At 42.0% G+C, this 144179-nt stretch overlaps 1 protein-coding gene across 4 annotated transcripts; it reads left to right on the forward strand.

Annotated features, from left to right (window-relative positions):
* The first annotated feature begins 238 nt into the window (after positions 1-238).
* Positions 239-59876, forward strand: uacab (uveal autoantigen with coiled-coil domains and ankyrin repeats b). 4 transcript variants are annotated; one of them, XM_054770995.1, is made up of 19 exons: positions 239-430; positions 25639-25769; positions 32648-32736; positions 34650-34714; positions 38458-38515; positions 39648-39718; positions 39995-40101; positions 42828-43009; positions 43289-43326; positions 43841-43897; positions 46196-46303; positions 46999-47031; positions 48324-48413; positions 49264-49294; positions 50353-50402; positions 51610-54300; positions 54376-54528; positions 55108-55173; positions 56345-59876. In XM_054770995.1, the coding sequence occupies exons 1-19, from the start codon at positions 383-385 to the stop codon at positions 56414-56416; spliced, it is 4140 nt and encodes a 1379-aa protein (XP_054626970.1). In that variant the 5' UTR covers positions 239-382; the 3' UTR covers positions 56417-59876. The 4 variants fall into 4 exon arrangements, with proteins under 4 accessions (XP_054626970.1, XP_054626971.1, XP_054626974.1 ...); XM_054770996.1 differs by having other exon boundaries at positions 43844-43897; XM_054770998.1 differs by lacking the exon at positions 239-430 and adding an exon at positions 23412-24182.
* Positions 59877-144179: the final 84303 nt, after the last annotated feature.

Genomic DNA, 144179 nt, shown 5'->3' on the forward strand with positions numbered 1-144179 from the left:
CAAACACCTCTTGCTGACACATGAAAGCTGAAGTTTTTGGGTGGTTTTCCAGGTGTTTCGGTTTTCAGGTAAGCCTGACGTCACCCCGCCTTGTCCCAGGATGTCCCCAACTTCTCCCTCCATACTAAAACAAGGAAGTGCCGCCCTGTTATGCGACCGATTGGGTGAAAACTAAAGCAGCCTGAGGCATTCTCGACACCGATTGGCTGAGCGGGTTGCTCGTCTAACGCGATCAGGCTTTGCTTTTGAGCGTCAGGTGGAACTCGCCCCGTGGGAGAAGGGGGTCAAAACTTGGTTTCATTCTCATGGGAAGTTCTTTTTGGACTCTTGGCGAATTTGTCAAAGAAAAGAGGAACTTGGCGTCACAAACCAACACTTGAAAATGAAGAGTCTCAAGTACCGGCTGAAAAAGCACGAAGTTAACATCACTGTAAGTAGAATGTTGTTGTTTGTGACGTGGACGGTGGCTCCGTTTGTTATTGTTGGATTAGCTTTAGCTTTGAGTAGGACGTGAACGATGTTACACGTTTTGGGATAGAGTATCCTCCTCCACATCGACCTCCACGTCTCCTTCCCGGGGAGGCCCCGGTGTCATGTTAGCAAGCCCGGGAGCACCTGCAGTAGCTTCTAGGCACTTGTTGTATATTATGTGGTGTCCAAAGTGCGGCCCGGGGGGGCATTTCCGGTCAGCTGCTCGGTTTTTGTTGGCCCTCGGCATATTCTTGAATTAAATAAATGAAGCGATTACTTCGTTTTTAACTAAATCGTTTTTTTCCATAAGAAATAATGTAAATCCAATGAATGCCTTCCAGAAAGCCAAAAATGTTAACACCAAACACGTTTTATGTTTTTACTATGGCAGTTTGACATGCAGAAAACAATGTGAAATGCATATAAATACATGTAAATGATGAATAAACGGGATAAATGAACATTTATGGTTACTTTTACCTTCATTGAAGACGTGATTGTTGATGTGAGTGAAAACAGAAAGGTGGTGGTGGTTGATCTCGCTGCCACATCGTGGCTTTGGGAACAGTCACATCTTCAGTGAAGGTCAAATTAACCTTAAATGTACATTTATTCCATTCATTCATTGTTAGTATGCATTTACAATTGTTTTATGCATTTAGAACTATAAAAAGGTGTTTTGTGTTAACATTTTTGAGAGTCCACTGCTAACGACGTCATAGACGGGCGACGTAACTTGCGATTCCGGTTGCCATTTTGTTTAGCTAGCTAATAGGATGCTAACAAGGAAGGACATTTTGTGATAAAAACACATTATGAACACAGTTGGACTCACGCAGTGTATTAATAACACGACATATTATATGCTAACCAGAGAATACACGCAAACTGAGGCTAAATTGTGGCGTAAATGTTTAAAATTAACCAAAAAACACGCGAGCCGGGGTGGGGGTGGTGGGGCGCTTTACTGAGGTTCCACTGTAAATTCATAAACTTTATTTAATACTGGTTTTACCTTCATTGAAGACGTGATTGTTGATGTGAGCGAAAACAGGAAGGTGGTGCTGATTGATCTCGCTGCTACATCGTGCCTTTGGGAAAAGTCACGTCTTCAGTGAAGTTCAAAGTAACCTTAAATGTTCATTCCTTCCTTTCATTCCTCCTTTCTGTGCATTTACAATTGTTTTATGCATGTAAATCTGTAAAAACGTGTTTTGTGTGAATGTTTTTGAGAGTCAACTGCTTATGACATCATAGACGGGCAACGTAACTATTAACAATGTCTTTTCCCGGCCTTAAATGTCTGCTATGACTGGACGCCATGCTAGGTTGGAAGCCCCGACTTGGGTGTCCTATGTGTCCCATGTCCTATGTGGTGTGCAGGAAAAGGGTGCAACCCATATTCCATGTCCAGGCCAGGGGTCAGCAACCTGCGGCTCTTCAGCCTCCTTGTTGCGGCTTCCACGCTGAGCTCTGAGGAAATGTGCATTTTTGAAAAGAGTTTGAAATATCCAACGCACTGAAAGTCATCTACACTGCGTTCTGACTGCTGATAGGATGCGCAAGGGAAGCGGGAGAGGAGCCAGTGTGTGTGGTGAGACATGAAAGAGATGTCTTGCGAGTAGTGATGTGCGATCCCACTGATTTTGTTTCCGATCCAATACTGAGTGAAATTCAGGCTGGTATCAGCAATACCAATCTAATACCGATGTTTAAAAAAAATTCACCTGGTTAAATGTTAAAAACTAGTGTATTTCATATCATAGCATAAGGCTATTTTTCTTGACTGGAAGTGGAGGCAAAACTGCTCTTTTGATGGTCGAGGCTGCCGACTTCAATTCCAGACAGACGGCAGCGTGCATCATCTGATACCACCTTTCTGCTGTACGTGACTGTCATGACCTTTAACGTTGGCACCAGTATAAAATTTACTTTTTACATTTTTTACACTTAATACACACAAGGGGTCATGTCAACAACGTTTTTAAATGACAAAATGTAATCAAATGAAATAATGTGAATATGTGAAATATATGCTGGGAATGAGATATGGAGAAAGGGGTAGGCTTAAATAAGATGTGCTTAGTGGCAACAAAACTTGATGACATCATTCAAATATTTGATCAAAGTACAACCGTTATTATATACCTGTAGCGTCATGAGGGCTTGCGTTCAAAGACGCCACGTAATTTAAGTTGACTTCACATGTATTGAGTGTATTTTCTGAGATTTCTGAGCATTCTTAAATGCAGCACATTGTACTTCCGCATTAAGAGTTACGCAGTGCGCTTTAACACCTCATCTTGTGAACCAGTGTTGTTTTTGGTAGCCGTTTTATTTTCAGTCTTTTGGATGAAAATGCTTCTTGTTTTAGTCACATTTTAGTCATTTCTGTATGTGATCGTTTTAGACCATATTTAATCGATGAAAACGAACATTCTAGTGTAGTTTTAGTACAATAAATAAATAAATACAATTTATGTAAATAAGTATTGGAATTTTGATGAGGAAAAAAACAAAGAGGGGATACAATGACGCTCTCTGTACAGAGAGTACACCTGTAAAAGTCTACAGGGGAATACAAAAATCAAATGTACGTATACAGTGGTGTGAAAAAGTGTTTGTCCCTTTCCTGATTTTTTTTTGCATGTTTGTCACACTTAAATGTTTCAGATCATTAAACAAATTTAAATATTAATCAATGACAACGTAACTGAACAACAATGCAGTTTTTAAATGAAACCTTTTATTATTAAGGCAGTCAAAAATCCAAACCTACTTGGCCCTGTGTGAAAAAGTGATTGCCCCCTAAAACTAATAACTGGTTGGGCCACCCTTAGCAGCAACAACTGCAATCAAGCGTTTGCAATAACTTGCAATGAGTCTCTTACAGCGCTGTGGAGGAATTTTGCAGAATTGTTGTCGTTCAGGCACATTGGAGGGTTTTCCAGCGTGAAGCGCCTTTTTAAGGTCATGCCACAGCATCTCAATAGGATTCAGGTCAGGACTTTGACTAGGCCACTCCAAAGTCTTCATTTTGTTTTTCTTCAGCCATTCAGAGGTGGACTTGCTGGTGTGTTTTGGATCATTGTCCTGCTGCAGAACCCAACTTGGTTTCAGCTTGAGGTCACCAACAGATGAGCGGACATTCTCCTTCAGCAGAATTCATGGTTCCATTTATCACAGCAAGTCTTCCAGGTCCTAAAGCAGCAAAACAGCCCCAGACCATCACACTACCACCACCACATTTTACTGTTGGTACGATGTTCGTTTTATGAAATGCTGCGTTACTTTTACGCCAGATGTTTAATGGGACATACACCTTCCAAAAAGTTCAACTTCTGTATTTTCCCAAAGGTCTTGGGGATCATCAATATGTTTTCTGGCAAAATTGACATGAGCCTTAATGTTCTTTTTGTTCAGCACTGGTTTTCGTCTTGGAACTCTGCCATGCAGGCCGTTTTTGTCCAGTGTCTTTCTTATGTTGGAGTCATGAACACTGACCTTAAAAGAGGCAAGTGAGGCCTGCAGCTCTTTGGATGTTGTTGTGGGGTCTTTTGTGACCTCTTGGATGAGGCGTCACTTGGTCTACACCCGATTGCGCGGTTTGGGTCATTTTGGTTGGCCGGCCACTCCTGGGAAGGTTCACAACTGTCCATGTTCTCGCCATTTGTGGATAATGGCTCTGACTGTGATTCGCTGTACTGCCAAAGCTTTAGAAATGGCTTTAGAACCTTTTCCACTTGAACTCAGGTGTGATAAACCAGAGTTAAGTTATTTTTTAACAGGGCCATGTTGGTTTGGATTTTTTTCTCCCTTAGTAATAAAAGTTTCATTTAAAAACTGCATTTTGAAAAAAGGTAAATAAGATGATGAGCCACTGCTTCAAATACTGTATTATAGCAGTCTTGTGGGAAGCACTGCTTATAGATGAACAGCGTGGGATAATTGATTATTTCTCCTCCAGTGTGGATTTTTGCATTGGTCCTGATTAAAAGGCAGTCTATGCCAGCGTTGTCCCAGTTCAAGCTTGCCCTGTATTGCTTGCTTGCTGTTGAAGATGGAGTGGGTTTTTGGCACTGCACGTGGTTTTCAGCTCCCAGCAATTACCATGACAAAAGGCACAAAGCCAAGCGATCTGTGTCTGCTAAACTATCTGGCCTTTATTTGAGGACTAAAAAAAGCCTTTCAGGATGGAAGCGCTGTTGTATTCACACTGGAACATTCCCAGCCATGATTCAAGCACAATCAGGTTGTTTTTGTTTTTGTTTTTTTTAATTGCCCTCTGGCGTTGGAGACTGTAAAATGATTCATTCCAGATATTAACACGTCTAATCAGTGGTAACTAGGATGAGGTAAAGAGACGACTTTCATTCATTATGTCCTGTAGACCAGGGGTGTCCAAAGTATAGTTTGTCTTTTATTGGCACATTGCAGAAATAAAATCAAACAGCAGCAAAAATGGGGGGAAAAGTACTCGTCTGGAAGATGTCACAAAGTTCAGCGCTGGACTGCAATCCATCAAGGAAGAAGGAAAAAGTCTCCAATCAGGAAGTGCCTATTCTGTTATGCTATTCTTGACTCCCACCCATGCAGGGGCGGTACCCTGTCCCTCAGTGGATCAGTGGTGTGTGGCTTTGTGTCTGCATCTAACTAGCCCCAGCTTGTGTCAGTCGAGGGTATGCATGCGGGCTTTCTACTTGTGCAAGCTGTAGCAGGCTTGATCATTTTGTAATTTTTTTGATTTTCTAATGTGGCAAGCATGCTCTAACGCACTGACAAAAACAAAGTCAACAGAATAACATGTCAAATGTATTTTGTTTTTTTGTTTACACACAGACCCAAAAACCTTCCTTGTTAGAAGCAAAGGATATTTTGTGATTACAAAAAAAAACAAACTATAAATAGAGTTGGACTCACGCAGTGTATTGATAGCATGACTATGCACGCAAACACGTAAACCGAAAAACACGCTAACCGAAGTCCCACTTCCTCAGTACATGTATACATTTTGGTACTTGTCCTTATTGCTGCTGGTGATCACACACACTGTGGTGACATTTTTGGAGTTTGATTGAAAAGCATAAATTGATATCAGGAGGTTGTGCACATATACACTGCACAGTCTGCTACTTCTGCTATCTGATAGCTTTGCTTTTGCTTGCTGGAATGTTTTCAGATACGTTTGTTTGGTTTTTTTTTTTGGATGGATTATAGCCTTAACATAGTTAAATCTCTGGACCGTATTTTAATACTTCCTCAAAACCACTAAATATGGTCAAATAACTAATGTCAGTCAGTTGTGTAAATAGTTGAAATGCAATATTGATTGATATCTCGATGGCTTTGTGCACAGGGGCATTGATTTAAAATAATATGTATTTGCTGTAGTGAGAAACATGGGGAAACATGGATTGAAAAAGGGTGATGATGGCTTGTCATGGTTACAAGCCGCTAATGGTTTTACACTTGAGTGTATCACATTCCCTCAGGCAAAGACGCATGTTGGCAAAGAGTTGAAATCAAGGATAAAGCTGACGGTACCAGTTCAAAAGAAAAATTTTGCCCATCATCCACAATCTTTATGTGAGACATGAACACACACATCTGTTTTCTGTTTGTTCTAAAGATATAAAAACAGCTAAAAAGAGACAGCTAATTAATGCACGTAATGGGACACACCTATGCCACCTAAAAAGCCTGCTATTCAAACACCTCCAACAAGGTTTTATGGTTTCAGGAGGATGTAGTAACAGGCACATTCATGATAACATGTAATACTTACAGTATTTTGGTCATTTTAAGCATTAGTGGAACTTCCTTCCTGGGTGCATTGATTGCACATAGAACATACAGTAGAAAGGAACGCGACACCTAGTGTTAACTTTTACAAACTCAAAAACACAGCAGCAGTGGCGGCAGCTCCAATATGTAGCGTTACCTTCCAGTAGTGGCCTGAGGAGTTGTGAGCCAGTGTGTGGTGAAACTAGTCGCTGGCTAGTAGCTAGCCAGTGTGGTGTGGCGAGGTGTCACTACGCCAGTAACGTAGTTCTAAGGCGTAACAATGTTAATAACAATAATAATAACAATGTCGCTGTAGCTTGGTTAATATGTGAGGCCACATTATGTAACTGGAACATAGTTGGCACTTTTTGGATTTTTTTTTTTGTTGGCGGAATAGGTGTGTCCCATTACATGCATTCTTAGCTGCCTCTTTAGTTGTTTTTATATCTTTAGAACGCACAGAAAAGAGAAAGATGTGTGTTCATGTCTCAAATAAGGATTGTGGTTGATGGGCAAAATTTAAAAAAAGTGCACTTTTCCTGTAAGCCATTCATTGAACACATGACGATGGCAGTTTACTGGCCCATTGGAAAATACAAACACATTTTAGCTACTGAGCTCACTTTTCACTCACTTGTACCTGCATATTTGTCTGCCTTATGTGTGGTGAGGAGGTGTTATGGTAGAACAAGGTGAGTTGGGCTGGGATCAGTTGGTGACGGCATGACAGAAGAAAGTTTATGTTGGCAAGCTGAAACAGCTTTGTTGTTTTTAACAAAAGGCTGGGTGGAGTTAGGGCTGGGGGAAGGGAGAGTGATGGCTCTCAGCTTTTTGCAGCAATCCCTCTCAGTTTAAGTCGTTTCCTAAATACAAACAAAGCTAGAAAATATTCATAGCCTTGTCTAATAGTGCGCAGTTTGGATAATATAATGGACAGTCTGATAGAATACCGTTAGTCTGGAAAAATATAGTAACTAGGGGTGCATGATAATTATCTGGCCGATATGAGGGAATTATGATGTCATACTAATAAATCTGATTAAAATGAAGATTCAAATTAAACATTCAAAATAGCTCCGATAACCGGTAATATTAAAAAAACGCTCTGATGAGGCGAGATCCCCCATACTGTGCGTGTGAACAAAACCAGTGCTCTTTTTTTTTCTCCTGCCTGTGACGGCAACGGCCTGTCGTAACTTCCCTTGAGCTCACTTGTAAACAAACATTCACTTTTCGATGAAGACATAGTTGTACCATATGTGCCGTAATGAGGGGGGAAAAAAATCCTAGCGAACGCGCAAAACCTCTTATCAGCCACGTTTGAAAAGTGCAAAAGGTTTGCCAGAGACCTCCGTGGTATCACACCGGCTGCTCGGAGCGTGTGCTCGAATACAGTGCACCTTGCTGGGCCACAGCAGGTGGCTCCCTCCGCGCTACACTCTGGTTCTCCTGATAGTAGTGATGTGGTAGTAGTAATGTCATCACATTTGATTAGGACAAATCAACAGGTACAGTTGGTCAAATCCTTCTTACCTCCAGGTGTGCACAAACTACAGATCAATGTAAATAAAAAAAGTAAATATAAAAACATTATCGGTTATTGGTCTTGAGAAGCACCATGATATCGGTATTGGTTTGACAAAAAAGATCTCTCTAAAAAAAAAAATCCTAAAAGTTTGTTTAACATCAATCTAAGCTGGTCCAAATAAATATCAGTGTGGGACTGTATGTTTCATTAGAAGCAATTGGCATTTTTTTCTCAAAGTGTGACCATTTGGTTATGTATCAGGACAGGAACTGTAATTCTGTAACCATTTTTTTCTTGACTTTGACCCTCCAATTAGCCCCCACGTGTACATTTTGATATAGCGCTCCAGCAGCATCAGGGCAGAGGTCTGTTTAGGGCTGAATGTATGGTATATAGTATAGGCTATAGAATGTGTGCTAGCGTGACAGTCTGTGTTTTTAGGATTAATGTCTGGCTCCAAGGGGGCAGCCATGAGGTCATCGTCTGTGTTCACATGCTGTGCAGCCTGGAAGGTATCACCCTTTTGCTATGTAGTATGTGTGTGTTCATATACCACATGTATCTTGCTTTTGTTGTGATTCATAAATGCGCATAGATGATAATGGCGATTGTTTAGGGAGGTTATTGACCCACTTTGGGTGGGATGCAGCTAATATCAACTCTCCCACATCTCTCCCACACACACACACACACACACACACACACACCCCCTGATACCCACATATGTAGACATGCTGAGCAGAAGGAAGACAAAGATTGTGCTGATGAGCGTCATTCTAGTGTGACCTGGCTCTGACTAAGCCTCATCAAGCTGTGCGCTGGGCGTTGTTTCTGTCTCTGCAGATTAGGCAGCGTTTTATCTTTCACCCATGTCTGGAATACTTGTAGCCCATTCTCATACTATGCTTGGGGGAAAAATGGCATTTCTCAGTCGGGTTTATAATATGATTTACACATCATATCACTCCCATGAAACCATTTCCCCTTCGATACCAGTTGAACTTTGTATTCCTTGTGGAGATTTTATTGCTTTATTGTACGGCGCAGCTTTTTATAAGGCTGCATCTAATAACTTGCAGGTGTGGGTGTGTATTACCCAACGTTTTGTAATACTGGGTGGAGACTTGTGTCACTCAACTGTGCCTTGTTGTGAATTGGGACAGGTTTTTACACGCTTGTTCGTACCTGATCTTTATCTGGCGTCAAAGGAATGTAGTAACATAGGAATGGAAAGCCTTTCATATCTCTACAGGAGTTCAAATGACAATCTGCAGTGTTGAACCTCTTTGATATTGATACTTTTTTTGCCAAAATATGTTATATATGTCAATATGTTAAAGGCAAATGGAAAATATTAGGCTAAAATGCAATATTAGTAAGTTCTAGGCTGCCGCTAATTATAATTTTTAAAATGATTTTACGTAATGAAAATCCGCCGGGACTGAGCGGTCTGCCGGGGAAATACTTCCCCACATAAATGTTCGTTCTCTTTACGATGACAGCTTTCATTCACGTTATGTCAGTTCGTGTGAGATTCCGCGTTTAACAGTCAATTCTGGTTATATTGGCCAATTCTGCGATTCTGCGTGGAAATCATAATTTTTACCACCGATTAATGAATACAGAATCCTGCTGGTCTTAGGTAAGTGCACACTATTCGTCAACAAGATTTTAAGGCCTGCAACACATTAGCTGTATAATCCTCTAAATCCATTTGGATAAAGTCAGCATTAGATAAGTAGTAGGCTTAGTGCAGACTTAACAATAGTCATCTGTTTCTATCTAACGAACTAATCAGGATCATGGTTTTTGTCTGTTTTGACCGAACAGTTTTCTCCACCTTTGCCCAACACAACTATTATGGCCTTATTGTGTCTGAAGTGTCTTCATGGGTACACTGGCAGGGCCAAAGTTCACACACGGCTTGGCCAAGTGGAAATGTAATATTCCGACCTGGTAGTGTGAGAGACAAGGATAAGAGACGGTCAGAAAAGCCTGGTCACAAATCTTCATATGCTTATATACCGTCGTACCCTCGTTTATAGCGGCTAATTGGTTCCAGACCCGACCATGCTAAATGAATTTCTGCTATATAGGATTCAATGTTAATAAATGGAATATTTATGTAGATAGAGCATAGAAAACCTGTTTGACTTTCTAAATACAGATTTTAAGATTATTACAGCCCTTTAGACCTGAACGAACAAGCCTATAGTCACCTTTACACTCATATTATTAATTGTTTTCAACACAGGGCACAACTCTTATGCTGCAGAGACTCGTGACAGCTGCTAGACAGCGAGCTAACAAGTTAGCCTTGAATTTATTTCTTCTAAACTTATAAACCCAAAACTTACCACTTCCACACGGGATGAGAGGATAACTTTTTTTCCACTCTATCATGTCGGACATGCCATGGCTGACTTCATGACTTCATGCAGTGTTAAAGTAATGTAATGTAAGCTAATGTCTCAATGTTTTGTGTCCTTACTGCCGCCTAGTGGCCAGATACTACATACAGTATAACTTGTACAGTGGTGTCTTGGTTAACATCATTAATTCGTTCCAGAAGGTCCAACTCAAACCAAAATGGACTCTAACCAAAGCAAATTTTTTCATAGAAAATTATGTAAAGCCCATTAATCCGTTCCAGACACTGAAAAACACATTTTATAGACAATAATTATAGTTTTACATGGAGAAAATGATGCAAAAAGAATTACAAATGACAAATGAATGAAAATGTGAACATTTAACATCACTTTTACCTAATTTTGTTCGAAAACGCCCACAAAACCATCAATTAACAAAATGACACACAATAAACACATTATTCTGCTCCAACCACAGTTTGCAAAAATTTAAAAAGTATATCAAACAAAATATCAACATTCTAGAGGCAATAAACGTGTACCTTGCCGTTTAATATAGAAAATGAAAAAACAGCTGCTGGTGGCAGTGACGTCGTGGAATTGACTCCGGATGCCGTGAACATGCTACGGTAAGTTTGAATGCTTATGTGTTGCTGGAAGCAGAAATGAGTGTTATGGATGTAAAATGAGACAGACAGAAACACAGAGTGTCACCCTCGATGTGCTGCTGGGTTGATAGACTGTTAACGGGAACCGGAGTAGATGTGTATGCGTGGATGTGTGTGCACCGCAGCATTTCAGGGGTATGTAAATGTGACCCACGCCGTCACATTTTCGACGGTCTACTCTTTTAAGCCATAAAATTTGGAGGGCTTGACCCTTGTCTCGGTACGGTCCATCGCCTTTCTCTTTTGTGTGGTCCATGTGTTTGTTATGTCGTGTATCTCTCTCTCTCTAGCACAGCAACTCGGATATAAACAAACGCTGCATTGCACAATCACTAGGCCTGTCAGGATAATCGATATATCGATTAATCAAACGATAAAAAAAGGTTGATTATTATAAGGCCTTCGATAAATTGACATGTGCATGTACAGTATGTGTGTTTCATCTGCTTGTCTCTCTGTGCCATACAGGCTGGATGACAAGAGGGTTCACTCTGCACCTGTCTGTGTGCATTTGTTCTATAGTGGAATGAACGGAGAGAGTGGGCCATCATCTCATTCAGCCTCTTTGTGGAGGTGGGGCTACTAGTGAGTGGATCCAGATGGTTTAGCAGTTTGCATCGCGAGGCAGCAAACGCTAACATGAATGAAGACGCAGAAGCGGTGGTTTCTGAGGCGAATGCCGTAGCCGACAGCCCCAGTGTGGGAATATTTCGGTTTTAAACAGAACACTGTGAGAGCACAAACACAGACGACCGACACGGACAGTTTTCTCCACTGGGAAAAAAAAAACTACGACGGAGGTGCCTCGAGCAGCAGAGCCTTCGTCCCGATAGTCAACGCTTACTGAGGTGTATGGTCGGCAAATTTAAACAAAACAGTGCAAAATGAAAAACACACTAACCGGGGCGGACATTAACCGAGGTGCCACTTTTATTTCAATATGTTTTGACTAATAATAGGCCATAGTCTACCACGAACCAACCATCATTTAATCGTTAATTAATTTCTGAAAAAACTCTACATAGTGGGGAAGCGATAATCAAAGCGTGACATTGTGAGGGACAACGGTATGTTCAAGCAAGGGTGTCCAAACTTTTTCTACCAAGGGCCGCATACTGAAAGTCAAAGGAGGCGGGGGCGCCACTTTCATATTTTTATGTATTTTTAAATTTTGGAAAAAGGCTAAAAAATAAACTATATGTTTAAAGAAAGGCTTTGTTTTTTTGTAGAAGTTATATTAGTTATTAGTATCAACATTTCAGCTTCTTCTCTTTACAGTTTGCCTTTTTGCTCTATTTTTCTATTTTTGCTGCTGGGTTTGTTGTAGGTTGTAGGTTGTAGGGTTTGTTCATTTTATTTCTACAATGTGCCACGGGCCAATCAACAGCAAACTGCGGGCCGTAAATGGCACCCAGGCCACACATTGGACACACGAGTCTTAAAAAAATCAGAAAATTCACAGTAAAAAAAATCCTCATCATCAGGGGATATTTTGCAACCGTATGAGTATGATTAGATGCAAAAGCTTGCTTCACAGAGCACCAACAACAAGCTTGTACTTGAGTTAAAACAGTAGCAGTGATGGTGGCGTTGTCATCCCCGAAGTGCTCACATTTCAGCCACATAAGATTAATTTGTCTTCAAAAAGGAACACGGATAGTTTTATTTTTAAGGCAGTAGTAATTTTACACCGCACCACTAGAGGGTATATTAGTCTGGCAGTCTATCCTGCAGTACTATTCTGAATAGCAAGTAATCCTGTGAGTGAGTGCTTTATGTCCGCCTCAAAACGACTGACCTGAACAAGCTGAAATGTTCACATTATCTCCTCCTTGTCTTCACTGGCACTTCATGGCATTAGATCACCTTTGCAAAGATGATAATGTTCAAGTTTTGAATTGATATCCAAAATATACTATACTAAACACTAAATATACTAAATATACCATTGCACTTTAAATCATTCAAGACCTGTTATTAAATGACATGTACTGTGGTGTGAAAAAGTGTTTGCCTCTTCCTAATTTCTTAGTTTTTTATTAAAAATAAAGATTCACACAAATTTTTCAAATTATGAAAGAAATTTATATTTAGTCAGTGACAAATCCAAACCTACATGGCCCTGTGTGGAAAAAGTGATTTCCCCCTCTGTTGAAACATAACTTAACTGAGATTAATTGAGATCTATCAGTGTGGAAAAGGTTATAAGCCATTTCTAAGGCTTTGGGACTCCAGCGAACCACAGTGAGAGCCATTATCCACAAATGGCCAAAACATGGAACAGTGGTGAACCTTACCAGGAGTGGCCGGCCAACCAAAATGACCCCAAGAGAGCAGCGACGACTCATCCAAGAGGTCACAAATCACCCTGCAACAACATCAAAAAAACTGCAGGCCTCACTTACCTCAGTTAAAGTCAATGGTCATGACTCCACCAAAGAAACTGGACAAAAACGGCCTGCATGGCAGAGTTTCAAGACGAAAACCACTACTGAACAAAACAAACATTAAGGCTCGTCTCAATTTGGTCAGAAAACATCTTGAATCCCCAAGACCTTTGGGAAAATACTCTGTGGTCTGACGAGACAGAAGTTGAACTTTTTGGAAAGTGTATCTCCCTGGCATCATCAGGCGTAAAAGTAACTCCACATTTCAGAAAAACAACATCATACCAAAAGTAAAATATGGTGGTGGTAGTGTGATGGTCTGGCGCTGTTTTGCGGCTTCAGGACCTGGAAAACTTGCTGTGATAAATGGAAGCATGAATTCTGCTGAAGGAGAATGTCCGGCCATCTGTGGGTGACCTCAAGCTGAAACCAAGTTGGGTTCTGCAGCAGGACAATGATCCAAAACACACCAGCAAGTCCACCTCTGAATGACTGAAGAAAAACAAAATGAAGACTTTGGAGTGGCCTAGTCAAAGTCCTGACCTGAATCCTATTGAGATGCTGTGGCATGACCTTAAAAAGGCGCTTCATGCTGGAAAATGCTCCAATGTGGCTGAATGACAACAATTCTGCAAAATTCCTCCACAGCGCTGTAAGAGACTCATTGCAAGTTATCACAAAGGCTTGATTGCAGTTGTTGCTGCTAAGGGTGGCCCGGCCAGTTTTTGGTTTAGGAGATTCAGATCACTTTTTCACACAGGGCCATGTAGGCTTGGATTTTTTTCTCTCTTAATAAAAAGTTTAATTTCAAAACTGCATTTTGTGTTCAGTTATGTTGTCATTGACTACCGGTAATGTTTTAATTTTTTGATGATCTCAAACATTTAAGTGGGACAAACATGCAAAAACATAAGAAATCAGGAAGGGGGCAAACACTTTTCACGCCACTGTATTTTCAAAATGGACAAACTTTTAATTAGGCCTGTTACGATAACAAATTTTGCTGGATGATAATTATCCTACATATTATTGCCAGTAAACGATATTATTATTATCAACATTATCTTGAGACCATTTTTTCGATAATATATGGCATAATAATGCGAGTACACCGTACACATGGACCGCAAAAAAGAGAAAATAGATGGACCGTACCGAGACAAGGGTGCAAGACATCCCAATTTTACGGCTTAAAGAGAAGACCGTCGTCATTTCAGAGGTATGTAAATGTGATGGTGTGGCTCCGTCATTGGCTGCGGTGCACATACATCCATGCATACACATTTACTCCCGTTCCCACAGCGCATCTAGGGTGACACTCTGTTTGTGCCTGTCTCATTTTACATCCATAACACTCATTTCTGCTTCCAACAAGAAAACATAAGCATTCAAACTTACCGTAGCATGTTTGCGGCATCCAGAGTCAAACATAGCACACGTCACCAGACACCTTATAAGGCATCCTCGCCGGCTCACTTCTGCTGTGACGTCACTGCCGCCAGCGGTTATTGTTGTTTTTTTTTTTTCATTTTCTATATTAAATGGCAAGGTACATGATTATTGGTCCCAGAATGTTGATATTTAGTTTGATATATTTTTTACATTTTTGCAAATTGTGGTTGCAGCAGAATAATGTGTTTATTTTGTGTTATTTTGTTAATTCATGTTTTTATGGGTTTTTTTTTTTCCAACAAAACTAGGTAAAAGTAATGTTGAATGTTCCGTCGTCCATTCATTTGTCATTTGTTTTTTTTTCTGCATGTAAAACTATAATTATTGTCTTTAAAATGTTAACATTTTTGAGTGTGTGGAATGGATTAATTGGATTTACATTATTTTCTATGGGAAAATTTGCTTTGGTTAGAGTCCGTTTTGGTTTGAGTCAGACCTTCTGGAACGGATTAATGAAGTTAATCATTAATTACCCTAATTGTTAATGATGAATAGATCATCCTAGCAGGAAAATGCATGAACAGAATCTGGTGTCAGACTAGATGAAGATGTTCCGTGTAAGCAGAAGCCTGGAACTGTGCAGGTGGTATGTCCCGGTGGCGCCTGCATTGAGCTGTGAAAACATAAGTGGTGTGAAACCTAACCTCTGCCTAGTCCTGGTGGAGAAGCTTATTACCGAAGTTATTCTGGGGTACACTCTTTGTCAGTCTTTTCTCACATTTCTGAGATGATTCCATTTTTTCATGGCCTGGTGACAATTAGAAGTGCAGTTAAGACAGATGTTAGCTCGCTGTTGCTCACCCAAAATAACTGAGACATGAATAAAATACATGATTAGTGAAGTATTTGACTGCATAAACACTTGGCTAACAATGAGGACCCACATAGTTTTGAGCTATTCCAGTGACACAGTTACAGTGATGTAATCTTTATTTTATGACTGATATACTGTAGCCCTGGTTTAAGCTTCTCACAGCCAAGGTATATTGCACCAATAAATCAGTGTGTCACAGTGCATGCAGCTATTTTAATGACATACAGTATATCATTGGTGTCAGTGATGATAGAATATACCAACTGGTGATTAGGGTTATTTGGGGTCTTGTCACAGACAAAATGTCATGATATTGTGTTTAGTGGTGTCAGGCAGTGGTCCCCAACCTTTTTTGACCCACGGACCGGCTTGTGTTCCCACAAATGTCCCGCGGACCGGAGGGTGGGGGGTCGGTTGGTTCATACATTATAGCGATCTAATTTATCTTATTTATTATGTATTGTATGAAACTAAGACATGAATAACATCAAATTAAAAGCACAAAATGAATACCGACCTGCCATCCGCCAGTTCAAGTTCCAGCCAAGATTGTCCAGAAAGATTATTACATCGCTGTTTGACGTGTGTGGTAAAAGGCAGTGCGCTAGCATGAATTCAATTGAGGAAAATGTGCACATTAGCACTCAATAAGTCATCAAAACTTACCTTTATGCATTCCCACATAGTATCAGCATTTGAGACCAAATATGAGGTGAAAGGAAAATATAATAATATACATAATATTATAAATACAGTAGTAGTCTATCTGTGCGGCATGAGATAAAGTTAGCACACGCACAATGGACATGCGTCAAGTGAGACATATGTAACAGAGGGAATCCGGCCACTTTTCAAAATAAAGCTAATAAACTAATAAAAAAAAAAAATTTAATAATTGATATTATTTTTTCTTTCTGTGCGGCCCGGTACCAAATGACCCATGGGCCAGTACCGGGCCGCGGGCCGGGAGTTGGGGACCACTGGTGTAAGGTGATGGCAGGTGTGATTACAGTACCACCCTCCCCATCTCATCCCTATAGAGTCGACCTTCGATATGTGAATTTCCGCAAAGTAGGATTCAATATTAATAAACTGAATAATTTCATCGAGCATAGAAAACATGTTTGTGACTTTCTAAATACGGGTTTTAACATTTTCAGAGCCTTGTAGACATGAAATAACACCCCAATTGTCACTTTCACACTCCTATTATTCTTTGTTTACATCACATTGCGCAGGCTACGGGATCACTGCAGGAACATAACAGACGGCTGGCGCTTACATAGCAAGCCAGCGAGCTAACTGTTAGCCTCTCCAATTTATTCTACACTTAAGAAAGGTTTTCAAACAGAGAGGGGAAGAAGGACAAAGAAGCCAAACACTTACCACTACCACACAGAATGAGAGGAGAACCTTTTGTTTCACTCGATCTCAGCCATGGCATGTCCATCTCAGCCATGGCATGTCTGCTCAGCTCTGCTGGCTCAGTAGCCAGTCTCATGCGGCGTGAAAGGTAATGTAATCTAACATGTCTCATAACATTAATGATGCCTAGTGACCACAATACATATAACTTGTCTTTCAGTATTTTTTGACCAATAATAGGTAGGGGTGTCACAAGGCACCCAACGCTCGAGACGAGACGATGCATGAGATTGGATCCACAAGATTTTAGCATAAATTTTAAGAAAAGTACAATGAAAACATATGACTGGATAAACAAACTGTTGTATTTGACCGAAAATAACAGAACAATGCTGGTGCGTTTTGAAGTGTTTATTGCCCCACAAATTAATTTTAGACCCAATAAAAACACTGTTATAATAATAAATAATAATGCAATATTTTCTTTAATATGTCATCTTTCACTCTGTAATGTTGTGGAATTGGTGTTTGTGACATGTATTTTCCCACAAACAATTCGTACTGTCTGTCAAACGTTTGCAGCATTTCTGGAAATGCTGGCTTTTCAACTGTATGAAAGAGCAGCATTTCTTTTGCGATGACTTTCTGTGAACGCACACCAACGCACACGCTTTTCTGTTTGTATTGACTTTGCCGACCAAACGTCTCAATGAGTATTGACCGTCAGGACGAAGGCTCTGCATCTCCATGTTTAATTATTTTTTCCAAATGGGAAAACTGGGTTGGAAGGATATGTTTGAGCTGGGGTAGTTTGTTGTGTTGTCTTGTATGTTGCTACCAATTTCAAACAAATTCGGCATACTGGCATGTTCGTGTTGATGGGATCGCATTGATCATGAATATTCCCATACAGGGGCTGTGGCATTTGGCTTTGCAAGCATCTTTTTCCCTCCCAACTTCTGCAACGTTACCTTGCATTGTTCTGACGAGGCCCCACTCTTCTGCTGTGTGTGTGCTAGGGACCCCTTCTCCCCTACTGAGACAATGTAATTGTATGACTGACCAGAGGTCTCACGCCGTTCTCCATTGTTCTATGAAGCGTCTAGGTGCTGAACCAATGCACAGAGTGAACTCTCTTTCTGCCTGTTTGGAGGCGAGAGACGAAGAAAACAGATGCGCATGGCAATATATGGAGACCGGCAAAATTTATCGAGTTCATTTATTGTTAATTTAATATTTTATCTTTTAATTTATTTATTAGCGCCCTGACAGTTTTCTGAACGACAAAATCTTGTCACATTTTAATCTCACGAGATCTTATGACACGAGATCTTGTGACACCCCTAATAATATGCCATAGTCAACCACGAAACAGCCATCATTTATTAATTATTTTTTGAAACGCTATCGTGAGGAAGCAATATTTGAACCGCAATATAGCCAGGGACGACTGGATTGTCAATTTTTAATTAAGTCTGACACACGGGGTCAGAAATGTGCTTTTGTCAAAATTTTGTAAAAAAAAAAAAAAAAAAAAAGAAATACTTGTAAATGTAAATTTTCTGTTTTACACCTAAATATCTTTATTAGACAAAATTCCTTGTCAGAACATGGTGCTCCTTTACAGCAGACTAGCTGAGACTGAGGCCATGTCCACAATGAACTCCATCATTTTCCTGGAAGTTTTTTTTAGCCTTTCCAGCCTTAGCTTCATTGCTAGCTGTCAGTCTGGCAGAGCAAAAGGGGACAGTGGCTGATTTTCAGACCTCTGCGGAAGCCGGTAAGATCGGTGGAGAAGATCGATTTCATAAACAAGGTTCGACCAATTTCCATTCCCTCAAATTTTAGGAAATCTGAGCTGATCGTCCGGCTGATCAATCGGTGCAACCAGCAATAAAAATTGTGGTAAAAACCCATTTTTGACTTTGAAATGGTTTCAAATATAGTTCATACTGTTTGCAAGCAATAAATGCCAAGTAGCTGTCTCACGTCTCCCGTCAAACTTTGACATTTCATACCATAATGTCATCGTTCAAAGGGAGATGGATGTCATCGTCTACTATGATCGTTTTCACCGCTGTCGTCATCGGTAACATCAGTAGTTTGGCAGGGGACGCCATCAGTGTCACTTTACATATTGGCATACAGCTTTATGTTTATGTCCTGGCTGCAGGCTGTTATCAGATGACTGGCTTTCTATTTGCTGCCAGTGATTTCATTTGTCAGGACATTAGACACGCATTCGTCCAGCCAGGAGGGAGAGGCAGGAAACCAAGGTGTTGGGAAGAGTTACAGCCTGTACGGAGGGGTTGAAAGCCTGAGCTGAGGATGACAGAAGCCTCACACTGAAATATTTCCAGGCAACACAAATATGTGTGAATACTTCAACACCTTACACATGTCAGGTGATGTTATGCTGCCGAGGCCACCGTGTTTAAATAGCAACTTGAAGAGACATGCTGGCTTTAGATCCATGCAAACAGGGTAAGTATAAAGCTGTCATATAAACATAGACATGTGCCACAGTATCCTTACATGTCCCGTCACTAGGGATAAACCCAAAGGGTAACTGTGTCCGATGTTTGCACATGATGACGCTATGTTAGAAAACAGTTTCACAAAATAGTAAGGCATCAAGGTTTAATGTCAGAAATGTTGGTTTAGAAAAAACATCAACTTAAAGCGTCCCTGACATGATTGACTTTGCTTGAATTCGCGGGGGCATGCCGCAGCCTATCCCAGCTAACTCTGGGCGACAGGCGGAGTACACCCTGGACTGGTCGCCAGCCAATCGCAGGGCACATGACAAACAACCATTCACACTTAAATTCATACCTATTCACCAATTAACCTAACATGCATGTTTTTGGAATGTGGGAGGAAACTGGAGTACCCGGAGAGTACCCACGCACACACGGGAAGAACATGCAAACTCCACACAGAAATGCCCGAGATTCGAACCCAGGTCTTCCCGATCTCCTGACTGTGTGGCCAACATGCTAACCACTAGACCACCGTGCAGCTAAATATGTTATATATTGTTTGTAATAATGATAGGCATTGTTCCATTTTTTAAATTGAATGGTAAATTCGCAAAAATTACATTTCTAGTTGATGGCCGGCCCCAGCCATGACTAGCTAGCTCTCACAGTTCAGCCTCATTTTCGGATGCAACGTCATCGGATCGACACCTCTCAGCTAAAGCAGAGTAAACAAATGCTTCTCGAGGTAGATCGTCGACTTGGTTCAGTATATTTTTCATCAAAATGCCAAATGTGTCGCTGCTGGATGTTCATAGTATCACTGTAAGCTTGTTTTTCTTTTCCAAAAGAGGAAGACAAAAATGGACAAAGCAAGTGCAGAGAACGAGCAACAGATGGATGCCCACCTTGAGTTCTGTTCTTTGCAGTGATCATTTCACTGATGACTGCAATGAAGGAACACCTTCACAAGAAGCATTTGGCTTGAAAGTCCGGTACAAACACATTTTGAATTCCGGCCGGGCACAGGAAAATAAAGACAAGAAGAACGATGTCAAAGTTGCCGGTAAATATAAATAAATCAGGCTATAAAGATGCCTTTCCGCTCATTAAAAAGCTGATATAAAACAATAATTGAATGATAAGCAACTTGAGTAATTTACTTACCATTCTGTGTTTTGAAGGCAACCAGTCATCACCTCCATGTCTTCAGGCTTAAATCCATGTTTTGCAAGTTCTCCATTTCATTTCGAAATGTTTCTTCCACCTCAAACTATTGACACGTTACTCAAATCCTCGCTGTAATCACTGTAAACATCTTCTGTCTCGTACGCCGCCATGTCTGTTTGAATCATTTCAGGGATCCTGTAAAGAGCATGCAGTAAGTGAGACTACGGCTGAAGCCTTGTACACTGCCATGTTTGTATAGTAGTGATAGTACTCGGATTACGTCACTTCCGGAAATGAGGCTGAACAGCGAGAGCTAGCTATAAATGTAATTTGTGCTAATTTACCGTTCACTTCACAATGGAACAGTGTAGAACATAATTCCAAACAATATATGACATATTTAAGCAAAGTTGGTAAATCATGTCAGGGACCCTTTAAGAACCCTATGTACATTTTTAAACTAAGTTTTTATTCAGCCTCTTCTTAGTAGTTGAGGAGGTGCCATCCATTCATCATGTAATGGGATGGTGGACCAACATTGCAACACGGCCACATATATGCTCAGTATCTTTGTATAATGCAGTTTAAATTATTTGCTCCAATCGTGTGAGTGTGCATGGTGTGTTGCATTAAGCTCATCATATAAATAGACGTAATGAATGAAGCAGATGAAAATAGCACTTCTAATAGGGATGATTCGATCAGGGTTTTATGCTGCTGATTCCGATCATCCAATGAGATTGGCTGATACCGATCACATGGATTAACTGTCACTTTTTCAATTTACCGGGTATATGTGAGTGCTATTGGCCAGGGCCACCGTTAGACAATTCCCACGGACCCTGGCAAATAGGTTATTCAGAAATAAACCTTTTGTGTGGATAGTTTTTGGGTTTTTTTGTTGCCTTTTGTTTTTGTGAAACTCTTTTTGTACTATTTAACAGAAACCTGAATTTAATTTGATGCATGTTTTGGAGTAATACGCATACATGGGAAATAAATACTTCAATAATTTATTTTGAAATTCAAGATAACAAAATGAAAAGATTGAAATAATAGAAATAAATATTCTTATTAAATAGAAAATGTGTCCTGCTGAACTTAAAAGAGAATAAATTGAGTGTCCGGGGTTCAGGGGGGTCCAACTTTCATCACTATTAGAGCTGTCAACTAGTTATGACTGGCAACATTTCAATTGTACACTACTTTATTTACCAAGCACATCTCCACTCAAACAGTGGAGCCATCATCTTTATGCTACGAGTATTCTGTGCTCATTTGTCATTATATAACGGCATAATGTCTAAATTCAACATATGAAACTAGCGAGCTAACTAGTTAGCCTCTCCAATTTACTTATTTTAAACTTAAGTGTTTCAAACGGAGTGGAGAAGAAGGACAAAAAAAGCCAAAAACTTACCACTTCCACACAGAGTGAGAGGAGAACCTTGATTTTTTTTCACTCAGTCTCAGCCATGGCATGTCCGTCTCAGCCATGGCATGTCGGCTGGGCTCTGCCGGCTCAGTAGCCGGTCTCCATGCAGTGTGAAAGGTCATGTAATCTAACGTCATGTCTCATAACATTACTGATGCCTAGTGACCACAATACAAAGTATGGTAGATAGATACTTTATTGATCTCCAAGAGAAATTTAGTTTAGTTTAGTTTAGTTTATTTGAACATGAAGGTTACAATGGAATACATCTCATGTATCATTTTCACAGTTCCACATGTCCAAAAGGAGTAGGAAGAAGCAGAGCTTATTTAATCCTACCCCCCCATCTATTCTACATCTAGTACAGTACATATTGTTCACTTCCTGCATTCCATATCATGTTTTCTGTGATAGTCAGAATAATACATAATCCATATCGGTAAATTCACATATAACATAACATATAACACATATAACTTACAACTGTCTTTCAATATTTTTTGACTAATAATAGGCCATAGTCAACCACGAAACAGCCATCATTTATTATTGAATTATTTTTGGAAAAAACGCAATATAATGAGGGATGACTGTATGCGGCCCTTGATGGAAAAAGTTTGGACAGCCCTGGTATATTGTGTTTTTGTGTCTTCTTGAAAGTGACAACTCCAGTGGTTGTTTTTTATGCATGCTAAGTGCCCTATTATTAACTAGTACATAAACAGACTGCCTACCAAATACACACAAGCCCATGTGAGATATTTCTGTGACATGCTGTGCAGCTAGGTGCCATTTTGGCACCTTTGTCTCCATGCTGGGGTGAGCAGCTTTGGTAAATTGACACCTGCTCCTTCATACGCCATGTCATGTGGAGGAGGATTGTACGCGTTTGTGGATATCAGCGCTGCTCTGTTGACACCACTCCAGCAGGGGCCGGTAACACTAGTCCTCTCTGACCTCAGAATTGTGTCAAGTTAAATACCGCCCCCCCCCTCGCCAAAGCTCTCTTTCGCTCGTATTTTACGCGTGACTTTTCACCCAATCAAAGTCACCTCTGAACTCTCGGACCGTGTTGGTATTGGTATGTGACTGAGCTGCGGTCTCAGACAGCTGCTTGTAAAAAGGATGACTTTTAACCTCGCTACTGTGCAATTTGGATCACGCGGCTTTTGCAGCAGCACCATTCCCTCTAGATATTAAGTCATCAGCGTCGATATCCAATGCCAATGCCAAGATCACCTCAAATGTGCAAACCTTAATCTCCCTCTGGCATGTATATTTTCACTTGGAGACAAGCAGCGGGCACGGTGGTGGGGGAGGTGGGGGGATATGCAACCATGTAACGTAAGCAGTGTCTTTTGGATGGCCTTCTTTCATGCTGGGAGTGGAGCATCTACAGCCATTACTCATGGTACAGTAATGTGCAGAATGTATTCTTAGCTGCTGTCTTCCAATCAGTCACTACAGAAAGGTTTACAGGTCAAAAAAAGAGGTAGCATGTCTGCAGGCTGTCTGCACCGCTGCTATTTACCAGGGAGGGGGGTGATATTTTAAACCGGAGAGCCCACATATGTACCCCACTGAGTTGCCCTGACCTTGCCATTTGGTGCGGGTTAAGACGCATGAGACCACTGGCGGAGAAAAGTAGCTGGGAAAGAGACAGGCTTGCTTCCAGTGTCTGCAGGCAGTCCAGGGAAGAAGGGGGAAGACATCAGATATCAGATATATCATAAAGAAGACTGACTAAGGCAACTTGTTTGAGGATTTAGAGGAGCAGAAGACATCTGGTGGGGTTGAGAAGCAGCCAGGCTGAGCTGACTTTACCCCCTGAGGAGGAGTTGCAGTTGCCGGCCAGGGCAGGTCCCAAGGCTGGCAGGGGCTGGCCCTACTGCTTCTCCACCTCCGTTCCTTCCTCCTCTTCCATTTTTCCTTATCCTCCCTTGAAGAACTGCTGTGCAGTATTGCTGAACCTACAGGTTGAGCCTGTAAGCAACGCAGGAATGCTCAAATATTCCTCAAATGTCCCAACACACCAGAGGAGAAGCCTTCTTTAAGGGGACCTCGTTGCTGTCCTTTTTTTTCCTTTTCACACTCACTGGTTGAGTGCATTGAGGAGCTTTGTATACTTCCCCCAAACCTGTGTTGTTTTTCTTTTTTTAAACCGGAACGCTGGCGACCTTTTCGGTAGCACGGTGCAAGGACCAGCTCCACTCACCCAAGATGAGCCGCTGGCTGAAATGCACCTCCATGCACTTTGTATGTACTCCTTTAGTAAAGTCTGCCTTTTTACATGTTCAAATCAATGCCTTGACTGCGCTCATTAGTTGCTGCATGACAATGTTGGAAAATCTACGGGCAATATGTTTTCTTTCAGTTGCTTGTTTGCTTTGAAAGCTCCGTACTGACTTAAGAATAGCTTGTTCCCGTGCACCATTTCTGTCTTCAGTAGCCAATTTATATTAACCAAACATGTGCTTTATGAGTAGGGGTGTCACGAGATACTCGGTCCACAAGACGAGACCATGCACGAGACTGGGTGGATGGGAACGAGACGAGACGCGATTTTCACATTACTTTTAAGAAAAGTACAATGAAAAAACTATATGACAATATATATATCTACCAATATAATTTCTACTACATTACAAAACGCAGCAAGGTTCTGAACCCAATGCACAGAGTGAACTCTGTGTGTTCACTCTGTGCGCCTGTGTGGAGGCGAGAGACATTGTAAACGGACACGCATGCACATGGTAACATACGGAAGCTGGCAAAATGATCAAGTTAATTTCCATTTACTAAAATGTGACAAGATTTCTTGTTCAGAGAACAAATTGTCTTGTGGGCACTAGGGCCGGGACGTTTTAAAATACATGAATGAATCACACAATCAATGAAAATGACCTGGATAATTACCATGTCCATGCATGTCTGTTTTCCTGGTCTTTCCCCTCCAAACAGGCAGGAAGAGGATTCACTCTTTGCATTGGTTTCAGCATCCTGGCGCGTTTGTTCCAAAAAACAACGGCATGAACAGAGTGAGCCCTTTTGTCAGTCATACATTGTTTTTGTTTTGATGGGTGGAGGCGGGGCCGCTAGCATACATACAGAGTGCAGAAGAGTGTAGTAGAAATTAAATGAGTAGATTACAATATATTGTCATATATTTTAAATATTTTTTTCACTGTACTTTTCTTAAAAGTAATGTTAAAATCTCATCTCGTCTCGTTCCTGTGTATGGTCTCGTCTCGTGTCACCCCAATATCTACGAATATAATTTCTACTACGATACACTCTTCTGCACTCTGTGTGTGTGCTACTGGCCCCGCCTCCACCCACCGAGACGAAGAGACTGTGTGACTGACAAAAGGGCTCTCTCCGTTCATGCCGTTGTTTTATGGAACAAAACACGGTAAGGTGCTGAAACCAGTGCACAGAGTGAACCTCTTCGTGCCTGTTTGGAGGCAAGAGACGAGGAAAACAAACACGAATGTATGAGAATGTATTGAGGCCGGCAAAATTATTGAGCTCATTTGCATTTATGGTGTGATTAATTAATTTGATTTATCATCGTCCCAGGCCTCGTGTTTTTTTTTTCTCCGTGAAACGTTTTAATCTTGCAAGATCTTGTGACACGAGATCTTGCAGTGTTTCAGCGGTAGTTACTATTGTCCAGGACTGTGAATGTGATTGTTGTGTTTGTGTTTGGCAGAACACAGACTGGAACAAGTATGACGATCGGCTGATGAAAGCCGTGGAACGCGGGGAGTTGGACAAGGTGGCTGCCGTCCTTAGCAAGAAGGGTATAATCCCCACCAAGCTGGATGTGGAGGGACGATCTGCGTAAGTAAACAGACACGCACATTTGCATACACAAGACAAGCACACGCCCAGTCGCTGCGTGTTGACGAGTCTTTGACATACAAAAATAGACCCTATGCAAAAACAGGTTTGACGCTCATTACCAATACAGTGGATAGAAGATGTTTGTAGCTCCCTTTCTCACGTAGATGGGAATTCTTTTTCTCTTAGCTCATGCTCACTCAAAAATAGTTTGATACCTCCCTTTATGACCTCAAGGCTCCATCTCCCGTCTGACACTCCAGAAAATTCCAATAAAGTCTTGACAGTTATGTAGGACGTGCTTCACATTTCAACCTTAAACTGCGTTCCAGCTGCCTCTCATTTTAGGGGCATCATCGTTGAATATGAGTACAGAGATTTATATATCCAACATGTCCCTTTAAATGGCCATCTGCCTGTGGAGGTCAGTGTGGGAGTTGGTCTAAAAAATGTTTGTGGCCTCTGGAGGCTTGACCACGCTGGCTGAGGGTTGTTTGGATAGTTTTCACAGGAAATGACTGCCTGAAAACTCAGCTCAGACACGCTGTGGTGTGCACAGCATCGAATCAGACATTTTGGCTCTGATAGAGACTATTATTGGGATCTTAAATGATCATATTTAACATGGTTAAGAGTTTCCTCAGGGAGCCTCCCAGTTTTTCTGCACAGAAAGCCTACAAGCACAAGAAGCGGCGAGTATTTTCAACCTGTATTAAGGGAAAAGTGCACTTTTTCTTTGTTGTCCATCATCAACAATCCTTATGTGAAACATGAACACACGTCTTTGCGTTATAAATATATAAAGAGAGGCAGCTAAATACCGTCATTTCCGGACTATAGAACGCACCAGTATTTAAGACGCACCCACAAAACAGAAAAACAGAATCGTCCATAGATTAGCCGCACCGGTCTGCAAGCCGCATGTTTCCACGTCATGACATAGGATACTGTATGTAGTATACACAAAGGTTAAACATAAACAGTAGCCCACCACAAAAGTCATGCTGTCGTTGCCGTCTTGATCCTTCTCTTTAAAAGACCAGGCGTCTTGTTAAATGAGCTTGAGATGGAAGATGGAACCTGGCCCAGCAAGGTGCACCGAGTGCCCCGGTGTGCTTCCCCGGAGGTCAGTAGAATCAGGATATAGAGCGGGTGGATCCACCTGATGTGGCCCAGAAAAGTGCACCCAGAAAGGTGCACTGTGGTCGGACACACTGTCTGGGCTCCCCGGTGTACTGCCTTGGAGGTCAGTAGAACAAAGATATAGAGCAGGTGGAAGTCAACTGGCGTGGCCCCGAACACACACTTCGAGCAGCCCGCGTGTGCCACTGTGTTCTCATGCCAGAATAACGGACGCAATTGTCTCTTCTTCAGACATTTGTTCAACATTACAGAGGATATAACTACATCTACTGGTCACATTTGGTTTTACAGTTTACTGCATGGACCTCCCACACGTTCTCCATGATGGGGGCGCTGATCGGAAGTACATGAGATGTCGCAAGACCAGAATGTGACCACATATTAGCCGCATCACTGTAACACCTCCAAAAACATCCAACACGGTTTTATGGTTTTATATCCATCCTGTGAGTATGTCGTACCATTCAAGATAACATGTAATACTTACAGTATTTTGGCCATTTTGAGCATTAGTGTAACTTTCATCCTGGGTGCATTGATTTCACATAGCAACATAGAAAGGAACGCTACACCTAGCGTTAACTCTTCCAAACTCAAAAACAAAAACACAGAAGCCGTGGCGGCAGCTCCAATATGTAGCGTTACCTTTCGCTAGTGGCCTGAGGCGTTGTGAGCGAGTGTGCAGTGAAGCTAGTCACTAGCCGGCTAGTAGCTAGTCTGTGTGGTGTGGCGAGATGTCACTAAACCAGTAATGTAGTTCTTAGGTGTAAGAATGTTAATAACTATAATAATAATAATGCCACTGTAGCTTGGTTAATATGCGGGTCACATTATGTAAATGGAGCATTGTTGCCGCTTTTTGGAGGTTTTTTCAGACGGCTTTATAGACGGAATAGGTGTGTCCCATAACGTGCATTTTTTGCCTCTTTTTAGCTGTTTTCTAACTTTTAGAATGCAGAGAAAAGAGGGACACGTGTGTTCATGTCTTACATCAGGATTGTGGATGATGGGGAAAATTGCCCCCAAAAAAGTGCAGTTTGCCTTGAAATGTTTTTGTGGAAGCAGTCCCAGAAGGTGACCAAGGGATTGAAATACACCAACTGTGCTGCAATTTTCAGGGTGCCCTGGATGCTGGATTAACAAATAGGAAAAGAGCTCAAGCAGTTGCTTGGTCGGCCCAAAACAAACGTGAACCACAACTGCAGCAGTCAGCAAGTCTACATTTAGTTCAGTGTGCCACACACAGACTAACACGTGTCTATGGTATTTTGCTTGCTGCAAAAGCCGGGAATGGAATGTTGAATGGTGGGTGACCTCTGGTTATTACAGACCTCTAGGGGCGACACTAATTACAAACCGCTAACCCATCAATTTTAATTTTCTGCATACTGGATTAGCATCATTGTGTAGAGCTAATGAAATTATCTCTTAACTGTCAAAAGCTTCCAGCTGAGTAAACAGTTTTTAGTTTGTCTGCTTATTCTCCACGCCTGCTTAATATGTGCAGATTGTTAGCAAACTCACATTTGATAGCAACTGCGTTGTATAGATGTTTTACCTCACACTTATTACATATTCTGAATAAGAATTAGAAGTCACTGACCTTTGCTAAGATTAATTTGTCTTCCCAAAGTGTGGCCCGCATATTCTAAAAATATTATTTAACAAGAATTTTTTTTCCTGTCTCTTTTTTTTTTATTGGTGGTATTGTGAAAAACAAACAAAACAACGAACAAAGTTGTAATTTTTTCAAAAATTAGGTTGGAGAAAAAGTTGTAATGTTACGAGAATAAAGTCAAAATATTACGGCAATTAAGTCTTAATTTCAAGAACAAAATTACAAGAAGAAACAACAGCAGAAATGAAAAAAAACAGCCTTCTCGGGGCATTGAATGGATGGCAACTGGAATGTTCAGGTTGTCTTAGAAGACGTTTGGCCTCTCATCCGAGCAGGCTTCAACAGTTAATGTGCAAAGATGGTGGGAGACTCGCCAGTCAGACTAGGTAGGACAGCTCTAGTCTGTCTGTCTATGACAATGAATGACCTGGGTGAATGAGAATATTCACAGGAAAAAAAACCCTGTAATTTCACGAGAATAAAGTCAAAATACTAACACAAAAGAGTTGTTTTTGTCACAAAAAGACAAAACTAGAATAAACTTGTAATGTTATGAGGAAAAATAAGTCATTTTAATAGTATAGAGTTGAAATATTGAAGACAAAGTATGTTTTTTTGTGTTGATATTAAAAGAAACAAAAACAAAATAAAGTTGTCATTTTTGTAAAATTGGGTTGGGGAAAAAGTTATATCATGGAAATAAAGTCAAAATATTATGAGAAGAAATTTATTTGATAAGAAAGTTGAAATACTGGGGAAAAAACTGCAAAAATGGGAAAATAACGAGACCAAAGTTGATCTCAATAATCGGCTTTTCACCTACATCACAACGATGAGATGCGTTTTTTTCTTGAAATATACAGTGTATAACTTCTTAGCATAGCTACATCAAAGTGTGCCGTGCAGCCTTTTGCGTCTCTCAGCACACAGACATGGTGCGTTCAAGGACTGCCAAACACTGTGCAAAATCTCAGCGCTAAACAAAAAAGAACAAGATGTATCTATCATCTAACAATTGTGGACTTTCTGACAGCAGTACATGTAGTCCTGTCACGATAACAAATTTTGCTGGTCATAATTGTGCTACAAATTATCAACGAAAATTGATAATTTCGACGTTTTTTTAGACCATATTATCATTAAGTTTATCATTCACATTTGAGCCACTAGATGGTACTCAAGTGTACTTTATCTGTGTGAGGCACAGAAGATGCCCACTATGGCACTTACGAATCGTGTCACCACTTCACATACCCTGGGTATCGTGAGCTTGTGCCACCCGGCACTATACATTCACTTCGCCGTTCAAACGCCCCAGCAAGTGCCAACCGCCGGGACGAATGCCCCACTGCACATCCACACTGGAACTGTGGCATTCGGCTTTTGTGCTTTCATTCATATTAGCGTTGGCTTGCTAACTGCTAGCTAGCACTCAGTGTATTCAGTCACTGCATAGCTAGCCCCCTGCTCTACGTACTGTGACAAAGACGCTGAATAGCTGACAGGAGGTTCACTCTTGCCCTTAATTGAACAATACAACCAATGCGCTCAGACACAAGCAGAGTGAACCCTTTTGTCATCCAGCAAGATGAGGAAATGGAATGTACATTTATTGAGGCGTCAAAATTATCAACCTTGTTTTTTTCTATTGTTTGATTAATCGTTTTATCGTTTATCTTGACAGGCCTAAGTACATGTATGCTGCACATTTTACCAGTATTATCACGTATTTATAAATTATTGCCCACTTACTGTGAATGACATCTTTTGTGCCTATTTTCGGAGCATAATTATTTGACTGAAAATCTGTGACTGCGACGTTGTGAATGCTGAAACGCAAATGTGTGAGGATCCACTGCATATGACAACCACCACCTGTCATTATAGACTCCAAAGTAATCCACAAAGTCAAAACCCGCAGCACACTCGCTAACTTGCAAGCAATAGAATAAAGACGTAAATGATGAGATCACTCTCCCGTGTGCCATACCGAGAGCGCAGAGGAGAATTTTAAATGCACAACCGTCAGAGAAATAGTAGGGGTGCGCCATCATTTCTACATATGATGGAAGTATGACATCATACCGATGAATCCGTTAACATTAAAAATAGCTCAGATAATGATAATTTAAAAAAAAAATGCGCCAATGAATCCAGATTACCTGTACTGTGCTGGTAAGCAAATCAAGCACTCCTTTTTTCTCCTGACCGTGACGTGAATGACCTGCCGTAACCTCCCCTGACCTCACTTTTAAACAAGCATTCACTTTAAATGTTCCACCATAGGGGGGAAAAAAACCCATCGAGCACACAAAAAAACCTTGTCAGCCACCTGAAACGCCAGCGCCGCGGCGTTTTGAAAAGTGCAAAAGGTTTGCCAGACACCTCCGTGGTATCAACACTGGCTGAAAAATCATCATGCTGTAAATGCTTTGCCTGATTAATTTTATTACCTTGTATTTTTATTGTTTTATTTTTTATTATGTGTGTATGAATGTCTAATGTAACTTGCAAATTGTGCTGCCTCTTGGCCTCTTGAAAAAGAGATTTTTAATCTCAGTGAGGTTCTCCTTGTTAAATAAAGGACAAATAAAAATAAATAAACTGGCTGCTCAGAACGTGTGCCCGAATACAGTGCACCTTGGTTCTCCTGATAGTAGTGATGTGGTAGTAGTAATGTCATGATATTTGATTAGGACAAATCAACAGGTACAGTTGGTCAAATCCTAATTTGTTCCAGTCCTTCTTACCTCCAGGTGTGCACAAACTACACTTAAATATAAATTTAAAAAGTAGATATGAAAAAGTTATTGGTATTTAATCGGTCTTGAGAAGCAGAAAGTTATCGGTATTGGTTTTGGGAAAAAAGACGTTGTGCATCTCTAGTCAACAGGATTAAGAACATCAAGTTATTTTAGGTTTCTTAATAAAGGACAAAGTATATACTTGTTTTGTAGGAATTGTACCCTGTACCCGCTGTATAGAAAATAAAAGCAAATGAAATGAACTGAATGAAGGCAGTAATGGTAGAGGAAACACTGTTCGCATCATTCTATTTTATTATTTTATTTTTTGTCATGCTGCATTTTTTTTTTTTTATGCCATTGCTTTCTTTGCACAGGGGAGCAACATCACAGCCCTTTTGATTACTCGACACATTTCACATTTCTCACGCTAGTTCTGCTTTGGTCTTTTCCTGAGAGGGGAAAAAAAGGTTTTCAACTCATTCAATCACAGCTATTTTTCAAAAGACAACCCCTTCAGTGCCATTTTAGACAATCTTTAGAAGATCTTTCAAGGCACTCGGAATATTGTGTTCTATGGCTATATAATACATGAAACCTACCAAAAGAAAGATTCTTTCAAAAGAAAGACTCCTGTCTTTCATCAGAAAAGAAAGTTTATTTGTTTTCACAAATATAACACCTTGTGGCCGTTTTTATGCCTGAAAATTGCTCTGAAGCGAAGTGCATTAGTGGGGAGTCGTATCATCACCTCTTTTTGGCTCTCGGGCAAAAAAACATAAAAGATGTGTAAATATGTTGTTGGGATTGGGCGTTCGGTTTTATAAGAACGTATAAATACGTCTTTGGCATTGAATGAGTTAAAGTAGCCACCATATCCTGTAGACTGCCAATCGAAAAGATATCCAAATGACATTTACTGTATGTGATGCAATGATGACTAAATATGCCGTCTACAGCCACATCTATTTACATCACATCACATGACTTGTTTCTGTTTCCTGTGAGCTGTTTACCCCTGTGAGGTGAGGTCAGGTTTGTCCAGTGCTCCCTTAAGAACTAGTCTCTCTGGGCCATCAACACTGCTTTTAATACCCACGTTGGTGTTGAGGTGACAGCCACGCTGTCGCCTTGGCAGATACCTTGGGGGTAGTGTATAAACAGTTCATGTAACTTGATGTGTTACGGACTGAGCTCAGTTACTCACAAGCGTTTGGCAGACTGGCAGCCAGTCGCAAATGTTTAAAGTCCAACGTTGTGATGAAAAACATGTAAGACTGTTGATCATTTCAAAAGAAATGTAGTAACCGCACTTGAGTGGCCTTCCTTGTTGCCGTTGTTTCATACCAGATCATTCTTCCTGTCTCTCAAAGGTTCCATTTGGCTGCAACACGAGGACACTTAGACTGTCTCAATCTCATACTCTCACACAGTGCTGACGTCACAGCGACAGATGCCACAGGTAAGCGCCTGCTTGGTGACACCTTGTTGCCTCAAGTCAAGCATTAATACACTCCGGATCAGAATTTTAGAACCAGTTGGAAAATGTCAAGAATGTACATTTTGGAGGAGGTTCTCAGTAGGGCTTCAAAATGCAAAACGAAGAAATGGGAGTGAGACGAAAACATTTTTGAGGAAGCAAACAAGCATTAAAGTGAAATAGGCTGTTCATCAGCTGATTAAAAGTTTAAGACCATAGCTCAAAACCCCCCAAAAATAGAAATAAAATGTTGAAAAAAAGAGTGAGTAATGAATAGCTGCGCCATTCTTGTTAATCAGCTTAAAAATGGGTTTGGGCATGCTTGATGTCGGTGTTTCCAGGAGGCTAGTGGGAATGTTGCTCCAGGTGGTGAGGATGGCTTCACGGAGGCCATCCACTGGAACTGATGTCCATTTTTGTAGTGGTTCCTTCGCCATTCATCCCTAATGTTGTCCATTGGATTAGTGGATCAGGGGAACACGCAGGATGGTCCAAAAGAATGAGCTTATCCCTCTGGAAGAAGTCCTTTGTCAGGCGAGCATTGTGAAATGAAAAAGCCAATCATTGCCACACAGACGAGGGCCTTCAGCCATGAGGGATGCCCCCTGCAACATCTCCACTCAGCCAGCTGCTGTTTGACGCCCCTGCACAACTTGAAGCTCCATTGTTCCATTGAAGCATCACAATGGCGCGCCCTCCACTGTGGCGTGTGGAAAACATCTCAGGTGGGATCTCCTCGTCGTGCCAGTAATGTTGAAAGCCATCAGGACTGTCAAGTTTACATTTTTCCCATCAGAGAATAAAACTTTCTTCCACCTTTCAATGTCCCATGTTTGGTGCTCTCCTGCAAATTCCAAATGGCCAGTTTTGTGACGTTGAAGGATACGAGGCCTGTGAAGACATTTTGTCTTCTTAAAAGCCTTCTCTGGCTGATGGTTATTGGACTGCACTCGGTACCAGTAACTTGTGTCTTGACAGACAGCCAATGGGATCCCTCAGCTCAGGGCCGGTGACATTTTTTTGAGCCTACCACTTGACTTTTTTGTTCCATAACCCTCCGGATGTTTGAAGAAGTTTCAAAGGACTGTCTTACTGCGTCCAACCTCAGCAACAATGGTGCGCCGCGAGAGGCCTTGCTTATACAGCTCAACAATCTCACTGCATACAAAGAGAGAAAGCATTCAATCCACATTTTTGATTTTTTGAGGCATTTTGCCTTTTAAAGGCCGTGGTCTTAAACTTTTGAACTGATAAAAAGCCTATTTCACTTTAATGCTTCTTTGCTTTAAATTTACATAAACGTTAAAACATAGAGATAACACATTCACAAGACCTTTCATGTGGAACAAAAGGCACCCTGTTCTTTGTAATTAATCTCTCCCGCACACACACACACACACACACACCTGATCATTGGGACCGCCTCCACAGCAGGCTTATGAGGAAGAGGAACTCAGTTCCACTTTAGAGATCACGTAGGCCTGGCTAGATCTTGGCTGGTGGGCTGATTGTTCTCTCCAGGGCTAGCATTGCAATTGCTCGTATGGACTCCTTCTAATATGAAATTGTAAACATCACTTGAGACTTTGCATTTATTCACAGCTGGTAGAACAAAAGAATGAGTGCGAGCTTTTCCCTGCTAAAAGGGCCACTACGAACTCACCCCCATAGAAAATATGATTTTATTTTTATCATTGTATTGCCGGCTGGTAAAGGCAAAATATATCATAGCATTTTATTCTTTGCAATGACTTCAATTATCTATGCATTACGAATCAAGATGTGCTGACAGAAGGAATGTTTGGACAAATATTTCCGCCATTTCTTTTTCCAACGATTCCCGACTGCGGTCTGACTTTCTCTTCCTGATCTAATATCTAATCTAATACTTGTAGGTAAAAATGCTCTCCATCTGGCTGCAAGAAATGGGCATTCGCTGTGTGTGCAAAAACTCCTCCAGGTAAAGTCGATTTGTCCTGCCTGTTTTCCCTTATGGACCTACAGTGCAGTCATTTGGTGGAATGTATTACACTGTGTGGCAAATCTTTTATTTTAGTCCTTTCTTTGATTGATTGTCCTTTGCTAGCCGTACAGACACCAGAAGCATATTACAATAAAACAATCCAATAGGAAGCCAATGAAATGATTATGCTCAGTCAGAGAGCTACTTACTAGTTAATCAATACTGGGGCTGCAACTCATGATTATTTTCTTACTCCATTAATCTGAAACTTGTTGCTTTGATTAACAGTTAGACCCTAGACCCTAGACCAGGGGTGTCCAAACGTTGGTCATTTTCCCCGCATTTTTGTGCTTTTTATTTTTTTTATAGTTTTCCAAATATTTCAACTTTCTTTTTAAATTTAAATTTTTCTTTTGTGAATTATGACTTTAATCCCATAATAATATCACTTTTTCTCCAACCTAGTTTTTCAAAAATTACAATCTTATTTTGTTTATCATATTACAACTTTAAAAAGTAACACATTTATTCTTTAATATTTCAACTTTATGCTACGAAAATTACATTATTTTTCCTCATAATATTACAGCATTATTCTCGTAAAATTTAACTTTTACGCATAAGATTACAACTTTTTTTTCTTAATATTTTGACTTTATTCTTGTATAATTACTGCTGATTTTTCCATTTCTGCTTTTAAAAAAAAAGTTATTTTCAACTTTCTTCTTGTAAATTTTAATATAATATTATTTATTATTTTTATTCCCACATTTTGACTTATTCCATATTTTAACTTTTCCCCAAACTAAATTTTCCAATAATGACTTTAACTTTATTTTGTTTTTTGTTTCTACAAAAATACTGTATATATTTTTTCTTTAATATTTGAACTCAATGCTACGAAATTGACGAAAATTATATTTCCTCATTATGCTGTGTTTGTGTGTCACTTTTTTTCTCGTTCGAATGACTTTTTTTCTCTTAATATTTAGTCTTTATTCTCGTAAAATTACAGCTGTTTATTTCCATTTGTGCTGTTTTTTTTATTATATTTTCCAACTATTTCAACTTTCTTCTTCTACATTATTTTTTCGTAATGTTACGACTTTATTCCCATAATATTTTGACTGTATTCTCCTAATATTGTAGCTTTTTCTGCAAACTAATGCAACCCAATTCCCCATGTTTTATTTGCATAATTTATCTCTGATTGACTGTGAAATATCCCTTGCACTGCAGCTGTGGCCGGTGCCTCCTCTTGGCTGGCTGCACTGAAGCATTAGTGTGTTTACAAGGAGGCAGCAGTATTGTTCCCTTGTACAACTGTAGCCCCATACCCCCTTAACCCCCATTTCTAATGTGGCAGTGATCTAATGGAGCTCAGGGCTGTGGCGGTGGATTTTCAACAGTGTTGACAAGCCTTACACCCCTGCAAACCTTCCCTCCATTCTGGGTGCAGTCATCACTCCAGACATAGCAGCCCCAAGCACCAACAGTCTAACCTCATCTGTACCAACCCTTGTCGTGTAGGATATCCCCCCTCCCCCAGATGCTCTTAATGATCCCCCTCCTCACACAGTCATTTGAGCACGATGCTCATTTTTGGCCCTTGTTGCTACAGAGAAGTGTGTTTTTATAGTATGTGTGGGGCACTCTCTGTCATACTTACCCAGCAAAATTAGATCTACAGACCTGCAGGCCCTCATCACCACGGTGGAACAGTATGTCCACTGAGATGCATCAGGCATACGGTCATAACCCCACTTGGCCTTATTTCACACGCTTGCTTCCTCATTTTCACTGTCAACCAACAAAAAATACCTTCTGGTGCCTCATTTTGTGCTGCAACTACAAAACTAGAACACGCTTAATAATTACAAGGCTTGTAAAGTATGTCATATCGTATCCGTTTGTTAATGCAACTCCAACTTTATTTCTAACGTAGAATGCACTGTATTTCCCCTTTTGGGTTATTACTCGGGCTGTTAAATGATTCAATTTTTTTATGGGTACCCGGACTGACCTGGACCTGAACTGATAAAATGACTAAAATGACATTATTAGTCCTCTTAATATTACAGCGTTATTCTTGTAAAATTACAACTTTTACGCATTAGATTACAACTTTTTTCGGTCTCTGTCGTAACGTCCCCTAAGCTCACTTGTAAACAATCATTTACTTTACGAGGAAGACATTTCACGTGCTAGTTGTAACAAATGCTCCGCCATGAGGGGGGAAAAAAACATCGACCACACAAAAAAGCTTATCAGCCACCTGAAACGTCAGCGCCGCAGCATTTGAAATATGCAAAAGGTTTGCCAGAGACCTCCATGGGGTCACACCGGCTGCTCGGAGCGTGTGCCCGAATACAGTGCACCTTGCTGGGCCACAGCAGGTGGCTCCCTCCGCTCTATACTCTGGTTCTCCTGATAGTAGTGATATGGTAGTAGTAATGTCATGATATTTGATTAGGACAAATCAACAGGTACAGTTGGTCAAATCCTAATTTGTTCCAGTCCTTCTTACCTCCAGGTGTTCACAAACTACAGTTCAATCTAAATTTTAAAAAGTAGATATAAAAACGTTATCAGTTATCGGTACCAAATGGGTCTTGAGAAGCAGAAAGGTATCGGTTTGAAAAAAATATATATATCGTGCATCTCTAAAATATTTAATCACTGTTTTCAAATTAATTAATCATGATTACTCACCTTTTGCGACTATGTCTAAAATATGCCCATTTTTACCGTGTTTTACCGAAAGAAAGATAAATTACAAATCAAGGTAAGACCGCACACGTCTGAAAATCTATTTACATAACCCTAGTTTTTTAGCTGAATAGTAGCAGAGCTATTGAATCACACTTTAACTGTGTTATTATGAGCCATGAGGCCACGTCATTTAAGGTGAATTCGCACGTTTTGAGTCTATATTTTGCTAATTCTACTCTACTTAACGTTACCTGAGTAATAAGAATGTCCACCTATTGTTTTTCTTTGTCTTTTTGTTTATTTAATAGAGACATTATTGTCGTTTTCGGAGTGTCCATGAATGCATCTCACGGTCATCTAGTGACAATGTGGAAGTGTCATTCCCAGGATGTTGGAATTGGAATTGCATGGCTGTTGATGTGTTCAGGTCAGAATAAAGTTCCAAAAAGAGCGTCAGACTCTGTGTGACTTTGTGAGGACGCTACCTTGTGCCTCTGTCTGTCGTCGTAACGGCTTGCCATGATGCGTATGGTTTAAATGACGCTAAATAACGTAGGCAAATTTGTTCCCGGTGTTAACGTGCTATTTTTGACAGTCCAAGTTATGACACATTTATCACATTTGGAGAATACAGTCAGCAAAGTGAGGTTTCTAATAACATGCAAAACCTTATTTGGGTGGATGAAGGTTTCAAAAACTGTTTACTAAATAAACTATTTTAGTCCATCACTCACTCACTGTCCAGCAAAATCCATCATCCTCACTAATGATTTAGATATTTAAAAAAAAAGTTTTATGTGTTCTTACAATGTTCCTGTTAGCTTTTCTTGATGCATTACTGCCACCTGCTGATCTTGTTGGGACTCTTGTGACAGTACACCATCCGAATCAATCAAAAACACTGCTCAGTGGGAATGGTTGCCATGCTATTTGCCACCCTTTTGGCAAGATATAGAAAAATACATAATAATATTGGTGCAGTTTTATCTGTTATCACCGCGAGTGAGCTTGTGTTTCACTTTCAACAGCACAACTGTCCGGTTGGCAACGTGGACCTCCAAGGAAGGACAGCTCTCCATGATGCTGGTAAGTGTTTGCAGGATCATATCCGATTCTCCTCCAGATGACTGCTAATTAGGGGTGAATTATCGGGCCGATATAAGGAAATTATGTTACCCATAAATCTGACAACATTAAAAATAGTTCTGATAACTGGTAATTAAAAAAAAAGGCTCCAATGAGGTGATATTACCCATACTGTGTAGGTGAGCAAATCAAGTGCTCCTTTTTTCTCTTGACTGTGACTTTAACGGCCTGTCGTAACTTCCCCTGAGCTCACTTGTAAACAAACAACAAAGAGACTGTATGACTGACAAAAGGGTCACTCTGTTCTTGCCGTTGTTCTATGGAACAAACGCACCAAGGTGCTGAAACCAATGCACAGGGTGAAACCACTTCCTGCCTGTTTGGAGGCGAGAGACTAGGAAAACAGACACACATGCACATGGCAATATTCTGAGGCCAGCAAAATTATCCTGTTCATTTTCATTTATTGTGTGATTCATTTATTTATTATCATGCCAGACCTCGTACCCACTAATTGTTTTGAATGAGAGCTTGCCATATTTTAACCTCGCGAGATCTTGTGACACGAGATCTTGCGACACCCCCAAGACTTAATTGTCTTTGCCACAAACCTTTTCATGTCACAAAAAGACGACCCTGAAATTGACATCAGATTGTGTTTTATACACAACAGGCACAAAGAAAGCATTCGATCGTGTAGCACACGATACACACAGCTAGCAAGTCGTGCACACTCGCCGGCGCATAGCGTGGCTCTCCTCACTGGGACAAAGAGACCGAATGACTGACAGGAAGATTCACTCGCTTTGTCCATTCAGCTATAGAACAACGCACCCAGGTGTTGGGACAGATGCAAAGAGTGAACCCTTTTGTCATCCAGCCTGTTTGGAAGAGAGAGAGGAGGAAAACAAACACACATGCACATGTCAATATATCAAGGCCGGCAAAATTATTGAGTTCATTTTTATTTTTCGCGCGGTTTATTCATTATTGTGGCAGGCCTAGTCATGGCGACCTCGAAGATTGGATTTATGTTGAACTCTTTGGTTGATGCAAACGGAATTCCATGTCAATTGTTTTTGTTGTTGTGGTAAATGGAGTCGAATGATCTGACTTTTTGTTCTCTCCACAGTCATGGCAGGCTGCTCATCCAGCGTGAAACTTCTCTGCGACAGCGGCGCTGCAGTCAATGCCAGTGATTTTGTAAGCGCTAACTTCCACTTCATTTGGCACAGTGTGTCTTCAGTGTGTTTGGCCATTTGCCACTTGCAGAGTTGTTGGACGTTGGAAGGAAAATGGTTTGTCTAGCAGTCAAAAGCAGTTTTTTGTCTGACGAGCAAAAAGACTTGCTAAATTGTACATCTGAAGGTAGCATTCACAAAAGAGTAGCCTGTATTGTTGTGGACACTTATTGAACAGAAAACTGTTACATCACAGTTGTTGACTGCACATGGGTGACCCTTGTCTTTTGCTCTTTAGGATGGCAGGACTCCATTGGTGCTGGCAACCCAAATGTGCCATCCACGCATCTGTCAGCTTCTTGTTGAGCGAGGGGCTGATATCTCTGTCCGGGACAAACAAAAAAAGTAGGAGTTGCCCACATGGATGTACCGTACAGATGATATACATCATGTCTATCGCGACATAACGAACGGTCAAGGGCTTTTAATTTAGCACTCAAATGAAGAGATGAGTAATAACTTCAACAGGGTCCTATCCCACATTTGCAACTGCTTAGCCTGATGTGCAGTAAAATGTTCACATTACAACTTTGCCCAGCGACGACCGCTAGTCACTTTTTCTTGAATTTGGCAGCTTGAGAGTGTTTTTTGGATGATAAGAATTGTGGATCTAAACCAGTAAGGCAGGAATGGGACTATTTTTGGTTTTGAGGGAGCTAAAGACCTACCTCGCCTTACGACCAGCTGTTTCGCAACCAAATCACAGTTTGATTATATTCAATATCAAATTCTTCTTTACAGTTTGCTAGGGTTGCCACAAGATCTCACGAGGTTAAAATGTGACAAGATGTCTTGTTCAGGAAAAAAAAAAAAGCCTCGTGGGCACTAGACCTGGGACATAATAAATATATAAATTAATGACACAATCAATGAAAATGAACTGGATAATTTTGGCAGCCTCAATATATTGCCATGAGCATGAGTGTCTGTTTTCCTCGTTTCTTGCCTCCAAACAGGTTGGAAGACAGTTCACTCTGTGCCGTGGTTTCAGCACCTTGGCACTTTTTGTTCAATAGAACAACAGCATGACCGGAGTGAGCCCTTTTGTCAGTCATACAACCTCTTTGACTTGGTGGGCGGAGGCGGGGCCGCTAGCATACACACAGTGCAGGCCAGTGTGCAGTCGTCCCTCTAAAAATCATGGTTCGGTTATCGCTCCCTCTCTTTATTGCATTTTTTCAAAAACTAATTTGGAATTGAATCTGGCCTGTTATTTTTGTCGTAAAAAAATGCATATTTAAACAAATTGTACTTATTCTTGGCCTAAATTAAGCATTTACAAGCATAAAAATGGCTAAATGAACTAAAATACAAGTACAAGACAGAAGAAGCATTGTGATTGTGAATCGAGTATCGTATTCTACATTGGCCGCTAGGTGTTGGGTGAGACCAGCACTAGACTCGTCACTAAGGTTCCCTAGGGAAGACATTTACTGTGACACTGCTCGAGCAGGAGTTTTATTTACATCTTAAATGACTTGTTTACTCTACTATATTGGGTAATATGAGTGTAAAGCCATTTAAAGCCACCACTGGCGGAAGTACGCTGGAAGTACGTTGTCCAGAAAAAAACAACAAGGAACCGCTAACATGTGAGTCTATGTACTATATTGGGTAATCCAAATGTAAAGGTGACTATAGGGGTCTTATTTCATGGCTTGAGGGCTATAATGTTAGAAAAACGTATTTAGAAGATCATAAACAGGTTTTCTATGCCATGACTACGAAAATATTCCATATATTAATATTGAACCCTACTTTGCGGAAATTCACTTATTGCGGTCGGGTCTGGAACTAATTAACGGCCATTAACAGGGACGTCTGAAACATAGTAGAAATTAAATGAAGAGATTGCAGTACATTGGCATATTTTTTCATTGTACTTCTCTTAAAAGTAATTTTGAAATATCGTCTCGTCTTGTTCTTGTAAACCCAATCTTGTGTATCATCTCGTCCTGTGAACTGAGTGTCTCGTGACACCGCTGCCGTTTGCTGATAACCATTAGTAGGTAGCCGGTTGAAGGGGGCGTGTCTCTATGCAGCTCTGACCAGTGGCGAGGGGGCAGGGAGTTGGAGCTGATTTATGTCTACGACATACAATACGTCTGTAGTAGCATACTTTCACACACACACTTCCAAATAATTTTACAACACAGTACACACATACGCAGACGTGCACATGCACGCGCACACAGAACATGCATACACCTCATTGTTTCTCATACTTGCATTTATTCTTGGTGGTCTACTATATTAGGGAATAATCAGAGAACTATACTCTTTTTTTTATTTTATTTTATTTTTTTTTTATAAAAGCAACTACTGACAATGCTAGGCTAGTCATTAAGCCCCGCCCCCGAGCGGAGTCCGGTAGGAAACACCGATCACCGACAATGTGCAAATTGCCCATTCTTATTCTAAACCGTAAATCTGACAAATTGGCCTAATTTTAAACAAAATAAAACCCTGAAATGAGAAAATGCATGTTTATATTGTCTAATTCCGATAGGGTGAAAAACGGTGCTTATAATGGAAGTCACTGGGGGTTTTTCTAGTACTATCACAAACAATGTGAAAATTGCCCAATCTCATTCTAAACAGTAAATATGACAAATTGGACTATTTTTCAACAAAATTAAACCTTGAAATTAGAAAATGCATGTTTATATTGTCTGATTACAATGCATTGCTTATAAAGATGTCCCCTAGGGACCTGAAAGGGTGGGAAATTTGGAATCTGACCCTGCAAAAAAAATAAAAATCAATTTTTACTACTAATCTTATTTATAGTTCAGGCTCAGTTTTGGCTACGAGGAGAAGAATGCAGAATTACCTTGTTCACAATTTGAGATTTATGGAGCATTTTATTAAAAGAAACTTACAACAGCGCCCCCTGGGATCCAATGTTATTTGAAAAGCCCCTGAAATGAGCAGGATTGGTCGACTTTCAGTGGAGGTTGTTTTTAATGCAGACAGTATGGAGGGCATGAAGGCCCTCATGTCTCTGTGTGCTAAGTATTTTGTAAAGTAGTTGTTAACATTGCGTCACTCTCTTTTCTTCCCAACCTTAGAACAGCACTCATCCTGGGTTGCGAGTACGGTTGCAAGGACGCAGTGGAAGTGCTGTTAAAGAATGGCGCCGACGTGAAGGAAGTGGACAGCTTGGGCCACGATGCCTACCACTACGCTCGCCTCAGCAAGAACCAGGAGCTTGTGGCGTTGATGAAAATCTGCCTGGACAAAGCCAGCAGAGGTGAGAATGCCATTTCTGTCAGAGACTACCGTACGTGTGTGACTTGTCTGATGTTGTTAGTATGTCAACGTTACGATACATGAATTTAACAGCTTTGAAAAAGAACAGTAGTGCTGATTTCATTGTCATGCAGAGTTGGATTGTCTTTTTTATGGACATATTGTGCTTTATGTTATGTTCTTGTCTGCTCATAATAGCAATCACACACGTTTACTGTGGGTGGCATTTTTTGATTCATTTTAAAAATAATTGATACTGAACTGAGGTTTCTTTTCACAGATAAAGAGGCAGCAAAAATAGAACAGTGGAAGCGACAGGTAACAATGCGAAATTCAAGTATATTTCCATCATATTTTGGCTACCAGTGTAATAAGACATCTATTTTCTTTTTACTTTCATCCCATGCATTGTTACATCCTTTTATATTACGACCCATTACTTCTACATCAAACACTGCAACACTGCAGACCTTTTTGCACAGCATTATTCATCCGTAATGCCTATGTGAGACCACTCATGTCTTTCTCTTTTCTGTGCGTTCTAAAGATATAAACACAGCTAAAAATAGGCAGCTAAGAATACACGTAATGGGACGCAACTATTCCGCCAATAAAGCCTTCTGAAAAATACATTTTTAGCTGCTGCTTTTCATCTGTTTTTATATCTTCAGAACGCACAGAAAAGAGAAAGACGTGTGTTCATGTCTCACATAAGGATTGTAAATGATAGGCAAAATAAAAAAGTGCATTTTTCCTTGAACTTGTCTGTGAGAATGGAGAGTTCATTTTTGCTGCATTTAGTAGCTTTTACAGGTGATTGTTTTGTCCTCAGCAGTCGGTGGAGCGCTCAGACTCCGTGGAGTCTAACAGAAGGGATCACATCATACATGTAAGCATAAGCTCTTCTCAGAAGACACGCGTTCACGTAGTTGTGTTAGCGCAGGGGCGTCCAAACGTTTTCCAGCGAGCTCCACAGAATGAAAGGATGCGACTTGGCCACGTTGATATTTTGTAAAGCTATGCTAAGAAGTTATATATTTCAAGAAAAAACTGCATCTCAGCGTTGTGATATAGGTGGAAAAGCCTATTATTAGTATTAGCTTCAGTCTGTTGTCTTTTTTTCCCCCATGTTTGCTCTTTTTTCCCTTTTTTTCCTCTTTCTTTTCTTCTAAAATAATCTGTGTACATTTTTTTCCCTAAGACTATGGCTTTATTCTCACAATCGTTTGACTTAATTCCCATATTATTATAACTTTTTTCCCAACCTAATTTTCCAAAAATTAAAACTTTATTTTGTTTTGTTTCTGCTATTATTATGATCTTATAAGACCTGATTTTAGGACTTTAAAATAATTGTCTTTTTTCTTTTATATATTAACTTTATGCTCCTAAAATGATGCTATTTTTCGTAATAATATTACAACTAGGGATGCTCCGATCAGGGCTTTATGCTGCTGATTCCGATACCGATCATCCATGAGTGAGATCGGCCGATACCGATCACATGGATTAATTGTATATTGTTCAGTTTATTCATGTTGAGTGCTATTGGCCAGGGGGTGCCGTTAGACAATTCCAAAGGCCTCTGGCAAATAAGTAATTATTAAAAACTAAACTTTTGGGCTGATAGTTGTTTTTTTTTTTTGCCTTTATTTGTGTGAAATGATTTTTGACACAAACCTGAATTTAATTTGATGCGTGTTTTGGACTAATATGAATACACTGGAAATAAATTGTTCAATAAGGATTTTTTTAGTTCAAGATAACAAAATGAACAGAATAAAATAATATAAATAAATGTCTTCATTAAATAGAAATGTGTCCTGCTGAACTTAAAAGAGAATGAATTGAGTGTCCAGGTTGCAGGGGTGTCCAACTTTCGTCACTATTAGAGCTGTCAACTATTGTTGTTTTATTTATGACTGGCAACATTTCAATTGTACGCTACTTTATTTACCAAGCACATCTCCACTCAAACAGTGGAGCCATTGTTTTTATGCTGTTTTGTGCTCATTTGTCATTATATAAAGGCATAAAGTATGAATTCAACAGTTATAATAAAAAAACTACTGGGAGTTGAAGCAAATATTCTGTGAGCCTTTGGTGAGCTACTTAAAATCAGCTGGCAAGATAGGAGACCCCTGTGATAGTATCACCATCATAAGGCTGGACACACTATGTGTTTATGTTCATTCAACAACCACACACAAATAGTGTTTGGAGCACAAGACATTGTTAGTATCATGACGACAAGAGAGCAAAATTGTTCAGTGACACGTGAATGTGATATCCACTCGAGCACGTGCTCCCAACTAACCGCATTGCTTGCTTGTTTTAAAAACAAAATGTGACTGTGGTAAAAAGTCACCTTTGGAGTCCGAAGACCAGAAGTTAGGTGGATAACTCTAGCTAGCTGGCTAGCTAGCTGCCGCCAGTGACAGCTAAGCAAAGCGTGTAAACAAACATGCAAGAAAAGTGGCACAGCAGTAGGTTTGATGAATGAGTGATCAAACACACTGGCATGGATTGGCGTAGCCTGTGTCAAGCTGTCAAACTGAAGCCATTGTGGTTTTACAGACCAGTGTTGATTCTCGCGGCAATACGGGACAAGTGCATCCCTTGTCGGCAATACGGGTGTTGGCAACCCTACGTGACACAGCACACGTGCGTATTCGTGTCATGTTTGTTGTCGTGACATGAATTGTCATGTCTGCACAGAACGGCGATCGTTTTTTGTGAACAGCTCTGAAAGGCACTTATCGGCAGATGCCGATCACGTTTTTAACGGAAATCAGTCACGTTTTTAACGGAAATCAGTCGGTGCTAATTGGTGGCCGATTGATCGGACCATGCCTTATTAGGAGGTTATTTTTGTAAAATAAAATGTTCTTGTTAGATTACAACTTTTCTCTCTCAACATTTTGACTTTATTCTTGTAAAATTAGTGCTGTTTTTTTTGCATTTTTGCTGGGTTTTGTTTGTTTTCTTAAACTTAAATTGTATTTTTAGAATGTGCTATGGGCCAGTGAAAAAAACAGCCGCGGGCAGCAAATGGCCCCTGGGCCGCAATTTGAACACCTCTGTATTAATCGATTGAGTGGTGAATGAGTGAATTGTTATCTTGAAGTTGTAGTCATTTGTCTATAACCCTCTGGTATGAGATATTTGATTTGGTTTTGTGTTTTAGGACTTGGAGAGGCAGAACGAGTCCCTGCAGGAAAGTCTCAGGAAATACCACCTAGAGCAGAGGGCACTGCTAGATAAGGTCAACGTGCTACAACAACAGCTTACACAGGTAACTTGTAGACAGCATTTTTATTTACTGTAATTGTTGAATGCATGTGAGGCACTCTAATTTACCTACAGATACTAATACAGAAACCTGAATAGCATATACAGGAGGTCCTCGGATTACGAACGAGTTCTGTCCGCTCCTCTTCTCTTCCTAGAGCTCCTTGTAACAGCGCACAGAATACATGACCCCTCTAGCATTCATTAGCATTCAATAATCTTTGTCCTTAAAAATGGTCACGACAGTCAAGCGGCTGGGGCCAAAAGAGTGGCCAGTATTGGTGGCCGTGACTCCTCATGCTCAGCTTTTTACGATGTTCATGTTTGCTTTCCTTTTCTTTGGCACACTGCTGCTTGGGAGACATCATGACGTCCAAAAGGGGAACTCATAAGCGATGTTGTTCTTTTTCAGCGTGGCTGTGCAGGCCCAGCCCCAGTTGTACACTGCATTCTTGCGCTGCGCGTGGCTTGTATTCTTACGCCAGCGCACGCTGTAACTAGCTCTCGAGTAGGTCTCGTGTTTACAGACGAAAATTATATTTTTTTATTCATTTATGGAAGCACATTCGTCACGACGAAAACGCTGTAAGCCGAGGACCACCTGTACACGGTGGTTGCGTAGGACGGAACTGAGATACAAATGTTCCAGGTTCTGCTGAAATGTCCCTCACTTGCAAAATTCTTTTTTTCTATTTGCAGGAAAAGAAAACCATAGAAGACACTCACAAGGAGGTATGAAACACAAATGACCTGCAGGTTATTGAAAGTATTTGATGTGTTGACAATGTCATGCCAGAAAGACATTTAAATAGATTAGGTTTGTGAAACTAAAGAACATCGTATTGGTACCCTTTCAAGCAGGTAGGTTCATGTGTGATATTGTCCTAAATTTCAGGTGGGAAAGCCATTAAGTAGTTAGAAAGGCATAGATTGGGGTTGTAAGTTCCTTAATTATGCTTTTTTATATACAGTATAGTGCAGGCACTGTTCAGGATGTTTGATATTGTACACAACACTGAAGGCTCGACTTTAAAGCTGCTTTCCCTCTTTATGGTTTGCTGCTATTGGTAAGGATCTGAGATAATTTACTCATCTATTAGCGATCAGAAGAACCTGTTGATTTTTAATATAACTGGAATAACCTAAAAGACACTTTCTTGAACAATACTGCGCACTCTTTTATATCACAGAAGATGCTGGCTGACACTCTTTTATACTTCGTTTTTTGCACCAGGCACCTTGCAGGGCAGCTAAGGGTCCTTCTTTGGACCAATGGCACATTCGAGCCATCCGGGCTACTGCTGGTGAATAAAAGATAGCAGACATGATATCAATGTCACAGCCAGCTGGATGAAAACCTGACATGTGCATTACAGTAACAAACCCCATCAAACGTTCCCTTCGAGCAGCTGTGTCGATGAGCCAATTTGCTTAAATCAGATACAGTACATACACCGAGCTCTCGGCTACAATCGTGAAAATATTTAAAAAAATAAATACATTATCACATCAGCATTTTGACCGCTGAACATGCCTGCATGCCTTGCCGCTCTCAGGCACGCTCCCAACCCAGAGCTCCGTCCCCAAAGGTGCCAGCGCACGCCAAGAGAGCAAAAGGCACAATGAGAAAAAGCTGTAATGTTGACACTGACAATCAATAATAACACAAAGCATTGTCTTCAAATATCTAGCACTTTTAATAAATAAATAAATATATCAGAGAAGCACCACGCTCTCTGTGGACGCCATTGTTTGTAAACTTGTACCACATCCACATTCTTTTAGCTGCTCATTCCTTAAATTCCCCAAAGGTCACTGATTGGCCTGTACTGTACATCACTGCACTGTGTCATTACGGAGCATGTTCCGGTGGTTTGTGAGACTGAAAAGACGGAATGTCACTCGGTATGAGGTCCGATTTCTAGGCTAATTCGTTTGCCTTAACCCAAGCAATGCTAATTTGGAAATGCTTTTATGTTTAAACTGATTTTTTGTTGTTTTTGTTGTTCTTTTCGTTGCATCAGAAGGAGCAATTAAAGGTGTTACTTAGTGCCAAAGAGCGAGAAGGGTCACGAGGCTCGGAGACTGTCAAGGTCCAGCTCAAAAGCACCATGGTCTGTGGCTGTATACAGATCATTTCATGTCTCATTATAGGAAACCATTAGAAACTCTAGATTTTCATCTCAGATGTGTGACTGAGTCTTAGGGCCACACCGGGAAAAAAAAAGTCAGAGACTTTGAGAATGAAGTCGTACAATTACGAGAATAAAGTCGTACATTTACAAGAAAAAAACTCATATTTATTTATCATACGTGTCAGAGGGAACATAGAGTAGAGCATAGCTCATCAGGAAGGAAGGAAACTTTCTTCTTGCTTCACGCAAGCTTTTATTTATAATGTGGCAGGAAAACAGAGCAATTGAGCATTTAGCATTTAGATTAGCATTCCCTTCTCACTTCCGCCTTCCTTGCCCCACCCCCTCCACATGCCCAAGGCCAACGGTTACATAAGCAGTCTCAGGCAGCGCTTGTAACATAAAGTTACGAGTATTGTATTGTATAAGTCCTACATTTACGAGTATTGTCTCGTAAATGTAGGACTTTATTCTCCTAATATTGTAAGTTTTTGTCGTTCATTTACAACTTTATTCTTGTGAATGTACGACTTTATTCTCGAAATCTCAGATTATTTTAATACTCCGTCGTAACGGGCGTTGCCTGAAACAGCTATGAAAAGGGGGGGACTTACATGACATTTGGCCTTGGGCAAAGGTAATATTACCACTTTTTTTTCTCAAATTTACGACTTTATTCTTGTAAATTTATGACTTTATTCTCAAAATCTCAGTTTTTTACATTTTCAATGTGGCCCTAATACTTCAATGTTCTGTAAACATTTTTTGATCATAATTATGATGTACATGTTGTATTAAAATAGTATTGTTTTTTGTTTTCCATTTTCAGGGGGAATACACTGGCCAGTCAGTGATCAAAGGTTGTCTAACTTTCCTTTTCTTTAAATACAAAAAATGCATCAATGATGTAATTACGATGTCTGATGAAAACGATGTATCTCTAAATCAGGGGTGCCCATTATGTTGATCGCGAGCTACCGGTCGATCGCGAAGGTAATTTGGGTTGATCGCATAAACGTCACTTTGTAGATGTCGTATGACATCAGCCTGCTGATATTCAGCTCCCCTCCTGATACGCTCTTGCTCCCCCACGGCAAACATTAAGTGGTGAACAGACGTCTCAAACTACACACGGAGATACAGCTTTCATCTTTATTATTCTGATTACAGATAAACCAAGTCATCGGTAAGATGCCTTGATCTATAACAAAACTTGTAGCGGCTCGTTATGTAGAACAAAAGTGAATTGTTGGATGGTTTTTCTTCGCGTCATGAACTCCACTATAAAAATGCATGTTTTATACACTTCCGTTTGTTATAATTGTTGTACAGTATAACTATATGCCCATTGCTGAAACTTTTTAATATGTCGCTTTTAATTCAGCTGCATTGTCTTTTGCATAATCATTTTCATTTCTTGTATATCGATAATGTTTGATAGCAAATGCTAATTGGGGGTAATACAAGAACTGTGTGTAGAATGAACGTTATGTAGCTATTTTGACTGACATACTGCTCAGGTTATGTAACTATTGAGGAGTTATGTGTAATTATCTTTATTGCCATATTGAATTGAATTGTGAATTATTTGTGAATGATATCAACTACTTTGATTAATTGTCAATTAATTGTCATGTGAAATTCTAATCATTAGTATTTAGTATAGTCGTTTCAAACTTTACCGGTTAGGTTTTATATATGTTATATGTTTTATAGTAAAAGACAGATCACGTCAACTTATAACCGTCATGCTGAAAAAGTGTGAGCACCCCTGATCTAAATGTTTTTGCTTTACTATTTTGACACATTTTTCCAAGAAAAGTGGAGATTTTCATGTGGCATCAACAATTTTCTGCAAAGTGAGATTGATTTGCAAAATGCCTGAGCTGAAATGGTATTTGTACTTGTTGTTTTACAGGGAAGGAGAACTATTTGGTCAAACAAGCTTATAGCTTGGATTCGGATCAGGTAGGCTTTATTTGTTAAGTTAGCATGTATGCCTTCACAATTTGTTTTCTTTGAGGCTTTTTTTCCCTAAGTAAAAAAATCATTTTCTATCTTGTGTTCAACTCTAAATCTGACAATACACGCGTTGAACCATTCAAAATATAATATAGTAATGACTAGGGGTGCCACGAGGTCAACATGTGATGATATTTCTCCTTCAGAGAAAAGTTATCTTGCGGGAAGATCAGACTGAGAACTATGACACTATGACATCGCTACTGTGAATTATAATACACATACGTAGTATGGAAGTGGCAGTGCACCAGGCAAGATTGGAAGCGGACATTAAGTGCTTTACACATGCTATAATCCCTGCAGTACTACCTGCACTCTTTTCGCAGCGTCACTCGCTCGCAACGTGTGACTGCTTTTTTTCGTCAGAGCTCAACAGCTGCCGCTGTGTTGTTGTAGTAATTCTACATTTTAGGTGTTACACGTTAGCATAGTAGCATTTTAAAAATGTTTTTGTAAGGAGAACTCATAGTTAGCAATGGTAGCTTTGGTAACATGCTACGGTTAACATAGTAACATTTTAGCCATTTTTATGAGTAAAAACTTGGGTAAACATTTAGTGCTATGTTAGGTGTTAGCATGTTAGCAATAGCATGCTAACATTAGCATAGTCGCATTTTGTTTTTTATATTTTCATAAGTATTAATATACGCCGACACTTAGCTCTACCATGCTAAGTGTTGCATACTACTCTTAACATAGTACCATTTTAGCCATTTTTGTGTTAGCATATTAGCATTGCTGGCATTCTAATATTAGCATAGTAGCATTTTTAACCATTTACATTAGTGTTAACATTGGTGAAAAGGTTTGTGACAAAGAGATTTGTTCCATAGAACAACAGCGTGACTTTTGTCAGTCATACAGTTTCTTTGTCTCAGTGGGTGGAGGCGGGGCTGCTAGCATACACACAGAGTGCATAAGAGTGTAACGTAGTATAAATTATATTAGAAAACTGCAATATATTGTCATATACTTTTTATATTTTTTTCATTGTGCATTTCTTAAAAGGAAAGTTAAACTCTCACCTCAGACCCAATCTTGTGTATCGTCTTGTCTCGTGAACTGAGTGTCTCGTGACACCCCTACTCGATTCCATAACACACAACACATACGTTTTAATCATATTCTGAGTAATTTATGTTTGTCTCTGCAGAAACTCCACAATCCTGCCATGTCACGTTCACTCGCCAGACCGTCGGAGAAGAGTCTGTCTGGTGAGCCTGATGTTCTTCGACACGAGCTTGAGATTCTCAGGAGAAAACAGCAAGCGACTGAGGAGGACAGGGCACGACTTCATTCTGCTCTGAGTCGAAAAACCAGAGAATGCCAAGAACTGGTTCAGAGTAGAGACCTCATCCAGAAACAGGCCGACCAGCAAGTTCAAGAACTTGAGGATGCCTTGGGCGACGTGCAGAAGAGGATGCTTGATTCGGAATGCAAGGTTAAACAGCTGCAGGCTCATGTGGTTGCAGTGAAGGAGCACTTAGGAGGCCAAGCCACAGAAGAGCTGCGTGCCCAGCTTCAAGATATCAAGGCCAAGTACGAAGGAGCTTCTGCTGAGGTGGGCCGGGTTCGTAATCGCCTCAAACAGAGCGAGAAGGCTTTGGAGGAGTATAAGAACAGTGAAAGCCAGCTGGCAACTGAGGCTGAAAGGTTAAATGAAGAGCTTGGGGCTGTGACTGCACAGAGAGATGAACTTGCAGACACTGTTCTTCAAATGGAGACCCACTTGAAGGAAGCCAAGTCTAAGCACGACAGCGTGGTGCCGGCTGAAAAGTTCGACAACATGAAAAACCTGCTGACCAACGCGGTTGATGAAAAGGAACGACAGCTCGCCGAGCTGAGAGACGACTACGATCGTGTCTTAGAGGAGGTGGCCGAGCTCCATCGCAAGCTCGATAACCCGGCCCAGGGTGGAACAGGGGTAATGTTCTCGGAGGAACAACAAAAGATACAAGCTGCCCTGGAAGAGCAGAATGTCTCGCTGAAAAGGAAGCTCCATGACGTCACGGCAAAAAGCCAAGTGCTCATTCATGAGATGGAGGACAGCGAGGAGGAGAGAGAGATACTGCAAGAGAAGCTGGAGGAGCTGAACAGCAGACTCCAGACTGAATTCGTACCCATCAAGCAACACGAGGAAGCTCGGATGAACATGGTATCCGCAGTGGAGGAACTGGAGGACAAACTGGTGGAGGCCAGCGAACGTTACGGAAAAGCCGAGGGACAGGTTCAGCAGCTTCAAACAGAGAGGGTGACACTCCAGGAGAACATTCACACTCTAAAAGGTGCCACAGAGAAACAGCAGAGTGAAATGGAATCCCTGAAGACGCACAATGCCGAGCTGATGAGGAAGCTTGAACTTTTACAGACAACGTGCGAAGACCAAGACAAAGAGCGTGTGCAGCTTACAGAGCAGAGTCATACTCTGAAACAGAGCCTCGAGGGAGAATACGTGCCCAGACACCTGCACGAGAAACTGAGGATGGAGTTAACTGCCGCTCTGGAGAGAGTCAGAGCTGAGGCGGCAGATTTGGACTGCAGAGATAAGGAAAGTCGAGAGGAACTAAAGCATGTGACAGAAGGAAATGCCAAGTTACAAGAAAAGTTGGAAAAGGTGTTGTTAGAGAGGGAAAACCACTATATAAGCATGAAGGATCACAAGAGTGTCACGGAAAAGTTGGGTGCTGCTGTGGCGGAGGCCGAGGACAGAGCAAACCGACTGTCACAGATGCACGTGACCGCCCAGGAGGAAAACGTGACGCTGACCCAAGAGCTGGAAGCTCAGAAGAAAGAACTTGATACCATACAGGAGGCCATTCAGTCCAAGTTCATCCCTCTGACAGCTGCTGAGGAGAAAGAAAACTCCTACAGTTGCCAAGTCAAGGAGATGAAGGTCAAACTATTAGAGATGGAGGAGAAGTATAACCACGAGAAGTCTGACAGAGAGAACAACAAACTGGAGAAAGAGAAACTGAAAGTTGAGATTGAAACTGTTCAGCAAAGACTTGACACCGCTCTTGTCGTTGTTGAGAAGCACAAGGAGCGCGAGGAAGCGTTTAAGGGCCGCTACGAGGAGGTATCCCTGAAGCTGGCCAGTCTGGAGGAGAAGCACGACAAGGTGCAGCTTGAGAAAGTTGAGCTGGAAGACCAGAACGCTCTGCACAACACACAAATCCAGAATCTCCAGGACCGTCTGAAATCGGAGTTGACTCGGATTGCAACGTATGACTCTGAACTCAAGGCCCTCCATGATGCCATGCGGCAAGCCCAGGCGGATTGCAAGAAAGCACGGGAAGCTCAGCAGGTAGAGGCCCAAAAAGTTGGTGCCCTGCAGAAGGAAGTTCAGGAACTCCGCAGAGAGCAGGCGTCTCTGCTGCAGGAACACACCAAGGCCAAGGAAGCCCTGGAGGCTGAAGTCGCTGAGCTTCGCGTGGCGCTCCGTGAAGAGGAGGAGAACAGTGGCCAGAGGGCAGAGGATGTTTCAGCGCTGCAGTCCGAGCTTCTCCAAGCCACTCAAGCTCTCGAGGAGCGTCGCTACAAGGACGTCCAAATGACCCAGTTGAAGAAGGAGAAGCAGCATCTCGAGGAGGACGCTGCCAACCTAAGCAACAAGCTGTTGAGCTTAACAGAAGAATGTAAGGAAGTCCATCGGGAGGCAACTCAGGCAAGGGAGGGTGAGAGCCAAGCCAGGAGGGAAATGGAGGCCGTCCTCGAGAAGGGGCGGGCCATTGAAAGAGAAATTAGGGAGCTGAAAGAGCGCTACGATGAGTCACTCAGCACCATCGGTGATCTTCAGAGGAGAATTCAGACATCATCTCAGCTGACTGAAGCCAAAGACAAGAAGGTAGACATGCCACTTCACTTCTCGTGTGCTTGCGTGAGTTGAATGATGTTCTCTTCGTGGTTCTACACGGATCAGATCACCGAGTTGCTGACAGACGTGGAGCGACTGAAGCAAGCACTGAACGGTTTGTCCCAGTTGGCGTACACCAGCAATAGTCCCAATAAACGGCAGATGCAGCATATTGACGCCCTCCACGTCCAGATCAAGGACCTACAACAACAGCTGGCCGTGAGTGGACACACAGCACACATGCAACTACTGTACATACAGTACCACACACCACACACCACACACACGCTCAACAAGCCACTCTTTCACACTACCGCAGGATCTTCTAGGCCAGGGCTGGCCACACATAGTGAAAAATAAAAGGATGCAACTTTTAAAAAATTACAACTTCAATTGTTGTTTTGTTTTTTTCTCATAATATTACCACTTTAAAATATTTGTTCTTTTTTCTTCAATATTTCAACTTTATGCTACTAAAATTGTTATTTTTTGTCATGACATTACGACATTATTCTTGTAAAATTTTGTCTTTCTTGTTAGATTACAATTTTTGCTGTTTTTTTAGTTATCTTGTTAAATGATATTTTTACAATTTGCTGTTGGCCAATAAAAAAAAAACAGCTGCGGGCCGCAAAAAGCCCCTGGGCTGCACATTGGACACCCGGGTTCTATACTCTCAACCAGTCCGTGGTTACTGAACCCATACTGGTTGATTTTGAAATTGGAGTGTGTGTGCGAAGTAAAGCTGGATGATACGATGTTGAATATCACCTTTCTGTTGGTGTTTTGTCTGTAAAGGATGCTGAGAGACAACACAGGGAGGTGGTTTCCATCTATCGAACTCATCTCCTCAGTGCAGCGCAGGTTAGTTCTCATTATACACTATAAGTGCCTACCTATGAAAATGGCTAAAAATGCCAGAATGGTAATGTTAGCATGCTAACAAGTAGCATAATAGTGCTAAGTGTATATATAATGTCTGCTTATGAAAATGGCTGAAAATGCTACTATGCAAATGTTAGGATGCTAGCAATGCTAACATGCTAATGTTAGCATTCTAAGACTTAGCATGAGAGTTCTACTCATAAAAAGGGCAAAAAATGCTACTATGTTAACGTTAGTATGCTAACATGCTAATGTTAGCATGCTAACGCCGAGCATAATAGTGCTAAGTGTTTATATAAGTGTCTACTTATACTACTTATATATTATATACTTTCAGGCCGGATTGTAAGAACGTTGACCGTAGAAGGTCGTGCTGCGGTAGGAACATTACGCTGGACAAATGCTGTTAAAAACCCCAAAACATTTTATGATGTACTTATAAATTGTTTCAGACTTGAGGTGAATGACAAATGATAAAATGAAAAATATCTGATATGATGAATGATAATGGTGAATGATTAAAAAAAAAACAACTAACTAACTTAAAAAAATGTGTGGGGTCACGTCTATGTGGAGATATGATATGATATGACAAATTAAACATTTTTCTTATTTTAAAACTTAAGGTGAATGAGAAAAAAAGTCAAAATAAAGTTTTAAAAAATTCTCGTTCTGAAAAAAAAATGCCTCGTGGGGACTGGGCCTGGGGCAATAATAAATAAATTAATTAATCACACAAATAAATGAAAATAAACTGGATAATTTTGCCAAATATGTTGCCATGTGCATGTGTGTCTGTTGTCCTCGTTTATTTGAATTGATTTTAATTTTCCGTTTATTTGGGGCTGTTAAGACATACACACATATATGTACAGTATATACTGTAATTGTGTCCTGTCATTTATCTTTCTGTTGATAAAATACAGCAAAAATAGGCATATTTGACTTATAGTGGTAAATGCTGATTGATCGTGGTTAATTCATTTGAAAACGGTGAATAATTTAATTAAAATTTGTAATCATTGAATCAAAATAGCTTCATTTTCACTTGAAAAGTGGCTTGCGGGTTGAAAAAGAGTGAGCCCCCGTGCGGTGGACTGTAAGTGCACAGTGGAGCGTGATTGCAAGTGAAGGTGCTTTGTGTTTGCAGGGCCACATGGACGAGGACGTCCAAGCCGCTTTGCTGCAGATCATCCGCATGCGACAAGAGTTTGTGTGTTAAAAGCTTTCTTCGGCATCATGCGATGCCACTCGCAGACTCATTCACCGTTCTCACATCCCCCCGCTCGCAACGCTTCACCCCCACAGTCATTCTTCAAACACACTCTTGTGAGATCATTTGTAGCCCTTCTCCAACGCCTGCAAGCCAACATGGGGGCTGAGCAAGTACAGCGTGTAGACACACTGAGATGTACACACAATTCAAGCTACGTCAGCGCTAGAACGGGTCAACACGACAGCCATGACATTGCATAAAATAACTCCTCCTATGACAGACTGACCACTTCTCACATTCCGACTTGATTCACAGTCAAACTGCAGATATCCTCTCATGTTTGCTCGCTTTCAAACTTATCTCAGCCAGCTCGTGTCTCCTAGTGACAAAAAAAGGTTAGTGTGCCTTTGGAAGTGCCAAATTGCTCATCTCCCCATGCACTGTTTGGAGAAAGAGGTCAAAGGTAACACGTTCTCACCTTATATGGTAAAACTACCCTCAAAAAGTTGGTATGCATGTTGGGCTTTTGGGTGAAATGTAACCTGAGCTTTTCAATGCGCTTTTTGCACAGCTTGTTTTCCGACAAGGTGTGTGATGCAGGAATGCAGCAGTAAATGTCCTGCTTGAATCACAGTTCCAATGTTTAGACAGCCCTCACCATCATGCCGTTCACAAGACCACGTCCGACGCCTCGTCCACGGCACCCCGCCCCATCAAACGGGTGCTCTCAGCGACCACTGAGCTTGGAGCAGGGGTGTCCGAAGTGCGGCCCGCGCCTGTTTTTTTTTTTTTTTTGGCCTGCGACACAAATTCTAAAAATATCATTGAACAAGGGAACTAAAGAAAAAATATCAACAGCAAAAATTGACAAATCTGCAGCTTTTTTTTTCTTTTTTTTTCTTTTTTTCCTTTTTTTTCTCTGATCTGCAGCAATTTTACAAGCTTTAGCTCAAAATAGTACAAGAAAAAAAGTTGTAATCTAACAACAAAAGGGCATCATTTTACAAGAATAATGTAATATGAAGAAAAATAATGCCATTTTAATAACCTAAAACTGAAATATTAAAAGAAAAACTATTTTTTTAAATGTTGTAACATGAGAAGCAAACAAAACAATGAATAAATTTGGAATTTTAATAATTGGAAAATTAGGTTGCAATTGTACAAGAATAAACTCGTCATATTATGAGGAAAATGATGTCATTTTAGTAGCAAAAGGTTGAAATATGTTTTTGTTATTTTTTTAAGTCGCAGCATTTGGAAAATTAGGTTGGGGATAAAGTCAAAATATTATGACAATAAATTCATAATTACGAGAAGAACATTTAGAAAAACAAAGTTGAATTAAAAAAAATTCAAATTAAAAAAATTTAAAAAAGTAAAACTAAAAAATTGAGCCAAAATATTAAGAGAAAAAAGTCAGAATTTTACAAGACTAAACTCGTAATATTATGAGGAAAAATAATCAAATTTTAGTCGCATAAAGTTGAAATAATAAAGAAGAAATACATGATTTCTTTGAAAGTCAAACACAAAAAAATAAAGTTGTAATTTTTGTAAAATTAGGTTGCAGAAAAAGTTGGAATATTACGGGAATAAAGTCCTAATTATGAAAAGAAAATGAGCGATGATTATTTAGGAAGAAAGATGAAATATTTGGAAATAAACGACAGCAAAAATGGGGTGCAAAGAGCAAAGTGCGAGCAATGATATGTTTTTTCATGTGCACTACATCACAAAGTACACTACAGTATGTGATAAAATACCGTATATGACAAAGTGGCAAAGTCGCATCTTTCCTTTTTCCCGATGTGGTGCGTCGCTGGACTGTCGCAAAGCTCCAAAGAGGCTGGAAGTGAAAATTTCAAAAACGTGACCTCTTGTGAATTTCGCTGTTCCGCTTCTTGTTGGAGAAGAGAAAGTTGTGCAAAAAGGACAAGAATGTTTATTCCAAAGTTTAGAGAAGGTGAGATGAAGTTCACCTGTTAAGGTTTTCGTGCGTTTGACCTTCACCCGAAAGCCTTTCATTCATATCCCAAACTTCAAGTTGGACGCCCACCGAAGACGACATCCGCACTTCAAGTTACGCATGTGGCAGATGCTCAATCCAACAAATGGAAACGCCATTTTACGAGAATAAACTTGGAATATTATGAGGAATAATAATGACATTTTTCAGAATGTTAAAGAAAAAATCAATTCCTAATGTTATGAGAAACAAACCAAATATTTGGAAAAAGTTATTAGTATGACGGGATAAAGTCATAATATTAGGACAAGAAAATGTATGAAGATTATTCAAGAAGAAATTTAATGAAAGCTGAAATATTTGGGGGAAAAAACAACAGCAAAAATGAACAAATCTGCAGTAATTTTACAAGAATCAAGTCCAAATATGAACAGAAAAAAGTTGTAATCTCACGAGAAAAAGTCTTCATTTTCCAAGATGAATGTTGTAATATTATGAGGAAAAACCTCAACAAAGTTGAAGTATGAACGAAAAAAGAGGCAGTGGCGATATTTTGAGAAACAGACAAAACAAGGAACAACGCTGCCGTTCTGGGAAAATGAGCTTGCCGTAAAAGTTGGCATGTTACAAGAATAAAGTCCAAACATGATGGGAATGAAGCCAGAATTACAAGAACAACCACCCAATGGCAGTCGTCACGGTGGGTGGATGGTGTTTTTCATGTCATGCTTCCAGGGCTCGCGCGTGTGCGGTTATGCTGGATTTGAGCGGTGAAGGTTGGAGAAAGATCTCTCTTGCTGTGTGTCCTTCCGTTTGCGGTGGCTGCCGGTCTCTTTGTTGAAACACGAGTGTCCTCTAGCGGTCAGACTTGGCAGGCCAAGTTGGTAGAGTTAGTGGAGTTAGTGAGGTCCGGTATGGAAGCGGGGGTGGGAAGCTGCGTACTTTTGAACTTGACAAATGGGAGGAATCCAAGACAAAAACTAGACTTTGAGGCCAAAGTGTTGAGAATAGCTTGGATGTGGTCGCAGCTCCCCATGACTGCACACCCGTCAGCCATCCGTGTGTGTGTGTGTGTGTGTGTGGGTGGGTGTGTTGTGATTGTTGAGCGAGTCTCTTGTGCCTTTTCACCCACGTTTTTTCATGGCTTTGTACTTGTTTGATGACTGGACTAAATAAAGTGTGACAGTGCGACATTCAGCAGGTCTGGAAGTAGAAGTAGAAAGGCACGGAATGTTCTGTTAGATGATATTCTATCGTGAGAACTGAGCACATCTCCAAGTTACGTCATAAAACAAATAAAGCACTCCTGTCTTTTCCTTGGAGCTAACACACTCTACAAGCCACTTTTGATACTTTGCCCACGTATTTGGGATTAACGTTGACGTTTCTGTAAAAAGGAAAATGATATTTTTACGCCTCAACTCATCAATGTAGACTAAAATATGAAATATGTATTTGTCTGTCACTCCTAAATCAATAAAAGTGCCTAACATAGAAACCGTGTTTTTGTTTTGTCCTTTTTTGTGTGTTTTTTGACACACTCACGACGTCTCCCTGAATGTTCTGAACTCCTGTTGCCACATGGGCCTATGGAGCACAGTAACGCTGCTGGCACAAGTTGTGTCCTAGCAGACTTTTTCATGGATGGAGCTCAACTTCCCGTAGCTCATTTCCTTTTTAGGACTGCAAACTGGATGAGTCTGAATCAACAGCGCCCCTGCTGGTTGCAGCTAAGTACTGCACCCCATTCTGCCTCAATTGCTTCAGTCAGGGGTGTCTAAAATGCAGCCGGGGGTCACTTGCAGCATGCCTTAGTTTTTTTTATTGGCCCACATCACATTCTAAAAATATAATTTAATGAGAAAAAAATTACAGCGGCAAAAATGGGCGGAAAAAAGTAATTTTACAAGGATAAAGGCAAAACATGAACAGAAAAAAGTTGTAATCTAACAAGAAAAAGTGGTAATTTTGCGAGAATCATGTCGTAGTTATTAGCATAAAGTTGGCATATAGAAAAAGGCATTATGGGAATAAAGTCATAATAGTACGAGAAGGAAGTTGAAGCTTATTTAAGAAACTTGATGAAAGTTGAAATACTGAGAAAATTAACAAACAGCAAAAATGGAAAAATCAGCAGTCATTTTACAAGACGTGTTATTTCAAGTAAAAATTTTACTTTAATACTATGAGCAAAAATAATGTCACTTTTAATACGATTAAAGAAAAAAGACATCGTTTTTGAGAAGTCATAATAATATGAGAAACAAACAAAACAAAATAAAGTTGTCCTTTTTGGAAAACGACCTTACAGTAAACGTTGTAATATTACAAGAATAGAGTCAAAATATGGGAATAAAACTATTATGAGAGCACATTTTACGGGAAAAAAGTTGAAATTGTTGGAAAAAAAACAGCAGAAATGGAAATTGTCATCTTAGGACAATAAAAAATGTCACTTTTAATCATATTTAAGAAAAAATGTAACGTTTTTTTTTAATCATATGAGAAACAAAACAAAATAAAGTTGTAATTTTTGGAAAACTGTTGTGGAAAAAGTTATAATATTACGAGAACAAAGTCAAAATATTCAGAGGAAAAAAAGACGTATTCTAACAAGTAAAAAGGTTTCAATTTTATAAGAATACATTTGTGATATTATGAGGAAAAATAATGTCATTTTTAACAATATTAAAGAAAAAATACATCGTTTTTTACAAGTCATAATATTATGAGACATAAACAAAACACCAAATATATTTGTCATTTATTTGTCAAATTAGAAAAGTTATAAATAGTCCAGGGTGTACCCCGCCTGTCGCCCGACGTCAGCTGGGATAGGCTCCAGCATGCCCCGTGACACTAATGAGGAGAAACTGCATAGAAAATGGGTGGATAATAGTATGTGAGTAAAGTCATGATATCACAAAAAGAAAATGTACAAAGCTCATGTAAGACGTTATTTCAAACGTTCCGACACCGTTCCAGACAGTCAAGCGGTGCGTTAGTCGCCATTGTTCACCGCACAAGTAGCTAACTACACTACTGTATGTACTGTAGCTGGTCAATGAGAGTAGTGGTTGCTCACTCCCATGAAAACACTGCCCTCTGGCGTTGTCGGTAGGGAATTGCAAGTCGTGAAACATCTGTCTAGTGCACACGCCGATACGCTAAATCCAATTCATTTATTACATGTTGGAAGGTTTTTCAAAAATGTGCTAACTAGTTACATTTATGATGGAGTAATTCTGTTACTAATTACATTTTTTTTGCCGGCAAAGTAACTATAACTTTTTAAAGTCATTTTCCCAACACTGACTATTATGCCTAACTTAAACTATCTCACTTTTACTATCAGGCACGCCTCCAGACTCAAATATAATAAATATATGTATATATGCATAAATTAATCTATATAATATATAAAATTGTTAAAAAAAAGTTAAAAAGCCAAGCTAATGTAAAACAGGACCGAATCACGTAAACTATGTGAAAAAGATGAAAATGATGAATTATTAAGAGCTACTATAAGCATGAAAACTTTATTCACAATTCACACGTGGCTTCGTTTACAATCAATCCATCATTGTTTCAACGTTTCAAACTCAAATGACTTAAGTATCAAAAGTATCGATATTTTGATTTGAGAATCAATTTTACAGCATCGATATTGATCAATGTCAGTATTGATCCGCACGTCACTGCTGTCAACACTTGCATTTGAAATTAAAGGATTTTTGTCAGAAAATATTACATTAAAATTATTATATTAAAATGTTTTTTTATGTAAAAAAAAAGGTGGAAATTCCAGTCTTTCCACCACAATTTCCACCTTTTTAAAAAAAAAATACCATTTAAAATACAGAAAACTATTAAAACATGAGCGCGCCAGGAAAGAAAGGCAAAATACATAACTTTCCTGGGGGAAAAATGAGGGTAAGGATGACTCCTCCAGTTCCGCTCCCACAGTGAACGCTACAGGACTTCATTCACTCCACACACCATCCAGCTCTACAAGACCTCACCTGCCTGTAAGAGATAATTCACATTATTGCCCTCCCTTGGATAAGTGTACATTTACTTGTATTTACTTATATTTCTACACACTATTTGTAAATATACAAATCTTGTTTATTTGATATTCTTTTTATTTTATTCATTTTGCACTGCATTTTACTTTCGAGTGTTTTTGTTTTTCTTCTGAAATTGAGCTACTGTAAGCAAGCGTGTGTTGTTTTATTGTATTTATTCATGTATATTAGAATTAACCGGGTATGTCATTAATGTCTGCGTTTTTACGTGTATCAGTCTTGGTGAATAACGACAATGACGATGAAAAGCTAGCAAAGTCTTTTAATAAGAGTCACTAATAAAATAACCCACAATCTATTACATATATGAAGTATGGTCACTGACCAATTATGTTCATGTATGTAACGGGGTGGTTTATTTCACTGTCTAAATTGGAAGTGCAAAAGTCCCACATTCGGCGCTCCCTTGAACGCATCGCTATAACGGCCATGGTGCAAGGCTGCACTAATTAGGTTGCTTTAAAGGCGTAGGAGTCCGGTGTTCAATCTCTGGCGTGTCACCGGCACCTGGGATGTGCAGGTCGCTTCTGGTGCCCCGTTTGAAGCTTGAAGGGAAGCAATGAAGGTAACTTTAGTGGCTTTTCTGCTTATTGCTTTCTTTATACGTGTAGTAGGCTAACTGTTTACCTCTTGTTTTGCGGTGTGCTGCTGCTGACTTGTGTCTTGTTATAAGCCTGGTTGCTCTCGAGCAGGTTAACCATTGTCACTGCAATCCATCCCGGAAATGTAATCGTTTCTACGCATGCGCGAGCCCTACGTCACTTTCCTCCTTTAGCAAAGGTGTACAACAGCCTCTGGGACGTCAGGTGGTGTGGTAGTTATTTTTTAAATGTATGAACATAAATGGTCAATAACCATACTTCATATATGTAATATATCGAGGGGTTGTTTTAGTAGTGATTATTATTAAGAGTTCGTTAGCATGCGGATGTTTCTATCATTTTATAACCTCCACCAAGACGGAGCTTCGTAAAAAGTCACACAGTGCACGTAGCGCGGACGTAAACGTCATATCCGGTTGAGTCAAACAACCGTAAATAAAAAGAATAAAACGCAGTTATATTTGATTGCAAACAACCACAAGCAGAGTGAACCGATTGTGTTTCCGGGACGGATTGTGCAGCGACACCCCCATTTTTGCTGTTTTAGTAATTTTGCCTCTCATGTTATTCTCCGAATGCTCATTTTAGAGCGTGACTAAATGGGTGTGTGTCTTGCGTAGACAGTTTTTAGGAAGTTTGGCACTGCTCTAAAAGTTTGTTTAGTGTGTGCTCTCGAGATCTGTTGCTGTTAGTGTAACAGATGCGGGAAAAAAACTTGTATTATCATGTCTGAAATGTTTTTGTTTATGGGTTAATTTCTCCAAAATGCCTACTTTGGGATTTGTTTTGGTTTCTTCTTAAGCTAAAATTTAACATTTGTAACTTTATTTTTGTATTTGCTTTGGCATGGTGTCAGCTTTTATTTTGAAGGTTCAGGGGATGTCGTCCTGTTGGTCAGGTTGTGAGTCGGTCCATTTTTGTGCTGGCAGACAGGCCTGTTATTGAGGAGCTCACGCGCATGTCCTCTTCATATACTCCACCACCCTGCAGGAATAAACTTCTGTTCCAAAGCCATCTGTGTCCCTCCGTCGTGCACCAGAACGCAACGCAGTGTAGTTGGGACTTGCGGAGAGACTGGCAGCCCAGCTACATTAGCTTAGGCTTTGAAGTCTGCACAGCACTTATGCGCTTTAGCTTGATCTAATTGGGAGTTTAGTGCCTGAATTATTTAGCTTTTTGTTCTTTTTTTTTTTTTGTATGTGGGTTTGCTGTTACTGCCAGACTTCAGTGTGTGTTTCAGTACTTTTGACGCATTTTCAGCAACAATACTGTGATCATAATTTTGCTCACAATAATCGTGATATGAAATGTTCTTCTAGTCATGTCCTCAGGTGAGTGTTAGCAGTGATGCAGGGAGTGTGACTGCAATGCTGATAAACGCCTGGTGCTTTCACACACACACTCATGGCAGCCTGTGGTTTCATATGGTTTCACTTGAAATGTCATCAGCCCAGGAATGAGAGCAAGTAGATCTTTGGCAAACTTTTTCCTCCTGGAGCTTTTATTGATTTTTCCTCCTGCGCTTTTTCTTATCTCAAACTTGACTTTTCTTTCAAGCTCTTTCATACAGGATGCTCTGATGTTCCAAATGTCTTTTTACTATTTCACCTAAATCTTGTCACACATTTCCAGCAAGCCTGGCTTGAGAAACTCAGTGTAGTTCAGGGGTGTCCAAAGTGCTGCCCGGGTGACAGTCACAGCCCGTGGTTGTTTTTTTTTTTTTATTGGCCCACTGCACATGACAAATCGGCAGTACTTTTGCAAAACTAAAGTCAAAATATTTACGAGGAAAAAGTTGTAAAAGTTCATTAATGTAATGGAAAAGTCATCATTTTACAACAATAACGTTCTACTACGATGAGGAAATATAATCTATTAACTCCTTCAACGCCAAAGACGTGTTTCTAATCCCAAACACCCGATCCTACAACATATTTTTTTTTTTTTTTTTTTGCGCAACAGACAAAGAGGTGATGATGCAATTCTCCACTAATCCATTAACACTTCAGAGCACTTTTAAGCCATAAAAGCCGCCACAAGGTGGCAGAAATGCATTTGATAAGAGCTCTGCAGGGATCTTTTGCATGTAAAAACACACTCGACAGCAAGGAGGAAGTGCGAGAGCGTGGAGGAGTGTAGCGTGCAGAAGGTTGTGCATTGTAGGGCAATTTTAATGCATTGACGTGCACACATTCAGTCCTAAATGTGGGTGTATTTGTAAATGTTTTTTAATGTAAAACATTAGAACTATACAAACAACTATACCAAAATATGTTGGTATAGTTGTTTAGATATTTGGCTGTCACAAAAGCAAAAAATATTTGTGTCAAAGTGAAAGTTATGCTTGAAATGTATCTTTGGACAAAAAGCTGTTTTTCTCCCTTTTTTAGTCAGGAACTGATATTTTCCTGAAACTTACCTATGTTCTACTGCTGATTACTAAAGAACAAAAAAAGGCAGAAACAAAATAAATTTTTGCGATGAAGGACAGGAGTCTAATCTTTCTTTTGGTAGGTTCCATGTTTATAAAGCCGTACAACACAATATTCTGTGTGCCTTGAAAGATGAGTCCAAATCGCCTAAAATGGCCGCCACTTTTGAAAAACGGCAGGGTTTGAATACGTTCATAAATATATTTTAGAAAACTTTGCTAGAGGGAAAAGAGCAAGTGTGATGTGGCGAGGGCCGACTGTGTTGGTGTTGTGAAGTGTGTGTTGACATATTTCATGTGTGCTTTTAATAACGTCGCATCAGAGAGTCTTGCCCTTGCTGAGAGCAAAGGGAAATATTTATAAATCATCTGCACAGCAAATACTGAAGTTGACCCACAAGGTGAAAGCGATTCCATGGACGGCCTTGCTTGAAATGTGAAAATAATATCCCACAAGTGTCTCTGCTGACCCACTGGATCATTCCCCTATTTTACCCGTGGGACTTGGATGGGTGGATGGGTGGACTTGTACGTGCTAAAGATCAAAGGTAAACATCTGGAATTCAGCTAAAAAGACTTGATTCTTACAATCTTAACTTTTTTTTTTTTTTTTTTTTAAGTCATTTTCATGTTTGGAGTTTATGCTCTGCTGCCAGATACTCTTATTTTATACCGAGCCCTTTATAGCGCAAGCAACCACAACCTCAATGCATCGTAATGTTCTTCATGAAATAATGACGTTGCATTTCAAATACAAGTACACTAAGTCCCCAACTAACGAACACAATTGGTTCCAGATGACGTTCTTAATTCCAATTGTTCTTAAGTAGGGGAAAAGGTAATATTACCAATGATATAGGTACTACATGTACGTGTATACATATACAGTATATGTGTATGTATGTAAATGAGTTTGGATGCAGTAGTAATATTAAACGAGGATAATTCATGAAAAAAAACAATAATAAAAATGATATAATAATACGTAATGATAAATGTTATTTACCTTTGAAGAGGAGTGGTCAAGCATATGTCGTTGTGGTGGAGGAGGAGGAGATATTGGAAAAAAAGGACAAATCGTCGTCGTTAGACTCTTCTAAAAGAGGTAGTGTTCTGTGGGTGGTGTAGAATTAAGCAGGCCTATTAACTCTTCATAAACGTTAATCACACGCTCTGTCATAAAACTCTTAGCCTTCCTCTCTCCCTCGTCTTCCTGTATCTGTTGGTCCCATTAGCAGTGTCACAGTGCCCTCTGCTGGTCAAGCATGTAGCAGTATAAATATGGACTTAAAAGGCAAAACGCATGAAAAAATAGACCAGTCGGCTTGTGTTCGTATCTCCGAATGTTCGCACGTTGGATGTTCGTTAGTAGGGGACTTGGTGTATATGTAATAGAAACGCCTATGAAGCTATGATATGAATGGCCTGCAGTGCAGATGCCAAGGGTTTGATTCCCGGCCAGGCAACACCCTGCCACTGGAAATGACAAAAAACACAACAAAAATGGAAAATTCTGCAGTCATTTTACAGTAAAGTTATAAATTAAGAGAAAAAAAGTTGCAATCTAACAAGAAAAATTCTATTATAAGGGGAAAATGTCATTTTAGTCGCAAAGTTGTAAAATGATGGGAAACATACGACGGAGTATTGAGGCCACGTTGGGGAATGAAGAGGTCCGGTTCTGGTCGTATTGCCGTGATGAGGAACGTAGTTCTGCTTAGTTGCTCATTTAAGTAAAGAGTTTGGCTTCTCAAAACAATATGCGTTCAAAAGAGTAAGACATGTGGATCCTAAAAATGCATCATTGAAAAAAATCAGACCTCACACATCGCTGGGCGTTATATTTGTGTCCCGCCCGGGAAGAGGATCGCATGTTCTTCCGTGACGGAGGGCCGTGGCCATCTTACACTTGTGTTCCACAGCAGAAGAGGTTGCGATCGTCTTCATCACATAAACAAGAATGCAAGGGTGACAGTGCGCAGGGATATGGCGGGAAACAAATATAACGCTGAGGGATTTGTGAGGTCGTTCTTTTCTGTTTTTGTTTTTGGGACATGTATAGAATGAAAATATATTCTTTTCTTTCTTTTTTCTTTTTACAAATCGTGTTCTTTTTTTGTTTTTGTTTTTATATAAATGGATGAATCTTCTTCTGAAAATTTCCACATTAAATTTGAATTCTTGAGTATTTTCTGTTGTTTTACAACACATTAATTGCATCGTAGTTATTGTCCACCAGAGGGCAGCATAGGCTCATTCAATATGTTTGCACTTGACATGCCTGCTACAGTATAGTAACACTTTACTCTGGTAGGAACATTGAACACGTTGGCATGGGTGGTAAATGATACAATCTGATTTATCGGCACACCCGGAATTTATGCATAAATTGTGGAGGAAGAAAACGTCAGCTCAGAAAAAGAACAAAGGGAACAAGAGCGGAAGTGCTTGGACATGCGTTGAAAAAGACGTGATTCTAAGAAAGTGAAGGCTTTCTTCCGGTCTGTCAGGCGGTGAGACCAAGTGAGACATCCTAAAACCCAAAGAGTGACCTCATTTCCTGACAACCCATGAGCGCCCCAGTCCAGTCCAGTCCAGTCCAGTCCTGTCCTGAGCATGTGGGGGACGTGCGGATGGATAAACCAGCCTGCTGCTCCACTGCACTTTCACGCTCATAAACACAGTCAAGGCTCAGCGAAGGCACAATCATCTCTCAACTCCTCCAATCCCTCTCAGTTAGTCTTCCCAATTGCTACACGCACACGCGCACACGCGCACACCCCGTGCTTCATCTTACAGCTGGTAAGCCGCTTGTTGTAATGAAATAATTTATTTGCCATTTGCTTCTAGTGCTCAAGGCTAATTGAGTGTTGAAGATCTTTAATTAGATGAGTTTTCGCTCCTCACCTCCATTGTTTCTCAGCCTCTTTAATGCTTTTATCTCATCAGCGTTGGCCTTTTCATGTTCTTAGTGCAAGGTTGCAAACCTGCCAGCTGTGTGATCCGCCAGCTACGGAATTCATTAAGCTCCTCCAAACCGTAGGAAATTCACAGGTAGAGAAGCGAGTAAATAAACTGGGGCTGTCCGAAGTGCGGCTGGGGGGCCGTTTGCTGCCCATGGCTGTTTCGCATTCTAAAATTACAATTTAAAAACAGAAATTGGGAAAAAAATAGTGGTAATTTTATGTGAATGAAGTGAAAATATTAAGGTGGGGGGGCCGGGGGGGGGAACATCAAGAGGAGAGGGGAGGAGAAAAAACAATCCAAACTACGCTCCTATGGGGGTTTACCATGTGGGACTGGCAAAAAAACCTCAGCACAAATAAGCACATTTTACAACATAAGAACTCGAAGACTTGCACCAGAGGAGGAGGTGATTTCAGCGCAGGCCAGCAGCCAGCCACAGCAAATGCAGCCATATTTTGGTGCGTGTTGTGAACCCCGCCTGCCAGCACCGGGGGTGGGTGGGGGGTGGTGGTGGTGGATGAGGCAGAACACTAAATCAAACGTCGGTGTATCGTATCTTTAAAAACATAATACCTGCACAATAGGCAGAAATGTCATGCACTTTAAACGTCTGGAAGACCAGGGGTCCCCAACCGGGGGGGCCGCGGGTAACTTTCAGGAGCGCTAATGTGCACATTTGTTCTGTGCATAACCTCAAGTTAAATCATGCTAGCACGCTGACTTTTACCACACACATCAAACAGCGACGTGATAATCTTCTCTCTGAAAAACAAACTCCAGGCTTGTACTGGTGGATTTTGGCTCTGTATTCATTGTGTGCTTTTAATTTGATGTTACCATCTTAATTTTACACAATACATAAGATGCATTTGATGGCTAAAATGTAGGGACCCTCCCGTTCCGCCAAAGATTTGTGGGAACGAGAGCCGGTCCGTGGGACAAAAGAGGTTGGGGACCACAAATATTTTCATCTGGTCAGTGAAAACTCACACGACTTGTCACGTTTTAGTCATCAAAGAGCCATGTTTTGCTCGTCACCGTCTCATTTTCGGCATGACAAAAAAGGTTTGTCAACGGAATAATTTTGTCCTCACTGACGAAAACAAAACAGTAAGTTATAATCTTATGAAGGGAAAAAAATCATACTTTTACAAGAATAAAGTTGTAATACAGTTTTTGCTAAAACACAATTTCATAAACTGGGCTTGCTTGATCAAAACACTTAATTCACAAAAGCGCACATCCAAGCTGCAAAATACTTCATAAATACTATCCAAAAGTACGTATAGCGTGATCGAAGCCAAACCTTTGCGCCCCTCACATTTAAACATAGAAAGATGTTTATATAACACGTATCATGCTTTACTGCCTTGTCGCTATCATGGAATAGTGTTTACAAGACATTATGTTAACAAGTAAATGATTTACTCTGTTCTGTGGCATTACTATTACTTTTTTTTTTTTTTTTGTGTGTGTACCGGTGGAATAGCATCCTTTCTCAAAATGTACTTTCAAGCCAAATGCTTTTTGTAAAGGTGTTCCTTCATAGCAGTCATCAGTGAAATGATCACTGCAAAGAACAGAACTGGAGGTGGTCGTCCATCTGTCTCTCGTTCTCTGCACTTTGTCCATTGTTGTCTTAAACCTTCCTCTTTTGGAAAAGAAAACTTACAGTATCACTCGGATTCTGTGAACATCCAGCAGCAACACAACATTTTGGAATGACTACTATTTTGATGAAAAATATACTGAAGCAAGTTGACAATCTACCTCGAAGTGTTTGCTTACTCTGCTTTAGCTGAGACTGAACAGCGACAGCTAGTTTGTTAGGGCTGGCGCCATCAACTATAAATGTAACTTCTGCAAATTTACTGTTTGCAGTCAAAAATCCAACAATGTAGAAGATAATTACAACCAATGTATAACATATTTCAGCAAAGTTGATGAATCATGTCAGGGACCCTTTAAGAACAAGCAACAAATGTGTGGACTACATTTGTGTGCACTGACTAAATCCTGAATTATGCCACAACATTTCCACCCTATGACTTTGGACGTGACTCGAACTGTCTTGTGTTGACCTGAGACTTCTTTACTCGAGAACTGACTCGAGACTTGCGAAACACTGACTTGCGGCCACCTCTGCTAATAAGTGAGATTGTAGTTTTACAGTATGTGGTCCTGAAAGTATCAAGCGTCCAGATTGCCTTCTTTTGTGAGGAGATTTGACAGAAGACGACGCAGTGGTGACTGGAGACGAGACAGAGGACGAAACTATCAAAAGTGCAATTATTGAACACAAATGATTGGTATGTTTGTGACTAACAGGTAAAAGGATCGGTCACACGTTACTGAATGTAATGATCCAATTCTATCTGTAACACGGACCTCCCCTCTCAAACAGTTATACACTTAGATTGATGCTCACGGTGTCTGTTCACTCATCTATTCGTCCATCTGTCAGTGTACGTCCGTCTGTCTATCTAGCGATCGATCGGCTTCTGCCGGTGCCACCGTATCACTTTCGTGTCAAACAGGATATCCGGTCGCATCGGTTTGTCTTTGACAACCCTACAAGATTCACAGGGTCCATCCGCTACTGCCCAGCTTCTTGTTTTTGCAGTTAAAAACACTGGACATTTACTGTGGACACCTTCCAAGACCACCAACCCCCACTCTGCTTTGTCTTGTGGTTCAACAAGCAGCTGAACATAAACTGACCTGTAAGACTGCTCGAAAACAATCGCTCGATCTATCTCCTGTCGCTATCTGTGTGTCCATCTGTTTATACGTTCATCCATCCATGCATCCATCCCTAATGTTCAAGTTTGTGAAACCACAAATCGCTGCCCAGATGGTGGCTGATGGAGGACTTCAGATGTTCCCTCGTGTTGGTACGAATTCACGATCGCTGTCATGTAAACACTTTTGTGTTTCAGAGACCAACAAATCCCAGGCAACTTGTTTTGCAACAATTTGGGTGAGGCTGCAGACGCATAAAAGCTATAAATTATTTATCCATCCTGTGGTTGTTAGTGGAGATACTGTGCGTCCTAATAAACTCAACAATGTTTGATCTTCTGTATAGCTTTGTGCTGAAAATAGTAGCGTGGGTGCTGTATTTCACAAGGATGCCTTTTATTTGCTGTTTGTTTGTTGTTGTTGTCTGACTGCTATCCGCCATATTGTCTTTTTGGAACGTCAGGTTAGCAAAAACTTGTGTAATTAGGCATGAAACTTTGGGGCTTGTGTGTGCTTCACGCAGCATGAATTGCATGGGGACTGCACGAGTCTCGATTTGTGTTGAAATGTGAGACTAATGGGCTCCGCACAACGACTGCCATCGGTGAAACGTGTCGCCAGCGCACGGCAAACCCTGCACACGGGAGACCACCAGCGGCTGTGGCTAGCTACACCGGTGGGCGACGAACTCGCACCCAGAGCGAATTACGAGTCTTCCACGGTTTTGATTGGCTGTCAGATTTGGTTGATCGTGTTGCTCGTACCAAATCGTGCCATAAAAATGAATGAATGAATGAATGAATGAATGAATGTACTAGAGGCGATATCACCTCCCGGGTGTGGCGCCCAGAAGAATACCTCGCCCCAGCTTACCTTCCTATTACTCCTTTTGTCTTTCCAAGTTGGGACTGTTTTACTACAATGCAACATGCATGTCACAAAATTCAGTAGAAATAAAAAACATTTTAAAAAAGAGCATTGTTTTTGGACAAAATTAGCATTTTTCCTTTTGTAAAGTACCAGTTCGGTTACAGTTCACGCACCCGAACCATTTGAAAGTACTGATTTGGCACTGGCATCGGATAACGCAGTACGTAAACGATACTCGGTCCCATCAGTGGCAACATAATAGTGGTTTATCCTCCCAGTGCAACTACTTGGTCTTTGTACGTACAGTACAAGTATTCTTACAGGTTCGCTTTTGTTCAGCTGCTTGTTAACAAACTACAAGATAAAACTGACTGGGGGGGGGGTTTCATGGTCTTGGAAGGTCTCAAAAGTTTTTTTTACTGCAAAAAGAAGCTGGGCAGTAGCAGATGGACCCTATGAAGGGTTGTGAAAGAAACCGATGTGACCGGATATCCGGTTTGACAAGCAAGCTGATATGGTTGCCTCCTGTATCGATAAAAGTCAGCCATAATTACTTCATTCAGGGACATGCACCGGGTATCGCAAGACTAGCAACCGGTTGACAGTCAGTCTCTTGAACAACACGAGAGCCTCGGCTTCCGGCGAAAGGAACGTTGCTAATTCACCGCAGCTTACCGTGACTAATACGAGAATGGATGTAATTCGTACATTCATAGCGATCTAATTTATCATGCATTGTATAAAACAAAAACATTAAATTAAAAGCACTCAATGAATACAGACCCACAATCCACCAGTACGAGCCTGGAGTTTGTTTTTCACAAATAAGATTAAACAGTACGTACGTCCCTGTTTGCTAGCATGAATGAACTTGTTAGATTTGTGCACAACCTAAAACAAATATACACATTAGCACCCAATGAGGTCATCAAATCTTACCTTCATGCATTCCTGCATAGTATCAGCATTTGGGACCAAATATGAGGTGAAAGAAAAAGGGGAAAACTACAGTATAGTAGTCTGTGTACCGATGCTTTCAAGGACTGTTAAGAAACGTATGCAAAACTGTGGGGTTTCTAACTATGTTATTTTTGGAATAGAATAACGGCCTAATAAAATAATGAGCTTTTTGTTTGACTATAGGGGTGTTATTTCATGTCTACAGGGCTCTAATAATGGTAAAGATTGTATTTAGAAAGTCATAAAGAGCTTTTCTATGCTCTAACTAAGAAAATGTTCCATTATTCACATTATTTACTGTAGGCGTCCTTTGTGCTGATGGCCCACCTTGTCTCTATGGTCCAAGCTGTAATACGTATCGGATCTTTAATGGACCACAACCTCTCTGGAGGAGAAATGATGTCATGAGTGGAGCCCCAGACAGAAAACAGCACTCTGGAGAAACACTGGCATCTCAAAATATTCACAGCGCGAGAGGTTTATAGAGTTTGTCGTTAAGGATTTATGACGGGCCGCAGAAGCGGTCATGAAAGGGGGTGTTTAGATCTTATTGATGGGGGGGCGGAGATCTTGGCTCCTCAGATGTCCTTGGCTCACGTGGAGTAGTTTTAATAGTAACAGATGCATTACACACGTCCGATGCGGAAGTCACTATGTTGGATGCCATTCGGGGGGGTTTATATTCTTGTGGCGTGCATGGAGGCCAATGCCTTCGTGATTCTGTGGAATGTAAATTCTTTTAGGCTGCGGAGGCCACCATCACCCCTTCATGACCAGCCGCAACCCAAATTGCGGACATTTTTCAATTCAAATATTCATGTGCACAGTAGTGGTGTGTGAGTGTTGGGGAGTGCAAGGTAACGCTGTGTCAGCACAAAACAGTATTTATTTATCCACCAATACAAACTCATTTAAACAGAAAGTGTAACATTTTCCAGTCGCCCATAAACAGTATGCACCAGTGATGTGCGATACCACTGATTTACTTGCCGATCCGAGTAAAATTCAGGCTGATCTTGGCGATACCCATGTGATACCAATACTTTGTGCCAATTCACCCATACTGTATGTCATAGCATAAAGAACACACGACATTTAATTCATTAAATCCATCCATCCATCCATCTTCTATGCCGCTTATCCTCACTAGGGTCGCGGGTATGCTGGAGCCTATCTCAGCTGACTGGTCGGCAGCCAATCGCAGGGCACATGTAGACAATCATTCACTCACACTCACATTCATACCTATGGACAATTTAGAGTCTCCAGTTAAGCTAACATGCATGTTTTTGGAATGTGGGAGGAAACCGGAGTACCCGGAGAAAACCCACGCATGCAAACGCCACAGAGATCCCCAACGGAGATTCGAACCCCGATCTCCCTAGACTGTGTGGCTAACATGCTAACCACTAGGCTGCCGTGCGGCCTTTATTCATGAAGTAAATTATTAAATAAAATATATGATTTATGTAATAAATTATTAAATAATAAATAAATAAAAACATTTAATAATAATTATGTGCATGTGTGTCTGTTTTCCTCAGCTCTCGCCTCAAAACAGGCAGGAAGAGGGTTCACTCTGTGCATTGGTTTCAGAAGTCTCTCCGTCTCGGTGGGTGGAGGCGGGGCTGCTAGCACACACGCAGAGTGCAGAGGAGTGTAACGTAGTAGAAGTGAAGATATCAGATTGCAACATATTGTCACGCATTTGATGTCGTGTATTGTCTCGTGACACCCCTATTGAATAATAATTCAAGAGCAGTATTTTTGGGGGTGTTCCCAGTGTCCCTTGTATTCCCAAAGAGAGTCAGGACAGTGTTGCTGTGCTGACATACTCAGAAGGATTTCCTGAGGCTTTGTGTCTGCATGTCAGATGCTTCCTGGCGATTGTGGCTGCCTGGTGACATCTTCTGACTTATTGGTTGTGACCGTGGAGAGCCGGCTGATGTTTGTCACTGCGAGCTGTTGTAGGTGACTCGGTGTTGACGGGGTCTGGTTCTCCTTTAGTTGGGAGCACAACACTGGTCCAGACACGTGCACGTCCAAGTTGTGTAGCTGTGTTGAAACCTGGATTTCCTTTTACGATCTCCACACGGGCTTGGCGGCTTTTGATGTTAAACAAAGTTAAAAAAAAAAAAAAAAAAGTGAGGTGAGAAGCCGCATATGAGTGACTTGTCTTGTTAGTGTTGCATGTGCACAATAACGCCCTATTAGGATCAAAATGCTTCACAGTGGAGCAGCGAGATGACTGGACTCAAATTTAATTGGCTTCATGCTAGCAGACGCAGAACCATTAGACAAATGCTCCCATTTTTACTTTTTCTTTGAGAGTACTGCTCGGCCCAGAACATCTTTTTATGTGAATAAAAATACAACATTGTGCAAAAGGCTGGTCGCATCCTGTCGTGTAATGGAAGTAAAACAGTAAATATCAGGACAGATACACCAGGACCGTGCAAAAATACCAAATCAGTGTCATCTTCCGCATGACAAATTGGACCTCTGGCTTGGTTTGTCTCTGTTTCGGCCATTATGTCTGCTTCTGTGCTTTTATTTTGTGATGTGTGGTTTCCTGTTTCGACTGAATGCTTCACCTTCACTCTGGTTAGAGGAAGCTGGGGAGCGCACCTGTAATTAGGGTTCTGTGTACTTCAGCTGGGGCTCCAGTTAGTGCCCTGCGATTGGCTGGCGACCAGTCCAGGGTGTACCCCGCCTCTCGCCCGAAGTCAGCTGGGATAGGCTCCAGCATACCCGCGGCCCGAGTGAGGATAGAAGATGGATGGATATATCTTTAGAACGCACAGAAAAGAGAAAGACGTGTGTTCCTGTCTCACATAGGGATGGTGGATGATGGGCGACATTCCTAAAATGTGCACTTTTCTTTTAAGGAAAATCGCTTTCCAGGGATGAAACCAGGAACACGACCCTGGTGCTGTGGTGCATCCATCTGTCTTGACCGGTTGGGTTGCGATAGAGAGACGGGTTGGATGGAGAGAAACCAGAATAGAGGGGTTGAGCGACACGAGCACGATGGACACAACAGCATCCGCGTCAGCAGCAGTGCTCGTCCCATGATGACGGTAGTGGTCGGCTGCCCGCACCAGAGCCAGCGGCCTCACGCCACCACCAATAACAAGAAAACAAATGAGAAGGTGCGATGCTGCACCTCTGGAAGCAGGCAGCACCAACCACGGGGGGAGAGAGAAAGACAAAGAGACAACATAACTTAATGAAGGAAAAGCTGTGCCTGCTGTCTCGTGGTACTTTTATCTCAACATCAATTCAACAAGCGAGCTCGCTGGAAACATGCAGTTTCAAAATGAAAGTAAGAATTCACTTGACAGAATTATTAATCAGCATAAAGACTATCCAGACCTTTGCTCTCAGCTGTCTCGCTCGTCTAGTTACGACTATTACGCAGCAAGTAAAGGTCAGGAGGTCTGCCATTAATTGGTCCTACAGGGCTTTGAATAACAATGAGCACGGGGCCAATTATGAAGTCATGTGAGACACCACACGGGCGCGCGGCGTGGAAAGCCGTGAGAGACGGTGGCGAGGGACCTGCAGGACCAGCGATGGGGAAGAGGGACCGAGGCAGGGAAAGACATGAGTGAAGACGTTTCATCACTTTTGCTTCCCTTCCTCAGCGGCGTCTTATTAATACCATAAATCAGCGGCGGCATCAATTTTAATCCAGCGCTGTGAAAAAACAGCCAAGGTCTCCTCCTCATTTGAAATTCCATTTGCATAAAAGATTCACACAACACCTCAGATGTGAAAGGATCCCCCCCCCCCCTTTATATCCTATGTTCATTTATTAGTCATAAAATCCTTTTTACATGCAGCAGCACTTTGGAATATAAATCAGCGTCTTTTAAGAACAAGTGTCTTCCCCCATTTGTGGCGTGAGCGTGTGTTCATGCGTGCGTGTGCAGCAAACGCGCACCCGCTACCTGTCATTGTAAAAGCACCAGTGTGTGTGTGTGTGTGTGTGTGTGTGTGTGTGCATGTTTGCCAAGATGCTCTAATGCGCTGCGATGTTGTGTTTTGGGGTGACATGACATCAGTGGACAGGCTCGGCAGCCACCTGGAGGCTGCCCTCCTCTGAGAAACAAAGGAACAACAGCTCCCAAATTAGTGCCTTGTCAGGTGGGTGGAGAAGCCTTGTCAGGCGGAACAGAAGCTTTCCCTGCACCACCACCTCGCTCACAACCGCTTTATTAGGCTGCAAGCTTTCCCGGATGACTTTATGACTGAAACTGTGCTGTCTTGGCCACAGAGGTCATAGGTGTGTGAGGCTGGAAGTGCACGTTGTTTTGGGCAAATGGATGGCATACGGGTACAACGAAACACATTTATCTTATTATATGAATGACTTTTTGCAGCGCTTCAATTCATGTATCCGAGCACATCCTGCATTGCGTTTAACTTTATTGGCATCTCTGTGGCGTGGGTGTGACGAACATTGCGACGACAGTGTGACAAATAGGCATTTTTAAGGCTTTTTGTTTGTGTGCGTCCATAATTCACGGCCGTTTGCCATTCACTTGGCGTCTCGGATCTGCTATAATAATGAAAAGAAGATTTCAACTTTTGCTGCAGTCGTTAGAACGACACACGAACAGATACAGTAAATACACCACTTCCTCCTTGCATGAAATAAAAGATGCTCTCTTTGGGCAGGAAAATGTCACGTTCCACATGACAAATTGGACTTTTGGTTTGTCTCTGTTTCTGCCGTTATTTCCTATGGTCTGCTTTTATTTTGTTACATCCGTTTCCTGTTTGGCACTTTATGCACTTCCTTTACTCCTATTGGAGAGAGCTGTGGAGCACACCTGTTGCTGATTAGTAATTATGGTTCTTCTGAGCTCAGCTGGAGCTACAGTTAGCTGCTGGTTTGTTGTTGTTGTTGTTGTTGTTGTTGTTGTTCACAAACATGACTTTCCACACCTGTGACTTTCTTTCCTGTGATTTCCGTGTTCTCCGCTGCACCTGCTGTTGCTGTTACCCTGCGGCCAATCCTTCAAGCTCATTTTTGTGATTGCAGGCCTCGACTTTCCTTGTTTTTATCGCCGTGTGTGAGCTGATATTTTGTTTATTAAAGACTTTTTTTAATCAGACGCTGCGCCATAGTCCTTCCGGGGTAACACTAAGCCAAATAATTGCGAAACATAACAAAAAGACACAAGACACCCGACTTGCGAGACGAGTTGATGCACGACATTGGGTCCACGAAAATGAGATGAGATAAGATTTTAATTTTAAGAACAGTGCAATGAAAAAATATGACTGGACAAACCATCTTTTTTGTATTTAACTAAGTCACAAAACAATGCAGGTGTGTTTTGTTCTTATGTTTATTGTCCCACAAATTGACACTAAACAATATTATTGTCAACATTTTTTTAGACCAAATAACCCACTGTAGTAATAATAATAATAATAATAATAATAATAATACAAATTATTATTATTATTATTATAAATTGTAATAAATTGGCGTTTGTGACCTGTATTTTCTCACAGGGAATTCATATTGTCTGCCAAACATTTGCAGCATTTTTTGAACTACTGGCTTTTCAACCGTATCAAAGAGCAGTATTTCTTTTTGTGACGACTTCCTGTGAACGCACACCGTTTTGCGCCGTTTTGTTTGCATTTACTTTGACGACCAAAAATGAGTTTTGACTGTCGGGACGAAGGCTTTTTCTCCCCAAATGGGAAAACGGGGTGGGGTGGATGTGTGTGAGGTGGGCTACTTTGTTTTGTTGCCTTTTTATGTTGCTACCGCTTTCCAATAAATTCGGACTACTGGCTCGTTTGTGTTGATGGGCTCACTTTGCTCATTAATATTCCCACACGAGGGCTGTGGCAGGTGGCTTTGCAAGTATCTTTTTCCCTTTTCATTTGTACGTTACCTCAACAATGCACAGAGTGAACCCTCTTCTTGCCTGTTTGGAAGCAAGAGATGAGGAAAACAGACACGCGTGCACATGGCGATATATGGAGGCCGGCAAAATGATCGATTCATTTCCATTTATCATGTGATTAATTTCTGCATTATTGCGAGGCAGTTTTTTTCTGAACAAGAAATCAGGTTTTAATCTTGTGACACCTCTAATAATTATTTGACTAATGCAATATTTGCTTTTAATATGTCATCTTTCTCTCGGTAAAGTTGCAGAAGTGGCGTTTGTGACATGTATTTTGTCACAGGCAGTTTGCAATATTGCAGGCCGCAGGTGATCGGCTTTTGTGAACAGATTTGAAAGGCATCGATTGCACACGTTTCCACTGAAATCGGCTGATACCGATCGGAGCATCCCTGGGTGATACAAAGTGTGGCATTGATTTGCTAGTCGGGCATCCACAGTGTAGTTCATATACCTTGCACAGCACACTTTGCATAATATGCAGCTGCCACAACCTCCCTTGTCTGCCTCCGTTTATTTTGTCTCTCAATTAAGCAATTAATGAAGTTTTAATTGTTTGCTGTTTGCCTTAGTGCTTCTCCAATAGAGCTGTATTTGCCTGTTTGCAGGAGGAGGCCATTGTGCTGAATAATGCATGGACCATCACACAGCTTTGCTGTCTGAATTATAGACACGCCGGGCTGAGACACTAACTTGCTCTGACGAGCCTGAGGTGAGAATAGAGAATGAGGCGGGGAAACACGCGTGCCGTCTCGTCTTGATTGGATGAGATGGATGAGAAGCGTGTGTTGCAGAAGGCAAACTGATTTGGACCTAAATTACCCATATAGTGAAACCTTGGTTAGCGTCCGCCTCGGTTAGCGTGTTTTTTTGGTTAATGTAAAAAAATGTGCGCCACAGTTTTGCCTCGGTTTGCGTGCATTCTTCGGTTAGCGTACAATATGGCGCGCGTCTTGTCGTGTTATTAATACACTGCATGAGTCCAACTGTGTTCTTAAGGTATTTTTATCACAAAACACCCTTCATTGTTAGCATCCTGTTAGCTAACAAAATGGCAACCGGAAGTCACATTGCCCGTCTATGATGTCATCAGTGGTTGAGTCAGATTTGTAGTTTTACAATTTTATAGTTATAATTTTACATGCAGAAAACAATGTGAAATGAATATAAATGATGAATGAAAGGGTTAAACAAACATTTAAGGTTACTTTTACCTTCATTGACGAGGCGAGTGTTCCCAAAGACACCATGTGGCAGCGAGATCAACCACCACTTTTTTGTTTACTATTTAACCACACCATTTATTATCGTCCAGGGCTAGTGCCCACTACACATTTTCTTTTTTTTTACCTGACAAATCTTGGCACGTATTAATCTCTCAAGATCTTGTGACACCCCCACTAATTACTTTTTCAAAGTAATTCGCCCAACACTGATGATTACACTGCACATGTTATGCTTTATTATTTATACATTCCCGACTTTGAGTGAAAATAAGAAAAAAAGCATTTTCAGAGAGTAAACACAGATTTCCCTTAAAAAAAAAAAAAATTAGGGGTGCACGATAACGTCGGGAATTATGATGCCATACCGATAAATCAGATAACATTCAAATGAGCTCAGATAAAAAAAGTGCTCCAATTAGTAGAGATTACCCGTACTGTGCGGGTGAGCAAATCAAGCGCTCCCTTTTCCTGCCTGTGACGCTAACGGCCTGAGCTCACTTGTAAACAAACATCCACTTTAAAAGGAAGGACGTTGTACCAAATGTTCCGCGATGAAGGGGGGGGGGGGAACCCATAGAGCACACAAAAAATCTTATCAGCCACCTGAAACGCCAGCACTGCGGGGTTTGAAAAGTGCAAAAGGTTTGCCAGAGACCTCCGTGGCGTCACACCAGCTGCTCGGAGCGTGTGCCCAAATACAGTGCACCTTGCTGGGCCACAGCAGGTGGCTCCCTCCGCTCTATACTCTGGTTCTCCTGATAGTAGTGATGTGGTAGTAGTAATGTCATCATATTTCATTAGGACTAATCAACATTATAAAAAAAGCAGCTTTAAAAACAAAAAGTTATCAGTTTTGAGAAGCAGAAAGTTATTATCGGTTTGACAAAAAGATTTTGTGCATCCCTTAAAAAAAAATAATAATAAAATAAAAAACAAGAAAGAAATTGTCAACACACTGCACATGAAATTAAGCTCGTCGTCGCCCCCAAGGCTCCAGTCTGAGCAGTATAAATTGCACATGCAAGCTTACATAACAATAGCCCAGAGCTTGTCAATGCGTCTCCCTTTCAGTTGTTCCTTGCCGTTGTTTGATCAACTATTTCGGAATGAGGTGGCGTGTGTGATGTGAGGAAGATGGCTGCTTTCTGCTGAAAGCCGAGTGACTGTGACAGCGCGGCGTGCTTTCGGGGGCAAAGGGGAGTGAAGCAGAGCGTCACCTTGAAGATGTGCAGGGAGCACATCTATCAGGAGAGAAGCTGGGGCATCTCTCCCATGGGAGGGCAGGATACGTGGGGCGGGGGCTTGTCAAAGGAGGACTAGAAAAACAAAAAATTATCATATTCCTAGAAAAAGGAGTAACGGCACAACAACACAAAATGAAAGAGAAGCTCCCGGAGCTTTTAAGGACATTTTGGCCCATTTCCACTACATTCTCACTTATGCTAATCACACCGTGTTTGCCTTGCTTGAAAAAGCAACTCTATTATTATTATTAACAGCATAAAAGAAAAGTCTGACTGGGGGTTATTTTACCTCTCCCAGCGGGGAGTGTGCAAATTAACAAAAGAGAAAATTGAATGCAACATTCCCTGCTTCTTTATTTTCCGTCTCCTTCCCCCGCATGAGCAAATTAATTAGCTCTGAATATGTCTTAATGATATTTATACTTTTGAGTGTGATTGTCTAATTGTGCTTTCCTGAAGAAATATATTCTGTTTTTAGACAACGTGCTTGTAAGGGAATGTTATTCCTCACATCATTCTCATTATGATGGCGCCTACGCAGCCTGCTTCTGTCTCCAGCTGCAGCGTCTCTGGAGGTGTGGGTTGTGCACCAGGCTCTTGGTCAATTAGCATTTGCATGTCATTCAAAAAAAGAACTGTTATTTTTCTCTGTACAAATTGGCATCAGTTGGTTGTGATGGAGATTAAAGTAAAAATAAATAAATAAAAAAAATACAACATCAGTCAGTCCGATGCACCACCACCACCACCAAGGCTGAATAATAATGATGGTGGTGGATTTCCCCCCCCCCCGGCTTTGCAGCCAAGTGAATAATAATAATAATAATGTATATAAAGCAACAGGATGTACTATTTTTTTTTTGGCCGTGCGATTTTTGGTTTGCTTGTTTGTTTGTAGAGAACTTAGTTGTGGCGACCATGAAGGAGTAAGCTCTCAGCACGCACGGAGGACGTACAAAATATGTAGGGCTGCAACGAACCATTATTTCAATAACCAATTTATATATTAAAAAAACACTTTTAATTTCCGCCTCTTTGTTCAGAAATAGAAGATTTGAACTTCCAGAGCAAATAAGTGCACACACACTAAAAATAATGCTAAGACATCTAAATGTTTGTCAAATAGTTTCATAAAACAAGAAATGTACGCAAAACTACAATCATGGCCATTTTCTAGCCTATTAATCCAATCTACGACTCGAAAATCTAAATGTCATACTTAAAAGAAAAACTGCACTTTTAAAAAAAATGTTGTCCGTCATTCACAATCCTTATACGAGACATGAACACACGTCTTTCTCTTTCCTGTGCGTTCTAAAGATATGAAAAAAAGCTGAAAAGAGGCAGCTGAGAAAGCACGTAATGGAATGCACCTATTCCTAAACCTCCAAAAAGCACCAACAACGCTCCATTTACGTACATAATGTTCCCTGCTTATTAACCAAACTACACCGACATTGTTGTTATTATTATTGTTATTAACGTTATGCCCAAGAACTACGTTACGGGTGTAGTGACACCTCGCTACACCACACCGGCTAGCTACTAGCCGGCTAGCGACTCGCTTCACCACACACTTCTACATATTGGAGCTGCCGCCACTGCTGCTGTGTTTTTGTTTTTGAGCTTGGAAAAGTGAATGCTAGCTGTAGCGTTCCTTTCTATGTTGCTATGTGAAATCAATGCACCCAGGAAGGAAGTTCCACTAATGCTTAAAATGACCAAAATACTGTAAGTATTACATGTTATCATGATTGAATGTACTTGTTACTACATGCTCACAGCATGGATAGAAAACCATAAAACCTTGTTGGAGGTTTTTAATAGCAGGCTTTCTAGGTGGAATGGGTGTGTCCCATTATCTGCATTAATTAGCTGCCTCTTTTTAGCCGTTTTAAAATATTTTGGAATGTACAGAAAAGAGAAAGACGTGTTCATGTCTCAGTAAAAGATTGAAGATGGGCAAAATACCCAAAAACTGCACATTTTCCTTTTTAAGAGAGACACAGCAGGAAACAACCAAGTTGTAAGCAAAGGTTTAAAGCAAAGACAAACCTGACTGTATGTTAACCTCCTATGCACTGTTTTTTGACACCTGCCAATCTTCTTGTTCAAATTTGATACAGTTAAACAATACAAGTACACTAAGTACTAAGTAACGAACACAATTGGTTCCAGACGACCGTTCGCTAGTCGAATTGTTCTTAAGTAGGGGAAAAGGTAATATTACCAATGATATAGGTACTACATGTACGTGTATACATATACAGTATATGTGTATGTATGTAAATATGAGTTTGGATGCAGTAGTAATATTAAACGAGGATAATTCATGAAAAAAACAATAATAAAAATTATATAATACGTAATGATAAATGTTATTTACCTTTAAAGAGGAGTGGTCAAGCATACGTCGTTGTGGTGAAGGAGGAGGAGATATTGGAAAAAAAAGCACAAATGGTTGTTGTCGTTAGACTCTTCTAAAAGAGGTAGTGTTCTGTGGGTGGTGTAGAATAAAGCAGGCCTATTAACTCTTCATAAACGTTAATCACACGCTCTGTCTGGGTTTCATCGTACAGCTACAATTTAGCTTTCTATTTGTTCTTTACACGCTCTCCCCACCTTCTTCCTCTACCTGTTGGTCCCATTAGCAGTGTCACAGTGCCCTCTACTGGTGAAGCACGTAGCAGTCTAAATATGGAGTTACTGCAAGGCAAAATACATGAAAGTATAGACCAGTCAGCTTGCGTTCCAATCTCCGAATGTTGGCAAGTCGGATGTTCGTAAGTTGGGGACCTAGTGTACTGTAGAATTAAACAACGCATGCACTGTTACTTGAGTTTTGCACAGACAGGTTGCCAAGCCTGCTACAGCTTGCACACATAGAAAGCACACACACATAGCCTGGATTGACACAAGCTGGAGCCAGTTAGAGCCAGCAGACACACAGCCTCACACCACTGATCCACTTAGGGAAAGGGTGCCCATCATCCATTATCCTTATGTGAGACATGAACGCGTGTCTTTGTCATTTCTAAAGATATAAAAGGAGCTAAAAAGATGTGGCTAGTTACCCAATAGTAAACCACAAGGCGGTGGAACTTGTATCTCTGAATAGGGGCCCTAACCGGGTACTGGCAACCAGAGACAGCTGAGCTGTAGACGGGGTCAATACTTACCTGCCACAGATCACTACTGTGACACCTGTAAACCTTACACACAACATGGCTTGTGCAGGTGTTGTATACAAAAACACTCGGGATGTCCGATAATATCGGCGTTGGCATAAAAATGTAATATAGGTTGGTATCGGGTTTTTCCCTAGAATAATACGTGGAAATACTTCATGTCCTGTGTTATTCCTCGACGTCGGAACTGGGCTTGATATGTTGAAACCACGGGCGTGGGTGTGCCGCAGGTTGGTTGGTTGGTAATCTCCAAGAGAAATGTCTAAAACAATATTGTGGGTCACCACAATGTGTTGTTACTTCCATGACATGGATGTGATGATAGGTTGATTTTGGACATCCCTAAAAAGCACAGTATAGTTTGACATTGCAAAAATTTTATTGACATTTGAGGAAAAAAAAAATAAAAAAAAATAGATATATAGATACATAGATATATATCGATATATCGTGCATCTCCATCATGACCCGATGTCCGCGAATGCACCTCGCATCGGTGCAATTCCAGCCCGTGCCATCTTTATGGGCGACTATGGGGAAGGACAAAGAGTAGCGTCTCACGACTGCGGACGGAATTGCAGTATTGGCCAATAAAAATGTAATCTACTGTAAAACGCGGAATCTGGCGGAAATTGACAGAATGTGAATGAATTGCTGTCATTGTGAGAACAAACATTTGTGTGGGGAAGTATTCACCTGGGGGACCGCTCAATCGTGGCGGGAATCTCATCATAAACACTTGCAACACCTTCAAAAGTTAGCGCTGAACAGTCTTTTTGAATTGAAAATTGTAATAAATAAATGTGATTTATTTAATGAGTACGGTATTTGAGAAGCTTTCGTTAAAAATTTTCCACAATTTGGGTCGGCGATGGTCACTGAAGGGTGATGTTGGGTCCCACAGTCAAACCAGTTGAGAACCACCGCAGCAAACTGCAACGGCACTGTTAATTCAACAGCCATCACATATTGAAATAGTGTTATTTCAGCAATACGCTCATCATTGTCAGCTCTTGTCATGTAATACGTTGGCCTCGCAATTCTCCAAATGTTCCAGTTAATTTTATTTCGGGGGGTTTTGGTCCACCTTGCTGCTTTGTTGGTGTTCCTACGCCAGCAGAAGAAGAAGAGCGTGTGTTAATTAAAGCGCATCAGAGTGTTCTGTTGGATTGACTTCCTCAATGAAGCGCACTGAGTTTAATTAAGCCTCTTAATTAACCCGGTGAAGTTTTTTTCACCCCCATGACAGGCTTATCACCTTGTTCTGATTATGACTGTTACACAAGATGATTCTCAGTACAGCAGCAAGAGCTACAGTACATCAAATATTTATTAGTCCAAATATGGCGCTTCAGTAATTTTCCTTCATAAAGTAAAGGAAATGGTTTGATTGATTAATACTGCACAGCCTTTATTCACTCGGGGTGAGTATACATTTAACACTTGTGATGAATAAGTGTGTGAGGCGTATTACAGGGCTTACAGTAGAGCAGGGGTGTCCAAACTTTATCCTTTTGAGGGCCGCATACTGAAATTTGAAAGGATGGATGGGCCAGTTTGATCACCAACCAGCAAAAGTTATATACAATAGTGTAACAGACGAAAGTTGGACTTTTTGGAAGGTGTGTGTCCCAGTACATCTGGTGTAAAAGTAACACCGCATTTCAGAAAAAGAACATCATAGCAACAGTAAAAAATGGTGGTGGTAGTGTGATGGTCTGGGGCTGTTTTGCTGCTTCAGGACCTGAAAGACTTGCTGTGATAAATGGAACCATGAATTGTGTTTTCTAACAAAAAATCCTGAAGGAGAATGTCCGGCCATCTGTTGGTGACCTCAAGCTGAAACCAAGTTGGGTTCTGCAGCAGGACAATGATCCAAAACACACCAGCAAGTCCACCTCTGAATGGCTGAAGAAAAACAAAATGAAGACTTTGGAGTGGCCTAGTCAAAGTCCTGACCTGAATCCTATTGAGATGCTGTGGTATGACCTTAAAAAGGCGCTTCATGCTGGAAAACCCTCCAATGTGGCTGAATGACAACAATTCTGCAAAATTCCTCCACAGCGCTGTAAGAGACTCATTGCAAGTTATCGCAAACGCTTGATTGCAGTTGTTGCTGCTAAGGGTGGCCCAACCACTTATTAGGTTTAGGAGACAATCACTTTTTCCACACACCTTTTCTTCTCCCTTTTAATAATAAAAAGTTTCAAACTTTTGAAAACTGCATTTTGTGTTCAGTTGTGTTGTCATTGACAAACCTGCAAAAACATAAGAAATCAGGAAGGGGGCAAACACTTTTTGTGCCCTGTATGTGCCCTCTGATTTAGTGGCGACCAGTCCAGGGTGTACCCCGCCTCTCGCCGGAAGTCAGCTGGGATAGGCTCCAGCATACCCCCGCAACCCTAGTGAGGATAAGCGACATAGAAAATGACTGATATAATGAATTCTTTGTTTTGTCTCTCATAATATTTATGACTTTATAAAATAACATCTTTTTTTTTATATTTCAACTTCATGCTTGTAAAAATTACATGGTTTTTGCTCCCAAATTTTTTTCTCTAATATTATGCCTTTATTCTTCTAATGTTATAACTTTTTCCCAACCTAACTTCCCAAAATTTGCAGCTTAGGTACCGATAACACTGCTTCTCAAGACCGATGTGGTATCATGACATTACTACCACCACATCCCTACTATCAGGAGAACCAGACTATAGAGCGGGACGAGCCACCTGGCGTAGCTCAGCAAGGTGCGCTGTGTTCGGATACATGCTCCGAGCAGCCAGTGTGAGGCCACGGAAGTCTCTGGCAAACCTTTCACCCTTTTCAAGCACCGTGGGGGGCTGGCGTTTCAGGAGTGTTTTTTTTTTTAATTATTGGTTATTGGAGCCATTTTTAATGTTATCAGATTACGGCCTAATTCCCTCGTCTAATAATTATCGTGCACCCCTAGTTCATACAGAACTGTTCCCAGGCTTCAGTAGTCGGTAATGGGCAGTGTGTGAAAGGGGCTCCTTCTCAACGTTTTCATCATCTCCGTCTTTTCTGCCTGAATCAGGAATGCAGCATCTTTTATGAATACATCACAGTGATCATGGACAGTCCACAGAGGCAAGAAGGTGAGATGATGGCGTACGGAACAGACAGAAAGGGAGAAAATGAGAGTGAGCAGGAAGTGCAGACGAGGAGGGTGCCGCTGCACTGCTGAATTTTAATGAGTACCAGAGGGAATTTCACATTTTTTCCTGATGCTCCTTTTGCATTTTCCTTCTGCCTGTGTCTGCCACATGACACCAAACCACTGCCATCCACATGATTTTTGAGCTTGGATCGCAGTGACACTGGGCAAAGGATGACGAAAAAAAAAAAAGACTGACCTGAAAGTCCAAGCTGAAGCCCTGTGAGGGTTATCGAGCAGCAAATTCCCCCCATAGAAACTAGCATGGAATGACTTTTCCCTCCATGACTGATGTGCTGCTTATTTGTGAATTATTCATTCCTTTCATCATCGGCAACCAAAGCGTCTGTGTTGTCTGTTTCTCCTCAACTTTAATATTCTTCCCACACTGAGCCCTATTGGCCCGCCTGTGGCTTTTCCACACTGCATGTACCTCATCTCTCTCTCGCTCGCGCTCTCTAGAGATGACTTTATTATGATTTGCTCCGACAGCAAAGTACACAGATAAAAGATAATTGCCTGGCTTGACTCCTCCATTGATATGAAAATAGGATTTAAATTATTCACCATGGTTTAAAGGTTAGTTGAAGGTTATTACTGGCAGACAGAAGTGGAAAGAAATAGGCTGAGATGAAGGAAGCAAAAAAAAAACAAAAAACACATGCTCTTTGCAAGATGTGTCCGGAAGGTGAGTTGCCTTTCTGAATGGCTCATTTGCAGTCCCTGCAAGCAGAGACATCTTGTGAATAAACCACAAAAACCTCTCAGGGGGCTCTGGGACATGCTAGTGGAAGTCCATTATTAAGCAGCAAATTAAAGGTAGCTTCTCCACAGAAAATTCACTTGTAAATAATACCCATTCCTCGCCCACACTCAAATCCTTCGTCATCTCCTGTCTAGCCCGGCACAGCATTTCCTGCTTCATGCAGAGTCGCCAGCGTTCTTTACAATAAAGCGTGTCTTCCTGTGGAGGACGGGCCAGGCTGGAGCGTGGGGTTTGAATCAAGGTCAGGTCTATGGGGACGCCGCCTGCTTTGAATTACCTGCTCTGCTGTTGCCAGTGCAGTGTCCCCGAGGATACGCTCAGCGATCACAGCAGGGGATTGTGGGATAAACAGCAGAGGGGAGAGGTTATGAGCAGTCCTTTTTCTGCTTCAGTCACATTACTTGTATGACTGAGAGCTTTCGTTACGCCGGCAGACAGGATTCAGATATACAGTCGGCCCTCGCTATATTGCCTTTTTTGTGTTTTGTGACTATGGCCCATTATTAGTCCAAAAATATTGAAAGACAAATTATGTGTAGTATTGTGGTCACTAGACATCAGTTATGCTAATGTTATGAGACATGATGTTGGGTTACATTACCTTTCACACTGCATGGAGACTGGCTACTGAGCCAGCAGAGCCCAGCCGACATGCCATGGCTGAGATGGAGTAGGGGGGAAAAAAAGGTTCTCCTCTCGTTCCGTGTGGAAGTGGTAAGTTTTTGGCTTTGTTGTCCTTCTCCCCCACTCCGTCTGAAACACTTTAAGTTTAGAATAAGTAAATTGGAGAGGCTAACTAGTTAGCTTGCTGCTGCAGTGGTCTTGTAGCCTGTGCAATGTGACGTAAAAAAAGAATAATAGGAGTGTAAAAGGTGACTATTGGGGTGTTATTTCATGTCTACAGGGCTGTAATAATGTTAAAACCTGTAAAACAGATTTTCTATGATCTTATTATGAAAATATTCCGTTTATTAATATTAAATCCTACTGTCGCGGTTGGATCTGGAACTAATTAACCACGATAAACGAGGGACAACTGTATTCTGAATATTGATGTCGTGACTCTATGGACAAAACACACACACCTTCTTCCTCTGAGCTTCCATATCGTCTGTGTTGGAGCCTTAGCTTGCTGTAAACAGCAAGGCCTTTGGCCTTTTATTGTGGCCAGCTTGTGCAATAACCATGCTGTCTAAACAGCATCTTGATCTGCCACACTGTTGAGGTGGATGGATTATTGCAGCAGAGTAGAAGATTGCACTAACAAAGCCTTTTGTGTGCATTTGGAGACCAGCCCATAGTGTACTCCGCCTCTAATGGACAGACGCCTTTTGTGTACAGTTGTCCCTCGCCACATCACGCCACACCAAGAATAAAAATGGCTTCCATCCATCCATTTTCTAAAAATGGCTTAATGAACTAAAATATAAATATATGGCATTTAGAAGATGTATTCAAAGATGTGATATGTAGTATTCTACACTGGTCACTAGGTGTCAGTAGTGTTACTGGAATGTTGGGTGAGATGCACAAGCACCAGACTTGATTGTTGGAACAACATGCTTTTATTGCAGGTTTAAATGTCGCAACAGGCACAGTAATCCATAATAAAAATCTCTAATAAAAGCACGACCGCAACCCATCCCTCTATCCATTTTCTATGCCACTTATCCTCACTGGAGCCTATCCCAGCTGACTTTGGGCGAGAAGCAGGGTACACCTTGGTCAACCGTAACCCACGCCAGGCTAAAACGCGACTCCAAAACCCTGACGTCACTTCCTGTTCTCCCGCTACTCGGAACACATTTAAAGCAACACGCATGAGCACGAGTCTTATTTATGGTTTACTGTCTCTTATTGTGTCGACTATGTTGGGTAGTAGGAGTGTAAAAGTGACTGTAGGGGTGTTATTTCATGTCTAGAGGGCTCTAATAATGTTAAAAATATTTAGAAGGTTGTAAACAGGTTTTCTGTGCTCTACCAAAATATTCCATTAATAAACTAGATGATTGCAATGTCTGAAGACATTGCATGTGAATGCCCAAGCCTAATGAGGTGGGGGGAAAAAACAAAAATGGGCAAAAAAAGGAATACAAATGATTGTTTATGTGATGTATAAGAGTATTGAAGACTATGAATTATGTTAAATGTATGTTGAATGTTATAAGTAGCCTTAATGTCTGGATTGTGCTGAACGATTTGATGTTGGAATTGTTAGAAAATGGTTGAAAAATGTTGAAGTACTTGAGTAATTAAGATCAAAGGAATATTCTTAAGTTAGTTTTCTGAAAAATGGGAATTTTGGGAAAAATTGGAAATGTTTAAATGTGAAAAATAGATATCCTTAATTGTGCTGAATGATTTGATGTTGGAATTGTTGGAATTGATTGAAATATGTTGAAGTGGTAGAGTATTTCAGATCAAAGGAAATTGCAGTAATTAAGAGCAAAGGAAAAGTGGGAATGTTGGGAAAAGTTGCAATTTTTGGAATGTTAGCTTGAAGCCCTGGATGTGTGGAATGTTTTCATGGTGTAATGATTTGAATCGGTTGAGAAATGAGCGAATGGTGGAAGTTTGAAAAATGGCCCATTCATTTTCAATGGGAAAAATTCTGTGGAATTTTTGGAAAATATGGGAATTTTTGGAAAAAACTGAAATAGTTGTATAGGATTCCTGAACGAGCTGAACGATTTGATGTTTGAATGGTTTACATTGGTTGAAAAATGAAGGAGGAGTTAGCGGACAAAAAACGTCGGAATAAATTAAAAAAATTGTGGAGAAACTGGTGTGTGAATGCCCTGAGGGCCAATGAGGCGAGATTACTCGTACTGCGCGGGTGAGCACTCCTTTTTTCTCCTGCCTGTGATGTTAATGGTCTGTCGTAACTTCCCCTGAGCTCACTTGTAAACAAACGTTCACTGTTTCAGATATATTTTACATGCTAGCTGTACCAAATGCTCGGCGATGAGGGGAAAAGACCCCATTGAGGACACAGAAAACCTTTTCAGCCACCTAAAACGCCACATCGCGACCACGCCTGGGGCTTGTTGCTAATTGCAAAAGGTTTGCCAGAGACCTCCGTGGGATCACACTGGCTGCTCGGAGTGTGTGCCTGAATACAGTGCACCTTACTGGGCCACACCTGGTGGCGCTATACTCTGGTTCTCCTGATAGTAGTGATGTGGTAGTAGTAATGTCATGATATTTCATTAGGACTAATCAACAGGTACAGTTGGTCAAATCCTAATTAGTTTGAGTCCATCTTACCTCCTGGTGTGCACAAACTATAGTTAAATCAAAATAAATTAAAAAAAAGTAGATATGAAAAGGTTATTGGTATCATATCGGTCTTGAGAAGCAGAAAGTTATTTGTACCTGCAAGAAAAGATATCGTGCAACTAATTATGATTATGTGTCCTGTAATTGACTGGCACCTCTTGCCCCAAAGTCAGCTGGGATAGGCTCCAGCTCACCCAAAAAAAGACAAGCTATACAGAAAATGAATAAAGGATCTCAGTGCGTAAATTCTGTGTATAAGTGACCTCCCTGCAGGCTTAAAAAAAAAAGCTAAACTATTTATCATGAGTACTTGCCTGTTCGTATGCCTGTGACACGCAGAAGACTGCGTTTAATTGTGTTGCGTCTTAAAGCTCATTAATTTGCTTCTGGAAAAACTGAAGCTTGAGGGTAAACCAAGCCACATATGTTGTCAGGACCATCTTTATCTCACACTAATCTGTTTCCAGTGAGTAGTCACGCGCGCGCGCGCGCGCACACACATACACACACACACACACACACACACACACACACACACACACACACATACCCTGAGGTACGATTAGTTTCTCATATAATTTCATGCAAAACTGTCATTTGGGCCCATTTCCACCAAATTAAAACCCACTAATTTAAAGGTAAGACCTCTTTTGCAGACCAAGATCCCTGGTCTCGGCCGTGAACCTGCACAAGATCTACCACACCCCAAAACAAGTGTTTTATATATATATACACTCAACAAAGATATAAACGCAACTCTTTTGTTTTTGCTCCCAAAGATCTAAAACTTTTCCCACATACATGTTCACCATTTCTCTCAAATATTGTTGACAAATCTGTCGAAATCTGTGATAGTGAGCACGTCTCCTTTGCTGAGATAATCCATCCCACCTCACAGGTGTGCCATATCAAGATGCTGATTAGACACCATGATTAGTGCACAGGTGTGCCTTAGACTGCCCACAATAAAAGGCCACTGAAATGTTCTCTCTGGGATTTAAATGAGGGGAGCATGCAGGATGGCCCAAAAGAGTGATTTTATTCTCCCTGAAGAAGTCCTTGGTCAAGCGAGCATTGTGAACTGCAGCGTTGTCCTGTTGAAAAGCCCAGCTGTTACCACACAGACGGGGGCCCTCAGTCATTGTTGCTGCGTCGTGCGGGTTGCTGCCTTGATGAGGCGTCCGGGCGTATTCAGTGGGCAGAATGCGTGCCTGTTGGTCGCTGTCTGGGAGGTGAGGGCACTGATTTGATAATACATTTTTTCAAGATCGACTAGTAGCTCACGATCAACAGGTTGGCGACCCCTGGTTTACAGGTAATCAAAGTAGTTGTAATTATTCCTAAATAGTTGTGTACATAACCTGAGTACTGGTAATATGTCAGTCAAAATAGCTACGTAACGTTCATTAGGGCACACAGTTCATGTATTACGTCCAGTTAGCATTTGCTAGCAAACATGACCCATATACAAGAATTGAAAATGATTATGCAAAAGACAACGCAGCCCAAGTCAAGGCAACATAGTAAAAAGGTTTCAGCAATGGGCACATTTTCCATTCCAAGAAGCGGACGTGTAGAAAACACTGATTTCTGTAGTGGAGTTCATGACGCCAAGCAAAGCCTTCAAACAATACTTTTTTTTTTTCTACATAACTACCTGCTACAAGTGAACAGATAACTTTTGTTATAGATTTAACCGTCTTACCACTGAGTTAGTAATCAGAATAATAAAGAGGAAAGTTGCATCTCCATATGTAGCTTGAAATGCCGCGGGGGGATAAGAGCGAATCTTGAGCGGAGCGTAATGTCGGCCTGACTGATGTCATATGGCATCTACAAAGGGGCGTTTACGCGATCGACCCAAACTCCCTTGGTGATCTACCGGTAGCTCGCGATCGACGTAATGGGAACCCCTGGGTTGGACCCCAGACGGACTAAATCAATATGAAGCAAACAAAAACAGTTTGTGGTTTGGTCCGCAACATAGCAGAAAAGAGGCAAACATGTCCATCACTGTTTTCCAAAGTCAAAGCTGATGTGTGTGAATATCTTCTTTTGCCTAAAACACAAACATAGTAGCTCTGTTTTTGTGGAGAGGAAAATAAATTGACCAAAAATCGGCGAATAGGCTGTGCCCTGAATGTTGAATGTGTGTGGATCCACTGTACTTCCGTCTGGAACCCCACCGTGTTCTTATGACAACAGACCCTTGATAAACACGAGCATTATTTTTCTGATCTGCACGTGGAAAAGGAAATGTGCTGGAAGTCGTGTTTGCATGCATGTGTGTGTGTGTGTGTGTGTGTGTGCACGGTGGGTGTAGTGAGGCCAGGCCAGTGTGAGATACGAGGAAGCCTGCGGGAATGTTCCCTGCCTTTGAAGAGTCTGCTGTCTGCGCTCAACAAATATCAGGTGCAGAATGAAGGGAATGTGGCTTCACAAGGCTTCATCCTAGTCCTGTTTTATTAAGGGATCCCCTTCTCCTTTTCATCCCGCTGCCTCTGTTGTTGTTGGGGATGAGGAGGGCACATCCATACTGATGAGGAGAGTTGGACTCCTGGTTGGAGCTCAAAGAGATCTTCCCCTTCAGTCACAAAACACAAAGTAGGCTTGCTGAATGCAGGATGAACGTGTGGCTGGTAGCTGGAGTGTTATTTGTTGTTATATATATTTTTAAAGAAATGAAACCAGGCCTACAGCACCCATGGACTCTTTCAAGGGTCCCTGACATAAGTGATCAACTTTGCTTATGTTATATGTTGTTTGTGAATATGTTGTTTGATTTGCGGAAAGCAAATGTTAAATTTGAAAAATTACATTTATAGTCAGGCCGCACGGTGGTCTAGTGTACTGGTTAGCATGTTGGCCAAACAGTAACAGTCTGGAGATCGGGTAGACCTGGGTTCCATTCTCCCTTGGGCATTTCTGTGTGGGTTTTCTCCGGGTACTCCCACATTCCAAAAACATGCTTGTTAGGTTAATTGCCGACTCTAAATTGTCCATAGGTATGAATGTGAGTGTGAATGGTTGTTTGTCCATATGTGCCCTGCGACCCTGCGACCAGTCCAGTACAGGTATGTACCCCGCCTGTCGCCCGAAGTCAGCTGGGATAGGCTCCAGCATAATCCCGCAACCCTAATGAGGAGAAGCTGCATAGAAAATGGATGGATGGATGGATACATTTATAGTTCATGGCACCAGCTGTGACGAACTACCTCGCAGCTCAGCCTCACATATGTAATATTGTTTATTACAATAGAGATATAACAAATAGAGGGAAAAACAACATTGATAAATACAAATACAGGTGCAATAAAGCATGTGACAAAGTTTTTACGTGATTGATACACTCTTGCCGTACGGGCAACGCACGACCGACTTACTCGACACGCGTGGAGCACGTAAGAAATATCTGGACATGCTTTGGCTGCACTAATTGCGTATGTGGGGTGCACGTGTGGCATGCGACACACGTACGGAGTCTGCAAGTGCAACATTTTGCCCAGAGCTGACACCAGCAAAACATACCAAAGACATACACGTTGTACGGCGTAAGTTTGTCTTGCAACCTGAAAGAAACTTACGCGTCCGTGGAGTTTGTTTGGCGTGACAAAGAACCTCTGCAGCCAGTTTACGGCTCGAAAATCAGCATCTTGCATTTTTTTGTGCACACAGACCGACCGTGGGAGCCCGTACGACCGGTTGTGACCTAGGCTTCAGTACAAAATGTCTGACCCTGATGTAGCTCGACTAAAGTGGCCCCCGCACCGTTACGTTTTCTGTATGAAAAGGTTTGGACACCCCTGTCTTCGTGTCTTTTCTGCACCCCTCTTCATTACTCTGTACTCTTGACTCAGCGTCTTACCCGGCAGACATCAATATTGAGTGCTTTTTATCGGAGCCCCACTTTTTCCTTGTTTGAAACAATATAGCCTCGCTGTTGCTATTGATTTTAGTGGATTGTGCTCGGCTAAGCACTCTTTCAAGCCTCCGCTGCTATATTAAGCAATCGTTTCCCACAATGGATGACACACTTTCCAGGCCTTCCGCTGCAATTTGGTTGGCTCTAATGGGCCTGGCATTACTCAAACGCCCCATTGATTGCGCAGTAGTGGATTTTCAAAGAAGCGGCCGACGGTGGTTGTCACAAAAGAGCCTGGTTTTTGATTCCCAGGGAATTTTCATCTGGATTGATTCAGCTTGATAGCTGAAGGTACTTCTGCCACTGAATGAGATTCAACCCTGCTGCGATGGAGACGTGAAGATTTTGCCGAATGAAACTCAATAGCGCACTTCCAAATTTCTTGGACTCCGGCTGGAACCTTGAAACAGTGATTGATTCCTCTGCCCTCGCAATCATTTGCATGCCTTTGGTTTTAACGTGATGTGACTACATTGCATCGCCAGGATCCGAAGCACCCTGAAGTATGTCCCTTGAAATCACCACCTCCTTGGGAGTGCAACTGCAAAAGATTTCAGACGCTGGGCTGCTTTTCACATCAGTTGTGGTGCAGCGGATTCCCGCTACGCTATCTGCTATCGCCTTCCCATGTCAGCCAGCGTCAATAAATCAGTACACGCTGCAGGCAGACCACAGAACATGTGGGGAGAATTACATGCCCTGTGGACATACATATTTAAATATACAAGGAGTCTGTGTTGCTGCTGATTTGGATGCACACCACCGGCTGCTGCACACTTGTAGAAAGCTCTGCTGTTTAAGCAACACTTAAATGATGTAGACAGTTAGCATGTGTCTCACTGATGTCATCTAATTGGCAGCACATGAAATGTCAAAAGGGTGATTTTGCATGTGTTTTTCTTTAGAATGAAAAACCCTTACAGAGTGGATGTGTGCAACGTCAGAGTCTGACCTCCGCGCGCCTCACGGGACCACAGTTTAGTGAGTAGCAATTACCTCTGCTTTTACCATTTGCTTTTTGGTTTGTGTCACGAAATGTGTGACATTATCTCATGTTTTTAAAGGGTCCCTGATAGGGTTCATCAATTTTGCTTAAATATGTTATATATTGTTTGTAATTATGTTCTACATTGTTTGAGTTTTGAAAGCAAATGGTAAATTTACAAAAATTACATTTACAGGTCATGACAAACGAGCTCTCGCAGTTCAGCCTCATCTCAGAAGTGGTTCAGTATATTTTTCATCAAAATAGTAGTCATGACAAAATGTTGTGTTGCTGCTGGATGTTTATAATATCCGCGTGATACTGTAAGTTGTTTTCTTTTCCAAAAGAGGAAAGTTTAACACAAAAATGGACAAAGCAAGTGCAGAGAACGAGAGACAGATGCACACTGCCCTCGAGTTCTGTTGTTTGAGTGATCATTTCACTGATGACTGCTATGAAGGAACACCTTTACAAAAAGCATTTGGCTTGAAAGTACGATATAAACACATTTTGAAAAAGGATGCTATATCCGGCGGTACACGGGGGGGGGGAAAAAAACAAAAAACAAGATGAATGACATCAAAGTTGCCACAGAACAGAGCAAAAGTCATGTCTTGTTTACATAATGTCTTCTAAACATTATTCCACGATAGCGACAAGGCTGCAGAGTGTTATACATTTTATATAAACATCTTTTCACTTTGTTGGTGGCAGGGGGCTGCAACAGCGGCGAAATATATTTTGAAACGGCTAAAGACCCCTTTTACGCTCATTAAGTAGCCGATTTAAAACAATCATTGAAGGATAAGCAATTCCAGAGTAATTTACACTTACCATTCTGTGTTTTAAAGGCGACCAATCTTCATCTCCATGTCTTAAGGCTTAAGTCCATGTTCTGCAAGTTCTCTGTTTCATCTCCAAATGTTTCTTCCTCCTCAAACTATTGACACATTGCTCAAATCTTGGCTATAATCACTGCAAACAATGCAATAGTCCCTAGTATAAACAACCAGCGGTTACAGCGGCTTCGCTTGTAAGCTCCCCGCACCGTGACACAGCAGACCGGGCACAGTGAGGGGGAACTACAGTACTGCTGTAGCTACAGAGCCGAATATCCAACGCGATACACCACGGACATGTCTTCATGGTGGTTTGGCGTTTTCTATTCCTTGCGGGAGTCGAGTGGCAACCAGCTTTGAGGCGCATTACTGCACCTACCGTGTTGGAGTGCGGCCCAGAGTTACGAACGTTATACGGCGATTGTTATAATAAGCAAATGTTATATTCCGATCACATGGCGGATGTTGTTATTATACAGTCTTCAAAATACAGCGGCTCGGCAGCTGATCCCGATCCAAAAGATTGGATCCGGACATCCCGAATATGCACTAAGCAAACACCTCACTGAGGTGGTTGGCCTGTGGTAGCGATACATTATTTACCCGAAAACAAATGCAAGAACGTGAACTTAACAAAGCGGCTGTCTACAAAGGAGGCTGGTTTCACCGCAGGAATATGATCAAAAGTTCAACACCGCAGCTAATAAAAACCCCAGAAATCCCCTTAAAATAGAAATAAAATGTTGAAAAAAGGAGTGAGTAATGAATAGCTGCACGATTCTTGTTCATCAGCTGAAAAATGAGTTTGGGCGTGCTTGATGCCATTTTTCCAGGAGGCCAGTGGGAATATTGCTCCGGGTGGTGAAGATGGCTTCACAGAGGGCATCCACTGTCTGGAACTGATGTCCATTTTTTGTAATTCCCTTGCCATCCATCCCCAAATGTTGTCCATTGGATGTAGATCAGGGGAACACGCAGGATGGTCCAAAAAAATGAGCTTGTTCCTCTTGGATGAAGTCAATTGTGAAGAGCAGCGTTGTCCTGTTGAAAAAGCCAGTCATTACCACGCAGACGAGGGCCTTCAGCCATGAGGGATGCCCCCTGCAACATCTTCACATAGCCATCTGCTGTTTGACGACCCTGCACAACCTGAAGCTCCATGGTTCCATTGAAGAATCCATTGGCGCCCTCCACTGTGCCGTGTGGAAAACATCTCAGGTGGGATCTCCTTGTCATGCCAGTAACACTGGAAGCCATCAGGACCGTCAAGCTTGCATTTTTTTCTCATCGGAGAATAAAACTTCCTTCTACCTTTCAGTGTCCCATGTTTGGTGCTGTCCTGCAAATTACAAACGGCCAATTTTGTGGCGTTGAAGGAGACGAGGCCTTTGAAGATGTTTTTTCTTCTTAAAAGCCTTCTCTGGCAGATGGCGTCTGATGGTTATTGGACTGCACTCGGCTCCAGTAACAACCTTCACTTGGGCCGAGGTTGGTACCGTGTCTTGACGGACAGCCAATGGGATCCTCCGGCTCAGGGCCGGTCACGTTTTGGGTCTACCACTTGACTTTTAAGTTCCATAACCCTCAGGACGTTTGAAGAAGTTTCAAATGACTCCTTAAGATCCAACAGTACAAAACGTACATTCTTGCAATTTTTCAACTGGTCTTAACATTTTGATCAGGAGTGTATGTCAGCAGGCTGCCTAGATTTGTGACTATACTCCATCACTCCTATAAGTCCATCTTTTCCAGCGGTGCTGAAGCTAAGGATGTGTATCGTGCTTGAGCACAGTACTAGTCTATCAATTCTGACTTACGGGGCCAAGTGTCCTTGAGCATGGGAGACATTGCCGAGTTTGATTACACCCTGTGATCTACTGCTCCCATGTCTGGCTCGGTGGAAAGGATGCAGTGAAAGTGCGCCCTAAGAATACCAGAGCAGATGGGGTGGATCAACATGACCATTACAGTCGGTGTGTCATGCATCCGTGTCACAAGGTTATGGCTGCCCACCCAGCTGCCCGTCACCCCAGAGTGGACAACTGTCAGATTAAAAGTCGTAATTTAATGTCAATAGATCACAATCTGCCTCCTGGCTTCAATTATGGTTGTCTCTCGTCCTTCCAAGACCCCCAACCCCACACCCCCGCCTTCCCCCTGGTGTGGAGAGGAGAATTAGCTGTGAGCCTCATCTTGTATTCAGAGCTGTAATGGCTCCTCTGTGCCTGTGCTGCATAGATTAGCACCGAGGACCAAAGGGAAACTACATGTTGGCTCAGGCTTTATGAGCATTGCTGTGATGGATGTCAAGCCCAAGTGTCATTAGCAATGTTGTGCAGTGAATTCTGCCAAAAAATCCTGGCTTGTTTTGTGCTAGTGTGTCCATAGGGCGTGGATATGTGCAGTAAAGACTAATGCAAGAGGACCTATTATTGGGAGGATCTTCTGTCAGCTATTTTTTTTCTTTTCCCAATAAACGTGGCTGGTAATATTCATACACAGGCAGCCCTCTGTTCACCTCTACCAGCCTCTCTGTGATACAGAAGGCACGAGGGAGGCATTTGAACACCCCATAAATTGTCACACAGGCTGCTAGTTTCATTCCCACGGCAGGCTGCTGTATAAGCTCTGTGCCAGCCCGCCACACTGCCATTGGCCCGTCCAAACACTTTCAACAGTGAAGCACGATTAATGGCATAGATCACTCACATAGTGGCAAAGCTCATTTTCATAATGTTTCCTTTATTATCTGATGAGGATATTAAGCCAGGGATACATTTACATACCAGCTGCCAATGCTAACAGCTTGCTAATTGCCTGTTCGATGATTAATAAGCTTACATCGGACGCTAATGAATCGAGCATTCATTGTTGCAACGGTGCTCATGTGGCAGTGAATGTATTTGTTTCTGCTTAATTACAACCATAATCATGTACTTGTTGCGTCTGCTTTGCTGCAAATACAATTGATGGAGATGATATATTAGGGATGCACCATATATACATTTTTTTTCAAGCCGATACCAATAACGTTTACAATCGTCCCTCATTTATCGGGGTTAAGGAGAAGTAGCGGAGTAGGATTCAGTGTTAGTGAATTGAATATTTTCGTAGTTAGAGCATAGAAAACCTGTTTGACTTTGTAAATATGTTTTTATAGCATTATTAGAGTCCTGTAGACATTAAATAACACCCTTATAGTCACCTCTAAACTTCTATTATTCTTTTGTTTACATCACATTGCACCGGCTACGGGTTCTCTGCAGGGACACGAGCATAGCATTCTACCGAGCTAACTAGTTAGCCTCCAATTAATGTATTCTAAACTAAAGAAAGGGTTTCAGAATCAGCAGAGGATCAAGTAATTATGTCCCGCCGTATATGAATGAAACCGTATATGTCTCTAAATGGTGCAAGTAATGGTGGAGATGCACCAATCTGCATTGACGTACAGTAATCCTTCATTTACGGCGGTTAATTGGTTCCATACCTGACTGTGATAGTAGGATTCGATATGAATAAACAGAATATTTTTGTAGTTAGAGCACAGAAAACCTGTTTATGAATGGTTTTAACATTATGAGAGCAATAACACCCCCAAGGCCACTTTTACACTCTGTTATTCTTTGTTTACATCACATTGCCCAGGCTATGGGATCACTGCGGGGACAAAAGACGGCTGCAGCTAGCATAGCAAGCTACCGAGCTAACTAGTTAGCCTCTCCAATTTACTTATTCTAAACGTAAGTGTTTAAAATGGAGCAGGTAAGAAGGACAAATTATGAAGTGGAAAATGTACCACTTCCACACGGAATGGGGGTGAACTTTTTTTCACTCTGTCATGTCGGTAATGTCTCATCAATGTACACCTACTGACCAGAATACTCACTTATCTTTCATTATCTTTTGACTAATAATAGATTTTGTGTCAAAACATCACAATTGTTTTCCTCTACAAAAATATGATAAAATCTAATTAAATTCATTTAGGGCAGTTAGCCTAATGAAAGACTTCCTGAATCCAAAGCAAAGTATCTATCCATCTGTCCATTTGTCCATCTGTCCATCTGCCAATCTGTCCATCTATCTGATGAAGAATTGTGGTGAAGTGTTGTCACTTGAGGAGCAATCAACAATTACATCAAGGATGCTTTCTCCAATTAGCCTAGCATGCACATATTTGGAATGTGGGGGAAAGCTGGAGAGCCCACGCACAGTGAGAACATGCAAACTCCCCACAGAGATGTTCCAAAAATCTCCTGACTGTGAGGCCAACATGCTAACCACTGGGCCCAAGCACTAACCAAGCTGGGTCATTTCCTGTTGGGGGAAGTGTGCCTGTGGGCTTCCCAGCATGCCTTATGGATTATAAATGGGTGTCAAGTAGTATTGTTTTGCATGTATCTTAGTGTGCAAGCGGGCCGCACGGTGGCCTAGTGGTTAGCATGTTGGCCACACAGTCAGGAGAATCTAAATTGTCCATACTGTAGTCTCCATATGAATGTGGGTGTGAATGGTTGTTTGTCTATATGTACCCTGCCATTGGCTGGCAACCAGTCCAGGGTGTACCCAGCCTCTTGCCCGAAGTCAGCTGGGATAGGCTCCAGCATACCCGCGACCCTAGTGAGGATAAGCGGCTCAGAAGATGGATGGATGGATTAGTGTGTAAGCGACTAGTTCCAAACCCACAAAGTTTGTTCAACATGTGTTGTTGTTGTTTTTGGTTGCACCGTGAGTTAGGTTGGCATTTGGGTTGCTAAGCTCCTGTTGCGTTGATGTGTGAGTAAGAGTGTAAATATCTCAAGCTTTACGAATATATGGCAAATGAGATGAGTTTTCTACCTATAAACGGCCTAAATGTTGAGATCATAAGCACAAAATAGCAGGTTTTCCCACAAAATAAAAAATACTAGGGGTGCCGCTAATTATCTGGTCAGTATGAGGGAATTATGACATCATAACAATAAATCCGATAACGGATAATAAAAACGCTCCTTTTTACTCCTGCCTGTGACGTTAACGGCCTGTCCTAACTTCCCCTGAGCGCACTTGTAAACAAACATTCACCTTCCGAGGAAGTCATTTCGCGTGCTAGTTGTACCAAATGCTCCGAGATGAGGGGGGTGGAAAAAAAAAAACATCGAGCACAGAAAAAAAACAAACCTTATCAGCCAGCTAAAATGCCGCTGCATTTAAAAAGTGCAAAAGGTTTGCCAGAGACCCCTGTGGCGTCACACCGGCTGCTCGGAGCGAATACACTAAGTCCCCAACTTACGAACACAATTGGTTCCAGACGACCGTTTTTATGTTGAATTGTTCTTAAGTAGGGGAAAAGGTAATATTACCAATGATATAGGTACTACATGTACGTGTATACATATACAGTATATGTGTATGGATGTAAATATGAGTTTGGATGCAGTAGTAATATTAAACGAGGATAATTCATGAAAAAAACAATAATAAAATAATAATAAAAGGACAAGTCGTCATTGTCGTTAGACTCTTCTAAAAGAGGTAGTGTTCTGTGGGTGGTGTAGAATTAAGCAGGCCTATTAGCTCTTCATAAACTTTAATCACACGCTCTGTACGGGTTGTACAATTTAGCTTTCCATTTAGCTTCATCTCCCCAGGTCTAACTCTTCCTCTGTTGGTCCCATTAGCAGTGTCACAGTGCCCTCTACTGGTCAAGCATGTACAGTAGCAGTATAAATCCTGATTGAGCAAAATAAATAAAATATAGACCAGTCGGCTTGTGTTCGTATCCGTGAGTGTTCGCTAGTCGGGTGTTCGTAAGTTGGGGACCTAGCGTACAGTGCACCTTGCTGGGCCACACCGGGTGGCTCCTCCTGCTCTATGCTCTGGTTCTCCTGATAGTAGTGATGTGGTAGTAGTAATGTCATGATATTTCATTAGGACTAATCAACAGGTACAGTTGGTCAAATCCTAATTTGTTCCAGTCCTTCTTACCTCCAGGAATAAATAAATAAATCGGTACCGTATCAGTCTTGAGAAGCAGAAAGTTATCGGTATCGGGAAAAAAAGCTGTCAAGCGTTTACCAATATAGAGCAAACTAGATGAGTTTTCCACCTATAAATGGCCTAAATGTTGAGATTATAGGCACAAATTAGCAGGTTCACCTACAAAATATTTTTGTTTTTGCTTTGCACACAAATATGCAAATATGGGGTGTCGTGAATGTGGGGATCCTCTGTATATGATGTAAGATGTATGATGAACGTCATCTATTCTTTGGCAGAGACAGACGGGCTTTGCTTTAAGAAGTAGAGGCTGACTCACCGGTCGTGATGCAGAACAGAATAAATCCTTCTCCGATCCGATGTTTTGCATCAGTTAGTATCGCAAATATCCCTCGTGCTGCTTTGGAATCTCTATCTTGGGAAAGCTCATCACACATGCACACACCCACACAACCCCGTAACAAGAAGGCATGCTCAGTGCTCGTGTCGCTCATTAACTGGAAATGTATGCCTTGTCTTGAACTGTCAGAAGCTTTCATTTACAGTTAATGCACATCTTTGAAGTAATCGTACTGCTGCTCGCACACGACCGAAAGCGATTAGCACGACATTGTCTAGCGCTGTTTATTTAATTGCCGCTATGATGCCGCAGCTACGGTCTATTTACTTGTATTTTGCTGCTTAACTAAAACAAAAGGCAGGGTTCAACTTTAGTGGAGGCTCATGCAATATTGAGCAGAGTGGAAGACTGAGCTGCACTCTGGAGACGTCGCTCCCTAGCTTGGCGCACAAAGCAAGTGTGTGTGTGTGTGTGTGTGTGTGTGTGTGTGTGTGTGTGTGTGTGTGTGCGTTTTCAGTCGTGTTCGTTCCGTGTTCGTGCCAAGCCTGTGAAGAACACAGCTTTGAGGCTATGAATAATTTCCTGTGTTTATGCTTTCTATGCCCCCAGAGTTGCTATTTTTTCCCCCCCTGCCGGAATTACTGTATTTCATTCTGCCATCTCGCAGATTTGACTCCAGCGTACTTCCACGATGTCATTATTGCAACTTCTGCACAGATTGCATTATGCTATTTCTCATAACAGTATTGTCTTATTAATAAAGTCTAGCTTTTCAGCGGAGATTCACAAAACTTGCTGAATATTGTTAGCGGTCCACTTCCTGGTTCATGGAAGACATTAATAATGAAGGGACAAATGGCAAGAAGAAAAACTAAATTAGCGGCATTCTTATACTATGCGGACTCTGCACCAGTCTGTTGTTGCGAACAGGGAGCTGAGCCGAAAGGCAAAGCTCTCAATTTACCAGTGGATCTACGTTCCTACCCTCACCATGGTCATGAGCTTTGGGTCGTGACCGAAAAGGACAAGATGGCGGGTGCAAGCGGCCGAAATTAGTTTTCTCCGTAGGATGGCTGGGCCCTCCATTAGGGATAAGGTGTCATGTAGGAGAAACTGTGAGTAGAACCGCTGCTCCGCAACATTGAGAGGACGCCTCCCTGGGGTGGTATTCAGGACACGTCCAACCGGTACGAGGCCTCGGGGAAGACCAACGACACGTTGGAGAGACTGTGTCTCTTAACTGGACTGGAAACGCTTCGGGATCTGCCGGGAGGAGCTGGACGAAGTGGCCGGTGAGAGGGAAGTCTGGGCTTCCCTGCTTAGGCTGCTGCGTCCGGAATAAGATAGATGGATGGCATTTGTATTTGCTGTTATTGTCTCCTAGCTACTACTATTGTCTACTGCAGGGGTCACCAACGTGGTGCCCGCGGGCACCAGGTAGCCCCCCACGACCACATGAGGCGCCCGCAGGCCTGCTTTTCATTCAGGTTTTCAGTTAATAATGTGAGAACACTACAAAGAAATGTATTCTGAAACATAAAATGTGAGTTGTGGATACCAGCATTTTGTGAATGTTTTGGTAAAACAAGCATATTTGATTTGTTTGGGTTGAAAAAAGGTAGGAAAATCATTTCTAAGAAATGAATGAGTAGCTCGTGGCCATTTTCATTTTCTAAAAGTCGCTCTCGCAAGAAAACACGTTGGTGACCCCGGGTCTACTGTCTACTATATTGGGTAATAGGAGAGTAGCGGTGACAATATGGGTGCCGTTTCATGTCTAGAGGGCTCTAATGTTGAAAAAAAAAAAAAAAAAAAAAAAAAAAAATAAAATAAATAATGTTGAAAAGCGCATTTAGAAGGTTGTAAACAGGTTGTCTATACTCAATGAAACAATGAAAATATTCCATTTATAAATAAGAAATCTTACTTTGCGGAAATTCACTTATCATTCGCGTGTCCGGATCAGATTAACCACCATAAACGAGGGATTATTGTACACGGTTTTTATTTCATTGTAAAAACATCCAAACTAATTCTAAATTCCTAAATCCTAAATTTAAAACAGCACGAGTTATGACAAACGCTTGATTGCAGTTGTTGCTGCTAAGGGTGGCCCAACCAGTTTTAGGTTTAGAGGGCAATCACTTTTTCACATGGAGCCATGTAGGTTTGGATTTTTCTTCTCCCTTAATAATAAAAAGTTTCACTTAAAAACTTCGTTTGTCATTGACTAGGCCTGTCACGATAACAAATTTTGCTGGTCGATAATTGTGCTACAAATTATCCTAGATAAACGATTATATCAGCATTTTTACACCATTTTTTTCATGTGAATTTACACAAAGTAAAGAATTGTATTCAGTATCCGATCTGAAACAAAATCAGTGGTATCGCATCACAGAATTTGGTTAGCCGGTCGTAAAGAGACAGTCATGGAGCCTTTGCTGCGTTTATACGGAGCCCCCGAGTGGACATGGAGGAAAAAAAAAATTATCTTGGATCTGACGGGGCTCCATACGTTTGAGAGAGGCCCCAAATGAGGACAATGTTTTTTTTTTTTTTTTTTTAACCCGTGAAAATGATTTAGCCCCATGTCCCCCAGGAGGCTCTGTAGTTTTTTCACAGAAAACACCTCATTCATCCCAAATCGGTGATAGTTTATAAATGTGTGAAGTCAAATTTGAGAGTGGCACTATGCCATCTTTGAATTGTAATTGCGGGGGGGGAATAATTTTCTGCTCCAATACAACATTATGTCCTACCTCGTAGCATCTTTTTTTGACAAAGTGTGATATTTGCCTTTTAATTCCAAGCAACTGTCATCAAGGATGATGCTAAGTGGTGCTCAGTAGTACAAAACAAAGTGTGTGACAAAACTATTTTGTCACTGCAGTAAAAAAGCGCTTGGCTTCAAAGCCACGGCATCATCATCATCATTTGGCGGACTCGTCCTCAGTGAAACCTCTGACAAAGTGTTTTTCTCAATCTTAATTGCTTTGGGGAAAAGACTAAACTCTGAGTTCATTCTTCACTGGAGCTGTGTTGTAATTATAGATACGCCTTTGACAGCATTGTTAATTCATTCAGCATGTTTTGCTCTTATCTGATACATTTGCTTGATGCGTGGAAAGCTCGTGAAGGAGTTGAGTGTGCAGTGTAATAGTTCATATCACCATCAGGAATATACGCAAGTCATGACTTCACTGTGAAGATCTGCACCTGTGTTTACCTTTTAGTTTTTCACATACTGTAAAAGAGATACAAGTCCTCCCTTGTTTATGGCGGTTAATTTGTTCCAGATCTGACCGCGATAAGTGAATGTCGTAGGAATATTCAGAATATTTTTGTAGTTAGAGCAGAGAAAACTTGTTTATGACTTTCTAAATACACTATTAGAGCACTCGAGACGTGAAATAACACCCCTATAGTCACCTGTATACTCGTATTACCTAATACACAGTAGTAGACATTAGGGATGTAAATCTATTTGTGATGGACGATTCGATTTCAATCTATATGTTATGATTCGATTCAAAACCGATATATTTTAAAAACAGAACGATCCGATACGATTTGATGCAGTATACAAACGATTCGATTCTACGGTTAATGTTTGTTGACGTAGACATTAATCTTACACTACAAAATAAAGATGCCAGTTATATGAATGTTCTAATGTGCAAAAGAGCACATCATATGCCCGAGCATCCTGTAAGGCAGTGATCCCCAACCCCGGGCCGTGGGTCATTTGGTACTGGGCCTCACAGAAAGAAAAACTCATTTCCATGATGTCTTATTTTGAAAAGTGGCCGTATTCTCTCTGTGATCCGTCTCACTTGACGTATGTCTATTGTGCATGTGCTAACTTTCTCTGGCCGCACAGACAGACTACTACTGTATTTTTACCATTTTTCTTTCACCTCATATTTGGTGTCAAATGCTGATACTATGTGGGAATGCATAAAGGTAAGATTTGATGACGACATTGAGTGCTAATGTGCACATTTGTCTCAAGTGAATTCATGCTAGCGCACTGCCTTTTCCCACACACGTCAAACAGCGATGTAATAATCTCTCTGGAAAAACTCCAGAGATAAGATAAATTAGATCACTATAATGTACGAACCCCCCACCCCATCGCCCATCCCCCCGGTCTGCGGAAGGTTTGTGGGAACACAAGCCGCTTCGTGGGTCAAAAAAGGTTGGGGACCACTGCTGTAAGGCACTGGCAAAAATAAAGTCAACAGAATAACATGTCATTTGTATTTATTGTTTCGACACAGACCAAATCAAGACTTGCTGAATGAACATCTGTCTGTATATTTTATATGTATACCTTTTAAACCTGTTACATTTGGAACATTTAAGTTTTATCATGTCTTAATGTTGCTAAGTTTGGTTGTCTACTGTGTGCAATGACAATATATATCCATCTGTCTGTCCTTACTAAATACAACAATGAAAAAACAGAAGTCTTAGCCCTCAGTCCAATCAATTATACAAAATAAATAAATACTGCAAAGCCCCTTAAATAATGACACATCTCTTCCCAGCACAAATAAGTAAATAGAAGTATTTGTCACACGAGTGTAATGAAAATGCTGTGATAGCTTGAAAAAGTAAACAAAAGTAAACAAAGTAAACAATTCTGACCGAACATAGTGAGTGTTTTCAACAGTCCAGGTAGGTAACAAAGGTGCAACATTTCAAAGTAAACAAGTTACAAAGCCAGTTACAAAGTGACCATACTCGCCTGGCTGCTCAAGTTTTGCACCCTTCTCGTAAAATCCAAAGACGTTCCAAACGTCTTTTTTTTTTTTTGCTGATCTTTCGTGATGATGCTACTATTTACATCCATTCTTGTCTTCAGTCAAGGCAAGCAATGCGCCACAATCCTTTCGCCGGCAGTCTCTCACGTTGTTTAAAAGACACTCTGACAACCGTTTGCTTCTCCCGCGATACCCGGTGCATGTCTCCACAATCAATTAATCTTAAGATTTATATTTATTGTTGTCGATACGGGAGGCTGCTGTTTGCTTGTCAAACCGAATATCTGGTCATATCGGTTTAGCGTTCACAACCCTAGTAGACACGATAAGTGATCATAACACATAACTCACCGTTAGCATTGGGAAAGTTCCTTGTTGTTGTAGTATCTCGAACATAATGTGGGTCGATCGCATGGCATTATCAAATCACCCGTCCTCACTGTGACGTTTGTCACGTGTTTGTCATACAGGACAGCCAGTCTAACATGAATCTGGCATATATACACGTGTACACTCCGACACTACCGCTAGCTTTGTTTACACCACATTGCACACCGCTTGCTCGCAGGCTTTGGGATCTATGAAGTGACACAAGAGAAGGCCTCCTCTTTATACATATGGAGCTAACTAGTTAGCCTCCAGTTTATTTTTTCTAAGAAAGGGTTTGAAACTGAGTGGGGAAGAAGGACAAAGTAAGATGCCAAAAATGTACCATTTCCACACAGAATGGGAGGATACCTTTTTTTTTACTCTATCATGTTGGACTCTATATCCATGTCTCCAAGTTATAGTAATGTAATGTAAGGTAACGTCTCGGCCTGACACGATAAAAAATTTTGCTGGTCGATACTACAAAAAAAAAAAAACTGTCGTCGATAATATCGATTATCGACAACATTTTTTTAGACTATTTTTTCATTATTGCCATGACAGGTGTATTTCACATTTGAACCACTGGATGGTAATCAATATAGTGTACCTGTGTGAGCCACATTAGCTTGACACAGAAGTTTCCTGTATGTATGTTGTTTAAAATCTATGCCATATAATCGTATTAAAGGGTTGCATTTCTTTTGCAATTGTAGAGAGCGACACAGTCTGTGAGCGCGCACCATTTTGCACTGTTTTTTTAAAATATTTGTCGACCAAATGCCTCATTAAGCGCTGACTGTCGAGATAAAGGTTCCGCTGCCCGAGCACCTCCATCTGTAGTTTTTTTCCCCAGTTGAGAAAACAGCCCGCGTCGGTCGTTGGTGTTCATGCGCTCACCTTGTTCATTCTGTTTAAAACCGAAATATTCCCACACTGGGGCTGTCGGCTGTGGCATTCGCCTCGGTAACTATCGCTTCCTCCATTCATGTTAGCTTCGTGAGGCAGCATGCGCTAACTGCTAGCCCTCTGTATCCACTCACTAGTAGCCCAGCCTCCGCAAAGAGGCTGAATGAGATGAGGGCCCACTCTATCCGTTCATTCCACTATAGAACCATTGTGCACAGACAGATGCAGAGTGAACCCTCTTGTCATCTAGCCTGTGTGGCACAGAGACTCATTTATGAGCCACAAGGCATGTGGTGCAGTTACATTGCGTGTTCAACATGTGTTACTTGTACTTGCAATGTGAGCGAGGGAGGCGTTTGGTTTAATCATCTGCTGTTGGTTTGTGTTTGAGTGTCAAAATAGACATTTTTATGTTTGTCTCATCTACTGTACCGTATATCCAGTACATATTGTTGGCATACAGTACATAAATGGCTGTGATTGGGAAGAAGTCTTTCAATGTTCTGCAGTTGTTATTTTGAAACATGTCCAACGTATCCTGAAGAAGGTATAGAACGCTGATGGATGAATATAGTTTCCACAAAATGTAATTCTTCAGAATTAAATCTGTCTGCCTCAACTTCGGGGTAAGAAGTGGACTTCACCCTTTCGGGTGATTGAATAAGCAATTGAATAATTGAATAAGCAATTTAAAGCGTCAACATAAGTTTAAACATAGCTTCTCCACTAATTCTGTTTGCACTGGGCGCTAATTATGGATTACGGGAAAGTAACACTTAGATTGTCTCAGTGGGACTCAGCCTCTCTTGGCCTCCACATCTGTGACAGAGAAGAACGTGTGCATGTGGAACCCATTTCTCCAACAGTTCATGAGTTCAAACACAGTTGAACGCATGTCTTTAACTTTTTGGCAGCCGTAATGGTGACACGTCCACTGCTCCATTACAATGTTAAGAAAACACTTTGATCTGTCACATATCCTTTTGGAGGATTGTGTTTTAGGAAAACACATCATCCTTTTTGTTTGCAGAGACCACTGATCCCCAACTGGTGGATTGCAGGCTCGTTCAAGGTGAACTGTGCACAGCTATGTCTGAACTATCCAAGGTCGGGTCGCGGGCGCAGCAGCCCAAGCAGAGAAGCCCAGATTTCCCTCCCACCGCTACTTCGTCCAGATCCTTTCAGCGGATCTCGAGGCGTTCCCAGGCCAGTTGAAAGACATAGTCTCTCCAACGTGTCCTGTGTCTTCCCAGAGGCCTCCTACCGAACATGCCCTGAACACCTCCCCAGGCATGCGTCCAGGGGGAATTCTGACCATATGCAAGCCACCTCATCTTGCTCTTCTTGATGCAGAATGCCCAGTTTCTCCCGGATGACAGTGCTTCTCACCATATCTCTAAGGGAGAGCCCAGTCACCCTACGGAGAAAATTCATTTCGGCCGCTTGTACCCGCCATCTTGTCCTTTTGTGTCACTACCCAAAGCTCATGACCATAGGTGAGGGTAGGAACGTAGATCCATCGGTAAAGTGAGAGCTTTGCCTTTCAGCTCAGCTCCATCTTCGCCACAACAGACAAATGCAGAGTCCGCATCACTGCAGACGCTGCACCAGTCCGCCTGCCCATCTGACGTTCCATCCTTCCCCCGCTTGTGAAGAAGACCCGGAGGTACTTAAACTCTTCCAGTTGGGGCAGTATCTCATCCGTGACCTGGAGATGGCACTCCACCCGGAAACCACAGACTCGGACTCTCTGACTCTAACTCTCAAGACAAAATATATTTACAGTTTGTGCAGTATTTCTATTTTATTGTACTGTAGACATGTAGTTGTCATCCTCAGTTTCTGCTCAATATAGAGGAAGCTAGGTTCCTAGGACGTATGATTCTAGGATCTGCAACCTACCTACGATGAGGTCTTCAATAGCGAATTAATTGGATTTACATTAGAGATGCAGAATACCTTTTTTTTTTATCAAACCGACAAATTAGCATTTGACCAACTGTACCTGTTGATTTGTCCTAATGAAATATCATGACATTACTACTACCACATCACTACTATCAGGAGAACCAGAGTATAGAGTGGAGGGAGCCACCTGCTGTGGCCCAGCAAGGTGCACTGTATTCAGGCACATGCTCCGAGCAGCTGGTATGATGCCACGGAGATCTCTGGCCAACCTTTCGCACTTTTCAAAAGCTGTAATGCCGGAGTTTCAGGTGGCTGATAAGATTTTTTGTGTACTCGATGTTTTTTGTTTTTTTTTCCCCTCATCGCGGAGCATTTGGTACAACTAGCACGTGAAATGTCTTCCTCGGAATTCCTCGTAATTTTGCCTCACTGGAGCGTTTTTTTTTTTTTTTTATTATGGGAGCTATTTTTCGGATTTATCGGCATGGCGTCATAATTTCCTCATGTCGGTCCGATAATTATCCATTATGCCTCTTATCCTCATTAGGGTCGTGGGTATGCTGGAACCTATCCCAGCTGACTTCGGGCGAGGGGCAGGGTACACCCTGGACTGGTCGCCAGCCAATCACAGGGCACATATAGACAAACAACCATTCACTCTCACATTCATACCTATGGACAATTTAGAGTCGCCAATTAACCTAACATGCATGTTTTTGGAATGAAAACATACATGTTTTTCTTTTCGAACCCAGATCTTCCACATCTCATGACTGTGTGGCCAACATGCTAACCACTTGGCCACCGTGCAGCCCCAATAATTGTCAAGCACCACTAATACATACAGCACATACATTTTCTTTCTTATGATAAAAACTGATTCGGTTGGCGTCCGTTTTGGTTAGAGTCAAACCTTCTGGAGCGGACGAATGACGCTAACCAAGGTTCTGCTGTACTTCATCTGCTGGCTGCATTACTTTGATTGGGTCTTGTCTGACAGCAGAGTATGAGAGTCGAGGAAGCCAAGGAGTCAAAAAGCCACGTGCCAACTTGTGTCCCCCCTGTAAACGTGTGTGTTACGTGTGCAGCTGGCAGTTCTCCCGGCCCTTCTGCCCTTGGTGGATGACAAACTCAGGAAGGTGGTCGGTAATAGCTTTCTTGCACCTGCTTATTCATCCCCAATCCTTCACTTAAAGGACGAATGAGATTAGGTTCTCCTCGGGCGTCCCACTTCTCCTAAACCCGACTGACCTTTGCTGATTGACTCGTCTATACTGAGCCAACTTGGGGCTTTTGGAGTCCAATTTCTTGCACAGCAGAACCAGGAGGCTCACCTTTAAAAAATGAAGACAAATGTCTCTCGGAAGGCAGCCATTTCTAAGAATATTTGTTCTCTTCCTCATTCCATAAAACACAGAGTTCACAGTTTGTGTGTATACAGTATGCCTATAAATCTTGATTGGGAGCAAATACTAGTACTAGAACTGTGACAAAGCCAGAAGGCTACAAGTCACCACATCTGTATATCATCACCGCAATGCTTTTCAGGCCAGAGTACTGCACATCACTTGTGTTTCAATATGTTCTGACTAACAATAGACTGTAGTCTACCACCAAACAGCCATCATTTATATGGGATATCACGAGGGACAACTGTATAGCATTGTGGCAACTAACCGGAACTACGTTCCTCCTCACCGAAATCCGACCAAAATTTCGCTCATGGAGTAAAGTGGGGGGGCGGGTGTAAGTCACTGTTGATACACTACACCGCTGATGGGGATGTCATACAACTTTATGTCAAAAAAATCCAATCTATCCCTTCAACATTGAATCGCGGAAATTCATTTATCGCGGTCGGGCCTGGAACGGATGAAGCGCGAATAAACGAGGGACGACTGCAGTGTGATTTAAGACTGCATACATTCAACCAGGCTTTGACCGCAATATTTACAGTGACGTGCGGTCAGGGGAGGCAGGTAAGGCAGAGCCCCTTGTCGTAATTAAAAATTGAAATGAAATGGAAATAATGATAAAAAATTTTAAAAAGAAGTAAATCATGAAAAAAACTCAGAATAATCTAAAATAAATATTATTTGTTCATTGAACTGTGTCATAAATGTATTTTTTGTACCATTCCAACCGTTTCTTAAAGATTCAAGCTAGGGGTGCACGATAATTACCGGACGGATAATTATCGGGCCGATATGAGGGAATTCTGACGTCATACCGGCAAATCCGCTTCAGTGAGGAGCGATTACCCGTACTGTGCGGGTGAGCAAATCAAGCCCTCTGTTTTACTCGTGCCTGTGATGTTAACGGCCTTATCAGTCACCTGAAACGGCGTCGGTACGACATGTGGGGCTTGTTGTGCCATGGCGTTTGAAAAGTGGGTGTTTTCATTTCATGTGTTCACACAAGGGATGCGTGCTGGTGTGTGCGTCTGTCCTCAGGAGACCCTGGCGCTGCTCAGGCTCAGTCCCTTGACAGCAGAGAATGACATGCTTATTGAAAAAGTCACCACACAAGCAAACATAGAAAAACTTCACTGCGGTCCAGCCTGAAAATGATGGGGGGGACCTCACTTTCAATTTGGCCATTGCTATGTTTTTTTTCTGCATTTTTTTGGACGGTTGGCATGAGAGGTGTGTGTGTGTGTGTGTGTGTGTGTGTGTGTGTGTGTGTGTGTGTGTGTGTGTGTGTGTGTGTGTGTGTGTGTGTGTGTGTGTGTGTATATATATGTGTGTGTATGTATATATACATATATATGGCCCCAGGTAGAGAACGAAAGATAGCTTGGGAGTCCACTGACAAAATACAACTCAAAAGTGGAAGCAGGCTATAAATAAACAAGCAGCAATATCCTGTGTTATGAATATATAATTTCTATCCTTAATAACTATTGAGGCCTGAGGGATGGTCTACAAACGGCTCAGCGAGCACTGATATTTGAATATAACGTGTACTGAATTATTAAGGCACCTGCAGACCGGCATATGCCTTGTCAGGTGATTGGCTGTGCTGTCCAGCGACACCTGTTTGTTTGGGAGCCTGGGGTTAAATGCAAATCATCAGCACGGATGAAATGAACACTGAAATGACGAGGTTCAAGCGCAGCAAATATATTTAGCAGATTCCGAGCAAACAGAATGGAACAGTGATTGGCAATCCCTGACCCTGCTCGGGTAATCATTTATTTTTGGAATGACATGAATCCTCGTTTATTCCACCTTCAAAATGGAAAATAAACAAAAAATATATAGACAAAAGTATTGGGATGCCTACTGGGAAGGCTTTCTGCTGAAATTTCCATCCATTCATCTAGAAGGGCAGTTGTGAGATTAGAGGTCACCGATGTCGATATATCACAACGTGATGGAGCCGTAATTCTTCTTATGCGTGCGATTTAAGACTCACGGGAGAAGCATCCATCCAAAGTTGCTGTGGAGGAGGCCATTGATTTTTGGAGCGAAGCGCGCTACAGTAAATGCCAGGTCACAGCTAGAACCCAGGGCGTTCTGGGGTTGGTGCTTTGCGTTGGCGTTAAGGTCAAGGTGTGATTGAAGTGTAGACTTTCATCTTTAATTGAAGAGCTTTGACAAGAATATGATATTTACCGTTCATGAATGGCACTCATTTTATGCAATACAGTCGTCCCTTGCTGCATCGCAGCCCGGATTTTGCGGCGTTATGCACATTTAAGCAAATTGTATGACTTTTTTTCTCTAAATGAGATAAAATAAAATAGCTAAATGAACTAAAATACAAATACATTCATCCCTCGCAATATCATGGTTCAGTTATCGCTCCCTTGCTATATTGCGTTTTTTCAAAAATTAATTAATGAATAAATGATGGCTGTTTGGTGGTGGACTATGGTCTATTATTAGTCAAAACATATAGAAATACAAGTGATATGTAGTATTGTGGTCACTAGGCGGCAGTAATGACACAAAACATTGAGACATTAGCTTACATTGCATTACCTTAACGCTGCATGAAGTCATGAAGTCAGTCAGGGCATGCCCCACACAATAGAGTGAAAAAAAGTTCTCCCATTCCGTGTGGAAGTGGCAAGTTTTTGGCTTCTTAAGTTTAGAAGAAATAAATTTGAGGCTAACTATTTAGCTGGTTAGCTAGCAGCCATCTTGAGTCCCTGCATGTGTTGTGAACAATGAATAATATGAGTGTAAAGCACTATAAGGATGTTATTTCATGTCTACAGGGCTCTAATAATGTTAAAAAAACATATTTCGAAAGTCATAAACAGGTTTTCTATTCTTTAACTACGAAAATATTCCATTTATTAACATGGAATTCTGAAATTAATTTATTGCGGTCGGGTGTGGAACCAATTAACCACTACACACAACGGTAGGGACAACCGTGTAAGGCATTCAGAAGATGTATTCAAAGATGTGATGAGTTGTAGTATTGTACACCGGTCACTAGGTGTCAGTAATATGCCAACCTAGCTAAAACTCAACACTGAACCCCCGACATCACTTCTTGTCTGGATTTGAACCTACTCTAAGTAGGGATTTTTATTATTATTATTGTTGGAGCCCTCTAGACATAACACCCATACAACTTTACTTCACTGAGGTACCCAATATATGAGATATAATCACTTAATACAAGACATATTAGAAATAAATAAGATATGTAGACTGACACTTAGTGGCCAAAGTAGAATACTACATTGACAATTATAACGCTCCTTCTGCCTTGTATTTGTATTTTACTTTAGGGATGTCCCGATCCACATTTTTTCGCTTCCGATATGATTTTTTTTACTAGTCTTGTCTATCTGATCCGGTACCGGTACCAATCCAGTACCTTCCTTTTATTTATTTAGTTTTTAATGATAATAAGCTTTTGTTACAAACATGAATTTGTGGAATTGTATATGATTATGAAAATATCTCTTCAAAGCATTAAAAATAACGCAGCCAAAGTATTGCTGAATGTACTTTTTTATTACACAGCATGACCAACAATATTGTTTGGCTTTTGTAACAAACCTGTGTGAGCCAGGTCCCTAATCCAATAAAAGATACAATGAAAGTCCATCCAATAAAAGATAAAATTGGAAAAAATTGGCATGCAAAATACTTTTAAGTTAGGACTGATCATTTGACATGGTTATAGATAAATTTGTGGTGTGATTTAGAATATATGACTTTTTTTAGTGATTTATTTTTAACAAACTCTTCAACACAATAGTAATTTACCGGCGGTTCCTAGTATAAACAACCAGCGGTTAGAGCAGGACTTCCTGTTAGTGGCGGAGACAGAAATTTTTCATTGGGGTGGCCAAGGCGAGACCATTACTCCCATGGGGGGGCAATAAGTTGATACCTGAAATGTCTAGATGGCCAGTGGGGGGGCCGGAGAGTGACCAGGGGTGGCCACGGCCAAGGCAAGCTCCCTGCACAATGACACAGCAGGTCGGGCACAGTGAGGGGGGACTACCGCTGGAGCGAATATCCAGCGTCCAACATGAAACTAACTTCACCACGGTACACTGCGGACTGTCTGCACTGTCTGCATGGTGGTGTCACGTTTTCTTTGAGGGACATAACCGCACCTACCATGTTGGAGTATGGCCCAGAGTTACGGACGTCATAGGCAACTGGATTGTCCCGATCTCGTGGCAGAAGTCGACATTCCGATCTTCAAAATAGAGCGGATGGCAGCCAATCCCGATCCTGAAGATCGGATTGGGACATCCCTATTTTAGTCATTTTGCCATTGTTATGCCTCAAAATGCTTAATTTAGGCCACAAATAAATATAGTGGTATTCGCTTTTCCGTTAACATTCAAAATTTTTGCAAACATTTTGCCTTGGCTTGCGTTCCAAATTTTACGGCTTAAAGAGAAGACCGTCGTCATTTCGGAGGCATGTAAATGTGACGAAGAGGCTCCGTCATCGGCTGCAGAGCACACACATCCATGCATACACATCTACTCTGGTTCCCACGTAACAGAGAATGACTCGCTTTGGTTTGAATTAGACCTTCTGGAACGGATTAATGACGTTAACCAAGGCACCACTGTGCAATTTTCTTAAATATTCATATTTCCTTCCTAATAATAAGCCATATTCAATTAATTTATTATGACATTATTATTGTACAGTGGTGCCTTGGTTAAGGTCATTAATCCATTCGAGAAGGTCTGACTCAAACCAAAACGAACTCTAACCAAAGCAAATTTTGTCGAGTTTTGTGTCCTCCTTGTAAAATCCAAACATGTTCTAAACTTCGTATGTTATTGTATTTACTACTGTCATGATGGGGTTGCTGACCCCAGAGAGGAGGCGGCGGAGTGCAAAAATAAAAGTAATTTTATTGCACAAGACAACAATAACAAAACCAAAAGTGACAGAGGAAAAGCTCTGTGGGAAAAATAATACAAAAGTAATACAAACAAGTAAGTCTAGGTGACAGCACTGGTAAGGCAACACGGTTCATCAACAACAATGAAAATGACGACAACAGTGAACCAGCGCCGCGCATTCGACGGCGCTGGTCTTTTAACTGTAACTGATGAATATTGACCGCAGCTCTGCGGCCACCAGGCGCGGAGCGGCAGTCCCTTCCACCACGCCGGAAGCACCGCTTGCCAGAATAATGGCGCAGGACAGGAAGTACATGCTTGCGTAGCGTGACAACTACTACCAGTAGAGTGTGTTGTATAGTCATGTGAGAGTTGAAGACGTGTCCAGACGTGTCCGGTTTGTCTCAGTAAATATAGAGCCACAACAGTCCTGATTGGCTAAGGGAGAACCCCGCCCAATGTGTTCTGCGTTATGATTGGCTGTGGACCATTGTCAATCAATCTCTGTGCAGGACTGCCTGTTTCCTGTTGTATCATACATGCTGAATGTAGGCAGAAGTTACGCGGCTGGAATACTGTAAATTAATCTTCGGTTCATGGAGGACAGAACGCTACAGCCTAACAGCGCCAGGACAAGCCACAATCAGAGGAGTGAATACACGTGAGTCACTTAATTTCTTGTGTCCAATCTCCTAAATTGATCATTAAAATTCAAACAAAAATTGAACTTTCAGAGTGTTTAAACAAGAGAGAAAGGTGATCAAATGTTAATGCCTGTCCGTGTGTATGTGTATAAAGTTTATGGTGAGGGTCTTTTACAGCCTTTAAACATATATAATAATTGTACAAAAATATAGTTGGCTACTTCGCGGATGTCACTTATTGCGGGCTATTTTGGGAACCTAACATCCGCAATAGAGGAGGGAACACTCTAATCTAAAGATTGATGGCTGATTCGTCTCGATACAGGAGGCTGCTCTCTCTGGTATGGCTCAACTGAATAGATGTTCCCAATAATGCTAATAAGTGATCACAATAAAAGATGTACTGTCAGTGAACGAACACACAGAAGCCACATCCTGTTACAATGCTACTATGTGCGTTCTTGTCCAATAGGAAAGGGTAATGATGATGAAAAGCGAGCCGTGTGTTTCCCTGCGGCCAGCAACAGTATGTTTCTCTCGCTTACACGCAGTCACACTTCCCGAGCTGATAATCAGCCGTTTATTCCACAAACAATGCTGAAAGCGACTTGGGATTTGCCTAACAATGTCTCATTACTAGTGTATGAGCATCTTCTTTTCCTTGAGATAATGCAATTTGTCAAGGAGAGCAGATGAGGGAGGAGTAAGAAGGCGGGGGTGGACTGAGGGGAGGAGGACAAAAACACTTATTAATTTGCACCAAATGGAATTAGCAGCGGGGAGTTAGAAGCGGCGGAGTTTCTAATTTTACCCTTGCCCCTGTGCGCTGATGGTAAATGGAGATTTGTCACACTCCACTTGGCTGGCTCCCCAGCTTGATGAGCTGTCTCCCTCGTCGAAATCTCTCACACGGGCCTCGGTGCCAGCGCTCACATCGCCGCCACAGTCCGACTGAGACGTCACGGCGGTGGGAGGAAGTGTCATCCGATGCCACATTTCACTGGTGACGCTGAATTAAAGCACGGTGTGATTGCTAGAAAAGCGCTTTTCATCAAATCAATTCATTAGTCAAGGGTCAGACCCCCAAGAGTTGCGTCAAATCTTATAGAAAAGACATTTCGGATAGCTTCTAGCTTTGTGGGAACAAAACTGTCCCCCTAGCCTCAACTGATATATTTTAATATATTTAAGCTTTCTTCTTAAATAATCTTCATAAATGTTCTTTTTGAAATATTATGACTTAATCCCATAATATCTTGACTTTGTTCCCATAATATTAGAACTTTTTCTCCAACCTAATTTTGCAAAAATGACAACTTTATTTTGTTTTGTTTGTTTTTCATGACACATGGTGGCCTCGTGGTTAGCATGTTGGCCACACAGTCAGGAGATCAGGAAGATCTGGGTTGGAATCTCCGTTTGGACGTCTGTGTGGAGCCCGTGCATGGGTTTCCTCCGGGTACTCTCCGGCTTTCTCCCACATTCATGTTAGGTTCATTGGCAACTCTAAATTGTCCATAGGTATGGTTTTTTGTCTATATGTGCCCTGTGATTGGCTGACGACCTGTCCACCGCCTCTCGCCCAAAAGTTAGCTGGGATAGGCTCCAGCATATCCCCTCTACCCCGGTGAGGACAAGCGGCATAAAAAATAGATTGATGGATGTTTCTCATAATATTACTACTTTTAAATAACACATGTTCTTTAATATGTCAATTCTATGCTAGAAAATGGGATTATTTTTCCTCCTAGTATTAAAATTTTATGTAAAATTCTGCCTTTTTCTGGTTAGAATACAACTTTTTTTTTAATATTTTGACTTTATTCTCATAACATTACACCTTTTTTAAAAATTATTATTTCTACTGTCTTTGTTTTTTAATTTTGCAACTATTTCCACTTTCTTCTTGCAATTTTTCTTGTCATAATTATGACTTTATACCAATAATATTTTGACCTTATTCTCATAACATTACAACTAGAGATGCACTTATTTTTTCAAACCAATACCGATACCGATAACTTTCTGCTTCTAAAGACTCATATGATACAGATAACCCACGTTTTTGCACATTGCAGTGCATGATTTTATATTTACTTTTTTAATTTAGTATGTGCACACCTGGAGGTAAGAAGGACTGGAACAAATTAAGATTTGACCAACTGTACCTGTTGATTAGTCCTAATCAAATATCATGACATTACTACTACCACATCACTACTATCAGGAGAACCAGAGTATAGAGCGGGAGGATCCACCTGCTGTTGCTCAGCAAGGTGCACTGTATTCGGACACATGCTCCAAGCAGCTGCTGTGCCGCTATGGAGATCTTTGGCAAACCTTTTGCGCTTTTCAAACGGTGCGCCACAGATGTGGCGTTCCAGTGATGTGGCATTCCAGGTGGCTGATCAGGTTTTTTGTGTACTTGATGTTTTTTTTTTCCCCTTCATCGCAGCGCATTTGGTACAACTAGCACGTGAAATGTCTTAATTCAAAAGTGTTTTTTTACAAGTGAGCTCAGGGGATTTTACGACAGGCCGTTAATGTCACAGGCAGGAGGAAAAAGGAGCGCTTGATTTGCTCACACGCACCATGTGTGTAATCTCACCTAATTGGAGCGTTTTGTTTTTTTTTATTATTGGTTATCTGAGGTATTTCTAATGTTACCGGATTTATCAGTATGACGTCATAATTCCCTTACATCGGCCCAATAATTACCGGACCGATTATTATCTTGCGCTCCTTGAATAGAACTTTTTTCCACAACCTAATTTTCTAAAACTTTATTTGTTGTTTTGTTGTTTTTATTATATTATTATGATATTATGACTCAACTGTATGCTAGGACGTTATTTTTCGTCATATTGTTACGACTTTTTCTTGTTAAACTACAGCTTTTTTTCTCTTAATATTTAGACTTTATTCTTTTATTAATAATTTTTTATTTTTATATTATATTATATTTAAATATGTATATTTTTATATATTTATATTTATAAATATTTATATTATATTTTCATAACGTGCCACAGGCCAATAAAGAAACAACTGCGGGCCGCACATGGCCCCCAGGCCACACTTTGGACACCCCCACATAAACTGTGAAGACAGGTTGCACTGTATTTCCATACTTTCACACCTCCTCCTGTCAATATCGATATCCTGTATGTATGATGATGTGAACAAGTGTTTTATCTAATCTCTCCTTGCATTTCTAGCAAATATGACACTAAATATGGTTATCGATTGCGTTGTACTTGCAGATATTTGCACGCCTCCGAATTTTCACCCACTGACACAAACACAGTGTGAGAAAGAGGCGGCGGGGGGGTGGAATATCATTGTCATACAGCCCTTCAATCAAAAGGGAAAAAGGGAAAGGGAGAATATTTTTCTTCAGCATGCACCGCTTGTTATGTCTGCAGATGCTTTGTTTATCCATTAGCTTAAGTGGCCCCTTAGCTTGCACAGGTCACACTGTGGCAAGGCCACAGACTGATTAAAGGGAAGCCACTGAGACACACACACACACACACACACACACACAGCCTACAGTCGATAAGGATCCCGATGTGTCTGACAGTGAGGTTGACTGCTGAGTGTGAGGGAATTAGAGGGATTAGGGGGTTATAGAGTAGCGTGATAGCCTCCGGGATGACGGAGGGATTAGCCCGATTATCTCTCCGTCTCTCTTCTCGCCAGGCAGGCCTCGTCTGGAGCTGCCAGATGTGGCATCTGCAGACGAAAGGAAACAACCAAAGGAACATTGGGGGAGGAGGGAGGTGATAGAAATAAAAAATGGATGGAGGAGAGGAGTATGACATGACAAAGAAAGGATGGATGAAGTGAGTCAGGGATGGTTTTTTTACGGTGAAAAAATGGGAAGATCAGGAAGAAAAGTGGGAGGAAATCGTGTGGGAAGCGATAAGCAAGGTAATAATAGCGTAGAAAAGGGATGAGACAGGAGGCAGAACTCCCTGTTGGCCCCCTTCCCTCCAGTGCTCACTGACTCCCTGCTCACCTTAATATGGGATTTCATTAAGATGGCGCTTAGAGCAGCTTTACATTTTAATTTGCACATATCTCTCTCCCTACCTGAGGCTGTCTACGGTGTGTCGTCTGCTGTTGGAACAAATCAAGATCTTATTCCGGGCCCGTCCACAGCAAATTCATCTTGTGTGCGTTAGGTGTGGATGGCCTAACATGGATAGTATTGATTCCTAAGGATGTAGGGGTGTCATGAGATCTCATCGTGTCACAAGATCTGGCGAGATTAAAACGTCACGATATTTCGCGTTTAGAGAAGCCAATTGGACTGTGAGCTACCGCACAGCTACTATGAATGATAATACACGTAATCTGGATGTGGCAGTGCATTAGGCAGGATTGGAAGAGCACATTAAGTGCTTTATGCACACTATAAACCTTGCAATCCTACCTGCACTCAGCGTTCCCAGCGCCACTCGCTCAATGTCCTAGCAGAAGCTAGGGTAATTCTACATTTGATCAAACTTACTTAAGATTTGTCAGATCAAAACACAATCGCTGCATAAGACTTCTATAAGATCATGTGATAGTAGAGTCTTATTTGGACCTACTTCCTGGACCTACTTCCACTCTAAGCATCATGGGAACTGTAGTTCTTTCAGTGTAAACATTAAGCTAATCTACTGCAATCTGCAATGTATTATACATGTGTCTTGAAATAAGTACGCATCAACATAAATGATTAGTAGGGGTGTCACGAGACACTCAGTTCGTGAGACGAAACAGCACACAAGATTGGTTCTAGACGACGCACGATTTTAACTTTACTTTTAAGAAAAGTACAATGAAAAAATATTTTAAAAATATGACAGTATTTGTAATTTACTAATTTAATTTCTACTACTTTACACTCTTCTCTCTGTGTGTATGCTCGCGGCCCCGCCTCCACCCACCGAGACAAAGAAACTGTATGACTGACAAAAGGGCTCACTCCGTTCATGCCGTTGTTCTGCAGAACAAGGTGATGCATAATAAGGTAATAAGTCCAGTCATATGTGTATTTTACCGCTCCCCTCTGTTGTGTTGAAAAGCCGCGTGGCGTGGGGGAGGAGTTATCTGCTTAGTCTTTCAGTGGAGCAGGACAGTGATAGTAATCAGCCACTGAAACTGCTCCTCTGTTGGGAGATGGTGCTGTGCATTGGATGACCTACAAATGATCTACATTCGAATGAGGCCCGAGTTTCATTTGAAAAAATCAGAATTGTGCTGTTCACACTGACATAAAAAAAATCCGATACAGGTCACATATGAGCAAAAAAATCGGAATTTACCGAACACAGCCTAACAGCTGTGGGGGAAGGAGGCTGCGGAATCCCAGAGTTTCGGCCAAGAGGAGAAGATTGCAGATTTACCCTGCACACAATTTGAGTTTGAGTGTGTTTTATGAAAAGACTACTGGCCCACAGGGATCCAATATCGTTTTAAAAGCTGCTTAAAAGAGCAAGATAGGACTCCCTTTTAAAGGGCAACTTTTTGTATCAATGCAGTTGTCACAGGCTGCAAAGCCATACACCACGACTATTTTAAGCCCCCTTGTTTTTTTTTTTCTTTTTTTCTTAGCGTCCCTGTCTCACAGCCCGAGTAGTGGCTTACACCGCCTAAATATGTATGCTGGCACGGAAACTGAACCGTTACATCTCATACTAAAGCCCACAAACACCAAAGCCACGAGTAGGAGTCTTACTCAACCCAGAGCTCTCCCGCCGTGTGCAATAAAACCATTTAGTCTTTCAACACGGACCCAGCAGAACGTCTACACTTTGCACCCTGAACATTTTATTACAGCTTTCACGTAGGTGTTAAATGAAGTGTTTTATCATGAAATTGTTGAATTCCGGATGTCTGACGCAAGAAGTCTTCACACGGCATGCACTTGCGGGTTACTGTACACCCAAGCGGCTCACGTCTACACAGGATGCAGCGGAAGAGCTGCTTGACAGTTCTGTTGTGGTGAAGCACATAGATTGTTTCCATACACTTACTGTCTGTGTGTGCGTGTGTGGGGGTGTGTGTGTGTGTGCATGTGTTTGTGTGTGTGTGTATGTGCCTGCGTGCGTGTGCGTGTGTGTATGTTGTAAACAAGATTTGGTGCTGGCCTCAAACCACGGCAATGTAGTGCTCCTGTGCGTGAGCATGATTGCTGCACACATGCATTTTTCCAGGGGTTATTGGGTTAAGGTGGGTTGTCATGGCAACCCGTGAGACATTACGCTCTAGGAGTCTTTTCCTGTTTATTCTCAATAGAAGAATAAGCACCATGCAAAGTGACTAATCCCTACCGGCTAAAGTAAATCAGATTAACATAACTTCAATGGCAAAGACTTCCAAAAACACTTGAATAGAAAAGTATATAGTTTTATTTTTGTAGAATGCATTACTCGTGAATTTCCTGTTTACTCATTAAATACATTATGTGTCTTTAAAAACACACACTGTCATTTTTAAATAACAAAACCTTTTTCAAACAGATACTAATAACTTTCTGCTTCTTAAGGCCGATATGATACTGATAACCGATAACTTTTTTATCTGCAGGTAAGAAGGACTGGAACAAATTAGGATTTGACCAACTGTACCTGTTGATTAGTCCTAATCAAATATCATGACATTACTACTACCACATCACTACTATCAGGAGAACCAGAGTATAGAGCGGAGGGATACACCTGCTGTGGCCCAGCAAAGTGCACTATATTCGGACACTTGATCCGAGCAGCCGGTGTGCTTCTAGGGAGGTCAGGGGAACCCGAGTATTGAGCAGAAGGAGCCACCTGCCGTGGCCCAGCGTGGCGCACTGTATTCGGGCACATGCTCCAAGCAGCCAAATGGTCCTGTGAGTCAAGTTCTGGTAGAAGATCCGTGACGAGGACCATGCTGGACCATTGAAGTAAAGAGTTTAGCTTCTTAAAACAATATGCGTTTAAAAGAGTAATACATTTGCGTCACAAAAATGCCTCCTCAAAAAAATCAGACCTCACAGATCGCTCTGCGTCATATTTGTCTCCCGCCGTATCCCTGCACACTGTCACCTGTGCATTCTTGTGCATGTGATGAAGACGCTCGCATCTTCTTCCGCTGGGGAACACACACCTAAACAAGATGGTCGTGTAATGCTGCCAACACCAACAATGTCGGAAATATGACGTCCCGGTGTCTATTAATAATGATGATGGTGTGTTTTCTTTAGTGGATATTTTTTTCTCCGAGGCACAGAAAGAGCTTATTTGAGTTCCAAGAACAGAGTAACCTTGTCACAGTTAATTGAAACCTAACTACAGCCCTGAAATGTTGTGTATCCTAAACAATCTTGACATGTGCTGTGTGTGGACGGTTCTAACGTACTGTACGCTTCACTCTATGCTATATTTGTGCAGATGTACTTGTTGTCAGTGTGCAGCGAGGGAGCATTAAATCGAAACATGTGACATTAGAAAACCAAATTGCAGTGTAGACAAGACCACCCATAAACATTTTGGCTTCCTTCTGAGTGTGTGTGTGGACTGAATTAGATGCTGTCTTCAACCATTTAGCACAGTGCTTTGAGAAGCCGCAAAAGGAACAGACGCATCGTAAGGCCCGTTTGATTACATCGAGACTCGGAAGTTGCGGAAGTTGTCTTAATCTTCAGATAAAAGCTCATTTTTTTCAAACGAAATGGTGCGCGTATCGATGTGAGTCATACTATTTTACGATTGTATGTGTGAGACATGAGGTTTACATTTTGAGGGCTGAAATATGTGATATAATACGCTTGATGGAACAGTGCTGGCTTGCCACTGTTGCGTTTGCCAACTGAGTATACGTGTTGATGAATGAGTGAGGAAAGTCAGCTGTGTTTTTCTCAAGCGTCATCTCCTATGCTGTCAAAGCTTTAATAGTTGTCTTCATCAGGATATTTCCTTACGCCATCATTTCCTTCATCCTTTCACCCTTACATTGCCAAACTATGTTCTCTTGTAAACATAACATAAAGTAATACAGTCGCTCTGCGCTATTTGCTGGGAAAAAAAACCTCAAGGCCTTTCTTGTTCCCCAGCATGCCTTGCGGGTTATTGAAGTGTATGAAATAGTATTGTTTTGCATGTATATTAGTGTGTAAGTGTCTTATTTTGATACCCACATAGTCTGCGTGACACAGTGGCATTGTGCGTTCCACATGTTACTTGTATTTTTCATGCACCGTGAGTACGGCTGGGCATTGTTTGAATTTGAACGATTCCGATTCCCCATTTTGATTCTGGTATGCTTTTAAAAAGGCGGGGTCATAAAAGTGTGTATGGTTTAAATGAGGGTTCTTTTTGGATGAAATGTCTGAAGTTCTCCATGAATTGCTTAATGATACAAACTTTTGATCAACTTGACTATGAATTTCTTACAGGGCTATTTTCAACCAGTATATAAATATTAAAGCATTTAACCTGAATATAAATGTTATGACGTTTCTTTCAACAGGAGCAGACTTTCACAAAAGATGTTGACTTTTGAGAAGTAGTATACAGTACCTTGTTTGCTGCCTCGATGCTATTTTTATGACACCCTTATTTTGTTACACAGGTAAACAGGATACAGCCCAAAGCGCTCTTATTTTGAAGGCCGGAAGTGTGTTGTGTGGGTTGAGCAGGTCCCTTGATGATGAATAAACTTGCCTAGCCATATCTCCCGTCCTGTATTTACACCAAACCTCCACATCAGCGAGCATCCTGAAACCCTGGGTTACTCTGGCACGTGAGCATCGAAACTAGCAATCGAAATAAAAACATTTAAAAGATCCCAGGAGAATCGGAATGTTAGTCCTGGTTCCCATCGATGCTCGAGACTTGATGCCCAACCCTAACCGTGAGTGAGGTAGGCATTGGGGTTGTTAAACACCTGTTGGTTTGTGATGTGTGAGTGATGGGCTCCACACACAGGAGTCCATTCATTTTCAACGCAACCTGAGCGACAGGGCGATTATCACGAGTCTCTGTCCTGCCAAGCGACACGCATGTGAAATTTTGCGCCCGTGCATGTCATTGTGCACATGCTGCCTTGGGACACGATCCCAGGAAGTTGAAAAATGTTCAACACGTCATTGCTGACACCCGGAAGAGGACCAATCAGCAGGAGTTTCATTGACCGACCAATGAGCGGACAGGATGCTATTCAGGAATCGTTGCCGTGTTGGATTTCCCAGAACTATTTGGCATTTCTAAAAAACAATATCGAGATGTAAACAAACCGGCAGTGGCATGGGAAGTTGTTGGCGCCAGAGTAAACATATCAGGTAAGTTTACATTCGTTTCCACTGGCATTTAGGTAAGTTTATTTCCAATACCAGCAAGTTCCGGTACTAGCAAGAGTACTTGATCAACACCGGCTGCTTTTTCTCCTCTGAACTACTTTTGATACCCCAAAATTTCCCCCAATCAACACAGTGGGAAACTCGTAATTCGCTCTGGGTGTGAGCGCGTCGCTCAACGGTGTCCTCGCGTTGGTGGTGAGTTTCGGCACAATGCGAAGCCCATAAGAGGGTGTAAATATCAAGCATATAAAGAACACCGCAAGTAAGCTGAAATTGGCCGATGACTACTTTCTAAGCTTTATCATTGTCGGGCAAATCAGATTAGTTTTCTCCCAATAAACGGTGCAATTATGGCTATTAAAAGCACGATGTTTTGTTCAAAACTAATGCTGAAATTGCAAATATGCGATTGTATAACTTTATAACAATGCAGTCGTCCCTCGCTACATCGCGGTTCGAACATCGGGCCCTCGCTCTATCGCGGTTTTTCAAAAATTTGTTACCAAATGATCGCTTTTATTTACACAAATTGTCTTCTTGACCTAAAGTAAGCATTTTCAATTGCCAAACAATTCAAACCAAACAATTGCCAAAATGAACAAAAATACAAATATAAAGCATTCAGAAGACTTGTTGTGTGTACCTTTAAGAGGCGGGGCCTGGGAAGTGATGTCTGTGACGCCAGCTAGCTAGAGTTGACTGTAGCTGACTGCTGGCAGCAGGTTAGCAGTGCAGAGTGGCTGACAGCAGCTCCTGTGTGAATGTTGACTGCATGTGTTCTCTGCTTGTTAGTAAAGCGACTAAAGTGCATCGTGAGTCTCTCCTTAACCACAAATTGCAGCAGTAGAGTAGTATTCTACACTGGTCTCTAGGTGTCAGTAACGTTACATTGATGAGACAATAGCCACCGCAGGAGCTGCTAGTGCTAACGTGTGAGTCTCTTATCTTATTCATGCCAAAGATGACTTATTTTCTATGATTATGTTGTACTATATTGGGTAATACAAGTGTAAAGGTGACTATAGGGGTGCTATTTCATGTCTACAGGGCTCTAATATGGTAAAAAAAAAAAACATTTAGAAGGTCATAAACAGATTTTCAATGCTCTATGAAAATATTCCATTTATTAATATTGAATCCAACTTGGCAGAAATTCACTTATCAGTCAGGTCTGTTCTATATTATGTTGCGTTTGTCTTAGCAATCATTCATTCATTTTCTAAGCCGCTTGTGCTTACTAGGGTCGCGGGCCCTACCCCACCTGACTTTGGGCAAGAGTTACGGTACACGCTGGACTGATCGCAGCCAATCGTGGGGCACATATATACAAACAACCATTCACACTCACAAGTCGCCAGTTAACCTAACGTGCATGTTTTTGGAATGTGAGGGGAAGCCGGAGTACCCGGAGAAAACCCACGCACACACGGGGGGAACATGCAAACTCCACACAGATGTGCAACGGAGATTCGAACCCAGATCTCCGGACTGTGTGGCCAACATGCTTAACCACCAGGCCACCGTGCAGCCATGTTGGACATTATCCTGTGTTTGTCTGAAAATAATTTGAATCGTCAGGCTGCATATTCTTAGGGCATTGCAACAGGACTGCTCAGGTTGTTCCAGCTGTGGTCGATTCAACACCCTGACACTACAATGAGCTGGATGAATGTGAATATTCACAGGCACAGTGCATGTTGTTCTTGGACTATTTGTCCCATGACCAGTAGGAATTAATTTTGTTAATAACGTTATATTTTTCTCTATTCATAAAGCTTATTTCCATAAACAGAATGGGTGATGTTGCTACAATCCCTATTCTCGACTATCAGGCAAGCAGAAGTAACAACGTTTGTGACACTATTATTGATTTTAATGTGCTCCCTGCAGTTGTGGTGCTGCTTGGACTATTTTTATGAGTAGCCATAAAATAACAGTGATGGTATGGCCTGGATGATTTCCATGTATTCCAATCAGAATTTATGTATTGCCCCATTACCCAGCTTTCCACTGGTTACTCTTGCAACATTAGCAATTATTTTCACATGACTTACCATTATAAAACCAATAATCTAGTGATTTAAAGCTTTGGCAGGGATCTAGGAAAGGGTTTTTTTGTCTGCAGAGTAAAGCCATCCCCTTTTAGACCTCAGGCTGCTATTAGATGAGCTTTGCAAGAACAAATTACGTCTGGGTTTGGCCAAAGAAAAAATGTAGCATAGAGGATTCCAGCAAAAATGTGGGTGGATGAAACAATTCAACTTACACAAGCATGCTCAGGAGCATGGAAGCAATTCCCAGGACTGCTTTTTGTGTATCCATGCAGTGTAGGTGTGTGTCTTATGGGTGTTCACGGAGATGGATGACTTCACAAGGTGGTAGCAGCAGAGAGGGCTCAAATACATGCCCCCATCAACCCATTCTTTGCTTTGCTTGCAGTGGAGATGAGACCAAGCAAAGGGAAGTAGAAGAATTGGAAAAGATGAACAATTGGAATGATGCATTGAAGGAAAATGAAGGGGAAGCCTTGAAGCTAAGGTCGAGGTCACAACACGGATGTTTTTGGCTGTGCAATTTGTTTCCCGAATTTCTGCGTTTTTTTTTTCTTCGTGGAGAACGTAGTTGTGGCGACCATGAAGGAGTAGGATCACCGCACACCCAACGTACAACCTGTAAGTCGAACATGCGCACCACGCACGAAATCTGAGGCTGCTCGGACGTACGGCTGTCGCTTCGTTTCTACAGCCAACGCCCGTAAGTTGGAAGACCAACGCCCGACAAGCTTGAAATAAAAGTACTGACCTCACGTTCCATGCTGGCTTCGTATGAACTGCGCATGAGCTGTACGTACCAACGACGGAAGAACCGTACCGAAAACATGATGGGGTCTGCACATGCGTGAGACCTAAGTCACTTCCTCCACTTGGATTTTTTTTTTTGACAAAGCTTCTGCTACGTCACGTGCCACGATATTTCTTATTATTTTCAGTTTCCGCACATGTACAGTAAATGGTCAATAACCCTATTAAACAGAGCCGTAGGCACCCCTGCAGTGTTTTATACCCCAGTTTTTGTGCTAATTGATGCACTCTCGCCGTACGAGCAACGCACGACCAACTTTCTCAACACGCATGGAGCACGTAAAAAATATCTGAACATGCTTCGGCTGCACTAATTCCATATGTAGGGTTCACGTGTGGCACACGACACCCATGGAGTCCGCAAGTGCGACGTACGAAAAAAAATGACATTTTGCCCCAACGTGACACCGGCAAAACATACAACAGGCGCAAGTTGGCCGTACGGACGACGTACAAAGACGCACAAAGTGCGTAAGTTTGTCTTGTAACCTGAAAAAACCTAAGCGCCCGTAGAGTTTGCTTGTAGAGGAGCCTGTACGACCGGTTGTGATCTCGGCTTTAGCAACATTTGTTGGGGGGAAATGGACGGCGATGGCCTGAGCAGGCATGTGAGAAATGTGCTAAAAAAGTCTTGTGATGTTCCTTGGACTACCAAAAAGGATCGCTCACTCAACCAGAAAGAGTTGAATCTTTTTCTGGTTCATGACAGACCTGGGTCTGTCCCTTGCTCGTGGTTTTGTAAAGATAACTTCTATTTTCAAAAGCTAGGGTCCATCTGAAAGAGTCTGGTGTCTCTTAGTTGTGGGGACTTACAAGTCTAGGGACTTTTTTTCCTCTTAATTTGCCTTTTAATGTGGGGAGCGTGCTCGAACCAAACCAAAACACACATATGTGTTACACTGAACATGTAATCTGAGGGTACAGATGTACACAGACAAATTAAGACTCACACATGCACCAACTCACAGACATAAACAAACATGCACATGTACAAAAATGGCAAGCGAAACACACAAGCACATATGCATGCACACAGTGTGGTCCACGGCTTGGCTCTGAAGTCTGTAATGAAGCTTTAGTCAAGGTCTACCAAGGAGGCTGGTGCAGTCAGCCAAGACGGCTTGTGGTCTCATTCAGACAACCATCTCGCCTTAGCGGGTTGGCCGGGCATTAGTGCTCAGTCAGTGGGTGGGATGATCCAGTGAGCTAATGCGGCAAAGCAGAGGGTGGAGGTTTGAAGAAAGCTTGGTCAGATGTGGTTATTGTGGGACACCATGAAGGGCCGTCATTTATTTTCCGCCACAAAAGGGCAAAGGTGGCCTTTCCTGTCCTTTCCCCTCGTCTTCTGACTGACTTCCTGAAAGCTGGGAGTTCACACGGCACTGGGAAAATCTTAAATGAAGGGAAAGTTCACTTATCCTGGGTTTCCACGTCTCTTTGGCAATAACACTGTGAGTTTGTCTGGGCCCTCATCAAAGCATTTATAAAAAGTTTGTACAAAGTTGGGGGAATGTATTTCTAAAAGGTACAGTATCTGAAAGAGGAGGCCCTACTTAAGAACAACTGAAACCCAGACGTAGGAACTCCATGTACAGACACGCGAGACAAAGTGTTTAAAGTGTGTATTAACAACGAGCGCACTCAAAGTGGAAAGTATAACAGAAAAATACAAAGTATAAAAGTAAACACAGGAGCTGCAGCAAATAATACACTTCTATTCAAAGTTTTAAAGGAAAACTGCACTTTTTTGGGGGGAATTTTGCCAATTATCTACAATACTTATGTGAGACATGAATACACATCTCTCTTTTCTGTGCCTTCTAAATAATAAAAAAAAAACAGCTAGCTACTAGCCGGCGAGCGACTAGCTTTACCGCACACTCGCTCACAACGCCTCAGGCCACTACCGAAAGGTAACGCTACATATTGGAGCTGCTGGCACCACTGCTAGGGTTTTGTTTTGGAGTTTGGAATAGTGAACGCTAGGAAGGAAGTTCAGCTAATGCTTAAAAAGACCAAAATACTGTAAGTATTACATGTTATCCTGAATGTTCCTGTTACTACATGCTCACAGCATGGATATAAAACCATACAACCTTGTTGGAAGTGTTTTAATAGCGGGCTTTTTTAGGCGGAATAGGTGTGTCCCATTACGTGCATTACTTAGCCGCCTCTTTTTAGCTGTTTTTATATCTTAAGAACGCACAGAAGTTTAACTTAAGGCATTTATATATACAAAGAACACTAAAAACTTTTAGCATATTAATATGTGGAATCACATTATGGAACGGATTGAGCAAAGAACTCAAACAATGCTCCAAAATGAGCAACTTCAAGAAACAGTACAAGCAGATGACGTTTACAAAGCACAAGGACGAAGAATCCTGAGCTACTGTGTACATACACTGCCATGTCTAATCACTCTTGCACTTGCTACCGTAAATTCCGGTGTATAAGCCGCTACATTTTTCTTCAACTTTGAATCCTGCGGCTTGTACAGTGGTGAAAATTCTAATCGTGTGACATCTCCTTTACTTCAGAACTAATTGTTTCAATACTGTGCCGCACTCACAAAGAGCTGGTCAAATCGCAGGAGGTCATGATATATAACAGTATAACAACATAACAGTCATCTTACTAAGAACACTTTACTAACACTAAATTCATCACACAGCAACATGACAATCAAAATGTATACCTGACAAATTTATAAAAAGGTACCAATATGAGTTTATAATGAAAAGTTTTCCCATAAGACCTTGTGTCTGAGCAACGCAATCATTGGAGCGCTGCAATGACGTCAGCCTCCCTCTGGGCTTTGGACTCTGGGTCTCTCTGGTTGACAGAGGCAGCATTGCAGCACCATCCACCATTTTCTATGCTTTCTATGCTCCTCCAATGAAGTGGTTTACTCAAACGTGGACACGTGCAGCTTATGCACCAGTGCGCCTTATATATGTACAAATCTGTTTTTTCCTCTTAATTCAGTGGGTACGGCTTATATGCCAGAATTTACTGTACTTACTTGTCATTGGTTGGGACTATTGAAGTATTACATTGTCTGTACTTACCCATCATCCAACTATATTACTATCAACTACTAATTCTTCAATAATTAGGGTTATACATTCACTATGATTTATTTGAATGTCATGTGCATTATTTATATTGATTCACAAACCTAAACTCCTATTGGATACAGGAAGTCACTGTCAGAGAAATGAGATGGGAACAGAACTGTTTGTTCACTCATGTTTTTCTGTTGTACCGACATACAGTATGTATGTATTTGTATTTGAGAAATGCACCTCCTATTCACAGCATGTGATTCATCTAAAATGAGCAGTCACCATGCTAGACTGTAAATTCTGCCAACCTTGCCCATGTGTGGATGTCTTGTTGTAATAACTAGCTTGTCACTACCTCGGTTCTCTCTCCGTTCCTCCCATGCACCAGACATGATGACACTTTGGCCCGGCCATATTGTCAGTTACGCCTGTCACGCAATAAATGGTGACCAAGCCAGTTTCCTCTTGCCATTTCTCACTGTGCTAAAATTGCTTTGTCTGCCTTTTGACTCTGACGTTGTTCTAGCCTCTTTTTCTTTACGACTGTTCTAGCCGATGGCTGTTGCTTTTATGAGACTGTAATTGTACATTTCAAAATGAAGTGAATCAGACGAAGACCAAGAGCACGGGATAGGGCTGGGATCGGAGGAGGAGCAGCTCGTGTCTCCAGAGTTGTCTGTGTTTCCAGCAGAATTGATGACAACGTCAAGTGAAGTCTAAATCCTCAGAGCTCTCGTCAACATTTCACGCAAGTTGGGCGGCGTGAGCTGACTTCTAGTGGGATTAGGTTTCAGCGGGGGTGTCACAAGATCCCGCGAGATTAAAACGTGACAAGATTTCTCCTTCGGCCACAATATATTTCCATGTGCATGCGTGTCTGTTTTCCTCGTTTACTCTGTGCATTGCTTTCAACGCCGTTGCTGCATAGAACAATGGAATGAACAGAGTGAGCCCTTTTGTCAGTCATACATGTCTCGGTGGGTGGATTTAAAAAATTTTTCATTGTACTTTCCTTAAAAGTAATGTTCAAATCTTGTCTTGTTTTCGTATTGTCTTGTCTCGAGACGTCCCTAGTTTCAGTGTCAGCTTCATTAATGTCGTAACCTGCACGAGGCTAATTTAAAGACACCATTTCCCCGAGTAAACACACAGCCTTCACACGATGTAAATCTCCTTGTGATAGACGATTCCATACGCATCTGTAAACACGGGCTATGATACGATTCAAAAACCATATCTTTGAAAAACAGTATGATTCGAAACAGGGTACAAACGATTCGATTAGGTACGATGCTGTGGTTCCATTTGTTGATGACATTAATTTTACATGATTAAAATAAAGAAGCCAATTCTACAAAAGTAGCATTCTTACAGTGTTTTCAAAATTGTAAATAACCACATCGATTTTATTTCTGTACACGGATATCAATGTTGGAAATGTGAGCCTTATGTGCCATTATTTTATTCCAAAAAATTATATAGTTTAAAAATCCCACAGTTTTTGCATGTTTTTTGTTGATAGACTACTATACTGTGTTTTCCCCCTTTTTCTTTCACCTCATATTTGGTCCCAAATCCTGATACTATGTGTGAATGCATAAAGGTAAGATTTGATGACGACATTGAGTGCTAATGTGCGTATTTGTTCTGTGAAAAACAAACTCCAGACTCGCACTGGTGGATGGTGGCTCTGTATTCATTAGTGCTTTTAATTTGATGTCCTTACTGTCCTAGTTTTAAATAATAAATAAGATACATTAAATTGTTATAATGTATGTACAGTATGTTGTGCTGATGTGTTGAAAATCTTTCCCGGTGACTAGCTAGTGTGCTGCTACTATTGACATTGTTTTGCATTGTTTAAGCGACGGACTGTCAACCGGTTGCTAGTCTTTCAATACTCGTGCGTGTCACTACAATCCGTTCATCTAAAGATTTATGGTTGATTCTTATTGATCCAGGAGGCTACGACCGACGTAACGGTATCTCTCGCTTGTCAAATTGGATATTTAGGGACCGATGTTTTAGTTTTTCCCAAATTTGTTGTTTGTCCCAAATTCCGGTTTAAATATTTAGACTTCCATTTTTTACCTTTTACACTTATTTTACCAGGATAGAGTGTGTGATTTTTGGGTCAGTGAATAAAGTGTCCCTAATTAAATCAAAAATCCTTACATTTGTTGATGCAATACATCAATTTTGCCTAGTTATTGAGAAATGGTTGTAGCCTGGCTAACTGTTCTAATGGGATGTCAGCCTCTGCACACATTGCTACAAAATCCTCACCAAACTGTAATGTCCGTGCTTGTGTTAAAGAAGACGTAGTCACTGATGCAATTTCAAATGCGTTAATAATGTAAGATACTTTTTACGACAACCTTATTTTGTGTACACAATTAGACAAGATGTGGCCACAACTCATATTTTGAAGGCCAGAAATGTGCTGTGTGTGTTGACAATGTGTCGCCCGTGTGCGGCTGGTGGCGCTGGCTCTCCCTCGCCTCCTTTGCCTCTGGGGGTGGGGCGGGGACTGCCCTGGGCCCTCCTGCTCGGCTGCCGCGTGGGGCCGTCCGGTGTGGGGGGTGGGGGCCGGCCTCTCCCCCTGGTGGGGGTGCGGGTGCCTGAGCCCAGCTGCCCCCGCGGAGCCATCTCCCCTGGGTGGGAGGGTGGTTTGGGTTGCCCCTTTTTATTTATTTATTTTTATTTTATTTTATTTTTTTTTATTATTTTATTTTATTTCACTGATTTATGTGTGTGGTGTATGTGTGATAGGTGGGAGCTGCCTGTTATCCTCCGGCGCCTGTGGCTGTCCCCCGGGTGACGGGGGGCGCGGAGGTGGGGGTCGCGGATGTGCGGTTTGGGCTCGGGGTGGGGGGTGCGTGGTGCTGGGGTGGGGGGGATCCCTTGCTTTCTCCCCTCAGGGACGGGGCCGCTGTGGCTCGGTGGGTGGGGCGTGTGGGGGCCGTGGGCGGGTTGCGCGTGGGGGCGGGCGGCGTGGTGTCCATCTGCGTGGTGCTTCCCGGGATCGGCGGGAGGATGCTTGCTCCGGGGTGGGGCGGTCGGGGGGTGGCTTTGGCCGGGGGCTTGGGGGTCGGGCTGGCGGGGGGCTGGCGGGCGGTCCCTGCTGCCTGCTGGTGTCAGGCTGGTCCTTGCTTCCGGGCCGGCGGTTGTCTCCCTCCCTCCGGGGTTTCCCCCTTGGCGTGTTGGTGGATGGGCGGGGGGTGGGGCGGTGGCCGGTCTGTGGCGTGGCGGGGGGCGGGGCGGGCGGGGGCATCTGCTTGGGCGCCGGGCGGGGGGCCGCTCCTCTCGCGGGCCCGGTCATGCGGTGCTTGCTTCTCTGTCCCTCCCTGGCGCCTCTGGCCTGCGTGCTTCGTGGGTGCGGCCGTGCTCCGCTCTATGTGGGGTCCGGTGCTCTTGTGGTCGTCGTGGTGTTGCTCCCTTGCCGGCCGTGGTGGTATGCGGGGGGCGCGTGGGCGCGGCTCCCGCTGTCCTGGTGGCGGTCGGATCTGCCTTGGGGGCGTGTGGCTTGTCCGTGGTGTTTGGCGGTTTGGGGGTGGCGCTGTGAACGCTACCTCCGGTGGGGCTCCGGTGTTGGGGGGCGCTGGGGGTATCGCCTCTGGGGGGTTGGGTGGGCCGGACTGGGCATCCTGGCGGGCCGGGTAGGGCCTGTGGTGTGTCCTGCGGCTCGCCCGAGCCTGGGCTGTGGTGGGCGGCCGGTCGGTCATGTGTCCTTGGTCCCCCCCCTGCTCGGTTTGGGCGGCGTTGGGGTGTGGGGCCCCCGTCCTTCCTGTGCCACTGCACCACCTCACATATATATAGGACATTGGGGGGTGGCCTACGGTCGGGCGTGATTGGGGAGGGGAGCTGCCTTGCGGGGCTCCTTTGCTCCTGCTGTGCCACTGACCTGTTGCCCCCCAATTTTAATCGCAGAGTAGACACTTAGGGTTTGGGGGGGCTGGCCAGGTGAGGGGCCCTCCGAGCGGCAGCTGTCCCCCGATTTTAATTGCATCATTAGCTATCATCCACATACACTCCATATACATGCACACAGATACACCATCCTCTTTTATTTTATTTTATTTATTTATTTATTTATTTTTAATTGCATCATAGACACTATCACACCTTATCACATACACGGGTGGGGCGGGCTGGATTGGGGTGCCTTGTGCACCTCGGCGTCTGCCCGCCAGGGTCGGCGGTGTGGCCGGGGGCCTGGCCGTCGCGGTGGCTCGCCCGGGGCGGCCTGGCCTGTGGGGTGCCCTTGTCTGGTTCGCCTGCCCTTCCCTGGGGTGGCCCTCTGGGGCCTGTTGATGCCGGGGCTTGCGCCGGGGGGGGCGGCTTGCGGTGCCCCCCCTGGACTGACACGTGCCGCGGGCGCCTCTGCGCTCTTGGGGCGGGTTCGGCGGTCTCCGGGGGGCGGTGCTGGTGCTTCGGGTGGCCCGTGTGCTGTCGCGGCGGCCGGTGGTTGCTGCGCTGTGGCGGCTGCTGGGGCGCCGGGCCAGCTGGTGGGATGGGGCTTGTTCATGCTTGCGGGTACTGTGGGCCTGGGTGGCGGGGTGGGGGTGGGGGGGCGGGTGCCCTGGGGCCGGGCTCGCTGGGGGGGGTCGTGCTCTGCCGGGCGCTTGGGCGTCTGTCGCCGTTGCGCTTTGTGCGCTGCCGGGCCGCTGTCTGTGTCCTCGCCTCCCCCGGTCTGTCTGTGGGCTTGTCGGGGGTGGGGCTCCGGTGCGCGGGTGGTGCGCTGTCGGCTCTGGTGGCATGTGGCTGGTCTGGCTTCTGGTGGTTTGTGGGGGCCGTCGGCTGGTCGGCTGCTGGTCTCGCCTTCTCGGCTCTGGTGCTTGGCCTCCCTGCGGCTTGGGGTGTGGTGCTCCCGCTCTCTCTTCGGGGTTTGCTGGCCCGCGGGTGTCGGTTGGCGCTGTGTGGTGGTTCGCCTGGCTGCTCGCCCGTTTTCCCGCCTGCCTGCTCGGTTTCCCGCTCTCCTCCTCGCTGACTCCCCTGTCTGCCTCGCTGGCGGCGTCCTACCGCTGGGGGGGTGTGGCCGGGTGTCTTCCTGCTCCCCGGCGGTCTGCGCTCTCCGCCCCTGGGTTCTGAGTCGTATGTCTGGGACCCCGGGGTCCCCGGCTCCGCTGCTCCTTGGGTTACCAACGGGGGATAGGGTGGGGCTTCCGGGTGTCGGGCAGTCGACCACTGTGTGTGTGTGTGTGTGTGTGTGTGTGTGTGTGTGCGTGCGCGCTTGAGTAAGTAAGAGTGTGTATGAGCGTGCGCATAGGGGTGTGTTTGTGCGTAGGAGTGTTTATGTGCGTGTGTGTGGGTGCGTAGGAGTGTGTATGTGCGTGCGTGTGTGTATTTTTATTTATTTATTTATTTTAGTTATTTATTTTGGGGGGGGGGGGGGGGGGCATACAGGGGTTTGCTCCGTGGGGTCAGGTGCTGGGCGATACATCTCTGCCGCCCGTGCCTCCGCCGGGTGGGTGGAGGGTGTGCCTCCTGCATCCCTTGGCGGGGCGGCCCTGTGTCGGGGGTCGGGCGGGGGTTGGCCCGGGGCGGGCCGGGCTCCGCTCCCTGGGGGTGGGGGTGGCGGTGGGCGGGAGTTGGCGCTTCCGGCGCGGGCGGGCTTCTTTCCGGCTGTGGAGGCGTCTCTGGGCCTGCCGGTTTGTGGCCCCCGGTACCCGTCTGCCTTTGTGGAGTGTGATCTCTCGCTGGTCTCAGGGGTTGGCAGTCCTCCGGCCCGCTGGCGCCCTGTCCTTGGCTGGGATTACCTCTCTTCGGCCCCTTACTGGTCTTCCCGGGGGGGGGCTCTCTGGGCTGGCTCTTGGGGCGCTGATCTTTGTGCTGCCTGCCCCTATGGGCCTGGTGGCCTTCTGGCGGCCGGGGCCCGGCCTTGCTATTTGGGGCGGGGCTCTCTGGGAGGTGGAAGGCGGCCCCTTTCCTTTCATGCACTCTCAGTGACAATCACACGCCCACACATTCCTGCACCTCTATATATATATGAAGTCTTCCTTACATACAGAGATACCTGTACATATGCACACTCACAGTACATACGTACTTCCCCACATTACTCACTGAGTTAACCAGGGTGTTATTATGTTGCTGGTTTTATTACAGCGACGGTGATTTCAGCAGTATGACTATATATATATATATGTGTGTATGTGCAGTGTGTATGTGTATATATATATATATATATATATATATGTGTATATATATGTATATATATGTATATATATATGTATGTATGTGTATGTATGTATATATGTGTGTATATGTATTTTTTTTTTTTTTACAGTGATGTGCATTACAGTAACTTTGATTCTATTCACTATCATGGATAATCATTTCATTACTACAGTTATGTGTGACTGTTTCAATGCGGTATTATCATGGTGATCACTATCATAATTCATCATTTCATGACTGCTATTGTGTGCGACTGTTTCATTGCAGTATTGTCATTGTGATCACTGTCATAGTTCATCATTTCATGACTGCTATTATGTCTGATTGTCATTGACAGCTTTGTCATTGTGGTTGTTGATATTGATTTGTCCTTTATCCTTGTTCGTCTTTATAGTTGTCACGGACATTTATTTGCTGATGTCGTTCTGTATGTTTCTGTTGTTCTGTCACAATTGTTGTTGTTGCTGCTGTTGTCCTTGTCTCTTGTCTCTCTTTTTTTTGTTTTTGTCCCCCCCCCCCGTTTCCTTTTCTCTTCTTCTCTGTCCCCACCTGCTCTGGTCCGGTCAAAAAAAAAAAAAAAAAAAAAAAAAAAAAAAAAAAAAAAAAAAGACAATGTGTGTTAATGGTTAAGATGAGCTGGGTGCATGAATAAACGTGCCTCCCGTCTTTTTTCCCTCAGAACCTGCATGCCATCAGCGGCAAAAAATGCTCGCTTACTTTAAAGCGGTAACACACAACACCGTGCAAACACACTCATACAGCCGCAGTAGCATGCTCTGCTAAGCTAAGCTAACCCCGCTAGCTTCCATTCACGCTCCGTAAGAGAGGAGCTTCCAAGGTTTTTTGATAACTTTCGTCGGTGTTTTAGGCCGCCATTTTGACGTGTCTAGTTTGGGAGTGGGCGGGTTAGTGATTGGGATGCGATTCTGCCACGATTTAGTGGTCCGCCGGGGAAATACTTTCCCACAACAAAGGTTCCTTCTCCTCACGATGACATAATTCCATTCACGCTGCGTTTCTTTCTGCCAAATCCCACGTTTAAAGGATCCCTGACCTGTTTGATCAACTTTGTTAAGATATGTTATACATTGTTACTTTCTACATTGTTAAAATTTTGAAGCAGTAAATAAGCAAAAATGACATTTATATTTAATGGCGCCACCCATGTCAAGCTAGCTCTCGCTGTTCAATCTCATTTCTGGAAGTGAGGTCATCGGGGTGACGCTACACAAACATAGCGGTGTACGAGACAGAGGATGTTTACAGTGTTTATGGCAAAGATTTGAGCGATGTGTCAAAAGTTTTCAAGGAGGAAGAAACATTTGGAGATGAACTAGAGAACTTGCAGAACATGGAGCTTTAAGACTTGGATATAAAAAGAATGGTAAGTGTAAATTACTCTGGAGTTGCTTATTCTTATTCTTATTCTTATTCTAATTATTGTTTTAAACGGGCTTCTTAATGAGCGTAAAGGTTGTCTTTATAGCCTGTTTTATGTTATATTTTGTCGCCGCCGTCCCCCACAGTAAATATATCGCTGTCAAAAGATCAAAGTTCAGATAACATGTATAATGCTGCCTCACGTTCTCTGCACTTGCTTCGTCCATTGTTGTCTTAAACCTTTCTCTTTTGGAAGAGAAAACAAACTTACAGTATTGCTGGGATACTGTGAACATCCAGCAGCAACACAACATTTTGGCGTGACTACTATTTTGATGAAAAATACACTGAACAAAGTCGACCATCTATCTGGAGCGGCGTTTGTTTACTCTGCTTTAGCTGAGAGGTGTCACCCCGCTGACGTCAATTTCGGAAACTGAACGAGAGCGAGCTTACCATGGGTGGCGCCATGAACTATAAATGTAATTTTTAACAAATTTTCCATTCGCTTTCAAAAATTGAACAATGTAGATCATAATTACAAACAATGTACACCATATTTAAGCAAAGTGTATAAATCAGGTCAGGGACCCTTTAACAGTAGGTTCCGTTTTTATTGACCAATTCTGCAATTCCGTTAACACGGCATTCATAGGGCGCTAGCATCAGTTTGTCGTTCACAACCCTAGAATTAACAGCTATGCATAGAGACTGCATTATAAAGCAGCAGCCACTTTTACTTTCAAAAGGCCATGAATGAGAGGTAAAGTCCAAAGTACCATGAAAAAAAATAGGGAAAAAATGCGTTTTCTTGGAGTGAATGTTGTATAATTCACTCTCTGGAGTCTGGCAAGACCAGCCTGATGTTAAGTGGCTTCTTGAGTTTATCCAGTGAGGTCGGAGAGAAAATAAAAACATCACGCGAGGCCTACAATTACAGCCCTCGAACATGACAACCATCTGTTTTTGTGCTTTTGACTGAGGGCCCGCTTTTAATGGTCGGTTCAGCTGCAAGACAAACAAACAGTCATGGGGTTAGTGTAACCTCTGTCTGCGACTGCCAGTCAGACCTCGCCAGTGAAGACAGCCAGAGAAGCTTAGCTCTGCTGCAGTGTGAGGCAGCAGCAGAAGTAGCTGTGGTTTCAGTGGAAGGCTAAATTACAGCACAGAGCAAAGTTGCGGTTTGTATGCAGCATACTCACACACTCACTTTAGTTTCTCTTCTCTCTCTCTCAGACACACATACAGTCACGCTGCTGTGCACTGGACCGGCTGGTGAGAACTTGAGAAAACTGTTCACGTTAGTAAATACATGCAGTTAGCGGCCACAATCTAAGGAGCTCGGAAAGTTGTGAAAAATGATTCTTCCCTGCACAAGTCTATTTTTTTCTACAAAAATAGGTTGTTTTTTTCTGCAGAAAACACATCTCATTCGCCGTAGGTCGGTAAGAATTTATAAATATGTGATGATACAGGTAAAATGTGCAGCACACTTGTACTACTGAAAAATAAGCCTGCAATATTTACATGTTTATGTCCTTATTAAAGATGCACAATATATATTTTTCAAACCGATACTTTCTGATACTTTCAAGACCAATATAATATGCACACCTGGAGGTAAGAAGGACTGGAACAAATTAGGATTTGACCAACTGTACCTGTTGATTTGTCCTAATCAAATATCATGACATTACTACTACCACATCACTACTATCAGGAGAACCAGAGTACAGAGTGGAGGGAGCCACCTGGCGTGGCCCAGCAAGGTGCACTGTATTCAGACACATGCTCCAAGCAGCCGGTATGCCACTATCGAGGTCAGGAGAACCGGAGTATAAAGCGGGAGGAGCCACCTGGCGTAGCCCAGCAAGGTGCACTGTATTCGGACACACGCTCCAAGCATCCAGTGGTGCCACGGAGGTCTCTGGCAAAACTTTTGCACTTTTCATTGCAGCACTGACATTTCAGGTGGCCGACAAGGTTTTTTGTGTGCTCGTGCTTGACTGGGTTTTTGTCCCACTCACTACGGAGCACTTGGTAAAACCAGCATGCAAAATGTCTCTGAAACAATGAATGTTTGTTTACAAGTGAGCTCAGAAGTTACAACAGGCTGTTAACGTCACAGGCAGAAGAAAAAAGGAGCGCTTCATCTTGCCTCATTGCCTCAGCATTCTTTGTAATTATCGGTTATCAGAGCCATTTTTAATGTTAGCGGATTTATTGATATGACGTCATAAAAGCGGGAGGAGCCACCTGGCTTAGCCCAGCAAGGTGCACTTTGGTGCATTCAAGAATCGCTGAACAAAGTCTGAAATCTCACCGCTTGACAAAAAAACACGAGTGAAGAATAGAATAACGACATAAACATGTAAAAACATGTAACAGAGGAAATGCAGCAGTGTGGCAGTTCATGTGGAGCCACAAGCAGGAGCATATATTGAGCAGAAATTGAGAAAGAAGCATATTTTGAATGATAAGTTTAGCTTCAAAGCC

This window comes from Dunckerocampus dactyliophorus, chromosome 3 (genome assembly GCF_027744805.1).
Source record: "Dunckerocampus dactyliophorus isolate RoL2022-P2 chromosome 3, RoL_Ddac_1.1, whole genome shotgun sequence".
NCBI classification, from domain to species: domain Eukaryota; kingdom Metazoa; phylum Chordata; class Actinopteri; order Syngnathiformes; family Syngnathidae; genus Dunckerocampus; species Dunckerocampus dactyliophorus.

What these genes read in the sequence shown, in the direction of transcription:
- uacab (XM_054770995.1), top strand. Translation starts at nt 383, where the DNA reads ATGAAGAGTCTCAAGTACCGGCTGAAAAAGCACGAAGTTAACATCACT. An exon ending in GTGTGCAAAAACTCCTCCAG is followed by an intron (nt 34,715 to 38,457) that starts GTAAAGTCGATT and finishes CACTTTCAACAG; the next exon opens with CACAACTGTCCGGTTGGCAA. An exon ending in ATCTCCTCAGTGCAGCGCAG is followed by an intron (nt 55,174 to 56,344) that starts GTTAGTTCTCAT and finishes TTGTGTTTGCAG; the next exon opens with GGCCACATGGACGAGGACGT.